The sequence below is a fragment of the Falco cherrug genome, chromosome 4 (genome assembly GCF_023634085.1).
Source record: "Falco cherrug isolate bFalChe1 chromosome 4, bFalChe1.pri, whole genome shotgun sequence".
Lineage (NCBI taxonomy): Eukaryota > Metazoa > Chordata > Aves > Falconiformes > Falconidae > Falco > Falco cherrug.
In genome coordinates this window covers 45,054,952-45,163,898 of record NC_073700.1, presented here as the reverse complement: position 1 = coordinate 45,163,898, position 108,947 = coordinate 45,054,952, and the positions used below count along the sequence as shown (strand labels likewise).

Below are 108,947 nucleotides of genomic sequence, written 5' to 3'. Positions count from 1 at the left end.
ACTGGAATCTGCACAGTAACAGAATCTAAGTCCAGGACCCTTCTCTTCAGTAGAAGTTACAAATTAACATTATTTTTAGGCTTAAATTAAAAATTACGTTGGGCCTAACACCCCAAACGTGAGGTGATCGAACACCTGCTAGAGGAAGGCATTTCCACGCAGCAGGGGTTGAACATCCCCATCTATTTTTGTTAAATACGGCCTGGATAAAAGAGCCATTCTAGTCTTCATTTCAAGACGAGTTGCGTTTTGTTGGTCCCCCCCCTCTGGCATGGTAGTTCCACATCTGCTCTCTCCGCTTGGTCTGCATCAGCTGGATTTGCTTTTTCATATAAAAACCTGTCCGTTCTCTCAGCTCTCATGACTTTCAAGCAAAAAAAACCAACAAAAAACCACAAAAAAACAAAAAACCAAACCCAACCAACCCCAAACCAAACCACCCTCAGCACTTCCACCCGCGCCCTTCCCCTGGCGGCAGCTTTGCCTTGCTGTTCCCCGCTAACGAAGGTCTGCGGAGGAGCTGGGCTGCTCTTAATGAGTTATACTAGGTTTCTGTGTGCTTCCAGAAATCCGTGGGACGCTGTCCTGAGATTCGGGCAAACACTGCTGAGCAGAGTCGTTGTTGGGATCTCTCTAATCTGGGTGCGTGTTTGCTCACGTTTGTGCCATTAGTTGACCATTTGCACTAAAAACGTTTTGGTTTTGTTTTTGTTTTTTTTTCTTTTTGATCTCTTGGCTTAACGTGTGTCTTTTCTTTTCGTGGTCCTCCCCATGCGATTGAAAGTTTATCCCGCATCTTCGTTGAAATTTGGGTTGTTTGGGCAGGATTTAAGCCCAGTAGTACTGGTTAACTCCTGGTGTCTGCTTGTTTCGGATCGCTTAATGCTTTTTCAGTTGAAGAAGGCAGAAGGGAGAGGTAGCTCGGACCAGGAGGATACACCGGGAGAACCGGAGTCCTTCGGGCATGGGTGGCTCCGAGTCCTTCGCTTTGGACAGCCGAAGGTGCAGTGCGAGTTCAATCCGCTTCTTGCAGTTTGCGTAGTTCCTGGATGGGATTTCTGTCTGTATCGCGCTCTCGTTCAAATGACTCTCATGCATGTACATTCTCGTTTGTGATCTATTTTTTTAAAACCAGAGTCACTTCGGAATGAAGCGGCCAAGCAGGAGATGTGATGCCTCACTGGAGACTTTTACAGGGAGCTGTTGCTAAATGCTACCTTCTAATTTTTTTTAAACGACATGTGTATATAAGAGATCTTGTTTATTAGACTTGTAAGTAGACATTTAAAATGGCCTTAATTTAAAAATAACACGTCTGGATGCAACTGTCAAAATTAGGGACCATCTAGTGGAGAGAAATCCAGGTTTTGTTCCTTTCCTGCGGGGCGAACGGTGAAGGGTGCTCTGGGAGTGGGAAGGCGCGAGCCGGAGTCATCCCGGGAAGCAGGTGACGGTTGTGTGGGACAAGATGCGCTTCACCCCCTGCGCCCAGGAGTGGGCAGGGAGAAGCTGCTTTGGGTACCGACCCTTTGAGAACCGGAGCAGTTATGGCAACAGCGCTTGCGTTTTGCTTCCCCGGCTTCCCGACAGTGTCGTGTGGGAGCTGCGCTTCGAGAGAGACGTTTCTCCCCCTCTCCCCATCAAGCTGATGGTTTCATAACGCGTGTTTGCGCGAGGCTGATGCGGAAGCAAAACCAGGCGCTGGGGTTGTCGGAGGTGAACGGGGAGCGGGTGCCCTGGTATTTTCAGAACCTGTAATTGTGATTTGGTTTGAAAATATAGTAGCGCCGTTTTCATGGGAAACGGCGCGTGAAGGGGTGAGAGCTGTTGGGAGCGGCTGGCCCTCCCCATCCAGGGACGGATGAGTGGAAAGAAAAACGATCACTTAGCAAAAAAAAAAAAAAAAAAAAAGAAAAAAAAAAGAAAAAAAAGTAGTATTATTTATAACTTTTTGAGTTAAATGATATTGAAACTGTCTGGTGTCTCAAAGGGTTACTGTCCAAACATACCTGCTGAGTGAACCCTACCCCCTCCCTACAACGTGTGTTTTTATATCTCTCTCTCTCTATATATATATATATATATAAAATTTCCCAAGCTAGACTGTTGCATTTGCCAATACAATGGGGAAATAATAGGAATAAACCTTCGGTGTATAAAATACTGTGACTTTCAACAGAAAACCCCCGAAGTCCAGCTGTCGGTGGCAGTGCGGGTGGGTGGGAGGGGGGAGGCTCTCGGTGTACATAGCTTCCTGCATCCCCCCCCCCCCCCCCAGCCGCCCCGAATGAATCTGCACAGGCCGGGGTCGGTCCCTCCCGACCCTCTCAGCTCACTACTGCTTCTGCATGGCAGTGACCACTCACCCAGCGATCTCTAACTGTGCAAAACCTTCCCTGTATAGAGAACCTGTCATTATTTTTTTTTTAAAAAAAAAGGAAAAAAAAAAGAGGGGAAAAGGTTTCCAGAAAGAGGCTGCGAATTAATTTCAGAAATTGTCAATTATTTGTACGTTGTTATACCTTACTTTGAATTTAATTCATTTTAAAAAAAAAAAAAAAAAAGTGTGCCTGAGACCCTCGGCACGAACCCAGAACGCTTACAGACGAACCTGCAGCTCAGAGAACAATCTGCCCTCTGCGTTTGCATAAAAGCAGCATCCGATCACTTACGGAATCATTTAAACTCCCCTCAGAAATAAGGTCTTGACTGCGCTTGCTTGTAAAAGCTTGGATTTCTGTAGAAACAATAATTAAGGCTCGAGATCTTGTCCCTTAATGAGCATGGTACTCCCCCTGGAAACCCCCTCTGTACAAGAAGGAAGAGGAAAAGCCCCCTCATCATCCCGTAGGTTACAATGTACGCTGTGCTTTCAGGAGGAAAAAAAAAAAAAAAAAAAAAAAAAGCAGAAAAAAAAAAAGGCGTTTATTCCTCTGAAAAATGGAACCCCCGTCACTGTGATGGCAATGTGAAAGCGCAGGTAGCGTTTGTTACGTGTGTCTGTTCTTTTTAAAAAAGAAAAAAGAAAAAAAAAATACAAATTTGTAGTGTTCCTGTTCTTTGTATTTTTAGTTGCATATTATTTATACTGCGCAGTGTAGGCATGGATTGCATGTCAGTTTTCTATGCGGGCACCATGATGACATTATAACTGTGTATTATAAATCATTTTTACCTTTTTAAACAGAATCATTGTGTGGAATTTCTATACTGCAAAACAAAAACACTACATTACGTACTATATTCATTTGTGTTATTTATTTTATTATTTTGTGGGGGGGGGGAGGGGGGTGGTTTTAACTGTGGTGTATATTGCCTTATGTGGGCTTGACGAATTTTATCAAAATAAAGGCCTAAAGGGGTAAAATAACGTTTACTGTTTTCTTCGGTAAGTTGACTCGGGGAGGCAGCTGTGGAAAACCACGCGGTGGAGCGCAGGAAGGGAAGGGGATCGGTAGCGCAGAGGGACGGTGCGGAAGGAGCGTGCAGCCGAGTGCCGTGTTAACTGCAAGCAGGGAGGAGTGCGCGGCTGAGGGGGGATTCGGGTCTTCGTGCCACTTGGACGTCGGTAATCGCGTCGCAAGGATGAGGAGCCTTGTCAGGCCCGGCCACGTCCCTCCTACGGGTGCCAGTGTCTGAAGGGGCCGTGGCACGGCCGTCCTGGGGACCAGCCCTGAAAACCACCTCCCACGCCCTCGCCCCAAAGGATTTCACGCTCCCAGCGCCACTTGGAGCGGGGCAGCGCAGGCGCTTCGGGGAAGATCCCGATGCTCGTTCTCTGTCGCAGGTTCCCCGCTTCTGCGAGGCGAAGGGTCTGAGTGCGGTGGCTGTCTGAGGGTCACAGGTAATGAGACCACAGAAGAGGGCAGGTGCCTGTACCCCGTGTTCCGCGGTGCTGGCGGCGGGGCCCTTGGTGGCCGCTGGGTCCTGGCGCGGGAGGTGCCGTCGCGCCAGCGCTTGGCAGCTGCTTCTCCCCGCTCGGGTTCTGGCCCCGCCGTCTCAGAACCAGCTGAACCTGTTGCTGCTTTAAAGTTGCACGTGTCGTCTCGTAACTAAATAGTAGGCAAGGAAAGGCCTAAATAGCGTTGGGTTTGGTTTATCTCAGTTCTTTTTACTTTCAATTTTGCTGTTGAGTAGCTACAGGAGAATAAAAGTAAACGCTACGTGTTGGATTTTTGATGTAGGTTTTCTGCTTGCTGGAGAATCCCAGCGATCTCATGTTCGTGTTTGCCACTGTGTACGAAGGTCCTGTTTTGTTGTGGTTTAATTTAGTAATTGGCTCAGCTTTAAGGCGACATAATTTGGGGCAGAAAACCCACGTGGAAAGTAGCACTTGTTTTTTGGAGAGACAGAGGGAGAAATGCTCATGGTTCCTGACCTGTCTCCGGCTGTTTGCTGTCATGACAGACCTGCTGGCCCTCAGGAGCTGGTTACTGGTGTCGGTTTGGCTGTTGGAAGCGGGTCGCTTTGAGTTTATCCAGCTGCTTTTCCCTGTTTCCAAAGAGCAGCCGGGTAGGGGAGCACTGGGACCGCTGGCGGTCGGCACAGCGAGGCTTTACAGCGGCCCTTGGGCTGGAGGGACGGGCCCTGGAGACACGGTCGCACCCTGAAGCTTTCCCACTGTCCCCCTGTCCTGCTCTCCCGTTATCCCGTTATCCTGCTGTCCCGCTGCGAGGCACCTGCGGAACCTGCTGCTGCAGCGCTGGGAACAAAGCAAACACCTCGGGAATCGCTGCCTCTGGCGTCAGCAGCAGCTGCTGGGGACCTGTCACTGCGCGCTCTCTGCGCGCTCTCTGCGCGCTCGCTGCGCTTCCTGACACGTGCCACCTGCCACAGGGATTTCTGTCCCCACTGGCGCGTACGCGAGACTCTGCTTTCCCAGTGGCAGCATTCAGATGTTTTCTCACAACGTGACAATCGGATGGGAATGGAGGTGACAGTTTAGATGATTTTACTCTTTAATTTTGCCTGCCCTCAGCCTATACCGGCTCCCAGACGCTGCTACTTTTTTTTTTTTTTTTTTTTCAAATGTGCAAACAGTATTTCCCCTTGGTGGCGGTTGATGCGTTCAGGCAAAAGGGATAAACCCCTCGGTGAAAAAATGAACCATAGTGGTGGTGGGAGCTGCCTGCGGGACAGCGCCACGTTGGGGGTAAATCACCTTTTGCCATCTTTCTCGGTTTTGGGAAGCTGGGATCTGCCATGTGAAAGCGGTTTGTTGTGGAGCATGGACACGTTGACTTTTGTTGCTGGTTCTAGTCTCATTTTATTGCGCTCAAAACTCAAAAAAATCATTTGAGCTGTCGGTCTGTGCCCTGGGAATGTTAATTACCTGTTTCCGAAAGCTGACACTTCGGTCCGTGCGCGGAAGGGATGGCGTTTCCCGAGCTGGTGGAGGGATTCCTCCTCTTCAATAAATGAGTGTCCGTAACGGCAGTCGCTTTCCGTGCCAGTGTGGGCTGGAGCCAAGGGTGCTTTTGTCGCAGGAGGCGACCTGGGCTACTTCTGGAGGAGTTCGCCGGTGCCGCTGTGGCAGAAACCTCCTAGGTGGGAACTTAATCCGGGTTTATTGCGGGGAACCCGGGCAGACGTGCCCTGGCTCTGAGCGAGCAGCTGTGTTTGTGTCAGCCTGGCTTTTGTCGGTCTTAAAATTGTCAGGTTTTTAGTGTCTGTCGGATCGAGGTTTTGTTTTATAGTGTTTTTCTTCATGTTGCATGGTGGATGAGGCAGGATGAGCTGGGCTTTGCGGCGCTGGGACCTGCTGACGGGTGACGGTGGCAGTTGTGTGGCAGTCGACGTGTTTGCTCAATGTTTTCAAAACCCTGAGAGGCTGAGGGGACGCACGCAGTTAACTCCGCTCTCACCTTGCTTTCGCCTCCCAGCTTACCCGAGCCGTTAGAGAATCCTTCGATAAATAAATGGGGATGAGCAGAGCTGGGAGGGCGCCGGGGGCGCTCGGCACGTGGGTGGAGAGGCCGCGTCTGCTCCCGGCTCTTGTCTTGGAATATCCGTTCTTTGAGCAGAAGCTGTTCAAGCCTCGTGACCCCAGTTAACGAACAGGGAGGGCATCGCTCGGCTTTGAAAGCATCTTGAAAAAGGAGACAAGACCAAAACGGTTGGTGCTTCTGCTGGAGAAACGCAGCTCTCGGGGGCGGAGGTGTTGTGGAGGCTCCTGAGTCCGTTCTGGCCCCGCTCTTGTCGGTGGCAGAAGCCCAACTGCTCCAGGCACTGGCACCGGGGTTTTGCCGGAGCAGAACCGTTGGCTTGATGTTCTCTGGGGCCAGTATTTGCCGCTGCGGCGGGTGGTGCTGCCTCCGGGGCCAGGGCAGGAGGGGATCGATCCGTTTGTGTCACCGTGAGGCCGCTGCTCTCGGAGCTGGGGGACGGCGCACACGTCACATACAGATTTCCCCGGCTATCGGCTCCGGTTCAAACTTTCGGTATCGAATAGAGCTACAGCCTCGTGCGGATAAAGCTTTGCAAGGTGTCAAGGGCGCCCTGTTCTGCAAGTGAAATGAAAGGGTTTTTTTTTAATTGCGGTTGAGATTTTTTTAACGAGGGAAAATGCAGGGAAATGTGTGTTCTGCCCCTGGGAACGTTACTCTCCACCACATGCAACTTGAGCTACATCTTTAAAGATGAGTCCGAGACCTGTGCAGATTCATCCACCCTTCAGTTCTTCCCTTAATGTGCAATAGAAGGGGGGGGCTTCCCCCTCAATACATGTAAATTTGTCACGACTGAGTAACGGCGAAGGGGAGCCTCGGGTAAGGCTTCGGCTGGTGGGCAGAGGTTTCTATTTGTAACAAATCTCGACGAAGCTGTGGAAGTAGGGCAGGGGCTGCGGCGGAGGCAGTCGGAGCAGGGGTCGTGTAGAGCGAAGGACAAAGCCAGGTGACAGAGCGCTGTCGGCTCTGGGGAGGCGCCAGCTCTCAGCGCGCTGCGTCGCCCTCCGCCTTTGGAACTGCTCCGTCTGTACGGGGGGGTGTAACGTTCGTTTGTACGTGTGCTACGGGTTGTTCGATCCGACCTTTTTATACCGTGGTTTAGGAAAAAAAGGGAGGAAAGGTCTCCGGTTATAAATTAAGAGCTGGTTTCTGGAACTGGAGTCGTGGAGTTGTCGGAATTTCCTTCAGCAATTTTACAGGCTTCAACTTGCTCGTAGCAATTGAGTTGAATTATACCCTACAAAGGGCAAATTTTTTTGATTCAACAAAATCTGCTCTGGCTATTTGTCGAGAAAGAAGAGCAAGCAGCGCTCCCACAACCTTGCTTAGGTGTAATGTCCCGAGCCTCCCTTTCGAAAGGAAAAGACGAAGCTTGGGCTCGATTTTGGAATTTCTAAGACATTAAATATAGAGAAGATAAATAGGTAAACCTTCTGTCCTTGCAGAGTAGATGATGAATATAAGAGTTAGATGATAATACTTGCGGGGCACAATGTCGGGGGGGAGGGGGGGAGGGTATAGGGCTTGCTTAAACAAAACTTTCGTTACTTACGGGATCCTGACTATTCATGGCATGAGCATCAACCCCCTCGGACGATAACCGCGTGTACCAGTATACCCTGTACACATCCACCAGTCTCTGGTCGGCGTTATGCAGCGTAGTAATTAAAATACTGTATTTCAGTTAGCTAGTAACTAATAAGACAGTAGGTAATGAGGTTTTATTTTGGGGAGGAATTAGAACTTTTAGATACTTTTTCTTCAGACCTTAACGGAGCCCCCATCTGTGGAAGGATTCCTTGTAGAAGAAGTGGAAGTTAAATGTAGTAGTACTCATGAAGGGAAAGTTTGATTTTAATAAAATTAAATACAGCTGCTTTTGGCAGCTTCTCTCACAGACTGGCAGCTAAAACAACTTTGTGTAGTTCATTGAGCTTGGGGAAAAATGTCAGATTTATGCATTTTCAGAGACAGTATAATATACTGTTCTTTACAAGCTAAACTTTTTCTATTAAAATAATTTGTGGATTATTTCACTGATATATGCAATCCTATATTCAGCTACAGCGTTGGTGGCACAGGAACTCTGGAAAAGTTGTCCCTGCGACATAAAAGTTTTATTTATTGTGTTTTTCTATAGGTAAAGTGGAAAACTGAAGTTGGCTTTAAGTGTTTGCAATCTGAGAAATGATGTGAAAAAAGCAGCTCAACTAAATGTACATTCTTTTCAATCTTTTCTTTTTTGTGTGAAGGCTTTTGTCTTTGTATCTTTGCATTATTTGTAAATGAAATGTAATAAAAGTTCAAATGTTTTTGTCTCTGGCTGCTTAGCTTTCTCTTAGTTTCATTTGTCGTTTGTTTGCTTTTTTTCCTGATGGTTTTCAGTGTCGAAATATTGGTGTTTTCAGTGCTCGTGGTTGTAAAGAAATAGCGAAACGAGATTCTTTTGATTAGCTGGGTTCTTACAGCTAGGAGAACTGCTCTGGCTCGCTCTTCAAGAGGGAACAGATGCAAAGCGTTGTGCGAAGGCTCGAGATTTAAACCATCTCCTGCACTTTTCCCCGAGTCCTGAAGCCCCGGGTGACGCCGCGGTGGCCAGCTCTGCTCCGCTCCGCTCGGGTCAGAGCCTGGCCCCTTTCTGGGTGTCTTTGGAGCTTTCTGGGGTACGGGGAGTCTGTCTGTTTGAGTTGCTGGATTTTTGCAAGAGAAAATGAGCACGTAGACGTTGAGACTTGCCTAATTAGCCCGTCATATGTGCGTGCTTTAACGAACTGGGTGTAGATTTCACCGCATCTTGCGTTAGGTTGGTCAGCGATGAAGAGTTCTGTGTTCCTAAGGCAGCCGGGAGGGAACGGGCAGTTCCCCCTCTGCTCGGGCCGTTATTTTGAACGGAATTAATCTTTTTCTGATGCTGTTTTATGCTTGTCTGTTGGAAAGGTGCATTTGCAATCACTATTGTGAGCTGGGGCCGGGTTTGCTGGGGAGAAGCTGCCCTCAAACGCGCCACCTCTGCCCTTACCCACTCTGGCATCGGATTCTTACAAGGGATAGAAGGGCCCTGCGGTACATACAGCACCCTGTGGAGGATGTGCTGTACTCTGGCCTGCCTCGTGGCAGAAAAAAACCTCTCTGGGTTTTTTTTTTTCCTCTTGGGGAAAGAAAACTTGGTGGCTGTTTTCCTGACAGCCTTGGAAGGGTGAAGGGAGATGTGCTGGATGTGCTGTGATCACAAGCAAACAGCCTCTGAAGGAGCCAGTTAGCGAGACCGGGGTTCCTTCGGCAGATCTCTGCCTACGCTGCTGCCTCCGGAACGGGAAATTCAGATGCACGGAGCTGGGGAGACCCGCACTGGGTGAAGTGCAGCTTCTGCCATCAGCTTGCCGAGAGGAGAGGAGAGGAGAAGCTATGTTCACACTTGGCTCATTTGGTAACATGTAAACAGAAGCAGCGCGTCCAGTGTGGGGTATTTATCGCTCGGCCGCCTCCCGGAGCGAGCTCCTGACTCCCCGGAGCGCGCCTTCAGCTACTCAATGGGAGCTGCCTGCTGAAACCACGAGCAGGTCGTCTCCTGAAACCATGAGCAAGTTTCAGTCTCATTAAGGTGAACTGCTTACCTGCAGCATCTTGCCCAGTCTGGCCTTTCCTGGCTCTCTGGGCAGCCTGGAATGCTGCTGGGTTATTGGTTACCTGGAAGAGATGGGCTCACAGCAGCTTCGAGGCGATGGGATTACAGCCCCACTCTGCCTGCTGCTCCCAGCTCGGGAGCACCCGCGCTGCTACCGGCCTCAGCTTTCCCAGTTCCTGGGCTGTTTGTGGGAGCTCTGGCATGGTGTCGTAGGACAGGTCAAGCATAAAGCTTTCACTTATCACTCCAAAACTGCCGCTTACAAGGAGGAGGTAGGACACTAACTAGAGGGAGGGTCTTGAATGACAAAGCGGCCCGTGCGTGTGCGCTGTGAACGGAAATGTTGATTCAGCCGAGGGCTCTCTAGCTGTGCTATCACTTTCAGCTTCTGAGAGCTTCTCTGTTACACATCTGTACCGGAAAAGTTTCAGAAGAGGAAAAAGCAACATGCATGTGACCAAGGAGAAGTCTAGTATTTATTATCCAACATTCCAAGTATTTATTATCCAACATTCCAGAACAAAGATACTCTCCTTAAAGTGCTTTTTTTTTTTTTCATCTTTTGTGAGCAAGTCGTACACAGGCTGCTCTCTGTGTCCTTTTCAGACTAGTGCTGGGTTTGCTTTGCAGTAGGTCTCAAAATGGAAAACAACATTCACACTCGAGAGAGCCTTGGAGTAGGGAAGAGATTCCTGGGAATCAGCCACACTAAACTTACTCGAACAATTCCGGCTACTACAGGTAGCTTCTCAGCACATCTTTTTCCATGTAGCGTAGAAAACTAGTGTTTACAGCAGCACGGGCTTCTGTTCACACTTGCTGCCTACACCTCTGCCGTTCCAATAGCTTTTCGTAGCGTTTAAAGAAAGTTGCTGTTGTAGGAAAGATGCCAGATAATGCGTTGGCACGTGGTGCTGTGCGGAGGGCAGTGGTACGTTACTTACAGTTCTTCATACCAGAGCAATAGTGGGGCAGCTGAGTACAGTTTTTAAAGCAAGTTGGGCTGGACAGACGTTTAAATCTGAGGTTAGTCTTGCTGAACTCTAAATGTTTCATAGTCTTCTGGAATGGTGTCTGAGGAGGACGAGATTAAAGCAAATCGAGATTAGAAGTAGAACCAGAAATGAAAAATACTGTAAGCTATGTTGCAGATGTACGTGTAGGCTATCCATGAACTAGTGAACGTCTGGAAAGCACAACGGCAAAAACTTCTGCACCTGACTTTCCAAACTAACTCACCATTGCAGCGATAACGCAGGTTTGACCAAATAATGTTCTCTTGGGAGAAGCAGAAGACTCCCAGGCGTCCTCCTCGCATGGTTGTATCAAGGACAACTCCAGTGTCTGCTACTACTTCAGGGCCTTCATAGAAGCGAGCTCTAGGGGAGAACAAGCACATGTAGGACAGGAACAGAAGACTGATGCACCCTTGTAGAAATCATCCCTCGGTCAGACACTCTCCCTTTACCACAGGACTGCACCAGAGATGCTGCTTTTGCGTGTGAAACTTGCGCTCAGCCGTGCAAAGGTAAACCCCTCACCTGATGTAGCCAACTTGCGGCCGATGCTGCAGGAACCAGCGGTAAGATGTCTTGTCCTTCCAGCCAGAATTACGAGGGTCTTTCCACAGCAGTTTGACCTGGTCCGTGGTGTCTCCGGTGTGCCAGAGAGAGTTGCGGAGATACTCACCGGGGCCTGTTTTAGACTTCACTGCCTAAGACAGGGAAGAGACCAGTAAAATGTGCAGATAAAGGATTGACTGACTACAGCTCATGCCCCGCTGTGTGTGTCTGAGCAGCACAGCTAAGGGAAAGGCCAGAATCCACTACTGAATTCTTTTTCAGTGGCTTCTATACCTTCAGTTGAATTCCAGGTTCTGCTACTGCTCGGAAGGGGTTTGCCTGCCAATATGTCTGTTCCATCTGCTTCCACATGACCACGTAAAAGCTGGAACTGTCCTGGTAACCAAATATGAAGCCAGCGTAGTCATCATCTGTGGCAGTGTTGACGTGGAATGTGCCCTCAAAGTCCACTCCATTGAATGCCGTGTAACCTGTAAGTGGTAGGAAAGACAAATACTTTGTGTTCTAAGACAAAATGTAGATCCATTTCTTTCTGGGTTCAGATGGGGGAGATGGATTTTGCTATGCCAAATCTGGAGACTCTGCCTACTACAGAAAATATTTGCCCAGGAGGTAGATGGAATCATCAAGTAGGGTCTGAAGTATTTGTAAAAGCTGTACCGAGAAGTATGCAGTTAATAAGTGATAATTTTCCAACAGGACAATACTAAGTGCCTCACCTACAGCCAGGCCAGGATCGCTGTTCATGGTCTGGACAATTTCCATGCCCTAAGAAAGAAGAATGTTGACTCGTTAGTGTAGTTCCAGACCTACTACCTTAACTTTTGTTAAGTGACCAGGGGAGAGGCTTGTTTGGTACAGGCTTGTTCCCACTGGAGCCAGTAGCCCATCCTGGAGCAGGCTCCTACCTGGTTGAGGACAATCCAGTTGGGGTCAATCTGTGCGTCGCCCTCAGGGTCCAGCACAACTGTCTGGAAGGCCCGGAAGTCTGTGAGTGTCACTTCTGCGTTCTCTGGGCACACATCGATTCTGTCAATCACCATGTCTCTGTCAAAGTCATCTTCACAAAGGTTTCCCACGCCATCACCTGAGAGCACAGGAAGAGAAAAGGGAGTCACAAGCTTTCACAAATTTCTCCTACCCCTTGTACCCAAGTCTTACTCAGCTAGCCTTTGGCTAGCACAGTTTAAGGTAGCCATGTCTATGCAAGGTTAGGAGGTGTTCAGAGCACCGGTACAACTTCCTTTAACTCAGTTGCAAAGTAACTCTGAGGCTTCTCTTGCTTGCAGACGTGTTGTGAACAGAAGAAAGACCTCAAATTGTAGACACTTTGGGAAGAGAACTTCTCCCAAATACAGTGCTGGTGTCAGGGTTATTGGACATCTGAAAACGATGTGGGACTGTCTCGAGTCTATGCTTAATTCTAAAGTCTTAATGCTTTTTGTCTAAAGTCTAAATTCTAAAGTCTAAAGTGCTTAAAATTCTGAACTCCTCTCTAGCTCTAGAGGTCAAACCGAAAGGCATTGGCCACCAGGAATGGACCCCTCCCCCAGGCAGAGCTGATGTGCATCCATTTCCCTTACCATCTGAGTCTTCTTGGCCAGGGTTAGGGACAAGCCGGCAGTTGTCAGGACCTGGAGGTCTCTCATCTGGAATCCCATCATCGTCGTCGTCATCGTCACATTCATCTCCCAGCCCATCGTTGTCTGTGTCCACCTGGGAGCTGTTGGGCACTGATGGGCAGTTATCCCGTGAATCTTGGTGGCCGTCCCCATCACTGACGGAGAAAATTACAGGGAAAGATTATCTGCTGGCACGTGCTTTTAAAAAAAAAAAAGGCATGCAGCACCTTTCTAGGAGCTGGGATCCTCAACAGTAACAGCAGCTGGTGATTTTAGCCTTATGGAAGTCTTAAGCTATCAGTTATACCAGCAACAGATCAGAAATATTCCTGCTGTATGTGTAGCATATGAACAAATCTGCAAGCGGCAGCTAACGACAAGCAAGCCTGCTGCCAGCAAGCTTACCTCCGTGAGCTTTCGGACGTACTGGCAAGTTCCTGAGGTCTGAAGAAAATTCCACCTCCCTTAACCTCTCTTTTTATCGGATAAGGCAAGCCAGGCTGTCACAGCGTTGCCAACGCATGCCACCTTCTCCCTCCATCCCCAAGATTTCATGCAACCTAAGCGTAATTTTTGCAGCTAGCTCTCACCTGTCCTGGTTGGTGTCACAGACGTCTCCCACTAGATCGTGATCGGTATCTTTCTAGGAAAAAAAAGCAATAATAATTTACACTTTCCATAGATCAAGAGGAGGATTAGGCAGTAAAGAGAGCAGAGAGGTGTTAGCCTCAGTGCCATAGCCATTCTGATTGAGGACAGAGCTGGCAACAGTGGGAGAGTTCCTTCTGCAGGATTTACAAGCTGCCCTGATGAATTCAAGCAGCGCTATTTCTAAACACAGATGAATGGGGTAGGAAGAGAGACGTCCAGAGTGCAGCACTTCCTCTCCGAGTTATGCTTCCACATGCCAGGATGTGTGATCCCGGGGGGGGCTGTACCTTTTGTACTGCAGGCTGGCAGCTAAAATTGGCAAGAGGCCATCTTGGGTGAGTTACCAGGTACGCACGTCTGAGGCAGACGATACTGTCTTCAGTGAGAAAAATGAACCCCTAAGACTGCAAAATGGGAAGTGCTTACTTACCTGGTCCGGGTTACTGACTGTTGGGCAGCTGTCACACACATCTCCTACTCCGTCACCATCGCTATCTTTTTGGTCAGGGTTAGGAACTCTTCTGCAGTTGTCCATTGGGTTTTTGATTCCTGTAAAACATGTGAAGGGGACCCATCAAGGCAACAGGGCTAGTAAGCTCTACGCAGCCAGATCTCTTGGGTCTAAGAGATGGCAAAAATCTAGGACAGCTGAATTCATGTAATAAAGCAATTTCAATTTTTGTGTATACTTTACACAGTTTAAATTACATCTAGCAGTTACGGAGGACAGAAGAGATCAGCAGCAACTGATCTTAAAACATGCTCCACCAGACTGCATTGTGATGGAGCGCATGTGATCTGAGCGTGCTGTTGCACATGGCCCTGAGAGGAAATGTCCTTGCCTGCATTCCCTGGGGAAAGCCAAAGAACTGAAGAACATGGCTCCAAACTGGGATCCTATCTGTGGAGGAATGAGTGGCCAAGGAAGATGAAGCTGTCTGCAGTTCCCTGAACCAAGACTGTCTTTTCCTCTGTAAAGCAGATGTCTATATAATTATAAGTCAAGGTTAATCAAGGTTAATCTTGGCTATTTGACATGGAAGATGTAGACGGTGCCTTCTCAAGGCCCGAGACAGGACAGGAACAATCTAATTGGCAACCTGTATGACTTCGCTTCCTACTCCTCTGCATTTACCTACTACACCAGCAAGTCATGCCAGCAGGGAGCTACTTGGCAGGATGTAGCCAGACCCAAGCAGCCCTAGATGCACTGGAAATACTCTGTAAACAAATAAGTACATCTCAGACCAGCAGCAGTTTTGATTTCTGGCTTTTGAAAGCAGGCTTTGTGCAAATACAGCATCAGTAGTGCACAGACTGTTTTCAAAGCCAGCTAGGTGTTTTTTTGCCCCAGAAGACACCTCTGACACATACTGCCTTGAGCCAATAGCTGCTAACAACTCTGGTATTCCCATACTTCTTCATAAGTTTAAATTGCAGCACAAAGTAGTGTCCTTGTCTGGACTCAGATCAGTTTGCATGGTACATCTTTCTTAAGTCTGACACAGGTTTGATGTGATTGTGCTAATAAAAAATTGTTAGCACCATCCTGATGATCAATCTTTAAACCCTGCAAGAGCTGAACTGTGAAGGATGCTGGGTTGATCTTGGCATCTGAAGAGCTGAGCTGTGCTTCATCCCATCAGAAATTAGTTCCGCTCCTGTAGAGCTGAAGCCTCTGAAGGCTGGCACCTGCCACAAGGCTCTCCAGCTGGGTGCTGGATAGCTCTCTGGTTCTTAGGTCAGTACATCTGCTCCTCTCTGAGGATGCCCTCCAGCAGCTCTTACCATCTCCGTCCATGTCATCGTCACACTCGTCTCCCTTCCCATCGCCATCAATGTCCCGTTGATCATTGTTCTTCACTTGGCGACAGTTGTCACAGGCATCACCAAAGTTATCCTTGTCCGCATTGCGCTGGTCTGCATTGCGTGTGTACACGCAGTTGTCCTGTGGGAGAGAGGGACTGGCTGAGGGGAAACGTTTGGCAGCAAGCATGCTACTAAGGAGTAAGAAAGATGAAAGTTCTGAGGTATGTGACCAGCTGCTCTGAGAAGTTGTTTTGCAGGACCTCTGGGTACACTTAGGTATGGAATAGCTTAAACATGAGAATTCAAACCTCAGCATTCAATATCCCGTCTCCGTCAGCATCATCATCACAGGCATCTCCAATTCCATCCCTGTCTGCATCCTCCTGGCCAGAGTTGGGGACAGTCACACAGTTATCCTGAAAGGAAAGCAACAGAGGGCCTGCTGGGAAGCTCTGCATGTCCTTTAGCCTGAGTTCTGAAGGTTGGGCAGGGTCTCACCAGCACCCAAGGCCCCCCCTCAAATCAGAACTGCCCCGTTCTGGTTAGGCACTGCTTCCAGCTAAACAGGAGACAATTACCTTGCGGCACTTTTTGTCAGAGCAGCGTTGCTTCTCGTCAGGGACTCCATCAATGTCCGTATCCTTCCCACAGACATAGCCGTTCCCTGCCCACCCCACGAGGCACTGGAAGACAGCAGATAAACAAAATGAGGCTACTGGTGAGTCCCCTGATGGCAGTATGCCTCCAAAATTGAAGGCTTTCCATGAGAACCAGCACAAAGCATTGCAAATTCAGGTACGCAATGCTCTACAGGAAAAATATTATCTGGAAGAAAGATGGATGCTGTAAATAGCATTTTAAATAGCTGAGATACAAGCTCTGTGCTTGTTCCTGAGATTATAAAGACAGATGCAGCAGCAAAAGTTCTTGGCTCCAGCAGGTTGCTGAACAGTGCCTCTCCCTACTCAGCCGTGTGTAATGTTTCATGACTGACAAATATATAGCGCTTCACGGAAAAACAAACAAACAAGCAAACAAATAAATCCCAACAAACAAACAACAGTGGATCTGAGGTGCCAGGAGCGGTCCAGCTTCCCCGGAGAGCACGGAAAGAGGCCCTGCCCTGGCTCAGGTGGTGGTGGGGAGCAGGGCTGCGCAGGGAAGGCATGCTCTCCAGGAGAGGGCAGTGGCAGACCCAGGAGAGCGAGCACAGCGCGAGGGAAAGGGGAGCCAGCAGCCCCCAGGCGCAGGGAGGTTCCCCCCAGGCGCAGGGAGGTTTGGCCCTTACCACGCAGGAGAGGGACCCGTCGCGCTCCACGATGCACTGTGCTTTCTCGTGGCAGGGACTGATTTCACCATTAGGGCAGCGCCTCACTGTCTGGCTCTTGCAACCAGTGACCTGATCCCCAACGAAGCCAGGTTTACAAGCCCCGCACTTGTAGGATCCCTGCAAGAAAAAGCAATAGGGAATTAACTAGAACGTCATTCCCAGCAAACCTTTGCTGTAACCTTCCTCAGCGGCTGGACTGCCACAGCTAACAGAGGCCCCAGAGCCTGGGGAAGAGACACCCATGTGAGGCTTTCCCATAATATTTACCCGTGTATTGATGCAGATAGAGTTTGGGACACAATTTCTGGCAGCACCTGTCTCACATTCATTGATGTCAGTACAGACCTGTCCGGGAATGATAAAATAGACATTAACTTCACTCTTAAACAGACACCACATCAGATTAGAGGATTAGGGCATCACTAGATGCAGAAGCAAAGCTCCTGTCACACCTTGCTAGGACCCACAGCTCAAGGTTCTCCTTCAGACCAGCTTCAGTCAGATCCCAACAATACTCCTACCCCCCAGCAAGCTGGTCACCCTCTACAGAGTCACCAGAGATTTTAGCCTGGCAAAATAGCTTAGCTCTGAGCTGAGCTGTCAGAGTATCTCCTTACTGTAAAAGGACAGAAGAGAGTCAATGGAGCAAGAAGGTCACAGACTGTGTCCTATGACCAGCTAGCAGCTCTCTAAATAACACAAGCCACATGCCGTTCCTGCTTTTGGCAATATATTCTTATAAACCATACTAAGACTAGGCGGTTGGGTGTTTTGTTTTTTTTTACTTTAATCTGCCTACAGCTGTCAGGGAAGCGTTGGGGCAGGGGGGGCGGGCAGTAGCTGCACAAACTCTTCTGTATCCTAGTGCGAAGGATTCTCCAGTCTGGCTTCAGAGCCACAAATGTGTCAGAGACGTAACATTCTGTCCAGCATAAATTCAGCAGAGGTAAGGTCTTGGAGTAGAGGGCACACTGCTGCTGATGTGCTGGGACATCGTTGGCAAGCCTCCTCTCACTGCGTCAGGCTCCCCCCCAGCACAATGCAGTCATCTTGCATTTCCCTCCCATTTCTTTGAAGGTGCCAAGACCTTTGCATTACAATTACAGAGGGGAAAGAGTTAACGGCTTCTGAAGGATACAGAAATGTTTCTGAGCCTTACCTGTTTGTTGGCCCTGGCATAAGCTAGTCCAACCCCTTCGACCATTTGCCCAGTGAAGCCAGGAGGGCAGGGATCGCAGCGGAAGCCAGGGGTGGTGTTAATGCACTGGACCTTTGGGAAGCAGGGGTTTGCATTGCACTGTAAACAAGAAAAAGGTTGTGCAGAACTGTGAGGCAGGCTCGTTCCACGCCAGCTGTGAAGGCAGCTCAAAGCAGGCCTTGCTGGGTGAGATCCAGCTATTGTACTTTTATTTTTAAAGAATAAACCAAAAATGCATAGAAGTTCCTGGCTTTCCTTGCGAGTGGAAAATGCAGTTTCCCCATCTCAGTTGTTCTCCCAAGTTCCAGTATGTGCAGACAAGTAAAACAAATCAACTTTCAGGACTAATTCTTCTTAGGTGACATCAATTGCCCAGGCAAAGAGCTGGCTTCACTGCACACTTTCCTTCCTGGCAGTCTCTGAATCCAGAGAACTGGATAATTTCTTACACTGGTTTTGAAAGACAAGAACAGTTGTTTGTTTACTTCTCTGGGAAGCAACAGTCTTTCCAAAATTGCTATTAATGCTTGCTTTATTTTCTCCAACACTTCATTATTTTCACTGAATACTTATGCTCCGTACCAGCAGATGCATTACAGTAATACAGTGGTTCCCACATTTTGGTGACTAACAGATTATCATCAATCTCAAAATCTCTCATGGACCCTTTTAACTTCAGCAGGTTTTTGAACTGAAGTGCCATGGAGGTTGTATGGTTTTGCAAGGCACTTAAGAGTTACTTGGTGGACTAAGCAGTGAGCACAGGACTATGGTCTGGGAACCACAGAACTAAGGAATCTTATGGACACGCAGAAATAATGGTTGAGTAAAACTTTGCAAACATGCAGAGAGTAAACTTGACAGAATGCCACACGTTCTAAAAAAAACATAAATTAAACAGTATCTGCCTCACAAGGTTTAAAGGCAGAAGTAAAGCAAGTAGTGTGGTAAGATTTATTGTATAAAGGACTATTCGGGAAGCTTTGATTCCATTCCACACATAATAAATCTTATCTCTAACAACTCATCAGCCTTTAGCTCAAAAGATTGTAAGACCAAAAGGGACTGTTCTGGTCTTCCAAACTCGCCTTCCTGTGTGGCACAAATGAAAAGATTTATTTTGTTGGAGCCCATGTATCTTTTAGAAAGAAATGCCTAGCTAGACTGGATATAAACCCAACATGGAACAGAGCTTAAGGAGGGCGAGATCCAGACTTCCTTCCATTGAAATGATGTTTCTGTTGAACTTCACCTCCTAAGGGAATTGCAAGACTTTTCTTTACAACTACAAGATAAACGTGCAACACTCCAACAGGAGCGAGCCAGTTTTGTAACTCCCAGCCTGTTCTACTCGTGTTTTACCTCATTGATATCTGTGCAGTGGGACCCATTGCCTGAATAACCTGGGGGACAGGGTCCGCAGCGGAAGCCAGTGCCAGTCTCAGTGCAGGTCACTCCAGGGAAGCAGGAGTTCGGGAGGCATCTGTTAAACTGTGTCACAGTGATGACAGGGCCTGTCACCTCAGTGTGCATGCCTACAGGACAAGAGGAATGTTAAGAACAGAGCTGTCTCTGCCAGAGGCTATCATCAGGTGGTCCCATTGTTTCAGAAGATATCAGTGTGCTTCACACCCCAGACATTTCCTCACAACCTTTCTGAGAGCTGAGCAGTTGTAGCACTGTTTTGTAAACAAAAATGAAGCCAGAAGCAGCAGTTTGACAGATTTCTGAGTCAAAGCAGGCAAAAAATAGATAAGCAACCCCAGAAGTCTTAGCTCCCAGTCCAAAACTCTTGTTGTGCCACCCTCCTCATTGGTGTAATGCCCTTGCTTGTGGAGTCCAACAGAGATTGGTTCTCTCCTTGGTTCCTCTATAACTACACCTCAGTGGTGGCATGGACATTTGGCTAAAGCAGAACCCACACAGGCTTAAATCTGGGAAGCATTGTGGAGGGCTGTCAGCCAAAATCTCCGCTGTAGAAGGCAGGCATGTTAAACAGGTCAGCTTGGTTCGTAGCAGGAATGCACTCACATCAGGCTCACGGAAGGCTCTCATGCCATAATGTTATACATAACATGCTACCTGCTGTCTCCACAGGACTAGGAAACCTCACATCATCCTGACAGATGAGAAATCAATCTGTTATGCAGACATTCTAGGCTGGAACACAGCAATGTGGTCTATCTAAGCCCAAAGCATTATGTGTGATGTGTAGGAAAGTGTAACCCATGTAAAATGCTACTGTAGTCCTATCCAGAAGCACTCTGAACACATCGAGCCTGTCCCCACACTGCTGCACACCAGCCTTCCTTAAAGGTTTCAGGCCAAATGCCAGGTTTTTGTCCTTATCCTCATGATAAGGACAGCACAAGAGAACTTGCAAAATTAATCTGTATGAGATGCAGAACTTTACTGACTGTGAATAACTTTCAAGACTGTGAATAAACTTTCCCAGCATCTAGAATTGTCACGAGTCTCCCACACCCACTACTCCAAGTGGCAAGGACACTTTTTGCTCCTACTTTCTCCAGCTTGAAAGCCCAACATAAAAAACCTGAAACAAGACAAACCAAACCCCAACACTCCACCACCGCCAGCTGCAAAATCTTCACTAAAAGCAAGGCCTCCTCTCTTCATGCTTCTCTTTCTGAGAAATAACGAGAGAAGCACACAACTGCTGTGAGTCACATTGTTCAATGCATGACTAAAAAAGGCTCAAATTCTACAGTAAGGAGTACAGGAGAAGAACGCATATAAAGCAGAACAGCAAGTGGGAAAGGCAGAAATCAAGTAACAGAGAGAAAGTTCAGGACAGTTTTATGAGCAAATTATTAAAACAATTGCTGTGGATGAATGCATTTGTGTACTGCAGGTCCCAGAAGCTTTGGCTAATCTCTTTTCCAGCAGAAGTACAATCTCTCCAAATGCAGAAGTGGTTATTGCTCCACCCTTTGAGTGTACTGGCAAATAATAGAGCATCTCCAAGAACCATGCTTTCTGAAAGCCAGATACACTGGAAGTAAATTCCAGTCTAGAAAAAAACCCACACATTTATTGGGGAGCACAGGGCAAGACTTATATGGGAAAATTTATGACCCTGTTTCCTGAAACCTCTGTAAACCTCTGCTTGGATGGTGGCAGCACTAGGATGGAAGGAATAGCGCAGCAATGCCTCTTGGGGGTGATGTTCTCTTCCACTTGCAGCTCAGGAGTAGCCAACTATATCCCACAGGATACCCAGTGTGCATTCCCAGGCAGTTCTAACATCAGCCATGGGCTGGCTTATTAGGAGATGTGGTTGGGCAGCTTTCCGCACTAGAATGCGGCTACCCTGAGAAGTACAGCGTGGTATGGCACACCACCACTAACAAAGCTTACTTCAGAAATAGTGGAAGTAAGCAAATGCTGGGTTTTGCTGGAAGGAAAGATAAGCTTTTTAAGGCTACTTCTGCACCCCATGCTCAGGGAAGGGGTAACGGCTTCAGCTATTGAACCACAAGAACAGCATGGAACACTGGTCCATGTGTGCAGAATGCTGTGGGGGGAAAAAAGCATCACTGAGTATTACCCTGTGACACTCGGGATAATTGTGAAACAAGCCATTTCCTTTGGGGAGATGGTCACAGGTGGCATTTTACTTTTGTTTGGACACAACGGCACAAAGGACTTGGAGGAGGCAGCTGAACATAGGACTGGGCTCAGTAACTCACCACAGGCATCACACTCCATGACTGTATTCTTCAGGAATGTTATCTCCTTAATCTAGAAGAAAACAAGAACCACCAAAGGCTGAGTTTTGTTCCCACGCAAACTAATAGCCCCACTGTCAGAAAACAGGGTGTCTCTGTGAGACTGCACAGCTATTGACAAACAAATTAACTCGTACCCCAAAATCTGTGTTGCAGACTTTCTGGAAGCTGAGGTGGCTTGTATTCCCTGCCATAAGTCACTCCCTGGTGTAGTGTTTCTACAGGCTAACTTGATAATAATATTCTGTCCCAGATGCAGGAAACACTTGACTTGAATACACAGAAACAAGTGTCATAGAGAAACACGAATCTACTTCATTTGGTTCTTCTACTCTAGAAGATGCTGAACTAGCAGTCCTAGAGAGGTCTGCTTTATCTGCAGTCCAGGCACTGCGTAAGTCAAGTCAGGAGGAGGTTCCCCTGTGAGCCATTTTTGCAGATACATGAATAACCTAATCTGATATTGCTTATGTTATTCTTTGGCCTTAATGCCCTTGCCACGAGGAGATTTAGAATCTGTTCATGAAAGCTCCTCCCTCCAGACTTCCTCTGGTCTCCTCCAGGCTCCTATTCCTTCAAGCTTGCTTCAGTAAAGCAGTGCAAAGATGCTGTTCCTTTGGTGAAGAAAGGAATACGGGACAGGCACAACTAAGCGTGTCAGTCTCAAGCTAACATTTATCCCTAGCATCTTAAACAGCAACCCCAGCCGACTTCTGTCCTGTAAAAGCCTCACTGGCTATCTACAAGTGATGCTCAGGACCACCCTTCCACACCCTGTGGGCTTTATGTTTTCACGATTGTCATTCCAGTTGGACAAAAGCTTCTACTCACGCCTCTCTGCCAGCTCCCAGCTTTAAGGGCAAGCTTTCTTTTTATCTTAGATTCTCTCTTCTCTTCAACACCGCCTGGGGTCATGTATTTTGAATAGTTAATGCAGAGACAGATCTAACGAAAATCCCCAGAACATCTCCCATCAGAAGTGGGTGACAGAGAGCAGAGTAGAGAATTTGGAGCACTGCTAATGAATATCAGCGGTTCTTTTGTGCCAAGAATCCTTCGGCCTTGGCTCAGGAGAGTCGATCTGGCCTTTTATTGTTATGCCTTTTGCCATCCTTATTGCCAGCATCCCAAGATGCTGAATCAAGGAAAAGTAAGTTTTAGAAAACCTTTGCATAGATTAAGAACTTATGAACTGCCACCTTGGCTCTCCAGTTGTATGTGCAAGTTTGTCTTCCGAGGAAGAGTTGTCTTGAAAGTGCTGTTGACAAAAAGGCCATGGATAAAAAAAAAAAAAGAAAAAGTAGGTGGCAAGAGTGAGAGAAAGAACAAACAGAAAACCTGTATGGAGAAGCAGTGCTAAGCTGGAAGGGAACACTGGAAATCATTGCTGGAGGCTGCCAGGAACCATGTCTGACCTGATTCCTAGTAAACACTGGGTATTTATGCAGCAGCCTGAAATGTGAGAGTAACTCCATGCAACAGATGTTTTTGCAGATTAGAGGCCGCCCAGTTTGCACTGGCACAGGGACCTGTCTGCCATTCCAATTATCTGGCAGGCAGAGGCTGCTGCCCTCAGCTCCCAGAGTGGATCAAGGGAGAATGGAACCTTTTTCTATACTTAAAAGAGAGTTGACCAGACAAACCACCATCTCCTCGTTAAAATGGGAAAAGATCTCAAGCACCCAAGAAGTTCCAAATTCCCTAAGAAACTACCAGAGCCAGAAAGGCTTTGGATTAAAAGAAGAGGAAAGAGTGAATACAGAGCTTGTTTAGACTCCATATGACTTCCCTTTCCAGGACCCTAATAGATGGCTGTAAGGTCTCTTCCATCTTCCAAGTTTGGACTCTTTACTGATTTCATGAGCGCACAAAACCAAGGAAAAAGTGACTTGTTTTTTCAGTTAAATATATACCCACTGTGTGTGCGTGTCTTTATTTTTTAAGAGTTCGTGCTCCATGTACACTGTTTTACAGCAGACACAGTTCTGAGCAGCAGAATTTGGAATTCAAATGAATCCGCTGTATCTCAGAATTATGAATCTGACTAGGAGACCACCTCTCAACTCTGGTTTGCAGTGCAATAGTTCTATTGCCCATTTCACTTAACACCAGAAGCAGCCCCCCCCCCAATTCCAGAACTCAGCACGTGTGGCAGAGGATTCAGAGATCTTTCTTGTGCAGCATAGAAGGAATTAGGTCCCTTTCTCACCTACCTGCTGTTTCAACAAGTCTCGAACTTCTGTAAGCACACGGTTAGTTTCTCTCATCTCTTCCAGCATTTCTGGCCCAACTTCACCTCCTAAAAAACCCAAAGTGGTTGAGAAAAACACAGAAGAGCCATTAGCAGTACAAAGCAACTGATACTATTAACTTCAGCTTAATACTAAAGACACAGGCTCCTCCACACCAGTCTCTGCCAGTTCCTAACTAGAAGATTGTTGGAATTAACCGACTTGCACATGGGGTACAATTAGCTCTGGGCGGGACAGGCAGTGATAATCAGCCATGCTTCTCAGGTAGGTAACAGTTACCCCTCCGCAAACAAATTGGCCTGGCAGTCTGGCAGTTGTGGTAGCTGTTAATCTGGCACGGTCTCTGCAGTTCGCACATAGGAAGGCTTTGCTGCCAAAAGAAGCAAATTAATAATTCAGTACTGTGGAAGCTGCTGTGAAGGGCACCACTAAAGTAAAGCTGTTTGCTGAGTCTATCCCAAACGTGCTGCCAAGCACTGAACGTGGAAAACCAGCACATCAGCCGTTGCTGGGCCTGTTCTCAAGGTACCAACTTTTTTCTTGCTGGAGAGGGGTTCTTTTCACACAGCGGCAGTTTCAAATTGCTGTGTAGTGGCTTTGGGACACAAAGGATACATCTGCTCATCCATGCAACATTGCAAAATCCTGTTTAAGCTATGCTGAACAGAGGATATAAATCATCTTACAAGGTCACCTAGAGCAGATTAACATGATTTTTCCCTCCCATCTGCTACATTCTAGACTTGCCTAGTCGTTTGTGACATGCTAAGAATCTAGTCTATGCTCCAGCTTTGCTCAAGAAGCATGAATGGAAGTAGCTCATTGTTTCTAGAATTATGTAAGTTTTAAGAGAACTTGAACCATTTAAAAACAATTGGACACGAAGTTCAACTCTGGTATTCTCCTATCTGCCATGAGAAAGTACCACCTCATTTCTCTAGTTTTTCTTAGGTTAATCCAGCCCCTAGCAGAAGTCACACCATGCCTACAGTGCAAGCAATCCTTTATGAAGAGAGAAATAACATTATCTTCTACAAACAGCACTGTGCATCCAGGGGAAAATTAACCGGAGTTAGGGGTCTGCCTCCTTGAGCATGAACAATTTGCCAGTGCTGAAGGCAGGATGGGAGTTCGTGCTACTGACTTAGTACAACAACTTCGGCATTCTCACGTAACAAATGAGCCAGAGAGCCTCATGGATCTTCTCTGCACAGAACCAAGAGGACTTCATGAATATTTGTAACGTCTCCAATACATGTTGGTTTGGGAACTAAACTGAAGCCACAAATGTGTCATTCTAAGATGGAAAGACTGAATTAAAGTGGTGTTTCTTATTTTATTGAAAACAAGGAGCTTGCACATGATTTCTGACTTCAAACAGAGGTTTTGAATAAGCTCCGCATGAAGGCTTCAGGCAGCTTCCGTTATTCTTGGGAAGAATTTTCCATCCCTAGTAGCAAGATGTAAATGAAAATAAAAGTTTGGGTTTTTTTTTAATATTCAAATTCACAATAATGATTCAACCACTCAGGAGCGATTTCCAAAGGAAATCTATGCACTTGCAGACATTTGCATTACTATGTGTCCTTCTCCACAGACTCATTCTGTCTCCACAAGCAAACACCTGACTCTCTGGTCCACAGCCTAGGTCTGCCAGATCTCACGAATGCTCTTCAAGTTGAGCATTCCCCTAACAAGCTGTTCACAGAAGTGAAACTTTTCTAATGAATTTAGTATGGCTACATTCCTAGAAGTCAAAGCTTCCCTTAGCTCTGTGTGCACAAGCAGAGACTATCTAAGGATCCTGATATAGGACATTCTGTATGGTCTGGTTTTTTAACTTAAATCACATGAAAAATGCAGATTAATGTAATGTGATGTGTCTCTTGCAGGTCATTACAAAACACAACACAATTTCCAGTTGCCCTAGAATAAATGCTTTTCTCAAAAAAACCTTCACTACACAGGAGTGGAACTGGGGAAAAATGTAAGACTGAACATTCAAACAGTTAAGCTTCGTGTTTCATATGAAACTACAAAATCCCTAAACATTGTTTTTAGCTTTCAGTAGATACAATTGAAATGTTACCTTTTTCCTATTCCCTTCTGCAAAACAAAATTTTTGTAGGAGTCTAGAAAGCATACAAGTCCAAAAAATATAGACATAATTAAAATTACTTACCTGCTCTTCTCTGCTGATATGATGAAAAAGGACAAGAGAGGAAGAGGAGAAAAACAAAGGCTTGAGCTGAAATCATCTTTGAATCTCCAGGCAGTATGGATGTATGGGCTTCTCTTGCAACGAATTTTTAACCTGCAGGTTTGCCTCTGCTCCCCATTAGTGTCTGTGGTTTGCTATTTATGAAGTTGCATTCCTTCCTCTGAAGTTCTTATTCTCTGATGCTGGACGAGGGTGGACGTCATTTCTGGCTGCTAGTCCACAGAGAACGTTGCAAAAGTAAACAATATGAGAAACTCATCAGGAGAGTAGTTTAATTTTTTTTTTTTAGACCAGCTTGCACCAAAATAGGTCAGAAAATTCCAGAATTAAATGGATTCTTTTTGGATTGGGGTTTTTATTTCTTCTTCATGAACACAGGATAGACGGATGATTCATAGCCGTATCCGCCACAGATTTTCCCTCTAAAATTGCTCACAAGATCACAAAAGCTATGAGACATCTGGACTTCACTAGAATTTCAGAAAAGGCTCTTTGAACTCCCAAAAGACAGCTTCACCACTCACTCTTGGGGCAGAATTATTGAATCATCTTCCAGCTCCAAAGAGGAGCGATCACATCCTATTTCGGAGAGGGATTGGGCAAATGTATGAGCCCTTAGAGGCTGATGTTCTTATTACCCCCCACCCAGGCTTGTTTAAAGGAAGGATACAGTGCACAAGTGACGGCATGAAAGGACGGCAAACTTTGTCGTTTCTTGTCTGCAAAGCAATGAGTCTCAATCCAGCATTTTCCATCAGTCAGTCTCAATCCAGCACTTTCCAGCAGAAGACACAGAGCGGATTGAGAAATCCATCTAGAGCAGCCAACGTAAATCTGCCCAAAGAAAATCTTAAAGCTACTACATCAAGGAAATTGCAAGTTAAACTGTGACCTGTAAAAAGGGTTAGTCTGGAGATCAGTGAAGTTCTTGATCACACATTCTCACTGTTTGATTGTGAAATCTGTCAGTATGTTGATCATACAACACCCTTGGGGACACCAACAGGAAAGCCCCAGGAAACAGTAGCTCAGTCTTAAAAGTGTTAGAGCAGCAGGATCCTTGGATATTTACATAAAAGATTTTTTTCTCATTTTGACCTCAGACCTCCCATGTTCAGGAAGAAACTTCCTATCCCTGTGGCTGTGCACAGTTCTCGAAGGTAACTGGGTGCAGTCTTGCAGGCGCTGGTGGGCATGCATGTTCGCTACAGTAAGCAAATAAATATTATTAGTTTTATTATACAGGAATGCTGCAGCAGACAGATTTTACACTTTCTTGCAACAAGCAAATTTATAATGAAAACAAAGTAAATCTGCATGAGTTACCTAGGTGGTATTTGCATGGTTCTGCTTGTCTGGCACACATGCCATCTCATGTTACACACCGCAAGTGACTTCCCGCTGTCAACCCACAGGTAAATCAGCTTTGAGGGTTTGATACTTGTGGTAAGCTGAAGTGGTTTAGCTGGAACTCAGAACAACTGAGTTTCCCAAGTTTTAGCATTTCTGAGTACTTCTGGACAAATCAAAACCATGGCAACCGATTATATTAAAGATAAAATACACTGGTTTTTGCAGTGATGTTCTGGGAAATATTATTTACAAATTTTATTTTATAGCAACAAATGGGGAGTGAATGAAAAATGCCCTGTCACACATCCCACAGAGACCAAGCCTTTCACCTGAAACAGTGACAGCTGATGTCCATCCAGCTGATGTTTGAAGATGCTGTTGGCAAGGGGTGAGAGAGGCATTCAGACTTCCCAGACTGCTCAGTCCAGGACCCTGATAGATGGCAAGCAAGGAAGCCCATTAGTACCTGTTATGGTAGCAGAGAGTTTTAAGGAAAAAGCATATTACTTCAACAGAAGCCTGATAGGTCGTTAATAAAGGAAGGTTCTTGCCAACTATGTAAAAAAAAAATATCTGGTGGTTTGTTTTTTTTTTTCAAGTAGGGAGAAGTAATAAAACTCGAGAAAGAAAGAAATGTAACTCAAATGGAATGAAGAATGGACAAGGGTCACTTGTGAGGTCACCTCGGAAACAACTGACATCATCTTTGCTTTGTATGGAGAAATATATGTCCATATAGAACGATGAGATAATCAAAATCTAGTACTACAAAAATAGAAACGGAAACAAAAAAAGGAACTATTCAATATAAGGCAAATAAAATATGTATGAGCAGTAATGATGTTTTCTGCTATCTAAGCAAAGTATTACTCAGTGCTATCAGGACATAAACCCAAACAAACCCACATAAAAGAAAACAACCCTTGAAGTCAGACACCTAATAAAAAAGTTGCTTGAAAGTCCAGTATCCAGCTAACTGGATACTTCTGTGTTTCTAAGTTTTCAGGGGCCAAAAACCTGCCAGTTTTTGATAAGAAATTGTAGGCTGACTAGAAACAACCATTTCTGAGGCCACATGAAATTGGCTTGTAAAACAATGTGACCCCCAACCAGCAAGGGAGCAGTATTTGTACCTAGGAAGAGCTCTCAAACACTATCCAGAAAAGTCCTGCTTCCTTGGTACAGAGTTCAGTGTTTTTCTGAACACTTTCAGCTGCCAGAATCACATGCCCTTTTGTAATACTATAAACTGGTGATCACATTGTGTGTAAAATTCATTATATTTTCTAATATGCCTATTATTTAACATCCAAATTAACTCATCAAAACCATTATTATAGAGAAGTTAGGTAATTTTCTTTGGGTTTGCTAGGAACTGAAGGAATCCAAATAACTGATGTTAAAAAAAAGAAATGTCCCAAGCTCCTGGAGTCACTGCAAAGGCAAAGAGTGAACCCCTTTCTTCTGAAGAATACCTTGTATTGACAAGCTGCAAGTCCCCAAAGTAATTAAAACATTCAGGGCTACCAGCAGCAAACCTGGATCTCTCCACAGGGATGAGAAAAAGAGGACTTTGGTAATGTGGACAATCTGCAAAGTGGATGATCTACAAATACGTCACCATCTCTGTTCTCCTCTGCAGGAGAGTCACTAATAATAAATTTATTAGTGGAGGCTGGAGAGTACATTAAACTGGCTCACAGGCAGCGCACGTTACTTGTAAGTAACTTTACAGTTAGCTGAGGTGTTACAGCACAAGAGGGGAAACTGTGAGTATGTACTTAAAAGATGCAAGTTCTCAAACTCAGTAAAGTCAGGAATGTTCACTGCTAAGAAATGACATTCATTTCCCTCAGCAGCAGTTAGTGTAGGGCAGCATGGTGACAGAGTACTGCTTGTTATTACTGCTGACTTATTCCAAATGAAATGAACCAAAGCATATTAAATCTGCATTACACTAATTTTATGTATCTGAACAAACAGGTCTTCTGCATATTAAGGTAGCGATCAGTAAGTCTTTACATTATTCTAGAAACCCAAAGCCATTTCTCGTTAGTCTGCAACAGTTTCTGGGATCATTTCCATTTCATTGACAGTAGCAAAATAACTGTACAAATTAAAATGTAGCTAGTTTCTACAGAGCTTTCTGTAGTTGAGCAAGACATGGTGTCTCCACAAGGTGAGGTCATTCCTACCTTTATTTTCTTTGGACTCATTTTATACCTTTCTATATTCAGATCTGGGGGCTAGAAATCCCTGTAAATCACTACTTTAACACAGCTTAAACACATAGTAGCAGATCAGAAAGTGTTTGGTTCATTATTTCTGGATGCCTGTGTCTGTCTGAAAAGGACAAATTCAAAAGTACCTGATTTATTTGAACTTGTTATTTGATGGGGAAACATCTTCCAGATTTGTCAATATCATTTTTTAAGCATTACTGATTTGAAAAAAAAAAAAAAAAAAAAAAAAAAAGGTGAGCAGCAGATAGTGTTTATTTGGGCTTCAGTGTTAAAGTTTTTCTGCACTCTGTGCAGTGCCAGGTTAGTTACACCTTTTTCCCTGACTGGAGTTGACATCACAAATGAAACAAGCACACAAACAAACAACAAAAAGAAAAGCTCATACTAGTTTAAAGTTAAAATACTTTCCATCTCTGTGTTTTTAACTAATCTTTGCCAAGTGAAGGACAAAAGTCAGAAGGAAAAAGTTATTTTTCAGTCTTGTAAGGTCAAGTTCTAAAAATAAGTGAAAAACATCTACACCCTCTGAAATGGTATGCTTAGTGTTTTACAATGTTTCTTATATATTTATGGTTGTAAGAAACCAAAGTATATAAAAGATGAGCAGTGAGGACTTTTTAAAAAAAGTCTCCTTTTCCTCCCAATACAGGATCAATAGTACTAATAGCACTCTTCACAAGTACTTCTCTACCCTGTTCTTAAATACTTCCAGCAATTGAGACCCCACAACCACCCTAAGCAGCCTTCCAATGTTTTATATTCCCACTGCTAGAAAATGTTTCCAAGGGATGCTATTTATGCTATTTTGCCTCTTTTCTTATTCACCGTGGACTCAAAGAGCAGATTACTCCCTTCTTTGACCTAGCACTATGTATTTGAAAACTTGTGTTTCAATTCTATACTTTTGTAAAAGCCTGGTAATGTACGCAGCTTCCAAGTTTTATACAACCAGTATAGCAATGTGGAGACGAAAAACGATCATAGTCATTGCAGACTGTCAGCAGTTAGTTCTAAGAGAAATAAAAGTCCTGAAGTCTCAACTAAATCTTCATCAGTTGTGTTTTTTCTTAATTGTCACAATACATAAACTATGACTCAGAAGACACATCATCTATTGTGGTGAACTGCTAGATTATAACTGAAGTTGAACAAACATTTCACTCATGAGTAGATCCGTAAGAAGCCCAATACATCAGAATTTCACAGCAGTTTTTTTCAGCTTGTACTTATTTTGAATGCTATTGTCTAACGTTTGCCAATTCCAAAGATACACACTGTGAGAAGGACTGGATGCTGAAGTCTGAGGCTTAGCTGCCAGCAGAATCTTCAGCCTTGTCCTACCTTTCTACTATGTCCTTCCAGACGAAACAACAAACCTACTTTCAAAAGTCTGCAAAACATGATTTTACAGCTTGATTATGTACAAATACTTATTTCATCCGTTGCTAAAACACAATCTCAACAAACAGGATTCCTAAATGACCTAATTAGAGCTATTTGCAGTGCTGAAGTAACAAAACTAAATAATGTAAAGAATAGCACCAATGCTTTATGGGAGACAGATTCGTTACTTGACACAAACACCTAATGCAAATATTACACACAAAATCCATCAGTCAATAGGTAAGAACATTCCTATCCCCTCCCCATATACCTCATTCATTGCAAGATGGAATAATCCATTATAGGTTGTGGTTTGTTACATGTTTGAAGAGTTACAACTTGCTGCAGTCTGGTTTATGTCTCTAACTTTGAATTCCTCAGGAAAGCAAGCACTGAAGAAGACCTTTTGTAAGTATTTTGATGTTTTTTTTCATTTAATCAATGACAAACTGCAATGTCAGAGAATCCAACCCGCAAAATGAATGGACATGGCTCTGTTGTGCATGACGCTAACTTTACCATTCATTCTTCTTGTTTTCTACCCTACTAAGGGAATGTGACTAATGTTAATAAAGCCATTTACATGAGCTAAAAACACAAGTCACACAACTTGCTGTGGCAACAGGCAGAATGACATAACGCTGGGCCGTAACCACGATATCACAGCAGTTGGCACATTGTGATAAGGACGTCTCCTGCAAGGAAGCTACTGCCTTCCACCACAGAAGCATGGCGCTCCTTGAAATAAGCTTAGAGTTCCAGAGGGTCCAACTTTCCTGCTTGCTCCTTCAACGCTTCTAGAAATTTGATGACTTGTACACTTACTGCATATGAAAAGCTGGCTTTCAAGGGAACATCATTTTTATCCTGGGCATTTTCTTGGAGTTCTGAATGCAACAAAACACAAACACCATAACATTAGTGTACAAAAATAGCTGCAAACTGGTTTCTGAAAAAAGGCACAGAGATGCCTTCCAAAGTCTGAGGGAGGAATCCCACAAAAAAAGACATTGATGAGCCAAGAACACATTCAAACTCTTTGTTTTATCCTCAGCTCCTAACCCCCAACCAAAAATAGAGGGAAAATAAAGATGCTAGTCCAAAAATTTCTAAACCATCAGGACAGACTCCCTGAACCTCTGGACCTGACCTACCGGTAAGAATCGGAAGCAGCTCCTGTCCTACAAGGTTTTTTGATTCTTCATCTTTCTAACGAGACTCCCAACAAGATAACCATTTGTAGCAACCATGAGAGAGTTAAATGGCCTGACTTTTTATTGCCACATTATTCTTCTGAGGAAGAAAGAATCCTGCTCTACAGACATGGAACTGAATCACTCTGAAGCTTGAGCTGGGTCACACCATGCAAGTAAATTGAACCTGGAAGCCCAAAGCTCATGCCAGCACTGTAATAACTAAACCGTCTTTCTTCTCTGAAGAAGGGGAATCTTCATTCACAAACATTGGCAGGGAAAGATACTAAAATAAAAAAAAGCACACAGACATTCATCTAAACTAAGCGATACTACATATCGTCTGGGCAGCCTTACCACCACGCTAAGTGGCTGATCTTCCTGGAAGTGACATATTCTGCCCACACTGGCTAAGAGAACGACACACGATGACACAGGAACTCTGAGGAGCATCAGCAAGAAAGGCTGTACTTTTACAAGAGAAGAAAATATCCAGCAACTATAGGCCATAAAAAGTGTCTAAGTGCATGGCAAGAACACTGTTCAGTTTCATCACAGATGTGATAGTGCACTTCCAATACTCAGAGAGCAGCAGGAAGTACGAATGAGGCTAGCCTAGACTGTTCAGGTCACCTAGATTACTTGATTACTTGGTTACCAGTAGGTACATCCAGGGACTTGACTCAGGATCAGCAGGAGACAAGGCCAGTGACAGGACTGGTGACAAAGACACAATATAGGTCCAAGGTCTATCCTGAGACAGGGCTAAAAGACCACGTTGAACGTTGTTCTTCATTTAAAATATAGCCCAAAACTTCCCAGTGGCTCAATGAGTTTTAATACTCTAATACGTTGTCTCTAGAAAGGTCACAGCACTGTCAAATATTCCACACTCCAGGGTTCCACACTGATAAGCTGACCCCTTCCAAAATGCCTGAGACATTGTGTCAACATAATCCTGCCTGAAGAGAACTAAGACACCTGGAACTGAAATGCTTTGTTCAAAACTGAGGGCAGAAGGCCAATCAAAGGGCCCACAGATTTCGTGTTGGTCCTCATTCAGCTTTGCCTTACCTCTCATTTAAGCCTGCCAAAGACAAACCATAATGAAAGAGAAGCCCAAGGGGCTGAAAAGCAGCAGCACGTTCAGATCAAGAAGAGCTGTCTCCCATCCTTCCCGTCCTCTCAAGCAGCTCGCTGTAATGAGGCGTACAGATGGGGGTTTAAAATGCTGCCAGAGCTCCTTCTCCCCACCGCCACCCGGCTCAAAACTGTTCCCCAGCATATGTCGTAATCATACACCCAGAAGGGTTGTTAAAACCTTACAGGAAACATCTCACATTTTTTCCTTTACTATTCATGCCATTTTCTATTAGGGACAATAAAGACTTCTAACACTGGATTAAGCTCATTTGCAACAATGAGCTACTATTGCTCCAGGAACCAGTGGGAGCTCAGACTTGTTGAGGGAACTGGGAATAATTAACTGAATTGTACTGGAAAAAAGGAGAAGACTGAAGGCTGTTTTGACCAAGAGAGAAGCAAACTGATGCGATGGTTAAGCCATCATGTCTTGCTGGGAATTATTGGTGGGAGTATCGTTAGAGTATGCAGGTTTTTTCAGTAAAACTGCTTTGGCCATGGTCTCCCTTTTTGATTTTTGCTACTAAAAGACACCTCCCAGAGTCATAATGACAATAACACAGTTTTACTGATTGCTTTCACTCATTGCTTAGTATGCACTAAGTCACTTCCCCGAACTCTTAGGTATGGCAAACCTTAAAAACAAAAGCTTTTCTTAGCAGACTGGTTTTTCTTTTCCCCTAAATGATGTATATAATTCACCTCCATGGTCAATCCTTATTGTGTAATCCAGGGGTCTTCAGCAAGAGTGTAAACAGGAATTGTCTCATTACAGAAGGGACTGGAAGTGCTCAGTGCTCTGAGATCACACATGTAGGTGGGCAGACAACACGTACACTTTTTAATAGTCTAGGGACCTCTCTTAGGGAGCACTGACTTGGTTTTGATCACGGACCAAGACTTATTAACTCAAAAGAAACATCTGGCATTGACCCCTTCACAGGCAGAATACTGAACCTAAGGGACCCTGGAAATCTACTCTGATACGTTGCTGGAGCTGTCTGCACATGATTAGTTCGGTAGCTATACATAAATGCACATACTGTATGAATAATACTATTTCTGTATCACATATACAAGTATTACATAGATGAGTATTTGCTGTCCTCAAATTACTGCTTTCCAGCCACAAGTTGGCACATGCCATTAGCCTTTTGACATGCAGCTTCAAAAAAAGATTAAGTTTCCATCGTTCCTTTCAGCAAGGAGGATCCCAAGGAACTTGACAATCTATTCATACCTAATACCACCAGAACATAGACACCTTTGGGACAGAGAGCACAGCCAAATACATAACAGAGTGCAGAACAGCAGAGAAAAAGGGAAACATTTGGCTTAGGACTCCAGAGAAAACCTTGCTGTTTATAGAGAGAGCCAAGGAATGGTTAGCATCCATTCATGGGAGACAGAACTGTGCTTTCTATGGTCACATCCCAAATACCCACAGAGAAAATTTGAACTTCACAGTTTATTCTGCCTCAGCAGTATGAAGTGGTAAGTTACCTTTCCCAACAAACTGGACCAGTAGTTCTAATAACTGCGTTCAGACAGACCACAAAGCTGTCCTTTCTGCGGACATCTCAAGGGAACATCAAGAAATTTTCCATTCCAGAAGTTATATTAAGCAGACCTGTTCAGGTCTCCTGGATACATGCAGCAAAAAGTGTAGCTTTTTAATAAGTGTTGATTCAAGATTAATGGTAGTTCTCTTGACACTTCCTCTCTTACCAACTGCAACAGGGGCCATTTTTTCCTTCCCATTTTCTCTTTTTAACATAACCTTTCCATAGCAATTAGCTCTACCGCTTACATTAAAATAAAACAAACAACACACCAAAAACCAGAAGGAAGATATCTAGTGTGATTTAACAGCTGGAAATAAGCAAAACCAGCACCAAGCCATCAGGTCTTTTCAGGACACCAGTGATCAAAAGACCACTGTTGAGGTACTCTGTAAAAAAGTAATTTGCAGTCAGCTGTTTGCAGGAGACACAAACTTTTTCGCTACTGAAAATCAGAGTTAACTTGTACGGAGGGGAAAAAAGGATAGAACACTCTGTATTAATTCCCCCTCACATCTTCACTGGCTGTGGGGATGCTGAAAGCATTAGGTCAGAAGCCTGACCATTGTTTTTTCCAAACTCAACTCTTAAACATACTGGATGGAACTGAGAAAGGGGGAAAAGAAGTCAGTCACTAAATGTCACTCTTTGTCTCGTCTCAGGAAGAGGCTACACACACATTCAGCTTTCATATGAGTAGTTTAACACTTGCATGCAGAAATATGAATTTTTCTTATACAAGGGAAATGCAGAAACAAGCCTTTAGGAATTACAATGAAAATTATTCAAGTATACATGCTTTCTTCGATTGCCATGGAATCAGGATGACTAGGACATTCATGAAGGGCACAAAGATACAGGAAGCACCAGCAGATTGTCAAGGCTGTTCTCTAAAGTGGTCTCATTATCCATATGTAAAATGAGAATCCTGAATATGAAAAAAGAAAATGGGTTTATTATTATATCAGAACCTTAGTATTCCACAAAAATAATTCTTCTTCTTATGATGGTGGTAGAGCAGAACATTGTCTCGACCTTTTTTGCTTATACCCTGCTTCAGCTGATTAATAACTTCTGCTAGATTTCAAGCAAAGAAGAATGAATCTTATTCCTGGAAACTATCTTTTATGCCTTCATTAATTGTTCCCAAAATCTTGACCACAAAAGGATGCCAGCTCCTCAAGAATGACAAACCCAGTATCTTCTAGACAGACCCCATTATATCACAAGGCAGTATATTCTCCACACTGCTGTCCCCTTTCCAGTGTTTGCCTGAGGCATTCCATAGGCTTTCTGTCAAAGATAATTATGGCTGTCATAGGAATGAATAGACGGAGATGTTCACTGGGCCCACGCTCTGGGGGTGGGCAAGGACAGGTATCGTCCTCAGAAGCCAGGAGCACTTTGTCTCTCTCAAAAGAGAGATCTCATACAATATGAAGTTGAATTTTCAAACAGAAATAATAGCACAGAGCCAGGCAGCTGAGCCCTTATTCACATTTGGTTAGATAACAACGTTAAATACTCAGCTATTCGCACGCAGAAGTCTCTCCCTGCTGAGGCCTGAAAGCGCACAGGTATGACTCAAAAATATCTGAGTTGCAGCTTTCACCAAGCTAAAGGGAACGTCTGTGCTACCTCGTCCAGACTACTAGAAAGTTATTAACAGCTGCAAGTCAAAAGAATCAATTCAAGAGGCATATTAGCCTTAAACAGTTGCACTTGTGAAACTGCTTGTTTCACCAACCCCACAGATTGTGGAAACTGAGAATTCATACTTCTCCTGGTGCACATACTGTCAGCTCATCTTATCATACATCTCTTTTCACATGCACATTTTGTTTTCATAAGCTTTGAGACATTACAGATTACTGGCTTTATCCAAAAATTGTGCTTCTTTGTACGTCATTTATAAACTCAGAGGAAAATTCAACATCATCCAGACTATGGGTTGGGGTTTTTTTCACCCCAGAGAAATGGAAAAATGGCGTGTACACAGGCTCACAAGTGGTGGGAAGCTCTCCAGAAAGATGGAGCCTGGAGACTAATACAAACCTCTTGAGTTTTCAAGAAAATATCAGACCAGAAATCTCACAGGAATGAACTGGCTCTGGAGATTTCTGGCAATTCCTTCTCCGGACCCCACCCAAAGCTGAAAAACAGCCACAAAAGCAAATCTATTATTTTTCACAATATTGTTCAGTATCATGGTCTGTGTAAAGATTCAGAGTAAGTCCTTGCTTCAACTAAATTGCTCTTCTCATACCTAATTGTGATGGTCACAGCATTACTCTAATTTTAATTCCACATGGAAACTAGAAGTTTGATCCTCTGTATTTTTGCAATACTCCCTTCAATAAAGGCCAATTGCTTTTGGCTAGCACAGCAGCCAGTTTCTTCCATTAACCTTTATTCAAGCCAAAACACTTTGGGTGTAAGCAACATTGAGTTCCTGAGACAATGACGGCCAGAGAAATACCTATCATGAGAGTGGAATCCGAGAGCTCTCCCCAAACTCCAGCTGCTTTGTCTCTCCTTGACATCTTTTTAGTCTTTGAATGCTTTCTGCACAAGCCATTACACCCTTCAACACTTCTTCCAGGAAAGCGCACACAATTCCAGGAACCCCACGCCTCAGGTGAATAAATAGCAATGACAAAAGCAACTTTCTACTGGCAAGGCAGGAGACAATGTTGAAACTCTGAGCCTCTATACACAAACGCAGTAAAAGCTACCACGAAGGCCAATATTTCCCAAGGAAATCAAATATCAATGCATGGTTTGAATAGGAGATCTTCTGGAAAGAGTAATGAACATGTCTAACCCTGTACACTCAGCAAAATCTGATCTCACAGCCTGAGATCATTTGCTGGCTTCAAGGTACATCTGGGAGTTACTCCGAACACAGTGGGAAGAGAAGTGGTTTCTAGGGAGATCCAAGTTACACTTCTAAATCTCCCTACAAAACAGGAGCTTTTGCCATTTAGTGCTGCAAGTGCCCCCTTCCTTTCTTCCCCGCGCCCCCCCACCCCCCCCACCCCCAAGGTTTGTGCTGGCCTCTAGCGGAATATGGAACAAATAGTATAAAAAGGAAAAAAAGCAGCAAGGCACATGCAGCCTCCTACAAAGCTGACCAGGCCTTCAGCTATTCATAGATTAATTCAGTGGGAATTCGTTTAAAGCAGTACATACTTGCTAGTAAAGGGCAAACCTTTATACCCTAGCCTGAGAGTGATCCATCAATTCAGACCACTCGCAGCACCATAATGGGTCATTCTATAAAGAAAACATCTGTAACAACACAGTTCTTAAATGATATCTTTGGTGTTTCCCGATGCTCATCACATCATCAAGTCCACAAGAACAATATCCCTTGTTTTGTTTCAGCCTTTCTGCTTCCTCAGTAACAAAGGTGGATGCAGGCTACAACTGGATTTGGTTTGGGCCCCAAGAGAACAGCTCCAGATCAGTCTGGGATCCAGCAATCAGCCTGTTCCACTACTCCAGCTACCCCAAGATTTGGCTTCAGACCTCAAGACACATGGTCTGATCATGAATGAGTACACTGTTTGACTAGTTATAATACCATCCTTCCCTCCATTTCCTAGTAAGCCCTCATACTCATAGAAAATACTGGGTTATTTATCCTGCCACTCCTTAGGATTATTCTAATCTGGCTTTTCCATCATGACCTTGCATGCTTTGGACTTTCCATGAGCTCTTTATTACACTGTGCAACTTCTCCTGCTGTAGAAGTTCTGCATCTTGGCTAGCGGCCCAGTGCTGCTCTTGATCCAAAGGAGTTCATCGTCCAATGTTTAACATCACTTTTTTGTTTAACTGACATCATTACTAAAGCGCTACTTAGAATTATTGCCCTCCAGACCTTCTTCATATCCATTTTGCAATCACCTCTTCCAGCAAAGTCATACACTAATCTGCTGCCAGGAAGGTGGCCTAATATGTTAGTATCTTGTCTGAGATTGGAATGCCACTTACTTGCCAGAAAGCTTCCCATAGCACCTTTGCTCCGTCTTTACGTTACAGCTGAAATAGAGGCTGTAGGATCTAGTTCAAAAATATTTCATTTTGTTAATAACATTTGCTAACAACTACATTAAAAAAAAAATAATCTGTGTTCTGGGTTTCCTCCATATGACATAAGGCTCATGGATTTCTGGACCAGAATTGAGAAGCTGTTTGAAAACTTCTGTTTGATCATAAATCAAGGCCAGTAATTACCTTTTTAGTAAAAACAGCCTCAGTTCACAGTTTCCAGACTTGATGGGTCCATAGCGTTGCCATGGGCTTTCCTAAGGGTCCAGGAATTCAAGCAGACTCCACTTTCATTACAGCACCTGTAGCAGCTTCTGCAACATGAATCTCGAAAATGGCATCACTTGATAATTGCTGTCTGCATGACGCTGGAAGGAACAGTATGGAAACATTCCTTATCTCTATTTTTTCACAGCTCTTCCAGCACCTTTCCATTTATTTACTCACTGTCACACTGGCTGCCTTCCACAGTGGGAACTCTGCCTCCTCGCACAGCACATGGAAAAGCCAAAAGCAAAGGCTAGCTGGGTGGTTCATTTGGAAGTGCTGTTGAAAATCTGGTAGAAGGCAGATTGGATCAGGTCTGGAGAAGATCCCGAGGTGTTGCCATCAGGGTGCTGCTGCTCCCCAAGGCAGGTCAGTGGGTCTTAAATGGTCCAGTCTGAAGAAGCCTCAGTAACCAGCACCACCAGGCTGGGGTGAGAGAATCGCTTTCAGTGTTAGTGGAGTAGAAAGCCAATCCATAGCATGGTTCCTTTTGAAAGCTAGGTCTCTGGTAAGTTGAATTTACTAAACTAAGTTAAAATCAGTTACAAAGGGGGAAAAAAGCGATAATACCCCACACTAAATCTGGGCCTGGTCATGTTTAAAAAAGTTTATTTCTTACAAAAATAGTTTCCAAGCTGTAAACTATGATGCCAAAAAATAGGTATAACACTACAGAGATCTATTAATTAAACCAAGAGTTTTCTTTTGCTAAAGCCAATGAGTAAACTACTGAGGGCAACAAAACACTGGCACACCTCTGCCTGCTTAGCAGCTGAGGAGCAAGCCATGAAACTGTACTGAGAAAGGGAAAACCAATAACCCTTAGCAAAGAAACTCCACAAAACACTCCTTAACATCAATCTGATAGTGGGAAACCTTGTTTTAAGCAAGCAGGGGCAAATTCACTGCATTTTAAGCCCATTGTGTTTAGGAAGCAGGTGTGTTATGAACTGAAAGGTTCATTTTCAGGAGTACTGTCAAAATCTGGGACCCCACTGCCCTCTTAATCTTTCCATATGCTGTTTGATGAAATTCTGCCAGTGGCCTGGGTACATTTCCAAGGAACTCATGACTTCTGGGAAGGCATTACAAAGCTACACTGGAACCATTCATGACCTGTGTTCAGTACTGGCTTGGTTCCTTCTCAAATCCACAACATTTTGCAAAGAAAACATTCTTTCCACTTCAAGCAAGCTTCTCCATCCAGAAACCAGTCTGGTTCAGGCACTCAACCTCTTCTCGCCCTGCCCTCACCCCCAGACATCAGAAACACAAGCCTTCTAAAGGAAGGGCTTCCATGATGGCAAAACAACTGCAACACCTAATACATTTGGTCTCACTCAATTCTAGATCTGGGTTTTTTTCAGACAAAAAATAAAGGAAAAGCAACTGTTAACATAACTAGCCTTACCTATAGCTGCTACTATCAAAGTATGAAAGTTCTTACACTCATTGTTCTCTGAACCTTTAATATTTGCAGTGAAAAAAGAAGGCCTAGCTGGTGAACTCTGTTTCACATCCATAGGAACTGAGATGTTCATGGAAAAGCCAGAGAAGATAATTTTTAAGAGCTGGACACCAGAAAATGAAATGGTTCATATTTCAGGACAAGGACCTTCTTGGATGCAGATGTTTAGTCCAGCAGGAATCTGAACCACTCCTGTAAGTCATGTAGCCACATTATATGGCTAAACACACATTGTTACATGTGTGTTTACAGACACACACACCCCTCAGCAAAACCCAAAGGGCAACACACCTAATAGATGGATTGCTTACATTATTTCATTTTTGAGACAAGTGCCCAATTAACAAACTTCTCCCACAGCAGGAGGAAGGATTTACTTTATACGTAGAGAATGCAAGTATGTTATTCACTTAAACAAAAAGCAAATAAAAAGATAGGGTGGGACTCAAAAAATACTGGTTTTCAAATGATCCATTCTCTTAAGATACTCTTTACAAAAACAGCTTCATATTTAACCCTGTGCATGCTACCTTCCCCAGAAGTTAAAAGCATGTTTGTAAAGCAGTAATGCTTTGAGAAGAAAGCAAGCTGCTACCACATCAGAAGTCCTGTTGCTAAAACTCAAAGTATTTATAAATTTAAATGAGACACCAGGGATAACCTGAAAACTCAGCACTCTTCTATTTTCCCCACTAAAACTGAGGGAGGAACACCAGTCCACAAGATTCAAACACACATCAAAACCCTTTGTGAAGTACTGGATTTTACATTATACCGAAATAACCTCACTGCTTCTCCATCTGCCTAGGATGACTGCCAGAAATTAAAACAAAGAGGCATATACACTCTTTGTAGTCAATCATGAACTTCAATATTTGTTTTTAAGCTCAGATACAACATCTGTTTTGAAGAAGCCCCATTTAAAGAAACGTTGATGCCCCTTTAGAAACAGTATTTTTAAAAAGTCTTCTCCTTCCAGACCTCCTACCAAAGATTTAATAGGTAACAGATACTCTCAAATATCTTTTTGAATATATCCATCAATTCCAGCAATTTTTTTTCTTGGATTTTAGAAACATTGCCTTTTTGCTTGCGATCTTTAACTTCTGTGGTCAGTTACAGAGAAGTAGATCACTTCACATAGTACTTTTGCAACCAAAAACCTACAGAAAGCCAGAAGCTCTGTTAATAAAAAGATCTCCCCCCTACATTAGTTCCTTGAATTCAGATTCTGTGCTAACGTGGCATTGTTTAGGATGAACACACACTTCAGCTGTTTTCAAGGAGTGGGAATTAGAAAGGATTTTAATAGATTTTTGCAGGGAAGGATTTCAAATTTTAGATTGAAACAAAATATTTTTAATTAGTATTTTAACATTGTTACCTTTTCATTGTTTATTAGCTTTTTAATATCCACTTACCTTAAGACAGCCAAGAAAACTGGTTTACAGCATAGAGTTTATAGCTAGTTTCATTTACTGGCTTTCATATACTGCTATTATCTTTTTATGTCAATCATCACCTTAATATATAAGTACCTTCTTCCTTCAAGATCACTGAAGAAATGTCAGTATCTTCTCCTCTTTTTCCTTCATTAAGTTATCTATCCATGACTTGTTTCAGGAATATTTTTTAAAGCCACAATTGAACCTGCAGGTAAATGAGTTGAAACAGAAATATTACACAATTTGCTGAAGGATAAAAGCATTGAGATTCCCTTGATAATGAGTAATAGCCCTTTTCTGTGAATTTTCTATACTACGTTACTTGTACTCCTGAAATCAAAGCTGGGTTGCTGTTAGATTTCTGGCACCTTAGAGAAATTCTTACATTTACACAATAATACTTTTCTGATATGCTTTTAGCTTGTGAAAATATTCTGTCCATTAAAGGCCTTTTCAAAAATGACCACTCAATCTAATACCACTCCACAGAGATCTTTTAATGTGATGTTAAAATATCTGTCATATAAATGTAAGCATTAAGACTGAAGCCATAAAATCATAATAAAAAAAAAAGGGGTTTTTTTTCCCATCTTACTCAGAACAGCTCTTTCTCCCAGTATTATTGTTCATATTCCATAAAGCAGCATGCTCAATTAATGATGCGTCTGTCTCACCACGGCTGGAAGTAAAGCTTTACTGACATTAGGGATTAATAGACTGCATATCCTTACACACACATGCTGCATTACTTTCAATCTAGTGCATATTAGGACTGTGCTTTTTAATTCCACAAGAGCCCAATAAACCCTTCAATATTTACTCAGGGAGATTTTATGGTCTTCTTGTTTCATGAAGGTATTTATATGAGCTCTGATCTTACGACATTTGCATCATCAGCCATTAATTTATAGAAATTAAATAGAAATAAACAAAAATAGATCCATAACCACCTTCTCCAGATGCCTACTCAATGCTGCAATATTTGTTGGTCCAATACCTAGATATGGAACAAAAATACAGCCAACCCAACCGCTCCCTGTCCTGACGCTACTACAGACATTCCAATAGGAAAAAACTGAGGAAAAATTACGAAGTTCTGGGAAAAGATCCATTTTAGCTATTAAAGCTTATTATCACATTTTTAAGGGCTATAAAGCTTTTTAAAGATTATATGGGATGAAGGAAGCTATAGAAATGTTATAATCCCAGAAGATCTTCCTAAACAAAAGGAAAATGTATGTTGCTATGAACCTGCTTCAAGCTGTTCTTTTGATTATTTTTTTCCCCAGCGCTACATTAGCTTTCCTTCTATGTCCCTCTTGTGGCAACTGAGAAGAATTGTAACATCCGCAATGGAATGCCCAATTCATAGCCTTCAAAAATTTTTGCTTTGTTGCTGCATTTTTGCTGTGTTTTTTTTTAATAAAAATTTTTGTTTTATTGCAGTTTTGTTGGTATAGAGGAGAATAGTTTTTCTTTAAAAAACCCAACAATAGGTATTCTTTGCTTTTCCATCTATTAGTACTCAGGCTAGGTAAACTAGGTAAAATTGTATGGAATTTTCATTTGAAGGTTTCTTTCAGGGAAAAGGCAAGCAAAAGAAAAAACAGAGACAAATAGAAAATGAAGCACTTTTAAAACAATATGAGCTATCTGAACATTCAACAACAATGAAGAAATACAGATGTGAAGTGAAATAAGAAAGTGGTTAAATATGCATAATAAATTTGCTGATTGCATTTATTGTTCTAGAATATGTTAAATGCATTGCTAACCACAGTACTTATGATACAGATACAGATGTGTAATGTGTGAGCATTCCTTCAGCATGCTTTCTCAAGAACATCTGATCTCCACTTCATACTCGTTTTCCCCTAACCTGAATCGTTTTATCCCAGGATAAAAATACACATATTTTTTTTTATCCAAGCCTGTCATTTGAAGTAGCAGTTTTGCAAAGATTCCTCACACTCAGTTTGATTGGCTCTGAACCTCTCACGTCATGATGACACTTTCCAGCACTATCTCCATGGCTTGGAGTTTGCAGAGACCAATCAGTTCATTCCTTTTCCTAACAGCTTGTTTTCAGCCCTCTCTTGTGCAGTCCTGAGTGGAGGATGTTATCAAATCCCAGTGCTAGCATGTCTTGGAATTGAAATGAGTTTCAAGGAAAGTCCTCTGGCAAAGCCAATTATTTTGAGTCAGGGCTGTTATTTCTACCAACACCTGAACTGCTGTATGCATCCCCTTTACATTCATAATGATCAGGAACCTTTATTATCACCTCGTCAAGATAATCACCTTAAACTTTATTTAGTTTGCTGGAAGCAAGCAGAAAGCATCTTTTTTTAAAATCAAATTCACCCACATTTGTTCTCTTGGATAGCATCTTATGGCTAAGTATGTCCTGCGAATTCTAGCTTCTAACTATGCATAAAAATGGTAAAGTAACAACATTTTCAGAGAATGTGTTCCAGTTTTCTGAAGTGTTACCTTTTAAAATTTCATACTGCATGCACGACAGCAAAGACCAATGAGTCAGAGTGCCATCTCTCTGCATTAGCCTAGATTTAAAGGAGAAAACTCACAAAAGATGGCTTACTCAAAAAATATTGTCTACGAGCTTTGTAGCATGGCCTGCATATGTCCCTCCATGTTTATCTTTCAAAGCACCAAAGTAGCCCACAGAGTTTCCAGCACGCAGTGCACTGCAATTAATAATGTCATGAAAGTCACATGTACCCTCTTCACAAGTCATGCTTCTACGTTGGCATAAAGACTATTTGCAGTCTCCATTTTTACACACAGTAACCAGGAGCCCAATGGCCACAACTAATTGCCAGTTTGACCCCTTGTCAAAATATATGGAAGTGAACTGCAGGCCATCCACCCGACTTACTCTGGTTTTACTTTTGCCTGGCATGACCGAGGAGCAGACCATATGGTGTGGTGGGGGATCTCCTTGCAGCCCTCCAGCTTCAGCACCTCAGACAGCAGCATCATCTTGCCCACAAATGTGGCCAACAGTCCTTGGTGCCTCCATATCAGAAGACAAATTTACCTTCTGATGGCAGAGCGAGCTAAGGACCTGCAATTTTCAGCAAGTTTTCCAAACAACTTCCCTTTAAAAGCATTGTTATGTTCTGTTTTAAGTAAGTGAGAGGGAAAGAAATCCAGCAGTGCATCAAAACTTTGATCAGTTTCCAAAACTTTTGAGGATTCTGTAAAGCAGCCAAATGGTGCAAGTACGTTCTGTTTATTAATAAGTAAGTGTTCATACCAAGCAGCCTACCTGGTTTTATAAATTTCTTCTTCAATTCCACTTTCATCCTCAAGTAGGATTTCATATTTTCTCACAGTTACACTTTTTTCTGAACTACGAAACAGTTAATTTGCTGTTTGTTTTATGAAAGCACCAGTTTAGTTCATCCATGGATGCTTTCCAACCAAACTTCTGGTGGGCTTTAATTCAGTTGTATTTCACCTTTAGGAATCTAGAAGAATCAAGACATTATAACCGTCTCGTGACACAGATGAACCTAAGTATGGGTATACACTGGCTTATCCTGATGTCACCATGTTAAACTGGAGCTGATGTGACAGTCACAATTCAACAATAAATTCTCCATTCTGCCTTTTGATTTTAGTGGCTTGTTGAATTAACCTACTTTAATCTGAATCCTGAATTAGGATACATTTTTGATAAACTACTGACACAGTCTATTCTTCCTAGAGGCTTAATGCTAAAGATGAATTCAAACAGTCTGTGTGCAGAAGTGATGACTCCTGTATTCTCTTGACTTGCTCTTTCCCTTCCTGTATTTGGTGTGCAGCATTCCTAGGACAAGGATGCTTTTCAATCTTCATCTAGATCTTTTCAGCCTACCAGCTGCAAATCTGGTACATGTTGTTTCAGTTCCAGGCTTTATCCTACACGAAAAGCAAAAATAAAATTAAAGTTACTTGTAAAAGAAGATACATATTTGCATCTTATAGTTGAAGGCTTTAGTAGGGAAGAGGGATTGAATATCTAACCTTTCATATTGATGTGTTTCACAACACACAGAAGTTATCTTAAAAGATATTTGTTGTGTGCTAATAAAAGGATGTTGAAATAAGGGCAACCAGATCCAAAACTTTGTTTATTTATGGGTAGAAACATGTGCTACTCGCCTGCTCTGCACAACCCAGTCATTCATCTTCCCTGACCTCAGAGAATCTCCATGGCCAACTCCACTACCCTCACCTCACAGCAACACAGCTTTCTGGCTCTCACAGTTTTATTAGGTATTACAGGTATAATAGGTATTACGGCTAGAACAGGTATTACTATAATACCAAATCCTTCTTAATTACCATGTCTGCCTCAAAACACTTCAAGCCCCTGCGTAACTCCCTCATCCAGGCTACCTCTCTGTTAGCCCAGACTCTAACCACTCCTTTTAATCAGGAGCACGAGGCCGACAGGCCACAGAACGAGCAGCTGCAGCTCCAGGCTCGCAGCAGCCTCTAAGGAGCTAAAGGGCCCCACACTGCCTCCACAGGGGCAACCACCACGACACCTCCCCTCACACGAACCTGGTACCACCAGCACCACACAGGCTGCAGCCTCCACAGAGCCCATCCACCACCACAACCCTCCATGGGGGTCGACAACCAGCACAGCCTCTCTCCTCCCTCCAACCTCCTCAGGGCCCTTCGCCACAGGAGGCTCAGGGGTTTACCTTATGACTCTCTACAATTACCTGACAGCAGGCTGCAGGCAGGTGGGGTCGGCCTCTTCTCCCAAGTAACAAGAGACGGGACAAGAAGAAACGGCCTCAAGTTGTGCCAGGGGAAGTTTAGGTTGGATATTAGGCAATATGTCTTCACCGAAAGAGTGGTCAAGCATTGGAAAAGGCTGCCCAGGGAAGCGATGTAACCACCGTGCTTGGAGGTGTTTAAAAACCGCGCAGATGCAGCGCTTAGTGATGGACCCTGTGGTTCTGGCTTAACGGTTGGACTTAATCTTACGTCTTTACCCACCTAAACGAATCCACGAGTCGAAGTGCCAGCCGCCTCCTCAGGGCCGCCACCGCCTCCACAGCCCGCCACCGCCTCCACAGCCCGCCTTCCCTCTTCATCTCGAGGATCCATTGGCTGTCAGAGCCGTCAGTCATGAGAAGGCTCCGCCCCTCACCGCGCGGCGGGGGGGGTGGTGTCGGTGAGGGGAGCGCCTCTGACAGGGACCCCCCTCCCCGCCCCCGCCCGCCAGGTGGCTCGCGGCGCCTGCCCCGCGCCGCCCGCGCCCCTTCGCGCCTTCCGCGGCAGCTCCTCCCCCTCGGCCGCCCTCCCCAGGTGTGTGCGTGCTACGTCACCCCTCCCGCGCGTACGGGGCGTGCTGGCGTCGCCGTCCTCCGTGCGCTCCGCGTCACCGCTCCTGGCCTGGCGCGCGGCGGCGGCAGCAGCGGCCGGACGGTTCCGCTCGCAGCGCCTCGGGGTTCGCTTCTCCGGCGGCGCCCGCCCGCCGCCTCGGCCGCCTTCCTCCGCCGTTGGCTCCGGGCCGTGCGGGACCCGCCCGAGCGGGAAGGCGGCGGGCTCGTTGGTGGCCGGTTCGCCCGCGCGGCCTGGTGCGCGCGGCGGATCCTGCCGCTCGCGTAGCGCGGCGCCCGGGCTCCCTGAGGTGAGGCCCGGCCGGCTCGGGCTCGGGCTCGGGGGTGGAGGGGGTGGGGAAAAGCCGCTGCTCCTCGTCGCCGCCGCCATGAGCGTGGAGGCGTACGGCCCCAGTTCGCAGACCCTCACCTTCCTGGACACCGAGGAGGCCGAGCTGCTCGGCGCCGACACGCAGGGCTCCGAGTTCGAGTTCACCGACTTCACTCTCCCCAGCCAGACCCAAACCCCGCCCGGGCCCGGGCAGGCGGGGCCGGGACAGGGCCAAGGGGCCCCCGGCGCGGGGCAGGGACCGCCGGGACCGATCGAAGCGCAGGTGAGTCCGCGGCCGGAGGCGGGGGAGGGGGGGGGCCTCAGGGCGTCTCCGCTACTGGGGCGCGGGGGGGGGGGGGGGGGGGGTCCGGAAGGGGCGGGCGGACCCGGCCGTGGGGCCGGCGAGGGGAAGCCCTGGGCGGGCTGCGGGGCTGGGCGCTCGGCCCCCGGCAGCGCCGCACGGGGAAGTGGAGCCGCGTGTGGCTGCTCGCCCGCCCCGGCGGGAGGAGGCTGCCGGCGGCCGGCACACGGCGGGCCCTGGCCGGCCCGGGGAGCGAGCCTGGCGGCCGGTTCTGCCCTGGAAGCGCAGGGGGAGCGCGCCGGGGGCAGGGCTGAGCCCGGCCGGCGGGCTTCGCGGCCGTGTCGTGGCAGTTGGGTCGCTTTTCCTTGCGACGTTGAAGTAAGAAATCAAAAACGCTGCTGGGTGTCATTTCAGCTTCTTTTCCTCTTTAAAACAAGTACGGCCATAGGTAGTATTTGGTTATCAAGTCGGGTACTGAAGAAATTAAACGTTACTTCTAATTTCGTCCTTCATATGACTTAAAAACAAAATAGGCTTTTAATTTGTTATTATTATTGTAATCTTTATTTCTTTGCCACCTTTTCTGCTGCACAGTTGCAGCGCTGGTTTGTTTTGGGTTTGTATGGGAGTGACGGTTGACATGGCCTGAGATTTAAGTTCAGATCTGGGTCTGGTTTCCCATAACTTAAACGGGTGAATTTTTTTAAATATAGCCTGTTGGTACCTACATGACAATTAAATTGCATTTTTTCAACAATTCACAAAAGTGAAAGTGAAGAAGGAGCTAGGGTTATGTGCTCGCAAGTGAAGTGTTGCCAGTGAAGATACTGCCTGTCACTGTGCTACATCTTGACTGTGTCTATAGTAAAAACAAAAACCCTGAAAAACTGTTCCTTTAAAAAAAAAAAAAGCCGGACTTTTCTCCATTTAAAGATCATGAAATGTTCTGCTGAGTTTCATTACATCTGGATAAATACTCATGCAGTCCCATTATTAACAATTAAATGTATGTTATCTATGTTTTAAATATGAGTGTAACAAGGAGTTGAAATGCTTTACATAGGTTTTTAACCCTGAACCAAACATAGTTTGAGTGGGCTTGATTTTGCCTTTTACTTGCAAAACCTGATGTATCAGGGCTGGTAAGTGGTACTGTGGGTGCAGAAGTGAGCAAACTGGAAACAAGCCAGCATGTCCAGGCACTGAGAATCTACAGGTGTGCAGTGCAGGACTGAAGGTGGTATTATCCCTACAGTCCTACCCGTATCGGGTTTATCCCAGGGCAAATTGAATGACTTTTTTTTTTTTTTTGGTACTTGAAAGTGCTCAGTGTGCAGCCTAGGCGTAGCTGCTGCGCAGGGACCTGCTCCAGGTAAGAGTCTGGGATAGAATTGGAGATGTGACCCCGTGGGCTGTTTGTGTATTTTCTGTTTACTTACAGCTTCTGAGTTTGGGTTTGGTAGACTTTATCCAGTTTGAGCATTGAAATATTAGTGTTACGAAGTAATAGTAAAATCTTGTCTGTGTACGGTCAGACTATACATTAATTGATTAAAAAGGCAGATTTAATAAAATTTCAGTTTTTAAAGCTTTAGTGGGTTGTGAGCATTCCAGAACTCACAGTAGAGAATATGTGGCTAAAAGAAGAAAAGGCACCCCAAAATAAGCCTCATAAGCTAAAAGACCAGACAAGAGGATTAATTTGAATTTTTTGTCTAAACATGTTTGGAAAGCCTTTGAAGTAAAAAAAATAAAAATATCTGGAGAGCACATTCAGGTACTAGTATGTCTGTAAGATTTTTATTTTTTTTAAAGTGAGTGCATTTGTGATGTTTCCGCAATTTCTTGTGGTCATCCTGATCTTCATTTTGACTTCAGAAATGTGGGTTTTGGGGAGGGTGGGGAGAGGGAATGGACCTATTGCAAACAAGAACTCTCAGAAGTGCAGTAAGTATAGTGTCCTTCTGAGCTGAGGTACAGCAAAACCCAGATCCCTGGATCTGTTTAGACTTGTACATTTCAACAGTCTCATGAGTGATAAGATCAGAAATTATGGTTTTTAAAGATTCTAGGGAAAACTTTGCTGCCTTCAAGAAATAATTTAAACTTGTTATGTCTTTTGGCAGGGGACATACTAGATAATAACTTCTGAAGCACCAAAATTGATCACATACATTTTGCTCAATTAAAGGTGGTCACTGTGATCATAATTGAAGCGACTTAAATAAATGCTCTTTTATTAGAAGCTGATAAACGTTGGAGGTGTATACTTCTACTCTGCTGTTTCATTCTGGTACTTTATTTTGGTGTCCTAGTGTTTAAAAAGATTACTTGAGCAGTACAAAGCACCCGGTTTCTTAAAATGTGATTGATTTAGGCAGTCTACAAGAGCTTCCTTTCCCAACATATATTTAACTAATAGTTTAAAAGGATGTTGTTACAGTTGATTAGTGTCCAATTGATGAAAGATAGCAAGAGGTTAGCAGCGCAGAAACAATGTCTACTGTTTTCAGAAAACTATCTGTTGTTTACATATAATTAAAATCAAACATAGGAATACACTTTTCTAAATATTTTAAGATAGCTTCTGGTTTCTGTCTTATTTTTTCCCTTTTCAAGGCAAGGGCTTAGTTACGGTGCTAGGAAGCAGTCACAGGCTCGATGAGTGTGGTGGACGAGGCACATGGTGTTAGTGTGTTAGTTAAGCTGTTCAAGTGGTTGAGGGAGGCTGGGTCAGCTATTAGATTTTTGGTCTAGACTATGGGGGCTGGATTTAATTTCCAGTTCTAACAAAGACTGTTTGTCTTAGCAAAATGAGTCCTTGTTGCTCAGGTCCCCATCTGGAAATACAGTTTAGTGTCTACGCTGCTCTGGAGGTGTTGTGGCAGTGAATGTTCTCTGTAATATCCCCTTCCTGATTTTGAAAGGGAAAGCAAATCTTTATAAGAGATTATAATAAAATACCATAACTAATCTATAGCTTTAATGTAATATTATATACCTCTATAAACACCAAGTGCTTGGGTTACCCATACAAGTCCAAAAGTATGTATTTTTTCTAAAGCATGAGGGGAAAATTACCTAGGCTGGGACAGTGTGACTGGGTGTCCTGCAGTTACTGTGCAGTGTTGAAGTGTGTTGCCATGATTGATTGGACAGTAGTCTTGTAACGCTTACTCTTGTAGCAAAATACCTACTTAACTGCAATTAGTTTTCTTGTTACAGCTTGAAATGTGCTACTTGAAAGTAGAACTACATAAAGCTGATGTAGCTGCGTTCACTTGTGGATCAGCTTCTGATGTGGGTGGGGTACATTAGCTGGAAGCACTGGGAGAAACTGAGATGGTAATACTCTGTTCCTGCTGATTTTGGGACTCGCTTATACATGGTCAGTAGAAGCCACAACATAGTCTGGTTTACGATTCTGTAATTCAGCTCTCTCGACTTTTACTGTTGTCTCTCGACTGGTATTTTAGACGCCAGGAAAGGAGCAAGGGAGGGACCAGTACCTTGGTGGTAGTTTTGGAGCACCTCAGTGTTTAGACTGCTGTAGCTGTTAAACTTGCTGTGCTAGAAGTTTCAGTCAACACTTTTTAAAATAGAGGAGGCCTCCCCCCTCCTTTATACAACAGTTGATGGTGCCAGATTTTTAATAATATGCACATAGGCTAACATCAGAGTAGGTTTTAGAACAATAGTTGAGTCACTTCCTCATTGTGTGCCTGCCAAGGCCTAGTACTCGCTCACTGCCGGATTTTCATAGTAACAGGTGACATCATTCCTGCCTAACTCTCTGAAAGGGCAGGAGCTCCCCAGGGTGTAACTAACACAGTCACCTGGTGCAGAAGTACAGATAGCTTGCAATCATTGTAGTTTCTTGGTTTTCTGCATTATAAAAAAAAATAGTTTTATTACTGTTCAGTAATGTTAATTTTTTATGAGCACCCAAAAAAAAGTATTAAACTTGTCAACTGATGTGTATAATAATGTGTTCTGCCTCTTTGGAATAGACTGATAGAAATGCACTGGTGAATGCCTGGTATTTGTGCTTCTAAGAAATTCAGTTTAACTTAAGGCTTTGGAATTCCACCTGCTTCATGATCAGTTAATAAGTTATCTTTGTATTTTGTAAAATGGCATTGTATATTTAAAAATGGATGTTTATCTTCAAACATCAGTGCAGATGCCATTACACATTGAGCTGATTGGATTTGGGTTCATCATACTAGTGGGTTGTTGCATGCTGCTGCAGTTTCTTTCAGGTTTTTTTTAATCTTTTCCCTCTGCTGGTTTTGCACGTTCTGGGCTGACGGTTCCTCTTGGCTGATTCTTTCTATTAAAAGCCAGTACTTGGAGGTAACATCATACAAAGTCATGCTATTTAGACTGTGTTTTGCAAATGAGCCTCATTTCATTTGAAGATAATGGAACAGAGCTTGTGTCATTGAGTCCAATTCCTTACTGCTGAGGGCAAAAGTGAAGCGGCTTACACTTATTTTTAAGTTTAACTCTTGCAATTGGCTGTTAAATTTTAATGTGCAATACTGAAACTAACTGGCATGGAATCTAAATGAGACTTTCAGAGAAGTAAGCTTGTTTTGATTTGCCTATGAGTTACAGCTATAAAATGCTACAGCAACTATTTTTATCAAATTTCTTTTAATAAAGATTTAGCGTTCTTCTCGCTGTGGACAGCTTTCTCTTGTCAGAGAATCATGTTACAGATACCAGATAAATTGCATTACAGTGTCTTAAGTGCAAGAGTTACTAAAATACTACGTTGATAGACGAAGGCCTTGAGTGATTCTTATGCTGCCATTTATTAGCTAGTTTGAAAATTTTCAGGAATAAATTCATCTTGTCTCACCCAGTACCTTTAAAAACATTGTGTGTGGTGGGAGTATTAATAAATCTGATGATTTTGCTGTGATAGGGAAACTACCTCACTGGGCTCATCTCAAATGTTCTATTAATAACCACTGCAGTCACTGTGGTGGTCCCTTTCCCACCTTTTTCCACTCAAGGTTTCTGTGAATTATGGCATGCTTATCTCTTCCCACGTTTTACTGAGATCTTGGCTGAACAAGTCAAAGAATCAGGTAGCTGAGTGAACAACATTTTGGGGGATGTGAGGATCTGGCCATCTTGGGAGGTTCTTGACAGCATGGTGTTAAGGTGCTAAGGCTCTCCATGGCTGTTAGTCTGTGCAGCAGTAGAATTAAACAAGGAACACCTGTGAGGCCCAAGGGCCAGCAGCTGTACTAGTCATGTCGCAATCTGATTTGTGACATGTGTGCTTCTTGATGCTCCTTCCTGGTGGTAAATGCACTTTACCCAGTATTGCCAAAAAGGACTTATTTTTAGCATGAGAAAGGGTTGGTGTGTGAAAGTTGCTGATGCAGCACCAAATGTTGCAGGAGTTGGTGGTTCTGGCAGTTAGTGTATCCTCAGTGGAAAGAGCGCACCTGTGCTTGTATGCTGTTAGTGCACTTGATCTCTGAAGTGTGTTGCTCTGAAAACTTGGGCTGCATTACTGGTTTTGATGGACTTTGGCAGCTTTCTTGGGTAACTTAGGCCTCGTTTTTTAAAAGGAAAACATATTGTAGCTAACCCAAATCTAAAGTAACACAATAGTGACTGTCACACCGGATGTATTTTGCAAGTATGCTTGATTCTGTGTGTAATACGGTGTTGTGGTTTAACCCCAGCCAGAAACAAAGTACCATGCAGCTGCTTGCTTCCCCCGCCACCATCTTGGGTTTGGAAAGGAAGATAGAACTTGAAGGTGGAAATAAGAACAACTTAATAATTAAAACAGGAGGGAAAACCAAAACAACAATAATAACAATTATAATGAAAAGGGAGTAGGGGAGAGGAATAAAACTCAAATGGAAGGGAGAAAAAGAAACCCCAAGTGATGCACGATACAAGTGCTTGCCACCTGCTGAGCAATGCCCAGCCAGTCCCCAAGCAGTGATCAGCAGGCCTTGGCAAACTCCCCCCAGTCTATATACTGAGCATGATGTATGCAGTACCCCTCTGGCTACTTGGGGTTGGCTGTCCTGGCTGTGTCCCCTCACAATTTCTTGTGCCCCTTCAGCCTTATTGCTGGCAAGGTCTGAGAAGCTGAAAAGTGCTTGACTTGGTATGAACGTTACCTAGCCACAACTAAAACCACCAATGTGTTATCAACATTGTTCTCACACAAAATCCAAAACACAGCACTGCACCAGCTACTAAGAAAATCAACCCTTATCCCAATTGAAAACAGGACATAGAGTTGGTACATCTTGAACAAGTGATACTGCCTGGAGAGTTAGAGACTCAGCTGAAAACCAGTTTCTTTTCTTTCTTGTGCTATTTCAATCTTTTTTTTTTTTTAATTTGGCTTATATGAGAAGAGCTTTCTTGATTACCTGCTCTGTGTTGGACAAGTGGCATGAAGTTGTGCTTCTGATGTCTTTGGTTGGGGGGAAACATGGATTTGGTGGATGGAGACCTGCAGAATAGGTGGTGAAAGTCCTGTACAATAAAGATTCTGCTTTCAGGTAGATTTCTGGAGTAAAATCAAGGGTGAAAAAAACCCATGTTTGATGCTGCTGGAACTGTTTAAACAGGATTTTGTGCATTGTGTAAGACTGGGTGGAAAGACATAATTGCAGAAAAGCCATCTCCTTTCAACTTTTTTCTGCTTATCAGTTGGTGTTTAAATAATGCTGTAAGATAGGAGCTAATGAAGCAAGTATTGATTATATAACTGGTATGTGCTCCAGCTCTTACCAGCATTTTTCTTTCCTTTTGAGATTTTCTACACTGAACACAAATTTTTGCTTTGAGGAGTAGGGGTCACTGTCCTTGGCTTTATGTTTTGGAGTCTGTTTTGATTGTATAACTTAAGCACTGACCTTGCATTTCAGGTTAATGGACCTGATGGCATTCTACAGAATGGAGCTGTGGATGATAATGTGGCTAAAACCAGCCAGCTTCTGGCAGAGTTGAATTTTGAAGAAGATGAAGAAGATACCTATTATACAAAGGATCTTCCTGTGCATGCTTGCAGGTAAGGCCTAAGCTTTGCCCCAGGCTTATTATTTCCAGGGGGCAGGAGCACTTTGTGTGAGTGAAAGGTGGATGCTTAGAGGATTTTGGAGACAGCCACATTATGGGTAGGAGGGTGGTGCCCTCTGGTGAGCTCTTATAGAGACTTAGAGCTGCTACATCCAGCAGGTCTTTGAGCTCCCTTGAAGAATAAAAAGGCTAAGCCAGCCTAGGGATGGTAATGGTGGGAAGTGATAAAATACTTGTGACTCAAAACAGAAGCTCGTGTTTGATGCTTTTACCAACACTCATGTTCCCTAATTTTCTGCTTCCCCTCACTTTTGTATGCTACTAGGGAATTTAAATCTTGTGTTTGAATTTTCCTATATGCGAGTACCCAATCGCTTCCCATTTTTGCTTTTTTTAATTCCAGCTACTGTGGCATCCATGACCCTGCCTGTGTGGTCTACTGTAACACCAGCAAAAAGTGGTTCTGTAATGGGCGTGGAAATACATCTGGCAGGTAAATGGTCAAATGATGGAAATAACAATGACAATCTTGTCTTTAGAGTGTGTTGGTTTTGAAGTGGTATGATGGCTGTGACTGACATTTGGTGATAATCTAGGTCTAGTGACTTAAATGTGAACCTCCAGCTGCCTCTTTAGCTTTTCTGCTGTTCCCAGCTCAGACCTCGATTTCAGCAAAACTTGAATCACTTCTGTGAAGTCAGCTTGCTGCTGCTTCTCCTATCGTGAATTCCTGCAAAGCACAGTAGAACTGATGCTCTTGACCTGTGGAGCTTTGGGAGGCTTCTTTCAATTATCAGTAACATTGAAAGAATAGGAAACATGTAAGAAATTCTTTTACATTCATCTACCTTTAAAGTGTTCATTCACTGAGAAACCACCGAAACTGCAGTAGCAGTGTCTTTGCTTGGATGAAAAGAGCAAGATCTTGCCAACGTCTGCCACAGTGTAAATAGATTTTGTGTCTTTTAATAACTGAGTTGACATATCAAGTTAGGACTAAATGTGGTTTTCCTGTTAACTTAATATAAATGTATGTCCTCTTTGGTTTCAGCCACATTGTTAATCATCTTGTGAGAGCGAAGTGCAAAGAGGTGACTCTCCATAAAGATGGACCTCTAGGAGAGACTGTCTTGGAATGTTATAACTGTGGATGTCGTAATGTGTTTCTCCTTGGCTTTATTCCAGCTAAGGCAGACTCTGTGGTTGTTTTGCTGTGCAGGTGAGAGAATGCCTTTGTTGGCATGTTTGTGTCAAGTCTGTTGCATAACCTTGTTTCTAAAGGATAATGCTTGCTTTCATTTGGTACCGAAATACATTTTATACTCTTAATTTGCTACCGTTCTTCCTTTAGATGATCATATAGACTTCATGCCTTGTGTAGATAATGCAATAACTGAACATTCTGTTATGTGGGGCAAATATCTTAACTCTATAGAAAATGAAGCAGTCCTTAATGGAAGAGACGTGTGGTTTTCCTTTTTTTTTTTTTTTAAACTGCTTTTTCAGATTTGGAAGTGTAACAGATCAGTTCAGAAAATTACTCTGGAGTGTTGCTGGAGTAGTCCCTCTGTTACTTAGTGCGTTTTTCTGTCAGCACGTAGAATCATTTGAAGATGACAGTAAATCAGGAGTTGTTCTCTGACAGGTTCTATCAGAAATCATGATTTCATAATTGTATGCATTTTAATTAAATGCTGTCACCATGTATTTGACAGTAGAAGGTGTGTTTCTATGGAATGAGTTATTCTATTTGTTTAAAAAAACAGATGGGAAGTAATCCTGAGTGTTTTCTGATATATTGTATGTGTGCATAATCTTAATGGACTGTAACCACTTCCAAAGGTGAGTGTCATATATAATATTTTAGATGCTGAAACTTCAGTTCTAGAAATGCCCAAGAAATGCTATGTAGGATACTGAGCCTTCCCAGTGTTGAAGTAGCAAATACAGGAACTAAAAAATTAATTGGGCCGGTAGGCTGGGGTGGTGGTGGTTGGTTTTTTTTTTTCCTTTTAACTGAGATACTGGAGTTGTTTTAAGAGCCTATTTTTACATTTGATATGATAGACTTTTTCTTACACCTGTCTAATTTAATAATTTTTTTCAATGTTTTGGTTGTGCAGGCAGCCATGTGCCAGTCAGAGCAGTTTAAAGGATATTAATTGGGACAGTTCACAGTGGCAGCCTCTTATCCAAGATCGTTGTTTCCTTTCATGGCTGGTAAAGATTCCATCCGAACAGGAACAGTTGAGAGCACGTCAGATTACAGCTCAACAGATTAACAAACTGGAAGAACTTTGGAAGGTATGTGCTGCTTTTCAAGTACTGGTTATATTTTACAAAGTGCTAATTTTCTGGCTTTATGAAGGAGGGACAAGGCTGTTTTAACAGCTGTATAAGACAGAGGACATACTTAAATTACATGAGGTTTAAATCCTGCAGATTTGACAAGCAGTGTAACTGGAAATTGGTCAACAGAGTCAGAGTCACGAAATTGTTTGTCTCAGTAGGAAAGTTTCACCCTTGGGTTCCTCAGCTCTGTTCAAGTTGCACTGTCAAGCAATCTGAAAAAACAACTTTCCTTCCCCATTTCGAGTCTTTCACTTGTTTCTGCTTTATGTGGTGACTAGCTGAGATGGGAACAGTTAGTCCATGCTTGGTATTCAGTTAATGCTTTTTGAGAGGCTTTTCTGTACATCCTTTAAAGCATAACAGACCTGACTGGATGTGAGTGTAGTTTTAACAGGTGGTCATACCTTGATATAACTTCCCATAATAGTAAAACATGGTATTACCAGTCCATTGCACAATGAGAGCTTATCACTTGTTTGTGCTTAAAACCTTGAAACAAAACACTGGTGCTTTACATTCTAGGAAAATCCATCTGCAACCCTTGAGGACTTAGAAAAGCCTGGTGTTGATGAAGAACCACAGCATGTTCTGCTTAGATACGAAGATGCTTATCAATACCAAAATATATTTGGTCCTCTAGTCAAGCTTGAGGCAGACTATGACAAGAAACTCAAGGAGTCTCAGGTAATGTGCTTGAAGTACGCTTGTTTGAGGGGGCTTCTGGCTAGTTCTCAGGTATCAAAGCACGTGGTCATTCTCAACAGCATAGAACAAAGGCCCAAATGAAATATATGTCTTTATTACAGTACTGTCGCATCATAGTAATTGCAGTAGTAATGGTGATGTATGGTAGCAGGGAGAGGAAAGGAAAATAAATTGAGGTTTTAAAAAAGAGCTTGAAATACTTGGGAACTTCCACCTTTGTTCAAAGTTCATCTTTCCAAGAACCATGTTCTATCATAGAACTGCAGTTTGGCCACCTTCTTTTATGTTGTCATTGAATTTTGTGAGGTCATGCAAGCACTTACTGAATGTTTTAAAGTTGGGGGTGAGAGAATAATAATGCAAGTGGTGATTACGACTTCATTTCTCATTAAGTAACTTTCGTAGAACAGAATTATCTTCTGTAGATGGTGTGAACTCAGTCCGTAGGAATAAATACAGAGATTTGTCTGTACTGTGACGTTGGTACAGCACCTTTAGTATTTCTCTACTGTTTCAAAGTATAGGACAGCGAGGGCTGTCGTATCAGCAAACAGCTCTTTAAGAACATAATAGATGCTTTTTCTTTACCATTAGACACAAGATAACATCACAGTGAGATGGGACTTGGGCTTGAACAAGAAAAGGATTGCTTATTTCACTTTGCCAAAGACTGATTCAGGTAATGACAACTCGATTATGTTTTGTCGGGGTTTTTTGGGTTTTGTTTTGTGTGGTTTGGTTTTTGGTTTGTTTTTTTTTACTGCCCAGTGAATAACAAAGTTTTTAAAGAACTGTGATCTGGCCTGGGATATAAGATAGTATTGTAAGGGGTTTTTTGTGTCGGGGGATGGTTGTTTCTTGGTGAGTATTCTGAGTGTGGGTTTTTTTTCCTTCCTTTGTAGATATGCGTCTTATGCAAGGAGATGAGATCTGCTTGAGGTATAAAGGAGACCTGGCTCCTTTATGGAAAGGAATTGGTCATGTTATCAAAGTTCCTGATAGTATCCTTTACTTAGTGAGCCTTCAGGAAGGCTTAATTGAAGGTTTAAGTCTCTCCAAGAAATCAGTAATTGTGTACAAAAGTAATTTTGAGATAATTTTAATTTGTTGAGGGCGGGCGGCTGGGTGTCTGCTAAAAAAAAAAACCAAATCAAAATTGGGGAAAATAAAATTCAAATTTTTGCTATAGATTACTACTTAACGAGGTTCTACAGATTATGGTGATGAGATAGCCATTGAGCTGAGGAGCAGCGTTGGAGCACCTGTGGAAGTTACTCATAACTTCCAGGTGGATTTTGTATGGAAGTCAACTTCCTTTGACAGGTATTGAGAAAGCACTTAACCTTTGCAAATAGTGGGTGCAGTTGATGTGTATATTTTCCTTTACCTTTGGGAATTTTTGAACAAGGAAAGTTGTATTGTTTTGTGATGCTAGCAATCAAATCTGAGTATGCCCAATGTATCAAGTCTATGAACATGGTAACTGGTTCATAGAGCAACAGGCCTAACTTTTACTAGAAATGGAATTAATCTGAATGCCATCAAACTACCTTTTTTCTCATTTTGAAGGGATGCTTAGGGTTTGTTGCAAGTACATCAAGGGGGAGAAACTTACCTTATGTCTAGTAATATTTGGAACGTATGAAGAAAAATTGTTTTGTAGTTCAGCTTCCTGAACACTGCTCCATCATGAAGTATGCTCTGATTTGAGTTGACATTCTAAACTTTGAGTTACTTTAGCTGAAATTTCAAGGCATTTGAATCTGCTGTGGCGTCAGTAAGCTTCAGACATGTCTGTACTGCATTTTGTTAGGAGTTTTATTACAGTGGAAGAGTACACATTTTCTTCAAATCTTGCACCTAAAATTACTACTGCAAATTCTTTTGGAGGCTGGTGCTTCTCTGTGGATTTTTCTGGTTATAATACTTTGTAGTATTCACATAGGGAAAAACAACAGCGGTGTTCTCAGGGTCTAATGTTCATCTCTTAATTCTATTAGCAGGCATTCTACATTGTTCTTTTTCCCCAAGGCATTTGTGCCTGATGTCTGATTAACCTTTGTGTAGGATGCTTGTGGATAGTTGTATTTGAAGTCATACTGATTTTTTTTTTTTTTCTGTCCTTCCCTCGTTTCAGAATGCAGAGTGCTTTAAAAACATTTGCTGTGGATGAGACTTCAGTGTCTGGGTACATCTATCACAAACTGTTAGGTCATGAGGTAGAAGATGTAATTATTAAATGCCAGTTGCCAAAGCGCTTTACAGCACAAGGACTTCCTGATCTCAACCATTCTCAGGTAACCTCATCTCCTTTTTACTACACACAAAGAATATGATGAAGAATTTATAAATAGAGGTTGAACAACTTTGTAACTTCCTATGCATAGAATGTTAAACAGCAATAACTTTTTTTTTTTTTTAGGTTTATGCTGTGAAGACTGTCCTGCAGCGTCCTCTGAGCCTTATTCAGGGTCCCCCTGGTACTGGAAAAACAGTGACATCAGCCACAATAGTCTATCATCTGGCTAGACAAGGCAATGGGTAAGAACTGCTCTCCCTAAATCTTTATGTATAAGGTTACGATATTAATGGTCAAAGAATCAACTTGATTTTAAAAACTAAAATAACTTGTATCATTGAGCTAGTAAGGTTTTCTAGAAGTATATTTTTCTGGGAAGATTTGTGCTTATTTCAGAAAATGTTTTTCTGCAGCATGTTTTTAGGGTGTGTGTGCCATAACGCATGGTTTTATTACAAGTCCATTGGAAAAAAGTTTTACAGTGCATTGAGACTGACTTCTTGCTTTATTTTTGTCAAGGCCTGTGTTAGTCTGTGCTCCAAGTAATATAGCTGTCGATCAGTTGACTGAGAAGATCCATCAAACTGGACTGAAAGTGGTTCGTCTGTGTGCTAAAAGTCGTGAGGCAATTGACTCTCCTGTCTCCTTCTTGGCATTACATAACCAGATCAGAAACATGGATAGGTAAGAAGTGGTTGAGGGGGGGGGGGTGGGGGGTGAAAAATCAACTGAAGTGTTGTGGTGGGCACAACTGATTAACTCTGTGGTGATGGTGTGATACTTGCTTGATGTGATAACTTTTTTGCTTCTATACATGTGTCATATTTAGTTTTACAAATGAGTTCTGCTGTAATCCTACCCAGTTCTTAATTAGGCTGTAAAGCAAAATTCTGGTTTTTTTCTTTAGCATGCCAGAGCTTCAGAAACTGCAGCAGCTTAAAGATGAAACTGGAGAACTGTCATCTGCTGATGAGAAACGTTACCGTGCACTGAAACGAACAGCAGAGCGTGAATTACTTATGGTAAGGTTCCCTCGCTTCTAGCAGCTTGAATAATTGCCTTCTCCCAGTTGAGGCTTAGCTGCAGTTTGCTGGTAGAGATCAGCGTACAACTTAAATTTTGGGAGGATTCCTGGGATGGTATTGAATATACTTCGGTGTAGAAATACTGTCTGTTGATAACCTACTTGACTAATTTCAGTTCTGTTTCTGTTTCAGAATGCAGACGTGATCTGTTGCACGTGTGTGGGAGCTGGTGATCCAAGACTTGCAAAAATGCAGTTCCGCTCCATTCTGATTGATGAAAGCACACAGGCTACTGAGCCGGAGTGCATGGTGCCAGTTGTCCTGGGAGCAAAACAGGTAGGAGCCATTGGATTTCACTAAAGAAAATGTCATTGAAGAAAGAGTTTATGAATAGAGGAAGTAGCATCAAGCAGTAACAATCACAGTGTAGGCATGTAAGGATACAAAATCCTTTCCTTTCATGGAAGGTGGTTCCATAATATAGATCTAAATGATTTTATTTTGTTAGTCCTCTTAGTTTTCTGTTTCTGTGGCATAATCTTTGCCTGGAATATGTTGGTGCTGTTGGAACAATGTGGAGACCAAATAAGATCTTAATTGAAAATGATCAGCTGAAAAGCTAGTGGATGCTAAAGGTTTATAAGCCTTAAATTAGATCTGAAGCTTATTACAAGTCAGACTGATTACTTGGTAGTATATTTTATAGTAGGATACTGCTATTGTTCTAGCTGTTGGGCCAGTTTCAGAAAATAACTTGGAAATCTGCAACCTTCTTTTTCCACAGCTTATTCTTGTGGGTGACCACTGCCAGCTTGGTCCTGTTGTGATGTGTAAAAAGGCTGCAAAGGCTGGCCTGTCTCAGTCTCTCTTCGAGAGGCTTGTGGTGCTGGGTATTCGGCCAATTCGCCTACAAGTGCAGTACCGCATGCATCCTGCACTGAGTGCTTTTCCATCCAATATCTTCTATGAGGGTTCACTCCAGAATGGTGTTACTGCAGGTAAGCAAGAGTGATATGCCTGCGAATTATTTTCTTTTCCATTCATTAAGGATCAAAGGCAGGCTTCTTTAATCTAGATGAGGGGTTTTTTTAATACATTTGCCTAAAAAAAGAATTTCCACTGCACTTAGTGTTGAGTCTTTACAGTGCTTTGATATGAGAATAAGTATGTTTGCTAGTAAAGCACAGTGCTAACTGTTTTTTTTACTTACTGGTTTTGTGCTCTTCAGCGGACCGTGTGAAAAAAGGTTTTGATTTCCAGTGGCCACAGCCAGATAAGCCGATGTTTTTCTATGTTACACAAGGACAGGAAGAAATTGCCAGCTCAGGCACTTCTTACTTAAACAGGTAAACAAAATTAAATGCTGAGATATAAACTTAAAAAAAAAAATATATTTTGTCCCAGTGCATCTCAAATGTAAGGGAGATTATTAACAGATCCATTTAACAGTCTGGTGACATCTCTTGGAGACAGTCACAATTAAATGAAGTCAGGAGAGTGCAGTGTACAGTTCCTGCTGCAGACCAAATAGCTAAGCGTTTCTGTATCCTTCAGAATCTCCGCAACAAAACTCAACAGTATGCTGTATTCACTGTGACTTGTGGTGCCTTGCTGTGCGAATAAAGGCGTAACAGCTAAATAAAGGCTTGTGTTCTCAAAGAAGTTACTTCTGTTTCTGTGAAGGTGGTATCTCTGCTTCAAATGAGCCAGCCCCCGACCTCAAATGTGTTGTGTGCTGGGATACAGTACTTCAGTGTTATCGATTCTTATGTTCTGCAGTAGCTCTTCTATAATTAATAAAACGTTGTTTCCTATTAACAGCTATGATTGGAATTGCTTGTGTGCTGGTTTTTAATAAAAGCTGCCATCAGGGATAGTGCAGGCTGAGCTGCCTTTTGGAGTCGATTTGCCCTAGGCTCCCTTTACAGTAAACAAAGAGAAAAAGGCATCTGCAATGGGAGCAGTTCAGATCTTAAGTGGGTTTGAATTGTTCTGTGGAGATGTGTGTTTTCCTTCACTAGTAGTATAAGGAGCATGGGACAATTAAGTGCCTAATATGTGGAATGAATTTGGGCCAGCGAGTCAACTGACTGCAGCTGCAGCAGGAAATGCTGATCAAGTTGCATTTTGAGGCCAGAACCCAAATAGCTCCTGAAGCAGAGTCCTAATTCTTAGACTTTGGTGGGGTGCGAAAGGAATGGGAACTTAATTTTCTCTTTTCTACCCCCTTTTTTTTTTTTCCCTGCACTTTCCACGTTTTTCAGTTAGTGAGCTTAAAACACCTTATTCCTCTTATTTGTATGTGTGTGTTCATGTGCCTGGAAGGGAAACCAGCCCAACTTAAGAAAAATATCTGCTGCGATATTTTTAATCTGTCTGTTTCATGAACAGCATGTGCAAGACTGCTGAATGCAGCAAGCCAGATTGTGCACACACAAATGGCACAATAGTTGGCTGACAGGGAGACTGGCATTAAAAACAGTCTATATTTAAAACTAGAAGATAAAGCAACTGAAGGAACCGTTCGCACAGTGGGATGGAACATTTTTAATGATCTGGCTCATAAATGTACACATGTACTTTTAACTAAGTAGTTCCATCTTGGAATAATAGCCACCGTGAATTTAATTGTTCCAGAAAGTCTAGTTGTGTAGCTCTGAGAAGGTGGAGGTCTATGTAAGAAGAAATTTCTGTGTCCTTCTGAGACCTTTTTTTTGAGATGTTGGCTTTTGCTCATATTCCTCTGGCTGAGAATATCTTGTGTCTGGCCTAAGTCAAGAGGTGATTAGTGGTGAATGCTTAAGCAGAATTAATCTGAGTGCTTGAGCGGTGTAAAATTGATCTTTTTCCCGAAGTAGCCTTTCTGACAAAAGGCTAGCACAGGGTACATGGTCAAGTTTTTTAGACCCATTAACTTGCAGAAAGTTAAACCTAATGCCTTGATTCTCCTTAGATAAACAAATCTCTTTTTCTAGGACGGAAGCTGCCAATGTGGAGAAGATAACTACAAAGCTATTGAAAGCTGGTGCCAAACCAGATCAGATTGGCATTATTACTCCTTACGAAGGTCAACGATCCTATCTGGTGCAGTATATGCAGTTCAGTGGTTCCTTGCATACGAAACTCTACCAGGTATGGAGTTGTTACACAAATGAGAGCACTTAGATGCAGAGAACCTAGAAAAGTCAGATATTGTGAAACTTTACAATATTTTCATTTTTAGTCTGGCTTTTTAGGCGTCAGTCTGTGTTTATTCTTAGTCATTTTTGAATTTTTCAGTTGATTGTGGTTAAAATAGACTGGGGAGAAGAGTTTAAGAGGTATCGAGTGCCAGGAAGTGTCAGGGGAGCAGCTGGCCAGATAAAGGAGAAAGCTCTAAGGTCTCTGTTGGAACGCACTGAAGCCTTCCTTTCTCCTCCGAGGACTCACGGAGGCACAGAAGGGAGAGGTCATTAGTGCTTCAGCTATGGAAAAGCTTCAGTCAGCTTGTGCCGTAGGATAAAAGAGCCATGCCAAGAGACATGCAGGAAACCAAGCTCCATAAATTCTGATGGTCATACTATTTATTTGCTTGGGAACATGTCCTCGCATCAGTAGAACTCCTCTACCAAACATGAACATTTGTTGCTACAAACAAGATGGTTGTATGTTTAATGTCGTCTGTTTTGCAATATTGAGAACTTGGTCAGTGTTTTCACTGAAGGAAAACTTAGTGGAAATACTTTTCCTTCTGCCAGGAATGATCTGTCCCTCTGATTCGGGTTTCTCGGTAGCTGGGGGCAGCAGTGCTCATTTGGACCCATCTTACTACAAGGTTTTGGAATACTCAGAAGTCTTCTTGGCAAAATACCTAGAAAAGGAATGCTTTCCATAGTGCAAATGCCAGTTTTGGGGAGGAAATATGAGAACCATAAAGCAGTGAATATAAAAGTAATTTGTCCTAAACTGAGACTGTCTGTTCCTCTTTAGGGAAACTATTTACTGACCAGTGGAATTACTAAATCACTCATCATTTAAAAAAAAAAAATAACATTTTTTGTCAAATGATGGGAACTGCTAGTGCATGGCCCATGCATTTTGTAATGCCTGTTGGTAGCGTAACTGTTTTGCACTGTGCTTCCGTGATCTACATGTTTTCCTTCTGTTTCAGGAAGTGGAAATTGCAAGTGTGGATGCCTTCCAGGGACGTGAGAAGGACTTTATTATCCTTTCTTGTGTGAGGGCCAATGAACACCAAGGAATAGGGTTTCTGAATGACCCCAGGCGTCTTAATGTAGCCCTTACAAGAGCAAGGTAAAGTAAAATCAAGCAAACTTATCTATTCTAGACACAGAATTTGGTCTGCTAAAGCATCAATACAGCCCACCTAACAAAAGGTCTGTGTTTTGTGGGTAGCAGGCCCGTTCCCCACTCCACCTGGTTTAAGGGAACCTGAATATTTCCACATTCCCTACAATTTACAGGAGCAATCTCAACCTAATCAGTGTCACCATGTGGCATCAGTAGTTAGCAGAGGCCGCCATGTCGTTCCCCTTTGTTTGCAGGACAGCACTCTTCCCTTCATCTGCTGCTTTATCCCTTCCAGCAGCCATTTTCCCATTTTGCTTCTCTTAATGGGTTTGATTACTGAGAAGAGTACAACACTATTTGGTTGGCTTCCTTGGTTTCTGCAAGCTTGCAAACCAGTGCAGGGTGGTGGTTGGTTGGGTACACAGATGGGTTTGGTAAGCCTGCAAAAGGAAGCTTGTGATTATTGAGAAACTGACTGCAGCAATCTCCTTTCAAGTCTTTTGTCATACTACAGAAATCATCTGCTGTAAACAAAACAATTGTATCGGGGTCTCCCACTGTCATGGGCTTCTGTTATGTGCCTTGATTTACTGCAAAAGAGATTGGCTTCAAGGCTGTTCTGACATTAATATGTAGCATGGCTTTATTTTTAGTCAAAGTTAATTTTAGTTTCTCTGTCTGCTGTTGTACAGGTATGGAGTAATTATTGTTGGGAACCCAAAAGCACTGTCTAAACAACCACTTTGGAATCACCTACTGAATTACTACAAAGAACAGAAGGTTCTGGTGGAGGGACCACTGAATAACCTCCGGGAAAGCCTTATGCAGTTCAGCAAACCCCGGAAACTTGTCAATACCATCAACCCAGTAAGTTGACATCTTCTTCTCTCAGATGTTTGTGGCATGAAACAGTTGGGGATCGATTGATCAGTTAGAAATGGATGGAATAAAGTCACCTACGTAGCCTCAGCCATGACTTTCCATTTTTGTTGCCTAGTGAATGATGTGTGACTCAAGTCAGTTGCTGCTTCAGCTCTTTCCAAGTTGAGCACTCGTAGAAAAGCTGTTTTAGTGTGCTTTTTAAATTATTGCTCTTTATTTACTGCAAAATTTTATGAGAGGGTAACTTCTGAGGTGAGCGAAACAAAGTAACTGTTTTCTGTAGAAATGGCAAGCTCATTAAGCACGTATACTTAATAGCATTACACTATAATCTTCAACCTGTAAGTTTTATACTTAGTCCTTTAACATAAGATAAGTAGTCGTTTGCGGGAGGAAGGTTGTCCGCCATCACAGGAGGAGAGCGGCAGGGATGGAGCAAGGGGAGAGCTATGATCAGAACCTTGGAATGGACTGAAAATTCATCCGGTGTTTCACAGTTTGAGATCAGCTGCCTGTAGAATCTTAACTTCTTTTTCTTGTTGTCATGATGAAGTTGAAATGATCATTGGATGTTTTCTGTGTATTAGAACTGGTTAGTTTCCTCAGCACTTGTAAAGTAGGTGTGATCTGTGGAGTTTTTCTGGATTTTTACCCAAAATAACTTACATTGAAGTTGCAGTGCAAAGTTTTCTGTGCAAAGGCTTTGTCTAATTCCTATAATGTTTCCAGGGTGCCCGTTTCATGACTACTGCCATGTATGACGCACGCGAGGCTATTATTCCAGGATCTGTCTATGACCGGAGCAGTCAAGGTAAAGGAAGCCATCAGAATTAACGCTTTCATAGATAACTTTTTTTCCTCAACTAGTCCTTGGGGTGTGGTACGTTACGGACTTCAAACTGCTAAACGGTTGAAGAGCCACTCCAGAAAAATACAGAATTTGAGAACTGAGAATGTTGATGAGGTGCCTGGATTTTGCTCTCTGTGTATAGAAGCCCCTACAGTCTTAACTTGATGTCTGCAGAGCAAGTGAAAAATGAGGGGGAAGGGAGCGTGTGTGTGTCTGTGTGTAAATGTTTCAAGAGTCTTAAATTTTACAAATACAGTAAAAGTATCTGTAGGGAGGAACATGTGTTCGCCAAGTCTGAAATTTTCAAGTGTGGAATAATTGGTGAACTGGAAATACTGGTGGTTCTTGGCAGTGGTAGACTTGTCCTTTCAATTTCTCATTCTGATTTATCCTGCTTACAAATCCTGCCTTACTGTTAAAAGCAGAAATATTAATTGATTTCTAAATATTCAGCGGGCCTGAAATCACTGTGGCTTTCCTCCCCTCCTCAGGGCGCCCATCCAACATGTACTTCCAAACCCACGACCAGATTGGGATGATCAGTGCTGGCCCCAGCCATGTCACTGCTATGAACATTCCTATCCCTTTCAACCTTGTGATGCCACCGATGCCACCGCCGGGGTACTTTGGCCAGGCTAACGGACCAGCTGCAGGTATGGGGGCAAGGGTGAATGGTGCAAAACCTATAATTTGGGTCTGAAGTTGAAGAATGGGGGGTTTTGCTACTCTTGCAGCAGCGCTGATGAGAGTAGATGATGTGCTTCAGTAGTAAGTCTTAGTGGGGAGCGCTACAGCCACTAGCAAGTGTCCCTTTGCTGCATCTGCACTGGTGGTTCTGCCTTTTGGTTTCTCTGCACCTGCTATGTTGATGACCTGTAAAACGTTGTGTCTTGCAAGTGGTCAAGTCTTTCTAGAAAGTTAATTCTCACATGTTTGCATGTGTAAGACTTCTCACTGTTGGTTGGTATAAACGCTTTTCCAGGACGTGGGGCGCCAAAAGGAAAGACTGGTCGTGGTGGGCGCCAGAAAAATCGTTTTGGGATTCCTGGAACTAGTCAGTCAAACCTTCCGAATAGTCAAGCGAGCCAAGATGTGGTGTCCCAGCCTTTCTCCCAGGGTCCACTGACTCAGGGGTATATCTCCATGAGTCAGCCATCACAGATGAGTCAGCCTGGGCTCTCCCAACCAGAATTATCACAGGTAAGCAGGATTTGATGTATGGTGTGCCCTTTTCCCTGGGTTTTGTGTTGATCTTTGTGTGTGCACATCCTTGTTTCCTAGTACTAAGGAAAATGGAAACTAAAACCATTTTCAATGACTTGGCCACAGCATTTCATACTCCTCCATTTGGTGGGCTCTCTAAGTACGCCTGAGAATAAAAGTGAAATGCTGCATGTAGAGACTTGAACTTGAGCCTTAATGTTGAACTGCTTGCCTGTTCATTGGCCAGCTATTGCAAACCCCTTTATGCTTGTGGCAATTTGCAGCAAAAAAAGTAGATCTAAAAAAAAAAATAAAAAAAAATCAACAGAACACAGTTCAACAAGTCCCTGACAAACCCAAACCTCTCAGACTTCTTTATTAACCCTGGCTGCTAGGCATTCTGCTTTGTAAGGGAGGACTTGAGCTTGATAATGAGTTAAAGGCTTAACACCCACTTTCATTTTCAGGACAGTTACCTTGGTGATGAGTTTAAATCTCAGATTGACGTGGCGCTGTCACAGGACTCTACTTACCAGGGTGAACGTGCATATCAACATGGTGGAGTGACGGGACTGTCACAGTATTAGAGTGTAAGGCACTTGAGGTTCACTCCTCTGCTTCTTACTCCCCGATTTAAGTTCACAAACACAGTGTCTGTCTTAAAAGCGACATCCCTAATGCAGCTGTTGTTTTGCTTTCTTGCTTTCAGGTTGAGGAAGAAGAGCTAAGCTTGTGTGGAGCTTAGTTCATCAGCATTTTATTCTGGGTAATAAAAAAAATAAAATAAAATGGATACCTGTTTTCCACTGCTAAAACTGAAGCACCACTGTGTGAGAGCAACAGGAGAAAGAAACCAACCAACGGAGAGGAGAGAGAGAGAAAGGAGCGCGCGCGAGAGAGCCCACTGCTAGCTCACTGAGACAAGGAGACTGACCGGAGAGGAGAGAGCGCACTGAAGGACTGGCTGGCGCCTCACTGGGAAGGCAACTCACCCTGAAATGAGTGGTCAGCTGAGTCCCTGCTCCCCCAGTCAAACAAGCTCGAGAGAAGGGCCTTAAGCAGGTTTCACTTCATTCCATACTTCTCTTTGCGAGCAGGGCATTACTTTTCAGAGCAGATGGGGAGAGGAAAACCCTCATCTCAGAGTTGTTCTCGTTTTAAAGGGGTACTATATTTTAGCAGTAACTGTTTACATTTTAGAAGCAGAGTATCTGAGAGAGAGAGAGAGAGAGAGAGTTCCTAAGTGACAGCAAGCCAAGCAGAAATCCAGCAGAACATAGCTGATGCTCAACTCTGAGATGCAGGTTTTGTTGTCCAACACTGGCTCTGAAATCCTAGTGTCATCGTGTCGCCCACATTCTGAACGGGTCTTTTGTGACAAGGTGGTTTTAAAGAGATTCTTTCAAAGGAGCACTGGATTTTTAGAAGTTTGTCTCTGAATTCTTAGTGGTGGACCTGGGAGATCCTTGTTCTGAGAAGCTTACAAAAAGTTTAAAACAAAACTAAATTAGAGCACCAACCTTGAGAACTTTCAGTGTGATTTTAAAGTTGCAGCAATCAGCCTCTTCTTCCTACATTGGATAGCAGTTAGAGTGAAAGGAGCCTGCGCGCTCGAGCAGGAGGAGGGTTTCAAAGTGTTTTCTGTATGCTTTAATTGGCTACTGTCTGGACTCTACTCTGTGAAAAACAAGCCTTTCTGTAAGATGAACTTTGCGCTTGAAAGGGGATGGGTTCCTGTGCCCTTCGGCCCTGGAGGAAAAGATGCTAACAGGCCTGCTTTACTTGCTCCCTCAGACCTGGGGAAGAAGTAGTGGAAACTGGGGATTATATTGGTTTTGAAGTAAAGACTCTACAATGTTAACCGAAGAAGGTTGGAAAAAAATGGACAAAGCAGGCAGTTGTTGGAAGGTGGCCTCTGATAGCTGGGTATAATTAGAGATAATGGGTTAGGCTTTTGTGTGGCTTCTTCAGTGATTAATGCAGATAGCTGAAAGATTCAGGTGTTGAAAACCAAACCCGGAGCCTATTTTTCAGGTAGTGGACACGGCTGTGCCATCAATGCTGGCTTGAGAAATAGCTGGAAGTCAAAAACAGCACATAAGAGAAGCCATCCAATTTCTAAGTTGTACCCATGTCTTAAATAAGTCATATGGGAACACTGGGAGCATTTTATTTCTGTCTAAACCTTTTTAGAAACGGCGCAGAGAATTTAAAATTCCTACAGACCCATTTTTATCAGATCCCTAAATTAGACTAACCTCTACCTCCTAATTGGCAAAGAACAGTAGAGTGTGATTCACTAACCTCGGTGTTTTTAAAGTTTGAATTAAGTTAGCTTTATACTCAAAGGGCTCCAAGTGTTTCTAGTCTTTTTTTTGGGGGAACTCAAAATACCTCTCATATGAATGTACTTAAATGACGTAAAACCCACTTTTTGTAACTGGGGGGGAAGCCCTTTCATTACTGTCCTTTCTGTAGATTGTTGACCGCTTTCATAACCTGTATTTGCTGTAGTTTTTCAAGAGTGTCTCTCCCCCAGTGCAGACCTGGTGTAGCATACCCACAAACTGTGAGTAGCATGCACATAAACATGGAACAGGTGTTCAAAATTTTTTTTGTTCGGTCCTGCAGCGAACATAGTTTGAGAACTGCAAAAGAAACTTTCCAGAAATGAAACCCATTCTTTTCTCATAAAAAGCCTCCAGAGTTTAGACTTCTAAAATGTGAAAGAATGGAGACACAGGCCACCTTCCTTCCTTGTAAGATGGACTGTTTTATTTATTAACATTGCCGAAGGGCTTTTTAATTTTTTTCCTTCCGTAGACTGCGTAGTTGCATAGATTTTTCTGATAGGTTTAAGCTGTAACCCTCTGTGCAATGCAATCCATTGAGTAACGTAACCCCCTCCTCTCCCCTCACCCCTTTATTTCACTGACAGGAATGCTTGCCTCTGCTTTGTGCTGTTTTTTTCCTTTGTAGCAGTTACTCTGAGTTTTATAAATCCAGACATCAGTGCTAGCACGGTGTTACTCTTTTTTTTTGATTTTGTCTCAGTTTGTTTTAAACCTGTTTGTCATCAATAAAATATTAATAAACAGCTCTTGCATTCAAGGTGGCCCCTACCTTTCAATGATGAAACCATGCAATGTTCATTAAAACTTAGTCTGATTGTATAAACTTCAAGTTTATTACTTTTTTTAAACACAGACTAGTACAAAAGTGTGGTGTATGCATAGTGTACATGGGTAAGCAAACGAAGTGTGAAAACGCTGTTAGATGCCCTACCTGTCCTCCCTCAGGCTCAAAGGGGGGTACTGCAAGCCCCAGCACGGTGCTCCCAAACCCTGGTTGTAGGAGGTGACCAGGCAGGCCTGGAACATCCCCCTCCTGCTTCCCCTGTGCTGCAGTAAACGCAAAACAGGCTTTTCCCTCCATTCCAGGTGGCTCAGCCTGGCTCTGCCCACCCTGCAGGTAAGCTCAGCACAGCTACACCAGGGCTGGCTCCTGCTCCCACCGCTGCGGTGCTGGTCAGGGTGCTGGGGAGCCAGGCCCTGAGCCTCCTTTCCACGTGTTACATGAGCTGAGCCCTTCAGCCCCTTTGTCTGCTGCAGCACAGGTACAAAAAAACCCTAATACTTCAAGGTTTTCTTAATTCTGCTCATTTTAAGTAGCTGGCTCCTGCTTGCCTAATGCCGACTCTAAGCCCTTAAGTGGTTTGAAGTGCTTGAGGTGGTTTTCAGCATAGCTCTTCCCTGGCGCTGTTGGGAAATGCAGTTGGACGTGGAAACGGAGGGATGTTACCACACAGCTGAAGCACTGGAGCTGCTCCAGTCTCGGGGTTCAGCTACATGTTTCAGGGGTGTTAGAAAAACACTGTTGCAGGGGACAGCGAGACGTTTCCTCTGCAAAGCCAGCAGTGGTTAAACCCTCAGTGTCGTTCCCCCCCCGCCCCCAGGCAGGGGTCCAGCTTGGCTTGGCAATACTTCATCACGCCTTGAAGACAACACAGCATCAGTACAAAACAAACAAAAAAATATTAATCTATGCTATGTTGTCAGGTTCACATTTAAAGAAAAAAGACAAAAAATTCAAGTCTAACTCTTGATTCCTTTTCTTTCTCCCTGCCCCCACTCCCCCAAAAAAAACCAACCCAAAGCTGCAGGTGTGGCAGGAGAGCCCAGCCTGGAGCAGCTGGTGCTCAACCCCGGCCCCACGGTTTGACACGACACAGGGAGCAGCTTTGGAGCTTGGCCCAGGCTTTAGACCCCCAGCTGCTGCAAGGCCCCGCGGAAGAAAAGCAGCAATGCTCCCGTCGGTGACCACCGTGCTCGGAGGGGCAAAGCTGGGTCCCCGCTGCACAGTGCTGCTCCGCTGGCTCCTGGTAGTGGCATTAAATGAGAGCACAGTCACGCTACTGCGAGGGACTGAGCACCGCAGCCAACAAAAAAAAATTAAAATATCGCTAAAACGCACAACCGCGTGAACGTGGTGCCTGGTACAGCAGGGCTGCCGGTGCCCGATGCTCGGCTGCCATCTGGCTCCCGCTGCAGCTGCCGGTGAGCAGGGACAAGCGCACACACAGCCCCGTCTCATCAATTTGCAAATGAGGTAAATTAAATACTGACCCCCAGCAGGCTGGGAGGGAGCGAGCCTCCACCACCCCACCCCGCGCCCACCTCAGCCCCCTGCTTCACCCTTACCCTCAGCCAAAACACCCGTCGCACAGCAACTGGCCCCACAGCTCCCAGGGGCCGTTCCGGACAGAACCACGGATGCATTTGGCCACGTGGCACCTCCGAGCCACGCACAGCCCAGCCCCAAACCGCCCCATCACCAACCGCAGAGCAAAAATTGTTCCACAGCAAAAGAGAAAACGCTGCGGGAAGGGATTCAGTCACGGAGCCGCAGCTCCTGCTGTGACATCATACCTCTTCCTGCTGCACCAACTCCTCCCGCCACGGCCACGCTGCAGCTGAGCCCTGCACCCAGGACACAGGAAACCACCAGCATCATTTCACCAAAAGAAGGAATTTCTTTTTTGCGCTGAGAAAGCTGCAGCATGTAGCCAAAAAGGCGAAAAATACAGGCCCGCTGCTGCTCTCCCAAGCGGGTGCCTGGCTGGCACCAGCAGCAGCTCGGACAAGCACGAGGGGCCTGGGATTCACAACCTGCTGCTGCCATCGTCCGTGGAGAACGGCACAGACAACCAGCACCAGACCTGATCATAATCCCTCGGCCGATGGCTGCACGCAGGGCTGAGCACCCTAATCAATCAGTCACAGCTCCAGCACCGCTCCCCCCGTGCCAGCCCTCCTCCCCAGCAGCCCGGGGGAAGCTCCAGCGCTCAACGCACCACCGGGAAACCAGCACAGAGGGGATTTAACACACTTGCATTTATTCCATCAATCATTCAGTGCTTCGGGGACCCCAGGGCACGCGCTCCCCCAGCCACTCCGCTACCTGCAACCACACTCATCCACCACCATGTCCTCGTAGTGCCTCAGCACCACGTTGTCGTTGTTATCATAGTAGAGGATGGAGATGGGGGACAGCCTGACAGGGACACAGCAGGGCTGGGGGGTGCCCTCCGGGTCCAGCGAGTGCACCATGGTTTGGAGGATGGCGTGGTTGGTGCTGTTCAGCTCCGCTGTCAGGGGAAAGGGGCACTCGCCCAGGCAGTAATTAGCCATGTAGCCCTGCGGGGCGATGATCCAGTTCTCCCAGCCAACATCACTGAAGCTGATGTAAAGCCGCCGCGGCTTGCAGAGGTTGCTCAGAGTGACCGGGGTGTAGTGAGCACTTCTCCTCCTCCTGGAAGCCTTGCACTGCTGCTGGCTGAGGGTCACCACCAAAAGAGAGGTGTCCAGGAAGGAATCGATGCTGGCACAGAGGCTCTGCAGTCCCATGCTTGCCAGGGCTGATGCGCCACCGCCACTGCTCACCGAGATCTCCAAGACCAAGCCCAGATTCCTGCTGTACGTTCTCCAGTCCTTCGCCACCCCGCTCAGGTTGAAGAGGAGAGACTTGTGCAGCTGGGCGAAGGACTGCTCCACCAGCAGCTTTCGGCTGCCCTCCTGCGAGGGCATGCCCCGGAGAGACAGCTGGGAGGTTTGGTAGAGCCTCAGCTCAAAAACCTGCCCCTGGCTGGAGGTGTGGTAGGAGTTGTGGCTGAATTTGATCTCTAGCTGAGCCATCGTCAAGTGCTCGCTCTCCTCCAGCACGGAGAGGTTAAAGTACAGGCGCTTCTGCAGGCACAGCAGCCTCGGGGGCTGCCCGTTATGAATGAAGTGGCCTGACAAAGGAGAAACAGAGATGGTGGTGGTGGTGCGGGATCAGCCTCCCAACACTCCAGTTTAAGCTCTTGGCTGTGCAGCAAGAGGAAGATGGTGCGGACAGAGGCGGGCAGCCAAGCCTGCAGTTGTCGGATCAAGATGACTAGGCTGCAGTAAGGGCTACCAGCTCAATGGTCTGGAGGCACAAACACTAGCCCAGGCTCCAGCCTGCAGCACCGGGATGCTACAGCCATCCCAGCGTCTCCTCTGTATGCTACTTAACCTCTTGGTGTGTTATTTTTCCCCAGCTGTGAACATCTACCCCCCCCAGCCAGGCTGTTGTGGGTGCCGGCTGTTTGGGATGGAGGGGAAAGGAGGACAAATGGCAGCAAAGTTTAGGAGCGGGTAAGCTGCCTGCTTTAGCCAGCCCAAGGTTTTCATGGAAAGCTGGAACCACAAGAGAAGCGAGCTCCGTGGTGTCCCAAGGCCTAGAAGACACCAATCAAACAGTTCCCACATAACTGAGAACATGGCTCAGAGGGGCCACAGGCTGAAGCAGCCAGATGTGCCCCAGGGTCAGCCAGAGGCATGAGGACAAAAAGGAGGAGGGGGGGACACAGCCAAATGGCCAAGCATCTCATCCCTGCCCGAGCATCTGGTCCCTGCCCTGAGCTGGGTGCTGGTCTCGCAGCTACTGCCCAGGCAATGAGTCACCTCCACTGCCACAAGCCCAACGGGCCACGCCGGTCACCCAGGATCAAACCAGCACCTCCGGACTGCTTTAGGCGACGGCAGGACAGAGCCCGACAGGGCTCCACACCCTCACCCTGCCACCTTGCCCACCGACGTGTTTCTAAACCCTAAATAATTGTATCTGCAACATCCAGAGGGACCAGAGCCTACAGAGCAGTGACTTCTCCTGGAGGGCACTGCCCTGTCCCCCCCCAGCCTCTCCTGCTGCACCCCAGAGATGGAAAAGGAAGGACTGGAGGAAAAAATCTCCCAGCCCAGAGATCAGAGGGGCTTCCCAAAGTAAAGGGCCCAAACTATGGCGTTTCTGTACCTTGGTCAGCGAAGACACGGATGATGTTCCCAGGGACGTTAAATTCCTCCACCCTACAGCCATCTGCCAGGTCTTTGTTTGCCGAAGGCATCGTCTTTCTCTTCTGGAAGATCCGCCAGAGCACAGAGGGCACAGGAACGGGGGATTTGGGGCTGGGCTTGGCGCTCAAACCCAAGGATTTTAAGAGCAAACTTTCCTGCAAGCTTAACTCGGTGGCCAGAACGGTGGCAAGCAGAGCCCAGGCAAGGCTGGCCCTGAAGCTGGGGAGAAGCCCCATTGCTGCTCTCCCTCCCGCAGACAAAGGGCAGCCGGGGCTGGGACCTGAAGCCAGGGGCCAGGGGGGTGTTGATGGCCTGATTGGAGCCTTTGATCTGGTTAGTGCTCAATTAGCACAGAGGGATTCCCAGGATTGGGCAGAGGATGGGAGCAGTCCCTCCAGGCTCCCCCGGACCTGTTAACCCTTGAGGCTGCGCGGCAGGAGGGCAGCTGCCCTCCTCCCTCAGAGCTCCCACAACCTCTCCCGTATCTCCACACCATCGAGGGCCAACGACAAAGTCCTTGGTGGCAGGGAAGAAGCCACTCTTCCCCACGCAAAAGTACCAGCAAGTCCAGCCCTGCTCCCATCCACCACAGACATCCCACCTGGACCCAGGGGGAGACACAGATCTGGGTCTCTCCTTTCTCCCTCCTCCCACATCAACTTTATTTCTTTTTTCAAAATTCCATCGCCGCATCCAACACTTCTCTCAAGGCCATCAACTTCCAGCACACCAAATCATCCGACCCTTCAGCTCCCCGCCGCACACACCACCCTGCCCACCAGCCACACAGCCCCAGGGCCAGGACAAAAAGCCACCAGCACCCCCCTGGGCACGGGGTCCCTGCCCCAGCCAGGCAGAGGGGCCCCCCTGTCCCACAGCCCCTTTCTAGCCCTCGCAGCTGCAGGCAGCGCCACTGATGTTAGACACGCACGCGACACTGGCCAACGAGTTACCACCAAATGCTGAAGCTGGGCAAGCCAGTACCGCAAAGACTCAGTTTACACACACACGTACTGCCCGGGTGCTGCTGTCCCCCCAGATCGGTGCCGTCACTACCCCGACTGCCACGACCAAGCAGCAAGAAGCCTGGGATATCAGTTCCCTTCATTTTCTCTTTCCTGCAAACCCCGCTTGAAAGCCAAGGAACTAAAGCACCGAGATGCCAGGCGATGACAAGCGAGGTGACAATGCCTGCCACCGCTTGGGACAGCTTCCATCAGCCCCAAGTCACGTTTTCCTTTCTGCTTACCAAGGAACTTTCCCCACGGCTCACATTGAATCAATTCAACAGACCAAACAAGAAAAAAAGAACAATTAACCACCATCTGATGCCTGGAATTAATGCCCTGAATCCCCCCCGCCACCACCTGCTGCCTCAGCCGGGAGGGAGCTCCGCTTCCCAGGGAGGACCCAGGAGCTGCGGGTCCCAGCCCTGCCAGAGGGAAGCAATGGGGCAGGCTTGGTCTGGGGGGGCTGCGAGATCCACAGGGCTTCCCAGCACCGGGACACAGCCCAGCGCAGCCTCAGGACCCTGCAGGGCTCCGGGCCGGTGCTGCCTGGAAAACCAACCCTGGGAGCAGGAACTATTTATTCGTTACTTGAGCAAGCGCAGACGTTGCTGGGTGAGAGAGACCCTGCAGGACTGGGACCGGCTTTTTAAGCAACTTAAATCTCCTGGCCCTCATCCATCAGGACAGGAGGCTGGAATAATGCTCCAAGGGCTGGGCTTCCAGGGAGACCCGCTCACAGGACCTGTGCTGTGCCCCCAGACGTACGTGGGCAGCTCCGTATGGGTGACCCCTCCTGAGGGGGAAGGCTCAGGGGGGGCACGGCATCACCTCCCTCGTCCCTCTGGGCAGCTACAGAGCTGGCTTTGGGCTCCCCTTGCCTGGGACCACCCAGTGATGCCAACGGAGGAGAGGCCGCTTCCCTCCCCTGTTCGATGCTGGGTCAGAGGACCCTCCAGGGGCTGCTGAGGAAGGGTCGGCGGGAGGGTCCAACCATAAAGAGAGGAGGAATCACAAAGGGGCTGAGAATAGCCAAGGGACGGAGCGACAGAAGAAACACCAGGGGACCTAAAGCCAGCTCCAAATCCTACCTGGACCAGCAAAGTCACCAGCCTCTCAACTGAACCAGCACAGGCTGGCTACAGAAACACGGCAGCACAGGTGAAGCCTGGTCACAGGCAAGCCCCAGGAGGGGCCTGATCCTGTCAGTGGCATCTCTTCCCCAGCTCCGGGCAGGGGATGGAGGGGTGTCGGGGATGAAGTTCTCCTTGTGCCTTTCATTTGCTGGGTTTGAGTATAGGGTCCTGGGCCAGTCCCCAGATCCAGCCAGGCTGCCCAGGCTGCGGCGGCCACGCTGCCCTTATAACCGCTTGTCTTTCACAAGTCCGTTCTTCAGGTGCATCCTGCAGAAGAGACACGGCAGGCAGTGAGGCTCGGCCTCCGTGCCGACTCTCCCTCCCTTACTTTCACACATTACTACCCAGGTCAGCCCTCTCGACAAGCTCACAGTTTGTCCCCAGTCAGCCAGACCTGCCCTGTGGGATCCATCCTGCCAGACTTAGTCCTCACCCCACGAAGCGCAGGTGCTGCTCAGAGAGAACAGGCTCAAGCAAAGAGCTGGTCCTGCAGGGTGAGCAGGGGAGGATCCACAGGACAGAAAGATGGAGGGACGCACCGCGATGCCCAGGCATGGATACACAAAGCTCCTGACGCCTGCAGCAATGTTTTACACTCTGCATCAAGGCATCCTGCTCTTCTGCCTTCCAGCCCGGTGCTGAACCCTTTGACAGTGGTGCTGGGAGGTCTGCCAGCATCTCTTACCCCAGCCCGCAGATGCTGTACACGTGTCACCCCCCCACGGCCCACATACCCTTCTTTCAGAGCGTTGGGCAGCTGGAGTCCAGCCTCTTTCTTCTTGGCCATCGTGGTTTTCTTGCTGTCCTCCACGTCGTACTCGCGCACGTCATTCACCTCCTTCATCTGCCCCATCAGCACCTTGGCCACAAACAGGACGATGTACTGGTGGGGGGAGAGACACCGTCAGCCACAAACTCCGAGCCGCAGAGCTGTTCCACCCAAGCTACTCGCACCCCACTGGCTAAGGGGGACCTTCCTCCACTGTCTGTAACCCCAAGAAGGGCAGGGCAGGTCCCTCGGGATGGCCAGAGCCCTGGGACGTGGCCGATGACCCACAGCAGGGGGAGGCAGCACTCCTGCAACCACGCTTCACCGCTTTCCCCCCCCCAGATGATGAAGCCTGATGCCATCCTGCTCTACCCAGGGTCGAGCTCACCGCCCTGAGCCCTCCAAGCCCACCCCTCTCACCCCCTCCCCAAAGCTTCAGGGGATGCCGGAGCATTGACACCCATATCAAGTTCCAGCCTGCGCCAGCTGCTGTTATCGCTCTCTCCCCATGGATCCCCCGGGGGTGGGTGGGTGAGAGACAGTCTGAATTCCAGCACAGAGGAACCCCCCGGGCACTGACACCATCTCCCTCCTCCCCTCCATGCCACCCCCCCAGTCTTCTGAAGCATCCTGCCTCCCTCCAGCTGCCCCAGGGCAGGCAGGCAGCAGGCGCCCTGCAGGAGCAGCCAGGCAGGGGTCGCTGAGCCCCCCTACTCACCAGGAACCAGTAGATGTTCATCAGAGTGAGGATGAGGAGCAGAGCATTGAAGAAGAAGTAGAAGGGGATATTGGGGACCGACTGGAGGCTGGAGTAGCAAGTGGCGTAGAGCACCTTGAGGGGGAACCAGTAGAGACGGAACCAGAACCTGCCAGGGCAGAAGGAGCAGCGTGGGAATAATGGTCCACAGGGATCCCAGGGGGAACAGGGTGGGAATAATGGTCTGCAGGGATCTCAGGGGAAGAACGGTGGGATTAACGGTCCGCAGGGATCCCGGCCCACAGGGATCCTGGGGGGAGCAGGGGGGCATTAACGGCCCACAGGGATCCTGGGGGAGCAGGGGGGCATTAACGGCCCACAGGGATCCCGGGGGAGCAGGGGGGCATTAACGGCCCACAGGGATCCCGGGGAGGGAGCAGGTTCCCCTCGCACAACCTCCTGCCCCCAGCAGCCCCCCTCGCACCCAGCTGTCCCTGCTCTGGGCATCGGGCCTGGGTTCCCGGGTCCAGCTCTGGGCAGGGCTTCACGCAGCTCCCGGGAAAGGAGAATGTGATTTCTGTGGGACGCGGCACCTGAGGCAGGTCTGCACTGCAGGTTGCCTCAGCTGGATGGGCGGCAGGAGGGGAACATAGCTGGAAGGTTTTCCTACTCCAGCACCTCCCCACTTTATCACCAAACACCTTCACTGCTCTCCTTCCCTCAAACTGGGGGCTCTTGCTGCTACGCCCGCTCTTCCGAGCAGCCCGTGGAGCGGGAGGAAGGAGACCAAGGCACAGATTAGGAGCGACAACCTGTTACCTGTCTACTCTTCATCTTTTTTTCTCCTGCCTTGCCCCAAGAGGAACAGCAAGGCTGGAATCTGGGACAGCCCTGCGTCCCATTTCCTTCTTGCAAAAGCGCTTCTGACTGCTAAAACCAAGAGAGCGGGGAAATGGGAACAGCTCCTCTCCCCCGGGGTCATTTGTCATGCTGCAAAGCGACATTTCGCAGGCACTTCTGTGGTGGCAGACGGCAAAGTGACTACAGAAGGATTCCAAGCTCAGCATGGGGTCAGGCTCTGCGGGAACCTCTTCCTGAGCAGTTTTGGAAAGGGCTGGTTCCCATGCGCACAAAGCCAGAGGTGCTGGGTACCCTGAGGCGCTGGAGGGACCACAAGAGCTGGCAGGGACAGTTGGAAGTGGGATCACACAAACTCACCAGCTGATGCTGAAGGTGAGGCAGCCGATGTTGGAGATGATGTCGTTGAGGCGATGATAGACACCCCCCCGGTGCTTGAAGTAGACGTTGAGCTTGGTGAATTCCAGCTGCACGTCATTGACGTCGTGCAGGAAGAGCACAAGGATGCCCACGTTGTGGTACCTGCAGGAAAAAGGGGCGCAGGGAGGGAGATGTGTGGGATGCGGGTTGACATCAGCACCCAGCACCCACAGTCCATCACACCAGGAGTGGACTCGCTCCCTGAATAAACCAGACAGCCAGACCTGGCACGGCACAGCGTAGCAACGTGCGTAGTGGTGCAACAGCTCATGAGCACCAGGATTGCTGCGGGAGCACGGAGGCAGGGGAAGCTCCACGGCAACCCAGCCGGAGTCCTCCTGCTGCGTGCCCACCAGATGCACGTGAGCACAGAACAGCTGCAGCTTGTGCTGCGTAGCTGCCCGGGAGCAGCATCACAGCAGGGACCTCACCTGAAAGCGTAGGAGAAGGCTATGAGGGTCAGCGTGACCACGTGGTGGAGAAGCATGACGACAGAGTCCTTGCGCCACGTGTCCATGTAGGCGGTGGCATAGATGGAGTGCCCGTAGAAGCTACACTGCAACAGGTAGGCGATGGCGATGTCCGTGGGCACATCCATGCCCTTCTTCCAGTCTGGGGTGGGACAAGAGACACCCGGGTGAGCCCAGAGCCTCCTTCAGCGGCAGAGACAGGGGCACGAAGAGCAGCGAGCACGAGCACGCAGCCGCCAGAGCTGCCCCAGCGCTCCAGCTCCCTTTCAGGTCATCACAGACCCAAAGGCTGGAAGGGAACACAGGTATCCTGGCTCCCACACTCTGCCTTGGGCATTAGACCCACTCCCCCCCAGACCTAAAAGGGAAGCCTTGGTTTACTTCTCTCCTGCTTTAACTACTCAGTCCCTCTCCCCTCCTCAGCCGACACATCCCAGCTCCTGCCACCTGCAATAGCCACTAGATGACTCTCTCTGTAACGAAATGAAGGGAGACAGCCTGTTGTGCCTTTCGGTACCCACAGCACCATAAAGGCAATTTAGAGGTTCAGTCTCCTCTTTCACCCCAATTCCCATTCCCTTGGTCAATCCAGGTGCCCTACGACCCTGGACACGCTAAGCCATACCCACTTCTCCCTGGTTCTTTACCATAAAAGACAGATGGTGGGTCGTAGAAGAAGGGGTAGTCGGTGAAGAAAAGCAGGTAGATGCCATATGACCAAGATAACGTGTAGAAAAAGAACTTCCAGGCACTCTCGGGCATCTTGGCAGCATCTTTTGGCTGCAAGTTGCACCACTCCCCGAAAGGCTGTGAGGAGAGAGGAGAAATATCATCAGACAGGGCGAAAAGTCAGGCCCTGGAGAGCCCAGGGCAGCTCACCCGGCCTCCAAGAGATGTGAACGCTGCGTGTGCCACCAGACAGGGAAAAAACAGGCTCACTAACCCCATTTTTCTGGCCTTTACAGCACAAATAAGGAGGTCCAAGAGAGCCTGGAAAAGCAGGAGGCTGGAGATTCTGCCACTCAGCCTTGGCCAGGGTGGGAAGCTGTGAGAGGAGAGCCTCAGAGAAGGCAGGAGCCGACGGCGCGCACCGTGGTCTGGGCACCACTCCATCACCCTCGCTCCGGGAGCGGCTGCCCACAGCCAGCTTTTGCACAACAGAGCCAATAACTCATAAAATAAAACCCGAGTCCTATCTGCACAAGGAAACCCAGAAGGGGAAGCTGTAACGAGACTGCCCTACGTGTATGGATCTTGCAGCACGGCCAACTCCAGAGAAGAGCTTTCCCAGTGAGAAAGCAGTGGCTTTGCAGAGTTGTAAACACCCGGCTGGTGCAAGATGCCCCTGCATGTGCAACCAGTGCTGGGGGGGGGGGGGGGCAGCTTTTTGCAGGTAATGGAGCACTGGGACCTCTTGCTCTCACCCTCACCCACGTTCCCAGAGCAGCTTTTCTAGCTGACCAGTGCTGAAATGCTGCTGGTTTCCCCCCTACTTGTGGTTTGCAGCACCCCTCCCACCTGCCAGGACTCAGAAACAGGTTGTGAAGTCTCCCCAGATCCGGCCAAAGCGAGGGAAGGGAGGACAAGCAGTTCTGCAAACGGCTCGTGCTAATCAGAACGAAACTTTCTCACCCCGATGTCCCCACAGTCCCGTGGCTGAGGAGCATCACCCAGCTCTCCCAGCACTCACGCTCTGCAGCTGTGGGAGAGCTGGGCCACCGAGAACCGGGACAACTCGGAAATTGTTGCAAAAGCAAAGCCCCAGCACTGAACAGCAAAACAGCAGCCGACGCTCCCCTTCGCCTCAGCCCACGTGCCGGAGCACGGGCGATGCTGCACCCCGAGCATGCCCAGCCTGGCTGGGGCTCCAGGCGTGGATGTTTTCCCTCCGTGGCAGCTGAGCAGCAACAGGCAGCGTTTCTGCTTCTCATCACAGCGTGACAGAGCCCTATCAGCCCGGGGAACCTCCTCCTGTCAACTGCAGGGGAGCAGCCGGCACAGGGGAGCGCGTTGCTCCAGGTCCGCAGGGAACCATCGCTGCCCCAAACACGGATAACACCCAAAGGCACCCGGCTGAGAGCTCCCCGGGGAAAGGCCAGATAAACTGGAGATGAAAACAAAATGCCTGCAGAGTAACCGTACCCTGCCCCAGGTCAGCACTTTTTTCCGGCTCCTCCATGCCCCCAGGCTATATTAAGACCCCAGCTGTCCCCAGGCAGTGGCTGCTCTGGCTTTTAGCCCCTCTCAGCATCAGATTTTCAAAGGACTTCACTCGAAGCATTGTCCCAGCCTCCAAGTGCTTTGTTTGAAGCTCCCAGTTTCCCAGCATTGGGCAGACCTGGATGCACCAGTCCCACACAGCCCTGCCAAAGCGGTCCATATCCCCTCCAACAGCTCCGCTCGCCCCTACGCGTCTGGCATGCAGAGCGCGGCCGTCCTCATTGAGACCAGGACCGCGCTGCTGCCAAGGCTTCTTCCAAGGTAGGAAAAAGAGGAGGAAGCTCGAAGGGTGAATAAATAATGCAGAGACAAAGTCCTTAAGCCCAGAAAGCATGAATTATTTGTGTCTCCATACAGTGGAGCATAGAAGCAGCTCAGCTATGGGGACAGCTCACCACACTGCCATGCCAGCGAGTTGCAAAGCCCCCTGCCCCCTCAGCTGGGGCTGGATTTAGGATGCTGAGCTCAGTCCCAAATCCCTGTTGCAGCCTTGCCGCCCATCATCTGCCAAGTCATTTCTCTTCTTCTTTGTGCCTCAGTTCCCTGCCTGCAAAGGGGAAGGAACACCACATGTCCACCCCGGGGAGACAGAGCTGATGGCAAGGACCATGGCCCATGGGGCAGGCACACGGTGGGAGACACCCCGCATTTTGCAGGTGCTTGGACCCTTGGTGGAGATGGCAGCAGCACAGTGCATCGCTGCTGGGAGCCCGCCGGCACCGCCTGGCGAAGGGTCCACCGCCAGCATGGCAGTGGCTCTCAGTCCGGAGCAAAAGCAAAACCCAAGGAATGGCTACCCCACTGCAGCGTGTGGCAACTAATGCTCAGAGAGGGTTTAGCCCTCGCTGCGCATATGGCTAATGACAAGCCCTGGCCAGAGCCCTCCTCCTGCCTTAGACAGCCACGGGGCATCCCCGGCTGTACCCCGAGCTCTACAGAGATGGTAGCTGGCTCCGGAGCAGACACAAGGAGGGAACCAGCAGCACCCAGCAGGCTGGGGGGACAAGTTCATGCCCGTGGGGAGGCCCCACCGAAACCTGGCTGGCTTGCACGGGAAGCGCGAGCCAAGGAGGTGCACGGAGCAGCCCACGCAGGAGGTGTGTGAGCCCTCTCCCTGGGGGTGGGAGGTGTGCGAGGTGGGGGATGTCCCCCTGTTACCCGGCTGCCGTTCCCACAGCAACAGCACAGAGATGCCTGTTGCTAAGGGTGACGGATGCTGCGGCGGGAACAGCGGATCTGGCTCCGGCTGAAAGAGCCCAAGGCTCTTGGCAAGTGATGTAATGGGGCTTTGCTTAAAGGGCAACCAGCTCTTCCTCCCTCCTCCTCCTCCCCATTTCCCCCACGCAAACCTTCAGAGGCACCTTCTGATTCATTTGCAAAATTAACCAGCCAGGGGGACGGGACTGTTCCCCCACAGCCCGGCCCCACACCGCGGGAGGGGGGGAAGGAGCGGAGCAGCGGGTGAGAGCGCGCTGCGAGAGCGGTTTGGAGCTGGAAAGAGAAACCGAATGGAAACTGTCGCTGCCCACAGCTCTGCTGAAGTGTCAAAAAAATACTCGTAGCAAAAAGCAAACACATGCTCTCTCCCTTTTTGCAGCCTCCGGCACTAGAGGAAAGCTGCCAGCCCCCTTAAATCTACAACCAGCTAAAGCAGCAGGACACCAGTCCTCCCAGCAGCCTGGCAGGCTTGCAGCGATGGGCTATGAACCACGGCTTGTTACAGAGGAATCGCAGCCCCCAGACCGCCCCCGTCGCCGCTGCCACCTCCCCAGGCTGGGGACCAGAGCCTGGCCAGATCCCAGCCGTGCCCGTCTGGTCCTGGGCACAACGCGTTCCCCAGAGAACACAAAGGACTGGCTGGCACGACGCAGCCCCGGCCCAGGGAACTGGCAGCTTTACATCAGCTTTTACTCCATGGGGATGAGAACAACGAGCAAGCAGAGCTCCGAGGCCAAACCTGCCACAGCAAACAGCTCCTGCCCCTTCCACCGCAGCAGCACAGCTCCCTGCGGCACTGTGCTGTCCCCCCACAGCGGCGATGGTGCCTTTCCATCCCGAGGGACTAAATCCCCTCCGGACCCAGCCTGGACACCGCTCCCACCCCCTGCCACTGCAGGGATGAGGTGCAGAGCCTGCAGAAAGACCCATCACTGGTCTCTAAACCCAAAGAAATGGGTCTCCTGGAGCCTGTGGACCCGAGGGCAGCAGCCGTCACCCTGCTACAAAAGGGGACCGAAGGGAGCGTGGCATGGAGAGCTCCAGCTCTCACTGCTCCATCCCTACACCAGGGAGCAAACTGCTCAGTGCCTCAGTTTCTCTGCCCACCCAGCAGCTAAGACACTGGGAAGCTGCGTTAGGCTCTGGACAAGACTTCCCAGATAAATAGGTAGAAAAAAAGCATTGTGACAACAGCAACAAACCAAGAGACATTATTTCCTCCTCTGCAAGCGGTAGAACGTGCCCCTAAGAGCAGAAGACAACACTCTTTGAAGACAAGACGCATCTGCCCGCAGGGTGCTGCGGGGGCTGAGTAACTCCGGGTGCCCAATGCTGACGCAGCAGCACAGGGCGAGCAGCCCCCGTGCGCAGCGGTGGCAGCTTCATTCCCAAGAAAAGACCCATTGTTGTGGCTTTCTCCCCTCCCGCTTCCAGGGTTTGTGCTTGGAGCAGCAGGACGAGCCAAGGAAACGCCGGCGCAGCAGAGCCTTCTCCCACCCCTGGGCTGGGTCGGGGTCCTTGGCTCCCGGCAGAGGTTGCATTGGGTGGCCAGTTTTCAGGACAGCAGTAATTCCTGCCTCCAAGTCGCACGCCCGGCACTGGGGCTTGGAAAAATGAGTCTTGGCAATACTGTAGGGTGGAGAAAAGTTGCACAAATCACTGACAGGGATAAGAGAGACCCTCACTTTCCAGCTTCCACGGGGCTACACTTCACACACCTAGAAGCCATGCTTTCCAGAGCATATTTTTCAATTTACACAACACTTCTCCTTGCAGACGACACTGCAATGCCCTACAAATTTTGACAGCAAGCTGACTAGCGGCTGGGCCAAAACCAGGAAACATTCACCCAGTGCAGAGAAAAGGCAGGCGGCTCTTAGGGACGGGGGCGATGCCCGACAAACATCACCAGCTTCAGAAGCAGCTTTTACACGAAATGAATTTTTCTCACTCATGGATTTACACTTCGCTGACTTTGGGGACTTTAACTCCCAGCAGCAAAGGTGGCTCAGGGTAGTTTGGCGCCTGCCTCGCCTTGCCACAGTTATGGGGGCTCACCTCCGTGCATGAATCCAGGGGGGCTCTTAGACCTGTTCGGGCTCAGCGCATCGCTTGAGACCTGCTGGTGAAAGGAGCCAGCTAGGGCAGGCTCGCCGAGCTCCAGCCACTGCCCCAGCCTCTCCCCAGCGGCACTTGGCCTCGGCAGCGCTGGGCTCAGCTGCCCTCCAGGGTGTTTAACGAACGCAGAGATGCTCAGGTTGCTGCTTTTTAATCAAACTCCTCAGAGCCTGGCTGCAGCCGCACTCCACACAGGGGACACAGCAAGGGCAGTGGCTTCCAGAGACCAGCAGAGCCCAGATGCTGGTCACAGCAGGGGGACAGGGGACACAGGCTGAGCGAGGGGCTTCCAGGGGTGGGAACACTCACCTGGAACCAGCTTGGTCCCCATTTCTGAAGGTGGTCAGCAGCTCCAGCGAGCTCATACCATCACACGTGCCCTGAGTATCATTCATGTTTGTGCACTCAGACGTCAATGGACAAGGAGCAAAGACTCTCGGGCCAGACCCCAGAGGGAAGGATCCATCCCTCAGCCCTTACACGGATGCCCATGCCCCCATTATAGCTGACTGCAGGGTCTCTCCCTACCGGGTAACCCACACCTGCTCAGGTTAAAACCAAGCATAACTCATAACTGGGATCTTTCCTACACCAAAACAGCTCCTTTCCGTGTTTGCACCAAGTGAGGATTTTGTGAAGAAGAGGCAATGGGCCAAAAATTAATCTTTGTTCTAAGGATGATGGGAAACCTGCGTCTAATGCACAGGGACCGACCCAACTGCTGCAACAAGCGAAGGTCCACGGTACCAAATCCCAACCAGACCTCTCCCATCACAGGCACAACCTTCCCCACTCCTGCAACCCAACCACAAGACCCTTTGTGACACAGATGGCACGGGGTAAATGCCGCTGTGGCCCTAGAAGGGAGCAAGGAGCCCACCACCTCTCCTCTGGATCCCGCTGATGAAAACAGGCCATGCAGGCATCGCGGGAAGAGGCGTACAGCTTTAATGCGCTCGTTTCTCGGAGGAGCAGCCATGGCCAGAGCTAAGTAAGGTGCACTTGACCCTCCGAGCCTTGTGGTAAGTCACTTCTTCCTCAGATGCAGAGGATCACAATCCAAGAGGCAAGATTTATTATTTATAAATAACGCGCAAGAAGGCAGCGCTCTCCAGGCACCGAGTGGATTCATTTTTGTAACTGTGTTTCAGTTCTTGCAGGGAACATGAAGAGATTCCAAACGAGGAAGGTGGCTCGAGTCTGCACCGGGAAGCCGAGTCCCGAGCACGGGACCCTGGAGGTCTTTTTTCTCCCCGACTTTCTTCTTGAACAACCCCGACTCCACCGCTGCCTGTACAGGGGCCACGCAACACAAACCCATTTGCTAAATGCTGCCAGAGGTTTTAGAGGAAAGCCACAGCCTCCATCTTTTCCCATAGCAACTCCAGCAGAACAAACAGAGAAAAACTTCAGATCCTTTTAAAATACACAGAGTTGTCTCTCCCTGCCACTACCCTTCCACCTATTCGCCGGGAGAAGACCAACGCTATCACCATTTCACCCGGCACCTCTCTCATCACTATAACACATGCAGATGTAGCCACAAGAACCAGCTCTGATCACCCCCACCCCCCCTTCTGCAATTACAAGCGTGACCCATTTCTCCGAGGGAATGGTATCTCTGCGTTCGTACAAGCCACCGAGCATCCTGCTTTTCTTCACGCTCTGACCACCGCTCTCCCCGTGACGCTGAGCCTTATGCACGGGGCAACTGCAGCATGAAGGAAACAAGAGGGCGTTTGTCACGACAGACCCAGGGTCACCTCCAACCTCGCTCAGCCCAGCGGCAGCACCGCACGCTGCCCATCGGTAGCCACAGGCAGCCGGGGTACAGGTAACAAGGAGAAATTCGGTCCCCCCAGACGGCCAGCGTGCCACCTCGCCGATGTGCCACTCCAGCAGCTTCAAATGACTCCGGGGGACTGAGCCTGGAACCTTGCACAAGGTCAGGATCCACCTTGTGTTACCGGATAAGCAAAGGCAGCTCCGCACAGAAGGAAGAGGCAGTTTGAAGGCAGGTCGGCAGCAGACAGGGCAGAGGGGACAGCTGTCGCTCCCCAGAGCCTAATTCTGGGATGCAAAGCAGCTGTCTTTCAGAGATGCTGAAATCAGAGATCCCTGAAATGGGATGCAACGCATCCGTGAAGCAGCCTCCAAAGGAAGCCATTCACCCAGGGAATAAGGCCTGTCCTGCGTAGCTGCAAAGAGCCACACGTGCTCTTGTAGCTACTCAAGGCCTCTCGCCTACTCATGGGGAGGTGAGCAAGGGGTCGTCTCCGAGAGCCAAGGGCTCTCCCCTGACCCAAAACACTCCATCTCCCTTACTTCTGCCTTCCGAGTCCTGTGGAGGCCAGGGTAAGCGCGGAGCGAAGCGCACAGCGTCTCTAGGAAAGCAGCGTGGAAGAAACCGCCTCATGAGGCGGGGACGGAGCCATCGGGAGGAGAGGGGAGCTCAGTTCCGTTACCGACGCTTTCCACAGGGAGAAATTAAACAGAGCTGCTCTCCGCTCCTGGGTACCCCCCTGCTCGCCCTGCCCCTGCCAGCACACCGCGGGAACAGGGAGGGGACGATGGGCAGAGACCCCTCGGAGGCTGCGAGGTTGGGGGTTCGCCTCCCTGCGCTCCCAGGAAGGTCAGCGCAGCGCTGCAGCACCGCAGCCACCCCCACGCCATCCCTCCCCACCGCCGCACCGGGGAGGGAAGCGGGGAAGGCCATTTTCCCTGCAAGCCGCGGGTGACACACAGGAATGTGGTCCTTTCCTTTCCGTCCCGTCCCCCCCCCCCCGCCCCCCCCCAAGGAATCCTCATGGAAATACCACCCCGCAGCCCCCGCGGGGATGTGGCTGCGGGGGGAGCGCTCCCGGTGGAGGGGGATGCTCGTTCCTCTAGGATGCTGCCCAGGGGGGTCGGGCAGCCCTCCTGCACACCCCCCCCAGCCCGCGGGGAAGGGTCTCTCCAGGGCGATGCAGCCCAAGGCGGGGGAGACGGGCATCCCTCCTGCAACATCCCCACCCCCCGGAGAAGGGGCTCTCCGGGACGAGCCTGCCGGGATGCAGCCCGGGGGGGGACGCGCATCCCGCCTGCGACCCCCCCCCGCCGCCCGGGGGAAGGGGCTCTCCCAGGCGACGCAGCCCCGGCTGCCGCCCCCCGCCGCCCCCCGCGCCCCCGGCCGCACTGACCCGAAAGAGGCGGCGGGCGGCGGCGCGGCGCAGCGCGGTCCAGGCCAGCGCGCCCAGGGCGCAGAGCAGCACCTCGGGCCAGCCCAGCCGCGCGTTCTCCAGCCAGGTCCGCCGCGCCAGCTCCCAGCCGCAGTCCCCGCAGCGCCGCGCCGCCGCCGCCAGGCTGCCGTAGCCCCGCCGCAGCAGCTGCCCGTAGCCGGGCATGGGCTCGGGAGGCGGCATGGCGCTGCCACCGGCTCCGCTCCGCGCCGCTCAGCGCCGCCCGCCCATGGCCCGCCGCGCCGCGCAGCCGCCGCGCAGCCTCCCGCCTCCCCCCGCCGCTACCGGCGCCCCCAGAGCCGCCCCCCGCGGAGGAGGGGCAGCGTGCCTTGGGGGAGGGGGAGCGGCGCCTCATTAGGTGCCCGCTAATCAGCACTTAATCGGCACGCAGCGGAGCGCCGGCTCATTAGGTGCCCGGCCATCAGCACACTCACTGAATTCAGTCATATGTATATCATTTATACCGTATTTATAGGATATAAAGACATATATGATTCTTATTCGATATATATAATATTATATATCATTTTATCAAACATCATATACCCTAGAAATACGATATAAATAATATAAATTATTATTCATCGTATATATTATATGTATAATTTATATCAAACAACAATCATATACATTATTTATAACCTAGAAATACGATATAAATAATATATGATTATTATTTGACATATATAATATATATAATTTATAACAATCATATGCATTATTTATATCCTATAAATAGGATATAAATTATATGATTATTCGATATGTTATATATCAATATATGTCAAATAATAATATATATTGCTTATATCATATTTATAGGATATACATAATCATATTTATATAAAAATTATGCATGTGTTGTATCATTATAGATCAAATAATATTATTTACAATATTTATGATAGAAATAATACATTATTCTTCTATATATTATATATGATTTAATCATTATACATCGAATAATAATCATACATCGTATAAATGTGATATAAATAATATATATGGTTAATATTTGATCTATATAATATATGTTATATATACTGTTATATACAAGCTTCTTACGCAAAAGGCAATGCCACTGCTCTCCCGAGCCGTGACAACAGGCTGCAGTCTCTCCGTAGCACGAGCCGGACACAACTACCAACACTCTGGGATCAGGAGATGACGACGGACGATACAACCACAGCAAACTGCTCTGCCTGACCATGGTGCACCTTTGGGTGGCCCTGGGGGTGCAAGTGGCCCGCAGCGCTTTGGCAACACTGCAGTTCCTGCAGTTCTCCATCTGAAAATGCCCAACTTAAACATTCACCCCTAAGTGTTCAAAGCGAAACGCTGCTCCACATCTTTTTTTCCATACCTCCCAGCAAGAGTCTCGAAGCAGCGGAAGATTCATCCCTTCCCCACAAAGTGTTTCAGGGTGGAAGCACCTGGTGACCTTCCACTACCACTACAGCTCAGCTTCGGCACCTGTTGCAGCTTAGAAGGCTCTGGAATAACAAGATGCACCTGAACGAATACAAACACACGCTCCCAAAAGGTCACCCCTGATGAAATTTTTACTGAACGCCTCCTCCAGAAGGCAGGCAGTGTGCGCTCCCGCTAGCTGCTGATTCATAGAACACAAACCTTGTTCTGTATATGTTTAAAATTAAAAGTGATAGACCTACAGTCACGTAGACAATTAAACATCTGGGTCATTTGGAGAAGTGTGAGTTTAAGATGGACATTGCCCTAAAACTCCAACACTGAAATTGTCTCATGGTGAGGCACAGCAGGAACCTCGGAACGGAGGCGCTGCAGCAGCGCAGCCGGGGTTGGGATTCAAGCACGGAGGGTCCAGTTGTGTCCTAACGCACCAGGACAATCAGCTAAATCGCAGCTGTGGGATCCCTACTGCTGGAGATGGAGAATTATCAGCACCATCATCACAGGCACTCATGAAACTGGAACTGGAACCAGCTCAACAGGGAAACAAAAAGGCAAACCGCAAGTTTTATCTCATTTCTAGTCACTCCTCTGACCACAGCCATTCTGTCTTCAGGTTCTCTGGAACCTCTCTAATTGCTCGGGGGCAGCAATGGGAAAACACAAACTCTTCCCCTCAGATCCGAACAACATGTTCCCCTATTCTCACACTGACAGCGCTGGCTCCCGCTATGCCACTTGCTTTTATTGTTTACATTTTTAAGTCAATTTATCATGGCCCATCAAGTGAGTAATGGCTGCCCTGAGCACACAAGCCCCTTTCACGTCTCCCTCAGACAGCTCCACAAAGGAAACATTCATTCCAAACTGGACCATGAATAACCCCTCATTGAAAATAGCTGCTCGCTAAACAAGCCAAGGAGAGAGACAATGAGCCCTTTCAGAGCGATCACGGCTGAGGTGGGCACAAAGGAAATGCCAGTTGGACACATTTACAGCGTAGTATAAACCCCTCTTCCCCCCCTCCCCAAAACCCAAATGACAATTCAAAAGATAATTCCAATATTAGAGGAGGTCCCAGCCCAGGGCTCCGCTCCGACAGCTGCTCTTTGCATCTGATACAACACGATCATTCGACACACAGTCTGCGACGCTAGAGTCCAAGGCTACAGAAAAGCATCATCTCATAGCATTGATCACGTTCCGTCCACAACACATGAGGTTCAACCACCACCAGGCTTTCAGAAGCCACCAGTGACGAGTGCACTGCCACACGTACTGCAGGATGTACTTTCCTGCCTCCAGGACACGAGCTACTGCACTTTACCAATTTAAGATTAAGGTTGAGCCTATTACAACCGGATTATTTTTATTTTGGGGAAGCTTTCCCTCTCACCAGCAGTAACCCTTACAGCTGCGTGTGCTACTTCCAGAGGATGCTGAAGTTAAAGGAGAAGCCATTGCTCCGGCTGGAAGAAGATCCGTAACTCAGGGTTCATCCATGTACTGAATGCAGATGCTTAAAATTAACCTTCACACCCTTCCCACATCTGTACCCTCGGGACAGCTGAGCGGGCTCAGTTCCACAGTGGGATTACTCCAATTCCAGAAATTAAGGGGCACACAGCTCCAGAAAAGGCTTTATTAGGAATGTTTAAGGTACAGTGTTGTGTATTGATTCGCACTGTATTTTAAACTGAGTTCAGGACCCAGGCGAGCTGGAAGACGGGCTTTTCAGCTCCCAAACTCAAGTAGCCACGTGTTATATACAGGTTTAGCTCTGGCTTGCTGGACTGCCAGACCCTGCCTCAGCCAGACTGACCCCCAGAAGGCATTTTTCCATGTTACCAGGGAAGCTTTGCACATCAACCCCCATTCCCAAGGTACCACAGAGCAGGTCCGCAGCCTCGTTCCCCTCTCCTCACGCGCTGGGGGCATACTGCATGGCTAGCCGGTCAAAGTCATTCTCCTTCAAATCAGGAACAAAAACAAAATGAACAAATCTTGAACTTTACTGGTAATTGAATAAAACCTGCGTTAGCTGAAGAGAACACGACTAGCACAGCTCACAAAGGAAAAAAAGGAATTCTAAGCAGCAAGATTGCCTGTATCAGTTCTCAGTTTTTTGCAAGTTGTTCCATTTTCCCTTTGCTACTACCTTTCTTTCCCCCTCCCTCAGTTCTCCCTTTCAGAAGGACATTTCCTCTATTTACGCATCACGTCTGATGGTAACAAACTTCTGAAGGATTCAGAACCCGTATCTCAGTGCTATCCTTTCAAGATGTTACCAGGTGCTGGTGCATGACCCCTTTGTTTACTACCTGGCTCTCGTTTCCCAACATCTCCCACAAGGGGCAGGAAATTTGCTGGTAAGTGATGTAAGGGAGAAAGAATGCGGACCCGCCCCCTCAGAACTGCAATCATGTAGGGGTAAAGAATCCGCTCCCCCCATCAGACACGGGTATGAAGCATGATAAATTCAAGTGTATATTAGAAAGCAATTAGTACCTTTGCCTGATACTCCTTTATGAATGGGTGATTTTTATGCGCATCCTTCAGCTGTGACAAATAGCGATTCGTAACCTGATGAGATGAGATAGATAACTTTAAATATTGAGATTAATTATTGAGAAGCCAAGAGTTTAAAACACCACACTTCAATGTGTGTGTTTACAGTGAGTAAAGACCTGATTTTCTCAGTGTCCTGAATGGTAGAAGCCCCAGTTAAAACCAGTAAGACTTGTCCATACCCTCCACGTAAAAAATAGACCTTAAATAGCAGGTTCAAGAAATGACTCGGTGAGAACTGAACACAGAACTCAAGAGATTCCTTTTTCCGCCCAGGCCTTCCTCTCAAGTATATATCCTTGTCTTCACCTGTATCTACAGAAATTCTTTATTGAATATTGAAGAAATGAGCTCCCCGCACCCCAGAACTATTCTGTTGTGTTAATGCCAATCCTGATGGGAACACTTAAAACTGCAAAACCCAAGCAAAGCTGCCACCTGCACCAGGAACACACAACCTGTCCTCAGCAGCAGAAGGGGTCAATTGTTGCCGCTTGCTGAGCACAAGGACACAAGCCTCACCTCTGGTGGTTTGCCCAAGTGCTGCGACAGGACAACAAAGTTGATCAGCGTCTCAGGGTGGCCACTGTCCTGAAAACAAGAACAATCACCTGATGTAGCTGACCTACCCCCACCGTGACTGAAGTGTAGCAACCAGGACAGTGCTGCCCACACCCACAGCTCACTCTACTGGAAAAGGCCAACTAGGAGAAAAGGCAGGCGCTAACAGTGACCACCCTCAGCGATACGTATCAAATTACTGGTATTTTCAGGAAGTTTATCAGTGAAAGTCTTTGCTGTTTTACTCTATAACACCCCCCCCCCCAGCCGAGAGCAAATCTGCCTGGCAAAACCAGAAAGCACCTTGTCCAAGGCCTCCTGAAGCACTCCCTCTGCATCGTCCCACTTGCCCATAGCCATGTAGCAGGCTGCCTGTCCGTTAAGTAGGAGGAGGGTGGAGGAGCATTTGTCTGCCATCTCTTGGAAGATGTAATAGGCATCCTGCAACTTCTCGCCACCCTGCAAAGGGAGAAGACAAACACCCACAGTTTCATTATGCGTTGCTAAGAGGCCTGTACATTCTTGCCGTGGTTGCAGGACTAAGCACAAAGTTCATTTCCAGGTTATAAAGCACAGGTATGAAACGTGTAAGAACAAATGCTGACAGCTGTCGGCATTCGTGTGATCTCCTGTACCATGCCAGATCACCGTCAGCCCACAGATGAAAGAAATTAAAAAATATTAAGAACCACTTAAATGATCAAAAGGTTCAAGCTTCCATTCAAAAAGAAACAAACACTTCAAAAGAACCACTTCAGATGCCTGATGTAATAAAGGATTACAAAATGAGATTTTTATAATTAAATGCAGGTATGGACACCTGGCTTTTCAAAAAGTTCCAGGTTCTACATGCAGTGGCTTCCACCAATTAGAGATGGGATCCCTTGTGCAAACTCAGCTCTTAATGAAGATCTAGCCACACACTATTGTACGAGAGATTTCATAAGAAAGCCAAATGAACGCTAAAAAAGAATTCTTAACAGTGTAACAGGTTATTGGCAAGCATAACCCTGAACTTCACTGAATTTTAGGAGACTACTTATTTTCAATCACCTGATTACCTGGACTGCCACACAGTGTATGTTTCTGACTTGCAAACATGCTTGTGAATGTTTGCAAAAGACTGAAAGTCTGGTCTAAGCAGAGAATTACGTTTTTTTCTTGGAGTTTAATTGCAAGCTCTGGATGCCAGTAACACTGCAGCCTTCCATTTTGTATTATAAGGTTTTGTGAATTATTTAAGTGGGGTTTAGCTCTTCCCTGTGTGATCTGAAGGCTAAGGAGCACAGGTGAAAGACTGACAATCCAAAGAATCAAATAGTTTGTGAAGCCAGCTACCAATATTTTCTGTGTTCTTGAAGGAAGGAAAAAAAAACCCCACCCCAAACCCAACAAAAACCATGGATACTTTTCTGAAAGTGTGATGGGAGAAAAGCAATCAAGCAACAAGACACGGAGTGGTGTTTCTCAGATGTTGCCGCCTAGGGATCCCCATTTAAGATACTCACTACGGCCAGGTTCACCCAGGCAGTTGCCAGCTGAGTCAGAGTCGCATCCTCATCTTGCTCCTGCATTTTCTTAAGTTCCTTGCTGCAGAAACAAAAGCGGGAGTCGCACAACAAAGACAAGGCAACTTCTTTAAGAGAGACACAAAAGGTTGTAGTTTCTTCCCTCAGCTCTTTCATCGCTATAGCACAACAGCCACAGCAAGCTGGCAACACGGCCCAAACACCTCCTAATACTTTACTGAAATGATCTGTCAAAGACCTCCCTCGTTTACTTCCCTATGGGAAGTTAAAGAAATTCACATGGCATCTCAGCGTGGCCAGGGTGGGAAGGGGCCTCTGGAGCCCCCCAGCCCAGCACCTGCTCCAGGGCTGGATGTCTCCAGAGGAGACCCCACAGCCTGGCTGAGCCCTGTCCCAGCACTCTGCCACCCTCATGGCAAAGACATTTTTCCTCATATTCAGACGGAACTTCCCATGTTGCAGTTTGTGCCCGTTGCCCCTTGTCCTGTTGCTGGGCACCGCTGGGAAGAGCCTGGCCCTGTCCTCTCGACATCGCCCTTAAGGTGTTTGCATGCATTGATACGATCCCCTCTCAGCCTTCCCTCCTCCAGGATGAGCAGCCCCAGCTCCCTCAGCCCTTCCTCATCAGAGAGATGTTCCAGCCCCTCATCATCTTCATCGCCCTTCGCTGGCCCGTCTCCACCAGTCCCCTGTCTCTCTCGAACTGGGGAGCCCAGCACTGGACACAGTAAATCACATCCTATCAAAGGTCAGATTAAACCTAGAGGTCAGTCTCTTCCTTTAGCTGTACCCAGCTACTGCCACTTGAATGAAAACATTTTGCAGCACACCCACACCTACACACAAGTTGTTCTGTCCACTGCAGGTGTTGAAATGCATCGCCCAGGGAGGCTGGGGGATGAAAATTCCTTTATCAAGACCCACCCCAGAAAAACACCATCAAGAAGCAAAGCGACACAAACCTACCGAGCCAGATCAAGCCTGTCAAGCTTCAGAAGAATCTGTATCATCATGGCCATGCTGCAAGGAACGAGAGCAAAGTGATTTTCACAACTGCAGGCTTTACTGCTCCCTGCGCTTTGCCTGGGAGCCTGCTCCTTAGCAGAGAGAGTGGCCAGTGCCCAGGGACCCACCTCCCTGCTGCAGGGAACCACTAGTGCAGGCCCCAGCAGGGGGAAACTTGCTCCCAGCTCCCAAGCGCTCCCTCGCTGCACTGAGGGACATTAATGCTCACCTCAGCGATTCTGAACGCACGTGAATCGATAAAGCAGGATCTTAGGTTTCACAAGGGAGCAACAGACTTGGCATCGTAGGTCAGGCACCAAATCATTTACTCCAAGGTAGCAAACCTCAAAGTAGTTTCTCAATGGTTTTTAAAGGGTTTTAGACATAAGCCAGACCTCAGGCATTTCTAGGGCACCTCTCCCCAGACGAGAGAGGCTTTGCTAGCACACACCTCCACCATGTCAGGCTGAGTGACACTTACCATTCCAAGCTCTCCCCTTGATGCAGAGTACGCAGAGCCGCGTCAGGATTTTTGTCGTGGAAATAGATGGAAGCAGCCATCAGCAAGAAAGTAGTATTGGCTATATCGACGCTTTTTGCCATTTTCTTGTCCAAATCAGCAACAATTGCATCCCTGTGAAGAGCAAGGGTGAGTATTTGGGAGTGTTTCATTACCACGCAAGACAAAAAGATCCTTCCTCCCCATCAGTTCTGCCTTTTTGAGATTCGCTGCAAACCCACAAAAAACCACAATAAAGACCACAATTCTACAAGAAACTTTCCACATGGAGACATATTTCCTGTAGGCCAGGGCTTGAGTTCGAACTTATTATCAGACTTACCTTTGATTCTCACTTGAAAGATATTCTGCAAACATCTTCACTGCCTGGAGCTCAGGACTAGCATTGGCTTTAATTTCATCCAGGACAACACCATATTTTCTCTGTAAAAGACAGTGAAGAAAACCCTGTGACTTAATTTTTCAGGACACAAGAAATACACGCTTACTTCCTAAAACCACAGTGAGAACAACACCATCAGGAACAGTAGATTTCTACTTTATGTCTCACATTGTACTCTATAAAATGCGACCAGACTGCATAACCCCAAAGAGGCCTATTTACCCATGTGCCATTTTAAAGACAATAAAGCACCTCTCAAAGGGGTCTCACCGGGTCACCCTGACCCTACATACAGTGAGTTGCGATCACAATCGCAGCACGGTCAGGGAACGCATTACGTTCCAGTGCTGAAGGGGGAATTATTACCAAACTGTATAACGCTGTACTCACAGGACTCCCGTTCACGACCCCCTCGACACCAGCCCTGCAGTCAGATTGTGCTGCTGCAGACACAGCACTCACCTGGGCAATGTAGGCGCGGAATAAGAACACATCCCTCTCCACTTCCTTCTCCGGAGTGGACGGCTGAAGGGATGACAGAACATAAGACTCACCCGCAGGGATCCGTACAGCCAGAACCCAACCCCGCAGCAACACCTGAGGCTCCTGCAGGGAAACGATCCCCGCCCCCACCCTCTCAGGGCCCACGGGAGCTTCCCCCCCACTCCCGCGTCCCCCTGCTGGAGCGGGGCGGTGGGGGGCCCCCCAGATAGGCCGGGACGTGGCGGCCAGGATCGAAGGGCACTCGGGGAGCCCCAGGCTCAGGCCTTGAGACGCCGGGGCGGCGAGGCCCAGGGAGAGGCCCGGGGAGAGGCCGCCTACCCCCGAACCGCTCCTACCTTGACCCGCTGCGCCTCATTGATGGCGGCCTGATAGGCCCCGATGTAGAAGCTATTCTTCACGTCGAAGAGCTCGTCGGCATCGCCGCCCTGACCAGCAGAGCCCGCGCCCGCCCCGGACGCCATTTCCCCGCCCCAGACACGTCTCCGGAATCAGCTGAATCGCGGCGGCTGCTGGGAGCCGCCATCTCCATGGCGACCTCCCGCGCCAGCCAATAGACACGCAAGGAGCTAGAGACGTCAGCAGAGCGCCGGAAGCTGCCTGCCGCGCAAGGCAGGCTGGGTGGGGCGGCAGGGGGTAGCCAATGAGGGGGCGGGCGCTCCTGGTGACGTACGGCAGGAAGCGGCGTGCGGCGCGGCCATGGCGGCGTTCCGGGCTCTGGGGCTTGCGCCGTGGCTAGCGGAGCAGGCACGGCAGGTGGGGCTGAGCCGGCCCACACCCGTGCAGGCCGCCTGCATCCCGGCCGTGCTGCAGGGTGAGTGCCCGGGCCCTCCCGCGCCCGCCGCCGCCCGCCGTCGCCCCCCGCGCCCGCTCACGGGCCCCGGCCTCCTCTCTTCCCCCGCAGGTCGCGATTGCCTGGGCTGCGCCAAGACGGGCAGCGGGAAGACGGCGGCCTTCGTGCTGCCCGTGCTGCAGGTGCTCTCTGAGGACCCCTACGGCATCTTCTGCCTGGTGCTGACACCCACCAGGTACCGAGCAGCCCCGGGAGGGCGCTGAGCGGCTGAGCCGGCCCCGGGAGGCCCCGCCGCCGCCGTCTGCCCTGCTGCAGTTGTCTCCTCCCCGGCAGGGAACTGGCATACCAGATCGCCGAGCAGTTCCGCGTCCTGGGGAAGCCCCTCGGCCTGAAGGACTGCGTGGTGGTGGGCGGCCTGGGTGAGTGCTGCTGCACAGGGCTCGGAGCCTCCGGCCTCCCACTCCAGCCCTGGTATGGCAGGGCTGGGACAGAGCAGGGCACCCGGGGAGGTTCTCTTTCCACACGGTTTGTTTTCTTCACACTGAGGAGCTGTTCCCCAGTGCCCGAGGCAGCGGAGGCTGGTGGGAGTAAGAGAGCAATGCTTTACAGACTAAATGATTTTAAGGTCAGTGTCGAATATTCCTCGGCTCTGTGGTCCTCGTTGCAGACATGGTGGCGCAGGCGCTGGAGCTCTCTCGTAAACCCCACGTTGTCATCGCTACACCTGGCAGGCTGGCGGATCACCTCCGCAGCTCCAACACTTTCAGTCTTAAAAAGCTAAAGTTCTTGGTAAGACAGTTTTATTTTTTAAAATTTTAATACTTTTAAGATTTTTAGGTATGCATGCAGATGAGCTCAGTATTTTTGACTGTGCCTAGGTTTTGGATGAAGCTGACCGGCTGTTGGAGCAGGGCTGTGCTGACTTCACGGCAGACTTGGAGGTGATTCTGGAGGCCGTTCCAGCGCGCAGACAAACGTTGCTGTTCAGCGCCACGCTGACTGATACGCTGAACGAGCTGAAGAGCCTGGCTGCGAACAGACCATTCTTCTGGGAGGCTGTGTCCGAGTAAGTCTCCACCCACTCTACTGAGCGGATGAAGAATCCCGTTTCCACTTCGTTACCTTGTCTCCTTACTGCCTTTCATCTCCCTTATGTTCTATCTTCAACCACCAACTGGTGCTTCACCTTCCCCTCCCGACAGGGTGCGGACGGTGGATGAGTTGGACCAGCGCTACTTGCTTGTACCTGAAGCGGTCAAGGACGCGTACCTAGTCCATTTAATCCAGACTTTCCAGGATGAGCATGAAGACTGGTCTATTATTATCTTTACTAAAACCTGCAAGTGAGTGACATTGTTCCTCCCGATTGCTCCTAACGTACACGTGTCTTTATGTTTCTAGTTCAGATCCGATTTGGACTGAATGGGATGTTAGTCTAGGATGGTATTTGCTTCCTTAGTCTGTTCTGAAGTTTGGTAGAGAAACACCTTTTCCTTGGAGCGGTCTGGGGATGAAGGGCCTCCTAAAAATCTAGCACGCTAGAAGGTTGAGGTGCTTGACCTCCCTGCATCTTCCTTTCCTCCTGCTGATAGATATTGGAAAAGCGAGGGGGGAAATGGCGCTGTTGAGGAGACAGCGCTGTGCTGCTCCCTCCCTTCGGTGGTTCAGGTGACCGGGATTGAGCCCTGGAGCTGGTGACATTCCCCCGAGTGCAAGTGGGAATCCAGTCGCTTTCTCTGGGGTGAGCGGGTGTCCTGTTCCCTACTCCTGTCAGAGCATTCTAGAACTAACTGCATTGTGGGAATTGTAGTGTGAGGGCTTCCCGAGAAACCCCAGCTCTGTCCTCACCCATCAGCTTTACATTTCCCTGTTAGTTTCTGGTAATTTACTTTTTTTCCCTTCAAGGGACTGCCAGGTCTTGAACATGATGCTCAGGAGATACAGCTTTCCTTCTGTAGCTTTGCATTCCATGATGAAACAGGTGAGTGATGGGCAGATCTGGGAGATGGATGCTTCCAGCTGCATCCCTGAGCCAGGCATCTGTCCACATCGCCACATCCCTCATACAGCCTTTTCTCTTTACAGCGGCAACGATTTGCAGCTTTAGCAAAGTTCAAGTCCAGCATCTTCAAGATTCTCATTGCCACTGACGTTGCTGCCAGGTAAGGGAAAAATGTGGTTTTTGTTGCCACACCTCTTAAGCCTGCTTTCTAAACACCAGAACCACTGTGGAGATTAGGGTGGGATTTAGGGATAGGATTAGGATTTAGCAGGAGGGTGAGCTTTAAATTCCCCCTGCTTGAGTAGGACAGGGTTGTTCAGTCCTGTTGTAGACCATCCCTGAGCTGTGCTTCGGAGCCTGTTTGTGTGGGGGGTAGCTCTGATCCCGGCTTGTTTTGCTGCAGCAGGGAAGGGGGCTGTTCTAGCAGAATCATTTCTCTGTGGCTTAATGTGTTTCCCGGATCTAGGGGGGACCTGCAGGGGGAAAGGCAGCGTTGTGTTTTTTGGCTGTTGGGGAGTTGCACGAGGAGGGAGTTTGTCCTAGAACCAGCCTGAGCCAGTAAGGATGATATTTGTTAACATACGGGGCTCTCGGAGAAAGTAGAGGACAAGAATTTAAACTGCCTCTATTAAATCAGCCTTTCTCAGCTGCTGTTCCTTTTCCCTGCATTCCAGAGGTTTGGACATTCCTGCAGTACAAGTCGTCATCAATCACAACACTCCTGGCCTGCCGAAAATCTACATTCACCGGGTTGGCCGGACAGCCCGTGCAGGTGAGCAGGGGAATCCGATTTTTTTGGCTGGCTAAAACTGGGATCCCAGTGTTGGGGCTGAGCCCTGAGTGGGTGCGAGGCAGCTGCAGCGCAGCCTTCCCAGTCAGTACCAGATATACTGGGATCTCTGGCTCAGCATCCCACCTTCAGATTGGGCCGATGGCTCACGCTGACTTGTGTCTGATCTGCGCCAATGGTTACCTGAATTTTCAGAGCAATTAAAGACCCCTCTGAGCACCCTGACCCTATACTGTGCTAGGCTGACTCATGGGGACGGATGGAATTTGGTGTGGGTTAGGCTTCCTCTCGCTCTGCTTGTCAAGATTCATGTATCGCTGTTTTTTCATCATCCAGGTCGCAAAGGAATAGCTATTACACTGGTGACACAGTATGACATCCACCTCGTCCATGCTATTGAGGAAGAAATCAGTAAGTGCCACTAAAATGGGGGATCGTAGATGCTCCTTGGTGCTTGTGCTACTGGCGGCACTGATTTCATCAGTGCAGAATGTTAGGCTCGAGATCATCGGCGTAAAGGTTTCTCTTCCCTGCGTGGCTAAGGCTTGGAGCAGAGCAGGAGCACTTGAACCTCCATCAGCTTTGATTTTGCTCCTGAGTGTGCCAGGCATCAACATCTTTCTCCTCCTGCTATTTCAAGTGGAGGAGAAACCGCCTGATGAGCTTTCTCTAACCTTTTATAAAAGCGGCCAGCTTCTTCCTTACTGCCTTTGGTATTGCCTGTGCGGATGGGGACAAAAATAACAGGTTGCCTTGCATAGGTTCAGGCTTCCTATTTTTTTAGGAAGTAGACCTAATAAATGCAACCTCTTGTGGTATGGGCAGTTGTAGACACCGGGGAGGATTTAATCCTTTGTTGTAGGCTGAAGAAATCGGAGCGATCATAGCATATGACAACAATTCCACTGATAATCATTGGAAAGATATTAGGTTTTTTACTAGTTGAGAACCCACCCCTTGATTTTGTAAGCAACCATGGTCTGCAAATGTCTCACCCTGATTTAGAACTGAAGCTGCAGGAGTACTCTGTGGAGGAGCAGTTTGTGCTTGACATCCTCACCCAAGTGAACGTCACCAGGAGGGAATGTGAAATCGTAAGTGTGCAAGTGTGAAGCGCCTTTGCTGAGAGCACTGGAGATCCTGCGCAGCTGCATGTAAGCAGGAGATTTGTCGCAGTCTAACATGCGGCTCTGGACGTGCAGATTTGCTCTTGAGCATATAAGTAAGAATTTGTGTTCCTCTTTCTGCTGGAAGCGCTTGGATATGTGTGTATGGAGAGTTGGTTTAGTTACTTTCCCTAAGTTTGCTCTATTATTGCACGTTTTCACAGCATTTTTATGCTGCTGCGTGTTGAGGTGGGTACTTTTGGGGGAAGGCCTGCAAGCTACCGAAAATGTGTGTGCTGGGAGGTTCCTCCAACCCTCCAGAGCTGTCTTTTCTATGTGTCACACACAGTGCTCTGCTGTATTTTTCCTTTGACAGGAACTGGAAGGAATGGATTTTGATGAGAGGAAAGAAATAAATAAGCGGAAACAAATGATCCTTGAAGGAAAGGTGAGAGCTGCTGCTATATGAACTATTTTGATTAGTAGCTGGTGTAATGCTGTCAGCGTGGAAGAAGAAGGGCAGTTTCTCCCTCACTGCTGTGGTGTGTCTGCTCACTCCCCTTCAGGGTGGTGAAATTTTATCTGAAAGGGTGACTAAAAGGTATTAAAAAGTGCATTGGAGCAGCCTCTGACTTTTCTAGCCTGTGACTGGGTAGGAAGGCAAAGGGGCTTGGAAGGGCAAAGGGGGTGGCACTGTCCCTGGGCATGTCGCGTGTCCTGACATTTGCCGTTGCAGGATCCAGATCTGGAAGCAAAAAGGAAGGCAGAGCTAGCAAAGATCAAGAAGAAAAACAAGCAATGCCGCGAGAAGCTCCAGCAGACACTGCAGAGGAAAAAGCAGCTGCAGCTGAAGAAGAAACTGCAGAAGAGGATGGAGCGGCGGAACAACCGGCGTGCTAAGGAAGAGAAAGAACAGCCCTTGGACTGACTTGCTTGGCTCAGACAGCCCTGACGTTGCTGCCACTTTGGGAATACCGGGATCTAATGTGTGTTAATCTGGACGCTTCTGGGGAAGGTGGGTGAGGGGAGAAGGGACACTTTGATAAACTGCCTCTGTTATTTTTTTCTTCCTTCACAACCCTGCTGGCTTGAGCCATTCCTGGCAGCTGGATCAGACTCCTGGAAGAACACCTTTCAAGAGCATGTTTCCTTCCTCCAGCAAAGGAGAGTCCAGACCTGGATTCTTGGTGACGTGAAGGGAAATAAAGATCCTTTCTCTCTCTTCCTCCTTCATTCAGTCATTGCTCTTTCTCTTTCGAGGGCTGGTGCTCGCCATCACACTTGTTTATATCAACAGATTCTCCCCTGAGCCAGGGTCTAAAAATACTGTTGACAAAATGAGCTCAGCCCCTATCGGTGCCACAGCCCAGACATCTCTGAGAGGAAACATTCCTGGAACGCTTTGGGGGGGTTGTATTGTGTGGCTGGTCCTGGGGTTTTCTTGGGCTAATTCTGCTTTCTACATTTACGTGAGACGTGAGCCGTCTGCCTTGGCTCAGACTCCAGCCCTGGGCTGCTGTCCCTACGGATAGCGGAGTCACGGTTTGGAGACCGGGGCTGCTGGGGACTCTTTTCTGAGATGATCAGTTGGTTCAAGGCCGGTTGCTGGCACAGAAGAGCCCCAGGAGGAGGATTGCCTTGTTTCTTGTGCCATCCAAGAGTAACCAGCGCAGTTTGTATTTGGGTCTGCTCTGCTCTGTAGGCTGCTGGGCCTCCCTATGTAGATTTGCACCACGCGTGCGTGGAACAGGAGCTTGGTTAGGCTGGAGGGGGTTGAGCTCTCCCAAGAAACAGTTGTGGTTCCCTGTGGAGACAGGATTTAATATCCCAGAGCAGCTCCGGGCAGAGTTTGGCCAGCTCTGTTCTGTGTCAGGTTTGATCCTCAAGTGCCTTCTTCAATGTTCAGAGCTTTCTATGACTTGAGACTGACAATCTGTTATGTCTGTTCTCTGGCTTACGAAAATAGTTTCTGTGGTCAGTGCCCAAATAAATTATTTATTGCAACAAGTGACTGGATGTTTGACTTCCTCCAACACCCAGGGGAGTTTGGGATCTTGGGGGCAGGGAGCAGTGTTTGTGTGGGCAAACAGCTTGGGGATAAAATCTGTTTTATTTCAAGAGATGAGTAAGGATTGAGCTGCTTGTGGGTGTTGCCGTCCCTCAGTCCCTGCACGCAGCCTGAGCCCAGCTCCTTTCCTGAGGCCACACATCCCTGCGGTGTGTTTGCCTGACTCGGGTGAGGTCTCGTGGAGGAAAGCTGATGTTCCCCACAGGGGAAACTCCTGCAGCCACGGGCAGCAGGGCCTCTGGGTGCCTCCTGGCCAGGCAGCGCTGGCTCAACCTAGGGAGATGCAGGTCCACCTGGCCACGGGGTTTTGGAGATGCCTGAATGTGTTCCTCACTTCGTCCTCGTGGGTGAAAAAACACTCCACAGCCTGCCTGGCAGCACAGCTCGCTGTCGCTGGTGGCAGCTGCTGCAGCAGCAGCGAATGGGTTTGTATCAGGCTGATGCTTTCTGAATACCAAACGCTTCTACAGCTTTGTGCATGCTAATTTGTGGAGCGAGCCTGTTAGCTGTAAATTAAAAAGACACCCTGTCTTGGACAGGCTGCTCCTGCCCTCCTGGGGGGGCTGATCCTGCCTTTGAGTGTGGGTTGTTCCCCTCCCTCTCGCAGACACTCCTTAACCTGCTGTCTGAAGCCTCTTTGCTTCAGCCTGGTGGGGGTTTTTCTCTGTGCGACTTCTGCATGTGACGTGTGGGGTTTGATCAAGGCTCTTGTCTCGAAGCTTTATTCAAAATTCCTTTTAATACACCCTTTGTCTTTCTTTGAGCAGCCTTCTGTGTGAGGGTAAGACACGTGCCGGAAATAAGCACTTTCTGTAGCGCTGATTAGATGTTCTCGCTTCAGATCATCAGTTTTGGGGAGTGGCCGAGTAAAAAAAGAGGTTGCTGTGCTAGCTGGGATGTAGAAAAATGCCTTAAATTCCCAGATTAGGAATCTACATCTTGCCCAGGGTTAAAGGACATGGAGTGATGTTTCAGATTTGCTGTCAGTACTGCCCCCAAGCAGGCTATTCCAGTCTGGGGTTTATAAGCACTGTCATAAACCTTTGGGATCCGCCAGAAATACAAGGACTCCCTTCCCGTCACAGCCTAGACTGTGTTTTGGGTGGAAAAGCTGTTGCTGCTGCCCGTGGCCCTGCCTGCCAGCCCCCCAGCGGTGCTCGCAGCTTCCCTGCCCGGGGTGTGCAAGAATGGCCCAGCGCACGGCTGCCCTGCTGTGCCCTGCCGCACCCATCACCCATCGCTGTGCGCCCATCGCTGCGCACCCTGTGCCTTCCGCAGGCACTGCTCTCCCTGCTCCTTCAGCCCCAGCTCCGATGTATGTGGGGGGGGGGGGTCTCCCTGGCTGGGTTGCCATGGAAACTCTTCCCAGTTCAGCATCTTGGATGGCTGCCTCTTCTCTCACCTGGACAGTGTGTGGCTGCTGAGCACCATGCTGGCACGAGGCACAGCCGGGGGGGGTGTGGGGGGACAGTCCTGTGCCCCTGCCAGCCCTCCTCATCCTCCTGCCTCCTCTGGGTGTGGAACCATCTCCAGGCCCTGTGGCTCCGAGAGGCTCCTCCATCTCCCACCTGGCGGGGCAGTGGGTCTGGCCTTGGCACCGCTGGCTCTGCGGGCACGTGCCAGGACCCCAGGACTGGCTGCCTTCACTGAGCTTCAGGAAATACCTGGAGCATTTCCCCCATCTCTGCCCCCCTTACAGAGGAACACACACCTCTGGCGCGCGCTTCCCAGAAGTTTTGCAGGGAGAAGGGAGAGGTGAGGATCCTCCTACGTGAGACACGCAGAATTGGATAAATCCTCTGTGCTGGCGCTTCTGCTGAACAAGGAGATGTGGAACGCAGGGGTTGGTCACCTTTGGAGCTGCCTCCCCCTGTGTGTGGGGGTGCTGTATCAGGCAGGAAAGCTCTGGATCTCTCCAGGGAAGAAAAGGCAGCTGCAAGGAAACAGTCTGGGGTAATCTTGGGGCCAGGCTTTGGATTTCTCTCCACTGAGGCAGCAGTGCTGCACTGGGGCTCGTGTTCCAGCTTTGCTGCAGCTGCAGGTGCAACCAGTGCCAGCTCTCCCCTCACAGGGGCTGTACTTGGGGCACCCCCCACCCCATCTCTGTGCCCACTGAAAGCAGCTGTGTAGCCACGTAGGTTCTCCATGCTGTCCAAAATCCCACCAGTCCAGCCCTCACTCCGTCAGCTGCTGCTTTACCTTTGGATGCTCTTTGTAAACAAAACCTCAGCTGTTTGGAAAGCCTTAAGAAAAGCTGCTTAACAAGCTTTTCTGCCACTTTTTTTCTTTTTCTTTTTTTTTTTTTTTTTTTCCCCTTTTTCCCCCCTCCAGGCCCTTCTCCTGGGGCAGCCCCAGGGACCTGTCAGCATAGCCGGCAGATGGCAGCTGGTGTGCTCCGGACAGCCTCGCTGCTGGCTCTGGTCCTTGCTCAGAGGGAAATGGAGCACAGGGCTCCCTGTCTGGGCCGCTGGGTGCTCAGGATTTGGTCTGAGAAAGCCAGGAGACAGCGTGGGGACAGGCAGGTGTCCCCAAGCCTTGCCCATTGGGTCAGGCTCCAACTGGGTCAGCACGTCAAGCCTCAGCCTTTTCCCTTCCCTTGCAGAGCAGGTTGATCCTTCCAGCCTTTTCCCTTTCCTTGCAGAGCAGGATGATCCTGAACCCTGCAATGCTCCATTGTAGTTACGGCTGCTCTCCGTTCTGGGTCTCTCCTCCCAGACCCTTGCAGTTCCTTTGTTGAACCTTCACCTTCCCTGCTGCACCTTAAAGCTTTTCCCTGCCAGTTTTCGGTGATTAAACTCCTTGCCCATGGCACACCCTCCATCAGGAGGTGCTGCCCAGACATGTGTCTTCACTCCGCGTATGACACGCTTGACACCGTAACTCCCCTAGTTCCTCCCTGCCAGCATCAGAACTCCAAAAATGGGACAGAGAGAAGGAATACCTGGGTATTTTTTTTCCTCCCCTTCTGTGCTAAGAAAACCTCCCTGCTGGCTCTGTTTAATTCATAGCTGTCTGTCACTCCCTGCAGCAGCTCGTCTCCTGGGAACGCATCCCTGCATGACTTGCTTTGGATTCCTGTCACCTCTGGGAGGGGGAGAGCAGTTGCCAAGGAGCAGAATACTCCGCTCCAGCCTTGCAAAGAGAATCTGCGAACACAGCACTAAACCTGTTGCAGTGGCTCAGCCCCATCCTTTCATCTCTGCTCGGTACTTCCCAGTATCATTCTTGAATTCCCAAGCCCAAACTTCACAAGCTGTGCTGCTCTCATTGAGAGCACCGGAGAGGCAGCACTCATGCCATGGATCTCCAGGCTCAGACACTGTTTTCATCTACCCGTAACAAGGTCTGGACATGAGTATCTCCAGCCTGTAAGGCTAGAGCGAGATGTTTTCTGTCTGCTGCCTGCTGGGATTTGAAACCCTGTTA

The 108,947-nt window shown here is 47.3% G+C and overlaps 7 protein-coding genes across 16 annotated transcripts; 3 read left to right on the top strand and 4 right to left on the bottom strand.

Annotated features, from left to right (window-relative positions):
• Window positions 1–10,025: 10,025 nt before the first annotated feature.
• COMP (cartilage oligomeric matrix protein) lies at window positions 10,026–47,420 on the bottom strand. Of its 7 annotated transcripts, XM_055707979.1 has the most exons (24): window positions 47,127–47,420; window positions 46,847–47,001; window positions 45,001–46,031; window positions 42,195–42,306; window positions 27,671–35,793; window positions 25,950–27,193; window positions 23,729–23,814; window positions 21,477–21,528; window positions 19,129–19,301; window positions 17,728–17,865; window positions 16,836–16,913; window positions 16,527–16,685; window positions 15,817–15,921; window positions 15,547–15,654; window positions 15,218–15,377; window positions 13,860–13,978; window positions 13,369–13,421; window positions 12,740–12,933; window positions 12,065–12,243; window positions 11,876–11,924; window positions 11,430–11,626; window positions 11,115–11,287; window positions 10,813–10,952; window positions 10,026–10,647 (listed from the first exon to the last, which is right to left on the bottom strand). In XM_055707979.1, exons 6-24 carry the CDS (start codon window positions 26,023–26,025, stop codon window positions 10,601–10,603), a joined length of 2,286 nt encoding a protein of 761 aa, XP_055563954.1. In that variant the 5' UTR covers window positions 26,026–27,193; window positions 27,671–35,793; window positions 42,195–42,306; window positions 45,001–46,031; window positions 46,847–47,001; window positions 47,127–47,420; the 3' UTR covers window positions 10,026–10,600. The 7 variants fall into 7 exon arrangements, with proteins under 7 accessions (XP_055563954.1, XP_055563951.1, XP_055563950.1 ...); XM_055707976.1 differs by having other exon boundaries at window positions 27,671–27,807; window positions 46,847–47,420; XM_055707975.1 differs by having other exon boundaries at window positions 27,671–27,773; window positions 46,847–47,420.
• A 118-nt stretch (window positions 47,421–47,538) lies between these two features.
• On the top strand, window positions 47,539–71,869 carry UPF1 (UPF1 RNA helicase and ATPase). Of its 2 annotated transcripts, none has more exons than XM_055707966.1 (24): window positions 47,539–48,066; window positions 55,002–55,144; window positions 55,556–55,645; window positions 56,204–56,371; window positions 57,276–57,456; window positions 58,027–58,188; window positions 58,804–58,888; window positions 59,112–59,210; window positions 59,415–59,532; window positions 60,347–60,506; window positions 60,632–60,750; window positions 61,028–61,192; window positions 61,416–61,530; window positions 61,726–61,869; window positions 62,318–62,531; window positions 62,762–62,879; window positions 64,509–64,665; window positions 65,684–65,826; window positions 66,516–66,690; window positions 67,435–67,516; window positions 68,047–68,208; window positions 68,538–68,755; window positions 69,226–69,348; window positions 69,468–71,869. In XM_055707966.1, the coding sequence occupies exons 1-23, from the start codon at window positions 47,842–47,844 to the stop codon at window positions 69,343–69,345; spliced, it is 3,363 nt and encodes a 1,120-aa protein (XP_055563941.1). In that variant the 5' UTR covers window positions 47,539–47,841; the 3' UTR covers window positions 69,346–69,348; window positions 69,468–71,869. The 2 variants fall into 2 exon arrangements, with proteins under 2 accessions (XP_055563941.1, XP_055563942.1); XM_055707967.1 differs by having other exon boundaries at window positions 47,540–48,066; window positions 59,424–59,532.
• GDF1 (growth differentiation factor 1) lies at window positions 71,183–76,370 on the bottom strand. The gene is made up of 2 exons (XM_005444293.3): window positions 76,094–76,370; window positions 71,183–75,050 (listed from the first exon to the last, which is right to left on the bottom strand). The coding sequence occupies exons 1-2, from the start codon at window positions 76,368–76,370 to the stop codon at window positions 74,215–74,217; spliced, it is 1,113 nt and encodes a 370-aa protein (XP_005444350.2). The 3' UTR covers window positions 71,183–74,214.
• Window positions 76,371–76,625: 255 nt separating this feature from the next.
• LOC129735902 (uncharacterized) lies at window positions 76,626–78,110 on the top strand. Its single transcript, XM_055708016.1, has one exon. The coding sequence runs from the start codon at window positions 77,094–77,096 to the stop codon at window positions 78,108–78,110; it is 1,017 nt and encodes a 338-aa protein (XP_055563991.1). The 5' UTR covers window positions 76,626–77,093.
• Window positions 78,111–78,407: 297 nt separating this feature from the next.
• CERS1 (ceramide synthase 1) lies at window positions 78,408–92,659 on the bottom strand. Of its 3 annotated transcripts, none has more exons than XM_027812754.2 (7): window positions 91,331–92,659; window positions 82,139–82,298; window positions 81,453–81,633; window positions 80,962–81,123; window positions 79,765–79,912; window positions 79,012–79,160; window positions 78,408–78,544 (listed from the first exon to the last, which is right to left on the bottom strand). In XM_027812754.2, the coding sequence occupies exons 2-7, from the start codon at window positions 82,251–82,253 to the stop codon at window positions 78,502–78,504; spliced, it is 798 nt and encodes a 265-aa protein (XP_027668555.1). In that variant the 5' UTR covers window positions 82,254–82,298; window positions 91,331–92,659; the 3' UTR covers window positions 78,408–78,501. The 3 variants fall into 3 exon arrangements, with proteins under 3 accessions (XP_027668555.1, XP_055563986.1, XP_055563984.1); XM_055708011.1 differs by lacking the exon at window positions 91,331–92,659 and adding an exon at window positions 90,299–90,554; XM_055708009.1 differs by lacking the exon at window positions 91,331–92,659 and adding an exon at window positions 90,227–90,553.
• Window positions 92,660–93,324: 665 nt separating this feature from the next.
• Window positions 93,325–99,260, bottom strand: COPE (COPI coat complex subunit epsilon). The gene is made up of 10 exons (XM_055708029.1): window positions 99,101–99,260; window positions 98,724–98,786; window positions 98,202–98,302; window positions 97,841–97,993; window positions 97,321–97,374; window positions 96,334–96,415; window positions 95,129–95,284; window positions 94,787–94,855; window positions 94,205–94,279; window positions 93,325–93,665 (listed from the first exon to the last, which is right to left on the bottom strand). The coding sequence occupies exons 1-10, from the start codon at window positions 99,224–99,226 to the stop codon at window positions 93,618–93,620; spliced, it is 927 nt and encodes a 308-aa protein (XP_055564004.1). The 5' UTR covers window positions 99,227–99,260; the 3' UTR covers window positions 93,325–93,617.
• Window positions 99,261–99,418: 158 nt separating this feature from the next.
• Window positions 99,419–104,686, top strand: DDX49 (DEAD-box helicase 49). The gene is made up of 13 exons (XM_055708001.1): window positions 99,419–99,576; window positions 99,667–99,790; window positions 99,889–99,974; window positions 100,223–100,344; window positions 100,434–100,621; window positions 100,758–100,898; window positions 101,461–101,536; window positions 101,641–101,717; window positions 102,232–102,329; window positions 102,684–102,758; window positions 103,353–103,441; window positions 103,830–103,901; window positions 104,190–104,686. The coding sequence occupies exons 1-13, from the start codon at window positions 99,462–99,464 to the stop codon at window positions 104,379–104,381; spliced, it is 1,455 nt and encodes a 484-aa protein (XP_055563976.1). The 5' UTR covers window positions 99,419–99,461; the 3' UTR covers window positions 104,382–104,686.
• Window positions 104,687–108,947: the final 4,261 nt, after the last annotated feature.

What these genes read in the sequence shown, in the direction of transcription:
- CERS1 (XM_055708009.1), bottom strand. Translation starts at nt 90,448, where the DNA reads ATGCCGCCTCCCGAGCCCATGCCCGGCTACGGGCAGCTGCTGCGGCGG. An exon ending in CCGCCCGCCGCCTCTTTCGG is followed by an intron (nt 82,299 to 90,226) that starts GTCAGTGCGGCC and finishes CTCTCCTCACAG; the next exon opens with CCTTTCGGGGAGTGGTGCAA. An exon ending in TGAACATCTACTGGTTCCTG is followed by an intron (nt 79,161 to 79,764) that starts GTGAGTAGGGGG and finishes TCCCCCCACCAG; the next exon opens with TACATCGTCCTGTTTGTGGC.
- COMP (XM_055707976.1), bottom strand. Translation starts at nt 26,025, where the DNA reads ATGATTTCAGCTCAAGCCTTTGTTTTTCTCCTCTTCCTCTCTTGTCCT. An exon ending in ATGCCAGGGCCAACAAACAG is followed by an intron (nt 16,914 to 17,727) that starts GTAAGGCTCAGA and finishes ATTCCCGGACAG; the next exon opens with GTCTGTACTGACATCAATGA. An exon ending in TGTGACACCAACCAGGACAG is followed by an intron (nt 12,934 to 13,368) that starts GTGAGAGCTAGC and finishes TTTCTCCGTCAG; the next exon opens with TGATGGGGACGGCCACCAAG.
- UPF1 (XM_055707966.1), top strand. Translation starts at nt 47,842, where the DNA reads ATGAGCGTGGAGGCGTACGGCCCCAGTTCGCAGACCCTCACCTTCCTG. An exon ending in AACTGGAAGAACTTTGGAAG is followed by an intron (nt 57,457 to 58,026) that starts GTATGTGCTGCT and finishes TTTACATTCTAG; the next exon opens with GAAAATCCATCTGCAACCCT. An exon ending in CAGAGCGTGAATTACTTATG is followed by an intron (nt 61,531 to 61,725) that starts GTAAGGTTCCCT and finishes TTTCTGTTTCAG; the next exon opens with AATGCAGACGTGATCTGTTG.
- LOC129735902 (XM_055708016.1), top strand. Translation starts at nt 77,094, where the DNA reads ATGCTGAAGCTGGGCAAGCCAGTACCGCAAAGACTCAGTTTACACACA.
- COPE (XM_055708029.1), bottom strand. Translation starts at nt 99,226, where the DNA reads ATGGCGTCCGGGGCGGGCGCGGGCTCTGCTGGTCAGGGCGGCGATGCC. An exon ending in GACAGGCTTGATCTGGCTCG is followed by an intron (nt 96,416 to 97,320) that starts GTAGGTTTGTGT and finishes TTGTTTCTGCAG; the next exon opens with CAAGGAACTTAAGAAAATGC. An exon ending in ACTTGGGCAAACCACCAGAG is followed by an intron (nt 94,280 to 94,786) that starts GTGAGGCTTGTG and finishes TCATCTCATCAG; the next exon opens with GTTACGAATCGCTATTTGTC.
- GDF1 (XM_005444293.3), bottom strand. Translation starts at nt 76,370, where the DNA reads ATGGGGCTTCTCCCCAGCTTCAGGGCCAGCCTTGCCTGGGCTCTGCTT. An exon ending in CCGTGTCTTCGCTGACCAAG is followed by an intron (nt 75,051 to 76,093) that starts GTACAGAAACGC and finishes CTCCTTTGTCAG; the next exon opens with GCCACTTCATTCATAACGGG.
- DDX49 (XM_055708001.1), top strand. Translation starts at nt 99,462, where the DNA reads ATGGCGGCGTTCCGGGCTCTGGGGCTTGCGCCGTGGCTAGCGGAGCAG. An exon ending in TTAAAAAGCTAAAGTTCTTG is followed by an intron (nt 100,345 to 100,433) that starts GTAAGACAGTTT and finishes GACTGTGCCTAG; the next exon opens with GTTTTGGATGAAGCTGACCG. An exon ending in ATCTTTACTAAAACCTGCAA is followed by an intron (nt 100,899 to 101,460) that starts GTGAGTGACATT and finishes TTTCCCTTCAAG; the next exon opens with GGACTGCCAGGTCTTGAACA.